A 144,179-nucleotide genomic window follows, 5' to 3' on the forward strand; every position below is an offset into this window, starting at 1 on the left:
TTAGGTTTGCAAAATGTTCTGGGTCACAGAACCTGGGGAGATCCCCACAAGTCACCCTATCTTGGATTCCCTTAGGTGTCTAGTTTTAAAATATGTGAAGGTTTGGTAGGTTTCCCTAGGTGCCGGCTGAGATAGAGGCCAGAATCTACAGCTAGGCACTTTGCAAAAAACAAGTCAGATTTCAAGTGTAAAAATGTGATGTGTCCATGCTGCGTTTCCTGTCGCCAGCATTAGACCTACCCACCAAGTGAGGTACCATTTTTATTGAGAGACTTGGGGTAACACAGAATAGCAAAACAAGTGTTTTTGCCCCTTGTCTTTCTCTACATTTTTTCCTTCCAAATGTAAGACAGTGTGTAAAAAAGACGTCTATTTGAGAAATGCCCTGTAATTCACATGCTAGTGGGCACCCCAGAATTCAGAGATGTGCAAATAACCACTGCTTCTCAACACCTTATCTTGTGCCCATTTTGGAAATACAAAGGTTTTCTTGATACCTGTAGTTTTCTTGATACTTTCGTACCATCTTCCTTTGCATGTTACCCCCATTTTTACCTACATGTCAGTATGTTTTTGCTTGTCTCACTGGGATCCTGCTGGTCAGGACCCCAGTGCTCATAGTTTATGGCCTAATGTGTTTGTCTGTATAGTGCTTGACTGTGTCACTGGGGCTCTGCTAATCAGAACCTCAGTGCTTATGCTCTCTCTACTTTAAAATTTGTCACTGTAGGCTAGTGACTTCATTTACCAATTTCAATTGGCACACTGGACCGCCTTATAAGTCCCTAGTATATGATACCTAGGTACCCAGGGCATTGGGGTTCCAGGAGATCCATATGGGCTGCAGTATTTATTTTGCCACCCATAGGGAGCTCAGACAAACCCTTGCGCAGCCCTGCCATTGCAGCCTGCTTGAAATAACACACACATTATTTCACAGCCATTTCCACTGCACTTAAGTAACTTATAAGTCACCTATATGTCTAACCTTCACTTGCTGAAGGTTAGGTGCAAAGTTACTAAGTGTGAGGGCACCCTTGCACTGGCCAAGGTGCCCCCACCTAGGTCAGTGCCATTTCCCAGGACTCTGTGAGTGCGGGGACACAATTATACGTGTGCACTACATATAGGTCACTACCTATATGTAGCTTCACAATGGTAACTCCGAATATGGCCATGTAACATGTTTAAGATCATGGAATTGACCCACATTCCAAATCTGGTATTGGGGAGCCACTTTCATGCATCGTGGGGGCTCCAGTATGGACCCCCAGTACTGCCAAACCAGTTCTCTGAGGGTTGTACTGCAGCTACAGCTGCTGCCATCTCACAGACAGGGATCTGACCTCCTGGGGCTGAGCAGCCCAGTCCCAGGAAGGTAGAACATAGCATTTCCTCTGAGAGCAGGGTGTTACACCCTCTCCATTTTAAAATAGGTGTTAAAGCCTGGGAAGGGGTAGCCTCCCCCAGCCTCTGGAAATTGTTTGAAGGGCACAGATGGTGTCCTCCTTGCATAAGCCAGTCCACACCAGTTCAGGGACCCCTTGTACTCTGCTCTGGCATGAAAATGGACAAAGGAAAGGGGAGTGACCACTCCCCTGTCCATCACCACCTCAGGGGTGGTGCCCAGAGCTCCTCCAGTGTGTCCCAAACTTTAGCCATCTTTCTTTGCAAGGTGTGCGGGCACTCTGGAGGGCTCTGAGTGGCCAGTGCCAGCAAGTGACATCAGAGACCCCTCCTGATAGGTCCGTACCTGATAAGTAGCCAATCCCTCTCTCAGGGATATTTAAAGTCTCTCCTGTGGGTTCTTTTCAGATTCTGCTTGCAAGTTTCCTGCAGGAATACCCTGCAACTACTACTTCATCCTCTGACCTTGGATCAACTGCAGCCTGCTCCAGGAACCACTGTAACAGCAACAAAGTGTCCACAAGGGATACCTTTCCACTGCAACGTCAGCTCCAGCCAGCAACTACAACAGTTTCCACGGTGTGCACACTCTGGGGACTCCCTGTCTTCATCCTGCACCAGAAGGACTGAAGAAATCTCCTGTGGGGTGACAGAGTCACTCTCCTGCTCATGCAGGCACCATCTAAGACGACGACCGGTAGCCTTGGACTCCTCTCACAGCAATGAGTGTGCTCCTAAGGACACAGAGGGTGGACCCCATCGACATAGACTGTGCTGAAGTCCGACTGATGCAGTTTGAAGGAGGTAAGACCTTGCCTTCCCTGAGAGCGACGGTACCCCTGTGTACTGCATCTTCTTCACCTCCCGAGGCCTCTGTGCACTTGCAAAATGACTTTGTGCACAGCCTGGCCCAGGTTCCCAGCACTCCATCCTGGGACGCTCAACTGGCTGAGCTGTTCTCCGGCGGTGTGGGGCCTTCCTTTGTTGTGCTGCATCATCTGTGTTTTGCATCTCCTTTATCCCCTTATCCTGGGACTCCCGTGGGTGCTGCCTGGCATCCTGAAGGCTCTCTGTAGTGTGTGCTCAGTGCCCCTACTTTCTCCTCACACAGAGTTGAGGCCCCAGGCCCCAAGGCTTGTAGGCGACTTTCAACACTAAATCACGTCTGCATCCATCTTCACGTTGTGGGCCATCTTGTGCATAATGGAGGAACACGCTGGCATCTTCCTAGTGTGCATTCTTGTAGTCTTTGACTAACTGGGGACTCTTCTTTTGCACCCTCTTCTGGGTTGGCAGGGGCTCCTGTCCTTCCTGGAACTTCTTTTCACTTCTGGACTTGGTCCCCTTCTTTTGCAGGTCTTCAGATCTAGGAATCCAGCAGTTGTGGTTTGCAGACTTGGTTGGTTACTGCAATAATGCATGTCATGAGGTGCAGTGTGTCCTAAGGAAACTTTCAGTACTTTACTCCTGCTTTTCTCTGGTGGGGTAATTTACTTACTTTTAATGTATTCTTACTCTCCCAGTGATTCTGCACACACTACACTTGTCTAGGGGGAATTCATGATACACATTCCACTTTCTTAGTATATGGTTTGTGTTGCCCCTAGACCTATTTTCTCCCATTACATTCTATTGCATTTCCTATTGTTTGCACTATTCTTTGACTAATTACTTGTCTAATTTTGGTGTCTGTTGTATATATTGTGTATAATACTTACCTCCAGAAGGAGTATTGTCTCTAAGATATTTTTGGTACTGTGTCACCCACATAAATACCTTTATTTTTGGTTACACTGAGTAATGGCTTTACTTGTGTATAATTACTGTGTAACTATAAGTGGTATTGCATGAGCTTTGCATGTCTCCTGGTTCAGCCTGAGCTCTCTGCTATAGCTACCTCTATCAGCCCAAGCTGCTAGAACACTACTACTTCACTAATAAGGGATAACTGGACCTGGTATAAGGTGTAAGTACCCAAGGTACCCACTACAAACCAGGTCAGCCTCCTACAATACCTATTTTTCACCTTTTATATTTCTGCAAATGAATTGCTGTATACCCGGTATAGAATGAAAACCCACTGCAAGGTGCAGATCATTTATTGGCGATGGGTACCTAGGGTTCTTGATGAACCTACAAGCCCTATATATCCCCACAACCAGAAGAGTCCAGCAGACGTAACAGTATATTGCTTTAAAAAATCTGACATTGCAGGAAAAAGTTACAGAGTAAAATGTTGAAAACAATTGCTGTTTTTTTCACCTCAATTTCAATATATTTTTATTTCAGCTGTTATTTTCTGTAGGAAACCCTTGTAGGACCTACATTAATTACCCCTTGCTGACTTCACACTTTTGTCTACTTTTCAGAAATATTTAGCTTTCTGGGATCCAGCATTGGTTTCACACCAATTTCTGCCACTAACTGGAAGGAGGCTGAGAGCACAAAAAATAGTAAAAAAGGGGTATGTCCCAGTACAATGCCAAAACTGTGTTGAAAAAATTGGTTTTCTGATTCAAGTCTGCCTGTTCCTGAAAGCTGGGAAGCTGGTGATTTTAGCACCACAAACCCTTTGTTGATGCTATTTTCAGGGAAAAAACCACAAGTCTTCTTCTGCCGCCCTTTTATCCATTTTTGTTTTTAAAAATCGAAATTTTCACTGTATTTTGGCTAGTTTCTTGATCTCCTTCAGGGGAACCCACAAAGTCTGGGTACCTCTAGAATCCCTAGGATGTTGGAATAAAAAGACGCATCTTTGGTGTGGGTAGCTTATGTGGACAAAATGTTATGAGGGCCTAAGCACGAACGTCCCCAAATAGCCAAAAAAATGCCTGGCTCCTGAGGGGAAAAAGCACCGGTAGCAAAGGGGTTAAGACTCGAGTCTGTTCACACCCATTGTCCCTTCAAGAAGCTCATTTCCTTCCCTCGACAATCTCACTCTGTCTATTGAATCTTCCTCCCTATTTTGCCTTTCTAGGGTCTTTGAACTACTTAAGTATTCTAACCACTTTGTTATTTCTTGTGTAGATAGACCTTTTAAAGAAATCTCATTTGACTGTGCACTCGAACTTTGTTGTTGCACCGTACTCGCACATTGCTGTTGGGACGATAATCTCTCCCCCTGATTACTGCAGGATCTGATCCCAGAATTCCCAACTGGAGACAAATCTATTAAAGATCTAGGCACTCATTATGAACATGGCAGTCCAGACTGCTATGCCGGCGGTGGCGGAAATCACTGGCATGGCGGTCTGGGCCGCCATATTATAAACAAAGGAAGACCACCACAGGCAGGCAGCCTGATGGTGGATTTTTGTATCTGACAGGGCTGCGCTGCACTCCAGATATAGAACCTTCGTTCCTCCAGCCTTTCCGTGGTGGTTTCCCCCACCAGGGAAAGGCTGGCATAAGGGGTGCTCAGGGTGCCACCTTGCACAGGTCATTACCCGATTTACAGGCAGTGATATGCGCGACGGGTGCTGCGACACCCACCGCACTGCGGCATTGACGACGCTCCATGTGGAGTCGTCGGCAATGTCTTGCTGGGCTGGCTGGTAAAAACACTGTTTCCACCCGCCGGCCCAGTGAAATGTATATTATAGGGCCAGTGGGGTCTTCTACGGGCTGGCAGTCTGTGTTTAGACCTCCAGTGAAACACAGCGGGGAATCCCACCGTGTTCATAATGAGCCCCCTAGTCTCATTCAGATTTTGTTCTTGTATTGCAGTACATTTTTATCAAAACTCCATTCTGAAACTCGACCAAAGAACTCACTCCACTATTATTAGTCTGGGCATATAATGACATAAGCAGACCCATTGTGATAGGTACTGAAATTGCATCTGGACTAGCAAAATATCCAGTTTTCGGTGTCTGCATTGTTTCCATGCTCTGCATTTAAGGAATATGTATTTGAACAGGCTCTTTCTGAATTAGACTCAGTCCTTGTTGACCTGGAGACAAAACTAAATTAGTGTTTGTGTTTACAATCTGAGCCTCTGGGTAGGTCTCAGGAATGTTTATCTCCAACTGCTGTCCATTGTTCAATGAATCATTTAAACTACTCTGCATCTGAACTTGTTTGCTGTTCAGGATATTCTGTGATACCCCCCAATGTGGATGGTGCAGTAGTGTCACGCAAGCTCTCAATATTCTAATGAGACTACTGGATTTTGAGCGGCAGAATCGTCTGCTGTGTGGGAGACTGAGTCTTACCCACTACAGGTGATGCCTGTCGTTCCCAAACCGGGTTTTGCTACGGCTAACTAGCAGTGCCTCACCTCTACCCAAGAGCAGAGATGATTGGGCAGCCGAGCGCACAAGACAATTGATTCCTCAGGGAAATCGTGGTCACTCAGATCTCATTTGTTTCTCTCAGTTGTATTAGTCTCACATGCACAATGACAAACAGACGCAGATATGTTTCAATAAGGTTTTAATGAAGCGACTGCATCTTAGATAACAAAGCAAGTACTGCAATAACCAGGATGATGCAGCATGACAAGATTAAAATTGAGACAAGGAGAGTGAAGCATAGAAATAACGCTACCATATTGTCACTAGAGTCAATAGACTAATTCCTACCTAGGCTATATTAGAGCACAGCATGTTAAGCTCTATTTCTACCCTTCAGGTTCCCCTGGGAAGTCATCATTCCCCATACCTGAGCAAAGGCCTGAGGTCTGCATAAGCAGCTGTAGCGAAGCAAAGCATTCAGTAATCATCATACAGTCATGGTCATCTGGCTGGAAACTCCATCTAACGTGTAAGGGACAGGAAAGTGTTTATATAATAAAACAGCTGATGTTCTGAGAAAATGTCCCTACGGAAGGATTTGTGTCTTCTATGAATGTCAGAGACAAAACTTGTACCACTTTCACTGGCAGCCTATCTTACTGCAGCCTTGAAAGAAGCACAGAGTGAACAAAAATGTCTTTTTTAAGAACATAGTGCTGGCCTAAGCAGGAACAGCTAGATAGAGAGAAATGAAACAAGACCGCAAAAGTGGCTATTGTTAAAAAATTAAATGAAGCGGAATAAAATGTATATCCATGCTAAAGTGCACAGCGGCAGGCCTAGTATGCTAAATGAAAGTGCATGGAGCTATAACTAAAATGGCTACACGACAGTAGGACTCATATTACATATCCCACTTCCACTAGGTCTACTCTAGCTAGTTCCCTGACCTCCAGAAATGAAATCATCCTCATCCAGTTCATCATCATCATTAAACATAACTCTTTTCAAATCTTTTAATTTTCGTTTTTTATTCATTAAAGAACTTGTTTTCTTTTTCTTCTCAGCTTTTGACTCATCCTCATCATCTTTTTTTCTTGCATGAAATAATCTAATTCCCTGTAGGGTAGCTAGTCTCCACTCTTTGTGCTCCTCGTCCCATCTAGCTTCTGCTAGTGTCTTTTTACTACTCTCCTCATTCTTTTCTCAAATTTCAAAGCTTGTTGCTATTGAGCTACTAGCTCCCAAATCGCTAAGGCTTCATACTGTGCTGGTCTCGGAGGAGTTTTTAAACTGTAAATTTTCTGCCTCAGGATCTCCAAAATTCTCAAATTAAATGTACCATTTTCTGGAAAAGCCAAACAACCTTCTTTCTTTGTGATCTTAACCCAATGTTTCAACCAGAGGCACGCTCCTGTACCCTTCTCCTCAATCACAATATATGCCGGAGTATTTTCTGGCAGACAAAGTTCTCCCTCTCTTGCCGGAATATACTCATCACCTCTAAAGGCTCTTCTTAAAGCTTTAAAAAACTTCATCTTCAACAAAATTTATTTGAAAAACAATTTAATCAGAAAAATCTATTTCAATTAAACCAAAACTAACAAAGAAATCTGTTCAAAAATAACCTATCAGAAAGAGTGACTACAATCCCACTATCCTCTTCGACACTCTCGCCTTCCAATCGCACTTTACAAATATTGGACTGATAGATGAATCAGTGCATGACCCTTCTCACTAACCAACCTATCCCACTGCGGCACAACTCACATCACACTAATACACACACCTCCTCTCAGCGTGACCACTGAGACGCTGACAAAGTCTTTTGGCTCGACCTTCACACAACTAACACACCAAACCAATGCAATATTAGTTTGCGAGCAAAACCTTAAACCAAAAAAATAAGAAAACAAATTTGTCTATTTACTACAGGTAGGGTAATACAATTGCTTCAGGAACCTTCCAAATTTTGCCTTCAGCTTTTGCATCTACAGTTACTGTTTTTCACAGTTCCCCGCATTCGTAAGCAAGATTTGACCTGCAAATTTCACTTCTCAACTGATCATTGGATAATTGTCTTAGTGCACTTATTACTCATCAAATCCCAGTAAATTTCAATCACACAAATGATCTCACAAACTCAACTTACCAAGTACGCCAGATCGGTCTACAAAATAGACAAATTACAACATATATCAAGTGTCTCTCTACACTTGTACCAAGTGTCTCACTACACTTGTTAATATACTCCAAAGTCTTAGACCTCTTTCATTAGGTCCATCATCAACAACCACGTGGACCATTTTTCCTGCACTAAGCTCTACACTCAAATGAAGAATGCTGCTTCCCTACTCTCATACCTATTGGAGTACGCCCACTCCTTCTAAACTCATGAACACCTCAATCAACTGCAAATTAGCTCAAGCTTTGCAAGTGCAAAATATTTTCACCTCACTCGCTTGCAATCAAGCTCTGCTAGGAACATACCCTACAACCTAGAGCATCTCCGAGGACTGGCGAAAGTCACTTAAAGCAACTAGCAACTAATTTTCTCAGATCCGTAAAACATTTCAGAAAAATTATTAGTAAAACAATTTCAAAAGAATTCTTTCATAAACTATGACCTCACTATGACATCATCAAATAATGAGAGAACCGTAACTCTCCTACCAAAAACTGCTCTTGCGAGGAAAAATCCTAGCTCTTACCTTAGACCAAAATAGTAGATCTCGCGCCTTAGGCCGATGAACTGAGACAACATTGATTTAAGGGGATTTCAATGGTGCATGTTATAATCATTCACAATAAGCATCAATAAACAAGGAAACAATAATATAATTACACTGCAATGTCCACACCAGTTTATTAAGAAGCATTATACATTTTTTCCCTTCATTTAACAATGCTAAAGTCACAAAAATAATTCTCAAACAAAAATGATATACATACAGGATCATTAATAACTGATTAGGACACCTTATATATCTGAGTTTAATCAAAGCAAGTAAACAAATTAATTCAATTATTATAACACAACTTAATAACACCAATATCTGTGTCAGTGAGATAAAATACATTGAAGCAATAGATCAAAGAACGTCAATATGAATCATAAGCATGTAAGGACAAACTCCCTCACCGACCACTAATTAGCATTAACATTGTGGGCTTCATGTAAATGTTTGAGAAACACAAATTGAGAAAAACATTCTAACTCAGGTTATACTAAAGATAATATTATTATTGTGCAGTAATTAGTTCATTAGTTGCAGCTGGTACCTGTAAAACAAAAGACACATATAACAATTCACAATTTATACATTACCCATAAGATACCACCAGGAAGATCACTTCAGTAAGGGGACACCATCAGTAGGAACATTCTATAGATCCCCCAAGTCTACATTACTGCAAAACTCCCCATTAATCCAACTCTGGAAATATCTCTGGAAAATCTCTGTCTCTCTAACACACCCATGAATAAGTGACAGAACATATTAATTTTCACAAAACTCATGATTTGTCAGGACATGGGGTATTGTACATTTAGCCAATAAAACTGAGGCTAGTTAACTAAAAGTTACATATCCATAGTACACTGAATTCTCTTTTGACAATTTCTCATTGATGAAATCATTAGCTAAACTCAATTTATAACAATTTCTTCTCTTCCGTCTCGTCTTTGGCTCCATTGTTCCGACTCATCAGAATCTCAGATTGAGGAAGAAACGTCTAACATTGTTGCATCTACTTTTATCCTCGAGGAAGAAACCACATGTTAGTGACATTTTCTAAACAATAGGATAGTCAAATCTAGCAATGTTCTATTAAATCTGACCTCGTAAGACATAACACAAAAAACCCACTAGAGGTACCTGTCTACACATTTATAAACTATTAAACACACTCTTTTAAGTAAGCATTGAGAAAATGAAAAATCACTCTATTACACTAAAGTTAGCCTAAGTAGAAAACAAAATGGATTATGGTGGCCGTTTAGAAAAGTCACCTGTTTTTACACATTAGTTCATCAATTATCAGTACATTATCAATTATAAATGTCATCAGTAAAATCTCTGCTCCTGCAGTACTCTAGCACTTTTGGGTCTTCTGAGTGCTTCTGTATCACTAGTACCACTTGATTTTGTCTCATCTGCAATTGTCTGCAGTATTGAATCAACTGTAAGCTTTTGGCTGTTTAGCATTCTGAAGATCTCTTTTTGTCCATATAATAGTGCTTGCTCCTTCTCCTGGGTCTTCTTGTTGTTCTGAAGGCATTTCAACTGCCACTTCAGCTTGAGTTCTTGCTTTTCCACCTTCTGTACCGAGAGCTCCACTGACACTCTGTGAGACATCTGACAATTGAATTTCTTCACCTGTCTGTGGTTCTAGCCTCTATTCTTAATGCTGTTGTGCATCACAAACCGGTGTAACTTGTGCAGCTTGCAATGCTACATTCACCAGTGTTCTTGATCATCGAACACTATGGCCCTCATTACAACCCTGGCGGACGGGGGAGAAGTGGCGGTAATACCGCCAACAGGCCGGCGAAAAAAAAAATTAATTATGACCATGGCGGTTACCGCCATGGTCATACGCCACTTCTCCACTCCGACCGCTGGGCTGGAGACTTTGGTCTCCAGCCTGGCGGCCATCACCAGACCGCCGGTGGTATCAGGACCCTGCATACCGCCATGGATTTCGGGTGGTTCGGAGCCGCCACAAAATCCATGGCGGAATTCCTTCCCTGGCACTGATAGGGGTCTCCCCCACATCTCCCCTGCCACCCCCCAAAGGTGGCAGGACCCCACTCCCCACCCCCAACATGCACATACACACACCCCCTCCCCACCCCCACACCCAACATGCACATACACACACCCCTACACGCACACATACACTACAACAACACACACCCACACACATACAAACAGACATGCACACAGACCAACCCGCACACATTTCCCATACACACAACACACTCCCCGCATGCATACACGCACTCACACACCTCCTCTACAGACTCACACACACACCCCCATGCACGCACACAACACACAACACCCTACCCCTCCCCTAATGGACAATCAACTTACCTTGTCCGTTGATCCTCCAGGAGGGAACGGGATCCATGGGGGCTGCTCCGCCGCCAGCACCTCGTCACCAGAACACTGCCACACCGAATCATGGGACGTGATTCACTGGGCGGTGTTCTGATGACGGGGCGGTGGAGGTGGAGCAACCTCCACTTCCCTGCCGCCTGCCAGTATGGCTGGTGGTGGCTCTCCGTCCGAAAAAGGACAGAGAGCTGCCAGCAGTCAAAATACGCCGTGCGGAAAACCACCTGCACTGGCGGTCTTCAGCACGGCGGTACCTCAGCGGTCTTGAAAAAAGACCGCTGAGGTCGAAATGAGGGTCTATTTCTTCATCCAGATTTCTGGTTCACTGGGTATGCAAAGCATGCACCCAGTTTGACACTCCAGCACATTTAAATTTAACAACAGCGTTTGTGATTACAATCACCAAGTAGGATCCTTTTCACCTTGGCTCCAGACAAGTCTTTCTCACTGTGAGAAAGTAGCCTCTTTCTAGCATGGTTACCTCCATTTTTTGGCCTGTTTGTTAGTGTTTGTCAGTGTGTTTTTACTGTCTCACTGGGATCCTGCTAGCCAGGACCCCAGTGCTCATAGTCTGATACCTATTTCTCAGTGTGTTTTTACTGTCTCACCAGGATCCTGCTAGCCAGGACCCCGGTGCTCATAGTTTATAGCCTATATGTGTTATCAGTTTGCTTGACTGTGTCACTGGAGCTCTGCTAAAAGAGACCTCCAGTGCTTATGCTCTCTCTGTGTACCAAATTTGTCACTATAGTTTAGTGACTCCATATTCCAATTCTGATTGGCACACTGGACCCCCCCCTTATAAGTCCCTAGTATATGGTACCTAGGTACCCAGGGCATTGGGGTTCCAGGAGATCCTTATGGGCTTCAGCATTCCTTTTGTCACCCATAAAGAGCTCATACAAACCTTCCTTCAGGACTGCCATCCCAGCCTGAGTGAAATAGTGCACACACTATTTCACAGCCATTTTTCACTAGACCGGGCAACTTATAAGTCACATATATGTCTAACCTTCATTTACTGAAGGCTAGGTGCATAGTTACTGTGTATGAGAGCACCCTTGCACTAGCAAAGATGTCCTCACATTATCCAGGGCCGATTCCCCGGACTTCGTGAGTGTGGGGACACCATTATAAGCGTGCACTACATATATGTCAATACATATATGTAGCTTCACAATGGTAACTCCGAAATATGGCCATGTGAGGTGTCTAAGATTGTGAAAATGAACCCCCATTCCAAATCTGGTATTGGAGGGCCAATTCAATGCACCCTGGGGGCTCCAGCATGGATCCCCAGTACTGCCAAGCCAACTCTCTGAGGTTTCCACGGCAACCCCAGCTGCTGCCTCCTCACAGACAGGTTTCTGCCCTCCTGGGGATTGAGTAGCTCAATCCTAGGAAGGCAGAACACTACAGTTCCTTTAGGAGAGGGGTGTTACACCCTCTCCCATTGAAAATAGGTGTTACAGGCATGGGAGGGGTATCCTCCCAGAGCCTCTGGAAATGCTTTGAAGGGCACAAACAGTGCCGTCCTTGCCTAATCCAGTCTACATCAGTTCAGGGATCTCCAGTCCGTGCTCTGGAGCGAAACTGGACAAAAGGAAAGGGGAGTGATCACTCCCCTGTCCACTGTCCATCACCACCCCAGGGGTGGTGCCCAGAGCTCCTCCAGAGTGTCCCTGGCATTAGCCTTCTTGGATTCCAAGGTTTGGGGACCCATCTGAGTGGCAAGTGCCAGCAGGTGACATTAGAGACCCATCCTGATAGGTGCACACCTGGGTTGGTTACCAATCCCCCTCTCAGGGCTATTTAGGGTCTCTCCTCCGGGTGTTCCCTCAGATTCGGTTTGCAAGACCGTCAGATCAACTGCAGACTGCTCCAGGGACCGTTGTAACTGCAACAAAGTACCCAGGAAGGCTATTGTGACCTGCAACTTCAGCTCCAGCTAGCAACTGCAATAGTGTCCAAGGTGTGCACACTTTGAGTGCTGCCTGTCCTCATCCTGCACCAGAAGGACCGAAGGACTCTCCTGTGGGACTCTTCTACTGTTGACGAGCATGATCCTTGGAGCACAGGTGGTGGACTGAAGTGATCCTGACTGTCCAAAGGTCCAGCTGTCCAAATTCTATGGAGGTAAGAGGTTGCCTCCTGGTGCCAGATAGTACCCATGTGCATCGCGTCTTCTGCAACTCCTTAGGCTTCTGTGCACTTCTTCCAAACGTTCTTTGTGCCCAGCCTAGCCCAGGTCCCCAGAACTCTATCCTGCGATGCACAGCTCTCTGAGTTGTTCTCTGGCGGCCTGGGATTCTCCTGTGTAGTTCTACAATGACCACACTTTGCAACTCCTATGTCCCCATGTCCTGGGACTCCTGTGGGTGTTGCCTGGTCTTCTGAGGGCTCTCTGAAGTGCTGAGAGCCCCCTCTGTCTCCTCTGTCCACGTTGAGACCCCCAGGTCCCTTCTGGGTCCGGGCAGCTCCTCTTTGATGCAAAATGTGTACTTGCATGAACCAAGGCTTGTTAGCGGAATCCAGCGGCGCAAACAGCCTGCATCCAACAACTCGACGTGGGACATTTCTTGCACCAAGCAGGAACCTGCAGCTTTCTTCTTTGGTGCATTTCTGTACTTTTCTTCCAACCAGAGAATCCACTTTTGCACCTTCTTCCGGGTGGGCAGGGGCTCCAGTTCTTCCTGGACTCTTCATTGACTTCTGCACTTGGTCTCCTCTCTCCACAGGTCTTCAGGTCCAAGAAACCATAATTTATTGCTTGCAGGCTTGCTTGGTTCTTGCATGATTCTTCAACACGACTTGTAGTGTGTTCTGAGGAAACTTGTTATACTTTACTCCTGCTTTCCTGGGCTCTGAGGTGGGGTACTTTACTTATCTTTGGTGTTTTCTTACACTCCCTGCACCACTCTACACACTACACTTGCCTAGGGGGGAATCCAACCGTTGCATTCCACTATTTTAGTATATGGTTTGTGTTGCCCCAGGCCGATTGCAATCTATTGTGTTTTTCACTGTTTGCACTATTCTATGACTGTTTACTTACCTGATTTTGGTTACTGGTGTATATATTGTGTATAATACTTACCTCCAGAAGGAGTATTGCCTCTAAGATATTTTTGCCCTTGTGTCACTAAAATAAAGTACCTTTATTTTTGGTAACACTGAGTATTGTCTTTTTTTGTGTATAACTACTGTGTGACTATAGTGGTATTGCAAGAGCTTTTCATGTCTCCTAGTTCAACCTTGGCTGCTCTGCTACAGCTACCCCTCGACAGCCCAAGCTGCTAGAACACTGTCTACATTTCACTAATAAGGGATAACTGGACCTGGTATAAGGTGTAAGTACCTTAGGTACCCACTACAAACTAGGCCAGCCTCACATGTTTCTTGATCAGCACCCAGTCACAAGGGTTGCAACACAGCTCTTGATGCTGATTTGTAGTGACAGCTTCGATCTGTTGAGAGACAGTACATGCCACATGAGCCAGTTCTCAGCAGTAATCGAGTACCTGTTATCTGTTATTTTAACAAGTGCATTTGTAGGTACAACAGGCAATGTTGTGGCTCTCTCCATAAGGAGCTCATGAGGGGAAAGCCCAGTCTTTCTATCGGGTGTACTTGGACTCACCAGACCATGTGTAAAGCATCAGGCCATTTTAATGAAGTACATGAGCAGACGTTTGCCAATTGGGATTTAATTGTACCATTGATCTGCTCCACAATGCCAGCTGCTTCGGTTCTATAGCTGCAATGTAGCTTTTGTTCAACTAGCAGTGATGTACACAACATCTTGTTGATTTCACTGTTAAAGTGGGTTCATCGATCTGACTCCAAAGAAACCAGTATGCTGTACCTGGGTTCTAGTTCCCTTAGCAGCAGTTTAGCTAAAATTAGACTATAATATTTCCTTGTTGGAAGGATTCTAGCCATGGAGAGAAAATGTGCACTTTAACTAAGACATATCTCAGCCCATTATAAACAGGCATCTCAATAAAATCCTTCTGCATTCTGTTGAAAGGACCACCAGATCTCCCTAATGTAACTGATGTTTGTTTCCCTACATTCATCTGTTTGCATGTCACACAATGATGCCACAATTCTTCTGCATGTGCCCTAAATCTTGAATTGAAGCAGTTCTGGTTAAAGGACCTGATCATTGTATCCCTGCCTAAATGTGTAGGACCATGAAAATGGCATGTCATAGGGGGTATTCTTTCCACATCTTGTTGTTCTGCTTCTGTGACATTTTATTGGAAGGTTTTTAATTCCTCCCACATTTCAGCTGTAGACACTAACGTGGAAAACACAGCTTCTTGGGATTCATCAATGAATGTTTCATTTAATGTACAAGCCACAATTACACAGTAGCGTGCCACTTCGTCTTCATATCTGTTGCCAGCCATGATATAACCATTGTTGCTCTGTGCACTGCACATTGCACAACTGTAATTTCAACTGGAAGATTTAAAGCCTCCTGGAGCTTCTCATATACTCAGCTTTATGTATGGGTAAATCAGAGGATGTCATGAAAACTCTCTGTGACCATTATAGATGGAATTTATGAACCAACAAAAGCCATATTGACTAGCTGTAAAAATAGTCACTCTTATTTGTGCTGTTAAGCTGCAAGCTCTAATAAGAGCAATTAACTCTGCAACTTGTGCAGACGAAATTCCTTGAAACCATGAAGCCTCTATAATCTCTTCTATTGTGCAAACAGCATAAGCTGCTCTCAGTGAATCATCATTTGTTCCTAAGCACGAGCCATCTACAAAAAGGACATAATCAGGTCTTATCCAAAGTTTATCTTTTTTATTGGGTCTTGGCTTGGTGCATAAATCCATGTCATCAAGGCTATCATGTTCGAATTTCTCTGATATCACACTTTAAGGCAGTGGTAGCAAAGTATTTGGATTCAAAACCTGACATCTTTTAAGTATCACATTTTTGGATACCAAAATCTGCTGATCATACTTAGTGATATGTGAACCTTTTCATATATTAGGTTTTGGTTCTAGAAATAAAAACCTCCACTGAATGAGGGACCATAACAGTTAAAGGATGGCCCATCACTATGCTTTTACACCTCTCAACACTGATGTTGACAGCTGCTACTGATTTTAGATAGCAAGGCAGCCCTTAGGCGACAGGGTCTAAGATAATTGAAAAATAGGCCTCAGGTCTTCTTGCATATCCATGTAACGGAGTAAGCACTGAGACAGCGCAGCCCTCCCTCTCACTGCAAACAATGTAAAGTTATTTGAATAATCAGGCATTTCCAGTGCTGGGGCATGACAGAGACATTCTCTCAGCTCTAGCTATGCTTTCATGCATGTGTTGTCTCATGTAATTGGATCAAGCAAGTAAATGCTTCAGCACCAAGGAAAAGTTGGTTATCCACTATCTACAGTAGACAACCATTCCTAAAAACATTCTGACTTCTCTTTGTGTTTTGGGGGACCCATCCATAGAATAGATCCCACTCATTCTCCTGACACTTTTCCCGTTCCCTTTGCAATGATAAGTTCCAAGTATTCGACTTCTATTTGACAGCACTGCAATTTGCTGGGAAAGACACTGTGAGCCTCATTATGAGTTCGCCAAACTTCTGACAGGGAAGTTGCCGCCATTGTGGCTGCCTCCCCGCCGGGCCCATTATGAGTTTCACGCTAGGTCGGTGGACGGAAACCAGAGTGTCCACCCGCCGGCCTAGCGGGAAACACCATACAGCATTGTCATTGGCTCATGATCGAGCTGGTGACAATGCTGTAGGATGCAGGGTGCACCAGCACCCTAGCAATGTTTACTGTCAGCAAAGCAGACAGTGAACATTGCAATGGTGCTGGCCATGCCAAGTGCATGGGCAGTGCCGGGCCTCCCTGGGGCCCTCTGCACTCGTTCTCCGCCAGTCTTTTCATGGTGGTATTACCCCCATGAAATCGTTGGCAGAGAACAAAGTTGTAATCCCCAGGACAGCACTGAGTGGTCGTAATATGGTGTTTGGACCACCGCATTGACGGCGGTCCAACCACCTTCCGTGAACCTAGCAGTGATCAGACCGTCAGGTTTGTAATGAGGCCCTTTATGTCCATTCTCAGCCAGGTGGTTTAACAAAGCAATGATGTCTTGTTTACAGGATTCCTTTGTACTTGATGCCACTAGTAGGGCATCAATATACTGAACAAGAACTGAATTACAAGGCATAGTCAATGTCTCCAGATTTTCCTTTGAAAGCTAGTTAAAGATTGAAGGGGTCTCAGTACACCTTTGTGGGACTCAACACCATACTAGGACCTTCTCTCGAAACACAAATGAGGATAGGAATTGGCTATCTTTATGTAATGGAATTGAGAAGAAAACTTGACAAAGATCCACAACAATAAACCATTCTGGTGTGGATGGAATTTGATGAAGAATGGTGGCTATATTTGGTACCAAACAGTTAGGAGCACACCTGCCTAACATCCCAGCAAATAATCAGCCCCATTGCATCATGATAAATGTAGTTTCCTCAAAAAACGAACTCAGTTACTTTTAAATATTTCACCTCTAAATAGGTGCAGCCTTTGCTGTGCATCTCTGGACACATGTGTTTCTGGGTTAATCCCTTCTTCAGCAGAGAACAAATTTACGGGGTGCTGGAAATGCTGCCATTAATCATCCGGTTTCAATACCTCTTCACTGGCATGCCAGTGCCTGCTCCAGAGCTCGTCAGCCCAGTGGCTCAAGGGAGCCTTTTTAAAGTCACAAACAGTAAGGAGCACACCTGCCTAACATCCCAGCAAATAATCAGCCCCATTGCATCATGATAAATGTAGTTTCCTTAAAAAACGAACTCAGTTACTTTTAAATATTTCACCTCTAAATAGGTGCAGCCTTTGCTGTGCATCTCTGGACACATGTGTTTCTGGGTTAATCCCTTCTTCAGCAGAGAACAAATTTACAGGGTGCTGGAAATGCTGCCATTAATCATCCGGTTTCAATACCTCTTCACTGGCATGCCGGTGCCTGCTCCAGAGCTCGTCAGCCCAGTGGCTCAAGGGAGCCTTTTTAAAGTCACAAACAGTTAGGAGCACACCTGCCTAACATCCCAGCAAATAATCAGCCCCATTGCATCATGATAAATGTAGTTTCCTCAAAAAACGAACACAGTTACTTTTAAATATTTCACCTCTAAATAGGTGCAGCCTTTGCTGTGCATCTCTGGACACATGTGTTTCTGGGTTAATCCCTTCTTCAGCAGAGAACCAGGCTATATTTGGTACCACAGGGCGACATGGGATTAGAATATCATTCACTTTTTGCAAGTTCTACACTATCCTAAATTTTCCATTTGGTTTTTATAATCCCATAATTAGTTAGTTGCATCACTCCTGATTATCTCTCATACTATTCCTTTTTGTAACATATCCTCAATTAGTGGTGTTATACTGCTTTATTTCTGGATAAGTGTTCTTGGGAAGATTGCGTTAGGTTCATTTGTAATTCAGACTTTTTCTACACCTTTAATTAGTCTGATATCCTTACCAGTGAAATCCCATACTTTTGGGTTTACAGTCTATTTTAAATATGAGGGTAATTCTTCTGTTGTTTTCATTGGGTAGATTCCTACCGCCTTTTGATGAACCAGTTTGAACTCAACATCCTTATCAGGAGTCTGAAATTCAACCTCATTTGGAGTACAATATATTGTGCAATTTAACTTGCACAACAGGTCACGTCCTAAAAGGTTTACAGAGCTTACGTCACATACAACAAACTGGTGATTCTCTTCAAAGGAACCTATTTTTACAGGGACATCTTTGGAAACTGAATTGGTAATCTGTTTATTCAGAACACCTGCAACTTGGATTTTCTTTCCTGAGTCATGTAGGTCTGGGACTTCCGCTGTTCTAACAATGGAACGGGTAGCACCAGTGTCAAGAAGGAATGACAGTTGGTGGCCATTTATCTTGCCTTCTACAAATGATCAACTTTGGTCTACCTCTAAGACTGTGCCAAGCATGAAATCTACCTTCCCTCTCAGGCACTATCATTGTGAGATGTCTGAATCCAGGTTCTCGTTATCGAACATAGGAAACTGTTGAATTGCATTTTGATTTTGGACTTGGAATTAATTTTTATTTACTCAAGGCAGCTGATTCTGAATTCATTTAAGATTGCCCATAGCCTGTTGTACCATAGGAGCTTGTGGGACTGCATCATTTGAACTTGGTTCTGGTCTGGCACTTGTGTCTGATGTACAATTGCACCCTGTATTTTTAGTTGGTTTCCTCCCTACATTTGATTGTGGTTCATTCTGTCGAAATTGAGCCTACACTTGTGCTTCCATTTGCCCACCTTGTTATAAAGAAGACAAGGAGCCATTTTCTTCAAAGTTACAATATTTCACACCCATAAGCTGATCAATTGGAACCCCTAGCCCTCTACCCTGAGAAACAACCATACCCCTCACACTGAAAACCTCTCTGTGCCAACTTCATTTATGCCAACATAACCTTCTCTATACGTTTCCTCTGCTTCATTTCCTGTTCATCACCATAATACTGCACATAATTCAGGATCTCATTCAGTGACTTTGTTTGCCAGCAAATCACATTCTGCTGCATATGATAACTATTTTCAAGTCTCAGACCAAGAACAAACTGAAATGAAAAATCTCATATCATTCGTCTGAAGATGTTTTTGCCCTGTATACTGCTGGAATGCTTTCAGCAACCTCTCATAATATTCATGCACAGATTCCTTCACCTCTTCCTGAAACCTTTTCAACCTAACATAATCTAAATCCTTTGGTGGAACTTTGCCTTTCAGGAAGGCAATCACCTCATTGTAATTCTCCATCACAGTCGGTGATGGTCCACCTGCACGTGACTCTCTTGGTGGTTCTGTATCTGGCCAATGAACATCAATTTTACACTCAGACCACAAATCTTTTGGGACCGCAGTGTCAACCAATGTATTGAAATCAACCCACAACAGCTTTGATAGCTTAACAAACGTTTCATCTTGTGGGTACCACTTCATGGGATTTTCTCTTAGTTTAGGAAAATTTATTGTAAATGATGCAAGGTATCCCCTACTGCAAGGCACATGAACATTGCCTCCATATTGTATTTCTCGTAATGGAAAAGCCGAAGCTTGTTCATCATCTGAGATGTCTAAGGGTGACTTTTTCTTTAACTCAGTCACCTCTCCTAGTTTCTTTTTCTTTTCATGTTTCTTTGCTCACTTACTTCCTAATTTTTCAAAATCACCCTATATGGATTTACATTTCACTAACTCGATAATGTGTAATCACATTTTTGAAGAATGCATCATTTCAATTGATTCATCATCTACCTGTGTCCTAAAACTTTTCAGCAATGGAATGCTTCTTTAAGTATCAGCATTATATTTATTTGCCAATTCTATTATGTGAGTTGCAGCCCATCTTGAACTTTCTTTGCACAAATAAATCAATTCATTTTCCTTGAAATTGATTCACATTGTTTAACTCCAAACATATTCTGATTATTTCCTCAAATGATACTTTTAATTTTGTAATATTTAATGGTTTCTTCTTTTCTGAACCTCAGCTAATGCCTGGAATCTCTGCTCTTTTAGCATTTTCTCTGTCAGCCTCTTTAAGTTCTGGTGACACAATTCCATCGTCGAAAGTCAAAGTTTGTTCTACCTTGCATTAGTTGTATCGTAAAGACAATTTTCACTTTTTCCCCAAGTGCCTGAATAGTCTGCAGTGGTGTCTATACAACAAAGTGAGAGATCTATGAAGTTGGAATAAATCCAGCTTTGAGAGTTTCTACATTTGTGGCAATAGAAGTGCACTCCTCTACAACCCTAGCAAAAGGTGCTGGTACAGTCATAATGAATGCAATCACATTAGCAGCATTACTGCTTGTACAGGGTCTACTCGAACAGGCATATCATTTGGGATAGCAGGTTGTGCAGCAGGCTCTGTCATAACAGTTTGTGCTACAATGGGTTGAGCTACAGCAGGCTGTGTTATGGTCTCTCAATTTTATATGTGTTCGGATCAATAGGAGCAGTAGCCACTGTCCCATGACCAGCTGTTGCCCCCATCAGTGCTCATTTCAGTTCCATCTGTCCCTGGACCCACACAGGGTGATTGACTTGCAGACAATAATAAATCTAAGGAGGGTGGGGCCTATAGAGCCAAGATGGAGGGTGTGTTCTGCTAATGCTCCAGAGACCTCCTCATCCATTCTGCATAATACAGCACCCTAGCCCCGCCATTAAATTGATGACTTCCTGATTACTGGTGGTGGTGCAGACCCCCATAATTATTGCCCAGGGGATCAGTGCATGAGGCTGCGGACCCAGAGATGAACCACATCATGAGGACCTCATATGGTGGCTGCCTGCGATGATGATGCTGCACACAGATGGCACCATCCCGAGTTTCCCGGGACCCAGCTCAGATTTCAACGTATCCTCTCCAACAAGCTGGGTGGCCTTAGCTGCTACTGCAGGCCCCTGGAGTGGCCCTTCGCATCTCAGGGTTGAGGCTGTAACTACTCTGACGGCCGAGACCTGTGGCATCGCTGAGAGAGGTGCCGCTGCCTGTATCCTGCATCAGCCTTGTCCTGCCAGGAGGCCCCACGGGCATTGAAGCCTGCAGGCAACACGCCCTCGTCCCTCAGTGTTCTCTGTGCACCATTGAATTTAGCTGCGGAGGCTCATTGCCCATTGGATTAGTGAAGCATGACACAGGGCACGCCCCTGCAGCCTGCCGACCTGGTTTGGGGTTGCCTGGCCTAAGGCCTGACATCACTGCACTATGGACTGTGCCACAGGAGGTGCTGGTGAGTGGGGGCCATGCTATGAAATGAGGTAGATTGGAAGCTGGCCCAGTGCACTCTGCCAGCCTATATTCCACTGTGTTTTACCCAACCTGCTACACTTCCCTCTTCCTGAACATGATAGGACCTGCGGTGGTCGGAGACCATAACTAAAGTAGGGATTCTGTTGGAACTGGATCATTGTAGATGAGGCTGTAAACTACTATTCCTCTCTGACAGAACCAACTGCCTTAGGGACATAGACCACGCTGCTTCCCTCAGGTGTGTGGGGCAATGGCTTGACTACTTCACTTTCAGCCACTGATCCTGTGAATAGATGGGCCTTCCTGGGACATCGCTTGGCCCAGGTTTCAATCCCTAGCCACGGGATGGCGATAGGGCTCCATAGGTGAAGAGCATGTATTGGTGTTGCCCCATGGGGCCCATTCCTTGCTTGGACTTCCTCAAGGACTGTGGCAATGCCTGACACTGCTCAGTGGTATTGGCATGAGGGCTGTAGGTCTGTAGGCTAGAGGCCAATATCATTCACCGACAGCTACTGCTCCTCCTGCTTTGCCCTGATGTCTCGTACTGCCCCTACCCAGGGCAAGTGGGTCAGGGGTGAAGCTTTCATACCTCTTCGTGACCTGCTGACTGTACGGCCTGAGACTGGGATGAGATCCTCTCATTTCCCTCCTTCTCCTTGATTCCCCACCATTGTTTTCAGTGTGTCCCCCCTGACTGTGGGGATGAGGACTTGCAGGGACCCCCACTATGCTTGGCCCCTCCATTATCAACATTGTCAACATGGGAAAATACAAACCACCAACATCTGGCTCAAAACCCAAACTTGACAAATTTACCACCAGTCCTCTGACAAGACTCACTGATGGAGACACCTACCTGGAGCCCTCTACACCTTCATATGTACACCATATCCTCCACCTATTCAGGCATCCTGGGAGGTCCTGGAGTCAGAAATTGGAGAGGTGGATTTTGAGGTTGCCCTATTGCTGTAAGACTTCTGAACTGTGGTGGACCGGGTGACAGAGGTGGATAGCTGTGTTTCCACACTGGAGGATGATTCCTCCCTTCTCAAATCTAAAGTGACTTCACTGTTGGTGACTGAAGATGCAGAAAATCAGTCCCACAGAAGCAACCTCTGCTTAGTGGGCTTCTCAGAAGGAGCTGAGACCCCTCAACCAGCAACCTTTATAGAGACATGGCTTCGCTCCTGAATGCCAGAAGGATCCTTATTGCCCTGCTTTGTGGTTGAATGGGTGCACCACTCATTGGAACAGGGGCCACCCCTGGAGCCCCTCCTCAGCCATTGTTTAATAAAATCCTGAACTTTCACAACTGTGATGTAATAGTCCGAGATGCCCAAACTTGATCAGCTCCTCTATCAGTCATCCCATATTGTGATATTACTGGACTATACCAAAGCAACGCAAACTCAGTGGAAATCCTTTAACACAGTAAAACAGAAAATCAGAGCAATGTCAATCCCTTATGCACTGTTTTTTTTCCACAAAACTATGTCTAGTTATTATCCACATTCTTCTATTTTTTGACACTCCAGAGGCCGCCCGCTGAACAAAGATCTCTATGTAAATGTGAACCCCCCAAAAGGAGGTCTAGAATTGGTCCTTTCACCTCTAAGACCGACCGGTGACTGCTCCATGTCTCATCACTGCCCAAAATCCAAAAACAGAAAAGGGTGACAAAAGAGATCTCCAATGGCCCTGGTGACTGACTGCTATGACTCTCAGCCAGAGTGTAGAGGTGGCACCATGTCTTTGCCATTCCAATCTTTGTCTGAAACGTGGAGACACGTTGCAGCAGATGACACTGACTCACTGACAGAGTCACCAACATCATAACCTCCTCCAGGAGCCACCGAGAACATACCCTTGACCCAGGGTGCTTAGCTAGCTATGTATCCTCTTGATCTGATACTTGAAGATGGGGAGGTATTCTTCGACTGCCCTAGTTATGTTTTCAGTTGTTGTTAATGGGTGTTTTGTGGGCGAAAGATGCTTCCTGGGTAGAAGTGTGGGTGGGAGGTGGGTACCGTTACTTTGTTTATGTTTTGTTTTTCATTGTTTTGAGCATTTGTTTCCAATGATACACGCTCTTCTGACAGACCTGTTCACTCCAAGACCGTGTCTCTGTTGCTCCCACCACATGCATTCACTTACCCATCACCAATTCCGATGTAGAGTTTAATCTTATCTCCTGGAATGTAAATGACCTATTAGACCATATCAAGCACATTACTGTCCTCAAATTCCTTCAGCACCACCACCCAGACATAGCTTTGCTGCAGGAAACTCACACTCTTGGCAGTCGCTGCCTCTTCCTATGCAGATTTGGTTAAAACCATGCTTTTCACTCTGGCTTTACCTAGGTGCTACAAGACCCACTGGGTAGGTATGTTGGGGGGGTGGGCACACTTGAAGGGAAGCCCTAAGCCTTCTTTAGTGTCTACATTCCCCCACAGTTGTATAAACAAACTTTTCAAGACTTAACCCAACTGAACTATCTCGTAGGTTCTCATTATCCTAATGAGACTACTGGATTCGGGCGGCAGAATCACTTGTACTGTGGGGGACTGAGTCTGATCCTGCACCATGTGACACCTGTCAGCCTAATCCGGTTTGTTACGGCTAACTAGCAGCGCCTCATCTCCACCCAAGAGCAGGGATGATTGGTGCAAACATGCGCATAACATACATTACTCCTCAGGGAAATCGTGGTCACTAAGATCTCATCTTTTTATCTCAAGTACATTAGTCTCACATAATATGCAAGGGCAATCAGAGGCAGAATAAAGTTCAATAAGGTTTTATTGAAGTAATTGCATCTTAGATAATAAAACATGTATTGCAATAACTAGGACGATGAAGCACAATAAGATTAAAATTGTGACAAGGAGAGTAAAAATAAAAATAACGCTACCTTACTGTCACTAAGGTTTGTAGGGATAGTTCCTACCTAAGTTATGTTAGAGCACAGCATGTTAAGCTCTAATTCTGCTTTTCAGGTTCCCCCTGGGAAGACATCATCCCTCATACATGAGCAAGAGGCCTATAATCTACATAAGCAGCTGTAGCGGAGAGATCAGCAATCAGCATACAGTTGTGGTCATCTGTCTGGAATACATAAGAGTGTGTATGTTTCTGTGAACATTGGAGACAAAGGGGGTCATTACGACCCTGGCGGAAGGCGGAGAAGCGGCGGTAAGACCACCAACAGGCTGGCGTTTTTTTTTTTTAAATTATGACCATGGCGGCCGCCATGGTCATCCGCCGCTTCTCCGTTCCGCCCGCTAGGGCGGAGACGACTGCCGGGCTGGGGACCGGGGTCTCCAGCCCGGCGGTCGACACTATACCGCCGGCGGTATTTTGACCCGGCTGACCGCCATGGATTTCATGCGGTTTGGAACAGCCATGAAATCCATGGCGGTAAGCACCATCAGTGCCAGGTAATTCCTTCTCTGGCACTGATAGGGGTCTTCCCCACCCCCACTGACCCCTTCCCCTACACCCCCAACCACCCCTGCCACCCCCCAAAGGTGGCAGGACCCCCCTCCCACCCCAACCCCCAACATCACATCAACCATACACACACGACACGCACGCAGGCACCACCAACACACATACACGCACACAAACCGACATACATGCCAAAATCCACACACACAGTCAGACACGCACCCCCACATTCAAACATACATGCACACAACCATATAGACACTCCTACAGTCATACACGCAGTCATTCACAACCTCACAACACCACCGCAAGCATAAATGCACTCACACACCCCCACTACATACGCACACCCCGATACACCCACACAACACACAACACCCCCATGCCCCTCCCCTAATGGACGATCGACTTACCTTGTCCGTCGATCCTCCGGGAGGGGACGGGATCCATGGGGGCTGCTCCGCCGACACCACACCGTCAACAGAACACCACCATGCCGAACCACAGGACGTGATTCGGTGGGCGGTGTTCAGTTGATGTGGCGGTGGAGGTGGAGCAACCTCCACTTCCCCACCGACCGCCAGTATGGCTGTTGGCGGCTCTCCATCCGAAAAAGGACGGAGAGCTGCCAACGGTCATAATACGCCGAGTGGCAAACCGCCACCACTGGCAGTCTTCCGCACGGCGGTCCCTCAGCGATCTTGCCAAAAGACTGCCAAGGTCATAATGACCACCAAAGAGTACCACTTTTGATGGCAACCAATCTTACTGCAGCCTTGAGAAAAGCACAGAGTGAAAGAAGTGTCTTGTTTAAGAACGCAGTGCTGACCTAGACAAAGAAGCTAGATAGAGAAAATAAAACAAGACCGCAAATTTGGCTAATGTTAAAATAATGTAACAAAGCTAAACAAAATATATCTAGGCTAAAGTGCACAACAGCAGGCCTAGTTTGCTAAAATAATGTGTATAACTATAGCTAAAATGGCTACACAATACCCTCCCCTTGCTGGTTCAAAGGTGGTTTGAAGCCTAATTTAGTATATAAAAGTTACTAAAATTCATCTTAAAGCATACATATATGGGAATGTCAAGGATGACAAGTCAAAAGACACTTGAGCATATATTAAAAGTACAATTTAAAATCTTGATTGTGGCATCAAGAAAAGCCGAATTTCAAAAGTCAGAGTCATTTGTAAAGTCGCCAATTGAATCCAGGATAATTAAAGATAAGAAATCTTATACTTCGGAAGGTGGTAAAGTAGGAAGTTCCTCATCAAGGAAAACCATGGAGCATTTGTGTTCTAAAGACTGAGCTCCAGCCTATGCAGCAGCATTCCGTTGTGAGCCCAACAATGAATTTAAAGCTCTTGGTTCACAAAGGGCAACTGATAAACAGCTTCCCATAGAAAACACACCCTCAATGTGCATGTCTGGTAATGAGCCCTCAACGAGAACATCAACAGATCAGCATCCAATGAAAGCAAGCGCTGCATAGAAAGACAAACTTTCAGTGCACAATCAAAAGGGCACCAAAGGCACTGAAACACGGGCTGCACACAATGCAAAACCGGTCTGAATGACAGAGACCAGTCACACTTCAATCGCTCCAGGAGAGGTGCTACAAAGTACTGCATCATGAGTTCACGACACAGCTGCGCTGGTGGAAGCGATTTCAGTTCTCCTTGTTGTAATGGGACAGCCATTGCACAGAAAAAGTAGCAATAGCAAAATGCCACTTATTATAGCCAAACTTATCAGAAATCCCACGAAAATACTGGAAAATATTGATTTATGGCTGAAGGTATTAAGCCAAATATAGAGGAAAAGGTGGACGTGATAAAAATCCGACCCACGAGTTCACCAAAGTATCTCGGAAAGTTAGTTACTTGAAAGGGATTGCATCTCTGCGGATGACCTCATAACCTGAAGTGCATAGGTCTCACATGCAGATCTAAGCGTCACATGTTTTTGAAACGATAAAGCCTTGAGTCTGCTCAACTTGTCAAAATTCACATTTGAAGTAGCGATATGGGACCAAATCTCAGCTACTTCCCTCTGTCATGTAGAGGGAAAAAGTGCATTCCTGCAGCATACAACATGCATCCCAGAACAGCTCTCACTATCAAGGAGCACATAGCTGCCAACAGGCCTAATCAAGGGGACTGGGACTCCCTTCAGATGACAAGGTAGGTTCACTGCCGAAGCGTTACACGCCCCATGCAAGGACATCTGTTTACAAACCATTGAATGGCTGACAAAAGTCTTGCATTCACTACCGCTAAGAAAGACCTCTTTCATGCCACTGAGACATTTGTAAGAGAAGGGCAGCTCCCACACCTTGTGTATATAACTATCTCCTAACCTTTCATATCTGCCCACTGGAATGTGTTATGAGCAGGATGTGAATGAAAGTGTTGAAATAGGCAGATTGATGATCCCGTGTATTAACCACTCAGCAGATGGTATTTCATCCACAGTGAAATGCAACTTTTCTCATTTTTCTATATTTACCATGACATAAGTTGCTTGCTTCTTAGCCATTAGTTGTAGTTGTCATGTTAAATTAAACATAGAAAATATGTTCCTCGCGCTAACGTGTTGCCAGGGAAGGTAACCTGCTTTCAGTGTTTGTAGTATCCAACCTAACTGCATAATGGATCGTATTTGACTCTGTCCATGGTGTACAGATAACATGTCGCTCTGTAGTATATGTCTATTGCAGAGGAAACAATGTTGTTTAAAGTGTATATTCGGTCGGGCAAGGTATTAATCCCATTATCAACAACAGCTAATGCCTTCTGTAAATTTTCCTGATCTACTTGCCTTAATCGGGCAGCAGCTTCTTGTTCAGAAAGCTTTCAAATTTAATTATAGACTGCATATAAGACGTGCTTTCTGCGTTGTTTTCTGGGGCCTAACAGGGAATCCTGTAAATCAGTATTATTAGACAGGAAACTGAGGTGATCTTTAACAGCATCTAGTGAAGAACTCTTCAACCATTGCTGGCATAGTTTCTCTACACTGTATGTCGTTACTATACCTGCGTGTTCAGATAACACATAGCGAGGGTCAGGCCTAATTGTTTTATAAACCCCCGTTGGAGTTTACAAAATTTTTAGGACAACCATTGGTATCTATTGGCCACAATAACCACCCACCAGGACTTGAAAGTGAAGCATTAAATGTACCATTTTGGACCCATTCATCAAGTTGATCTTCTGTTGCATTAATAAATCTTTGCCATTTGTAATAGATTAATTTTGTATCTGTCAATAATAAATGTTAATTTTCCATAAATGGCAATTTAAAATAATATGACTATACATTTTTAACATCGTGCCCAGAAAAATCTGTCCATTTTTCTGAATATATTTTAGAACTTTCTTGTGGAAGAGTTGGACAATGTTCCCATTGTGTATAATTAAAAATAGTTTTGGGGGTACTTGCTCTGTGAACGAAATGGTGTCTATAATAATTAGAACAGAACATGTCTCCATAATTTTCTCTGGATTGATAAACATCCTCACTTTCAAATACAGTAAAATACTGCAACTCAGTCATCATAAAATCAACTGTTTTCACATCCCAGTCATCAGAAACAACTCTGGGTATTATTACATCATTCATAGAAAGTTTAAATATATATGGCATTTGAATGACCGCCGTCGGGCCTTATATATGAAATGTGACTTTATCCCAAACAATCCCATCAGGAATTGGAATAGCGGAAATGTTCACGAAAGACAAGTCTCTGTGGGCCTTGTGAGAAGAGAAATGGGGTTTCAGGACCTCATCCACCAGTTCAACTGTTGATCGTTGAGGAAGGTAATGACCACATATTACTAGAAAGAAAATAATAACAAAGCCAATCCAAAGGAGGAAAGCTAATATAGTCAAGGAAAGCCACAGATAATTCCATGGGAGAACAAAGTAATTTGCTTTGAGCCAAATTATCAGCTTACGTGTTCTTAACACTTCAGATGCAGGAGAGGCAGATGAGTCCAAGAGAGTGTCAGTGATGTCGGCAAAGTGTCCAGAATCAGTTTGTGCAAAAACTGGAGTCGTATTTTGAAGAGGAGAACTAACAGTGGTCTCGCGCGGTGGTTTAAAAGAGACGTTGCCATCCGTTTGTGTAGAATTTGAGAATGGTAGATCAACATTTTCTGTGTTGCTTGTTGTAAAGGATGCTAGTGGAACTAATGAAAGTTAATTTTCCACCCTCTCCAAGCTCGGTGAGGTGACAGCATTGCTGTTTAAAACATGTAGATGGAAATCTTGACCAGTAGTGAGAAGGATTCGGGTACTACTGATCCCCTTGGCCTGCTGTGCAGGATTGGCCACATGGTGTAACTTGACATTGTCGATGGAGACAAAGCAGTTTTCTTTGGAGCCAGGCAGCGGTGGTAGAATAACAGTTCTGGTACCGTGTATCCCCAGGACTGGAACAGGTGCACGATAAGAAGGACCAAACTCCTTTTTCACAGCAACTTTTTCACGTCCTAGATCCCGAACCTTTGGAATCCAGATGGTAGATGTTATCGATGCATCATTAATTCCGAAAGAGACAACACTGGCAGAAGCTTGTCATCACAGAACTGTTGTAATTCCTGCAAGACAGTGACACGTTCATATATGTCAAAGGTTTTTTTTGCCACCTCCATGCCAGGACCATCAAGATCTGGCACATACATTTGAGTTCCAAACAGGCACTTGTTTGAAGTACGACCCCCCAGGGACCTTTTCTCTTGACTCCATACAAGTGATTAAGCCATCTATGACCCGCATCTACTACTCTGGCTATTAAGGATTGTTTTAAATTTCAGTTTTGTCACTCCAAACATTATTTCCCTTGGGATGAAATGGGGATGAGTAATAGAGTTGGAACCCTAATGAAGCCATGGGGTCCCTGATTGCCCTTGACGCAAAAGCAGGGCCCGGTCCGAGTGGAAAGTCGCAACTGCATATGTGCCAATAAAGACTTGCAAATCTTTATTAACAGCCCGAGCGTCAGCCGAGTGTTGTGGCCACATCCATAGAAATCTGGAGCAGGAGTCAACAGTGACTAGAATGTATTTGTATGCACTGTCAGGTGTCAAAGGACCGCAGTGGTCCAGGTACACCCATTGTAATGGTTTGTTAGAAATTAAGAGGGTTGTGTAAGGTGGGCGTTTAAAGGTGGACCCCTTAATTTGTTGGCAGATATTACAACAAAGGACATACTGCCTGGTCTGTTTGTATAGCCATGGCCACCAATAACGAGCCTGCAACATTGACATTGTAGCCACCACACCTGGATGGGCAGGAGCAACTCCCTCATGCGTTGCTTTGATCAACTCTGGTCTTAGTTCTTTATTCGGAATCACTCAAACTCCCACGCCTGGTATTTTTATTTCTGCATCAAGCATGCCTCCCACCCGGTAGGAATATTTAGTTGGATATCCTTTAGGTAAAGGTGTGCCGTCAGCTGAGGCTTTCACGGCAGCCAGTATTTCATCGTCCTGTTTCGTCATAGCAACAGAAGCTGTAGCTCCTGCTGATTTGGCTGCTTCTTCAGCCAGTGTATTTCCAGCAATGTGTATTGCAACACGCTGGTGTCCAAGTGTATGTACTACATGGACGTTTGGTAGCATTTCATTCAGATCAGCTACTTTCCCCCACAGATGTCTGTATTTAATGGTGTTACCTTTGGAATCTCTGAACCCATTCAGGCGCCAATAATGCAGATATTCTTTGAAGGACTGGACACAATAAAAAGAATCACAGACAATCAGTGTTAGTTGGTCAGGATTCATATGTTCCAGTGCCTTCACCAGAGCCTTAAGCTCTGCTAGTTGTGCAGAACAATCCCCTAGGGTTTGCGTAAAATGTATGTTGTGGATAGAATTTATTACCTTCTATATAGCTGCTTACGACTGTGCAAACAGTGGAGTATTAATGCTTTCTGCCTATAAAAGGTTGTGCTGAGCCATCGGTGTACATGACTCTTTGATATCGTTCAATCGGTAATGTATTTGTTGGAACTGGGTATTCTAGTTCATATTGTAAAAATTCTTCAGTTTGTAACTTTGGGTCAAAAATATAGTCAACATCAGTGGCTGTCAAAGACGTTGGCCATTGGATCCAACGTGGAAGTAATGCTTTAGCATTTGGAACACTGGCTTTCATAACAGCCTCAAGGTCTGGGATTGGAGACACGACAATAATGTGTTTCCTAATGGTCTTTCTTTAATGACAGCCATCTGAACAACAGTGAGAATTTTCTCAGTGGGAGCAAAACGTTGTTCTGCTGTTGAATACAAATGTGATTTGTATGCAATCGGGACTGTCTCACCCTCATTGAATGTTACATAGGTGAAACCAATGGCACCAGCAATAACGTTGATGACCAGATGTTTTCTAATGTCCCTTGTGTGTAAGTGTTGTCCTGCAAGCATGATTTGTTGCAATGCTCTGAGGATGCGTGTGTGTTCGACTGTCTAGAATTTACTGGAAAAGTCTGCATGTATCAAGTCATATAAAGGTTTGATGCGTGATGCATAATCTGGAATGTATGTTCTGCCAAAATGTAGAAAACCCAATAGTGTTAGGAGTTGTTTTTTAATAGTATTTGGAGGTTGTAACTGTGTGCATTTTTCTAAGAATTGTGGCGCTAGGCTCTTTCCTTCACTTGATAATTCGTAAACAGGGCACTAAGGAAGGCTATTCTTGTTTTTTTTAAGTTGAATTCAGAGTAGAATTCTGCAAATCCTATAACTATGCAGGCTACCTGTCTTAGATGTTGCAGTAATTCATCGTCTGTAAGGCAGATATCATCTACATAGGATAATGCTTCAGGGTCAATGCTGTGCAATATTGAAGTTACACGAGCAACGAACAGTCCTGGACTATTCTTGTACCCCTGTGGTAAACAACACAATTTTTTCTGGGAGCCTAATGCACTGAAACTTGTGAGGTCTCTACTCTCAGGAGCTCTATTTTGGCAGAAGAAACCATTGGAAATATCCAATGTAGTTTTGTATTTTTTGCACACTATGTTGTTCATAAGTGTTGTGCTATGGGAGCTTTGTATAGCATATTTGCGTGTATGACTATTTAAGTGTCTGTAGTCTAAGACTATTCTGTACGAATGGTCCGGTTTCGCTAGAGGGAATAAAGGATTATTCAATGGGGAGACACAGGGTTCGATTAGTCACTGCTACTCTAGTTGTGTGAGGATTCCCCTCATGGATGCTTTAGCATCATGTTTTATTGGTTATTGGGGTTGAGGGTGGGGTTGATTCTTATTTAAAATGACATGATAGGGGGAATCTTTATCCCACCTTTCGTGGTTGCGATGTAACACGGGAGCCTGCACCAATGCCCAATAAATGGCATAGGATTCTACGAGTTTGTTGGGAACAAGGGACGAGAAAGAAGGTTTGATAATCTCTTCCCTGTATCGGTAAGTATGGACAAATTCAGGTGGGCAGTTCTTTTCAGCCAGTAAAATATCATAAATGTTGATGACGCAGTGCAAATAGAATGCGTCTATTGTGCGTTGAATGTCTCCTTCTAACTGTATCATTACTTTGTACACCCTGTCAGGCGTGGAGACATGCATGTCCGCAGTTTCAACTTGTAAGAAGTCATCAGCTGCTTTCACCTTGAGATGCTCTTGAAGATTCCGGCGAACTATTTTGACCTCAGCTGCGCTGTCTAGCAGAGCTAGTGCCCAAGTCTTGTCCTTCAATAGAGCCCTCTTCATGAGTGGAATGACGAATTGCAACTGCTGCCACTTATTTCTTTTGAAATTGGGGTTTTTGTTGGGGAAGTTTCTCTTCTTTTTTAACAGAAACTTCTGTAGAGCATTGTGATTCCTGTCTCAGTTTCACATACTCACATACACATGCTCTGACCACCCACCTCTCACACTGCGTTTTTCTGGTGAGTCCTGAAAGGAACGAGATTGGTGTATATCAGTATATTGATATATGGCAGGAGTTTTTATATTATCTCTATTTCTGAGATTATAGCTATTCTGTGTGGTCTCCTAATGCAGAGATTCTCCCCTTTCTTTTTTAGCTGTTTCTTGTTTTTTATCCCAGTGTTTTTTAGAACCCTCAGGTGCTTGCTTGGTAGAATCTTTATTAGATTTACCCTGGTCTGGCCCCCAGACTATCTTAACCAATACTAGCATAGGTCTCTGTGATAATCTTTGGCAGCTCACATTCTTGATCCTGTACAGGAACATTCTGGAGCCACATTCGTACTGCTAGTGCAATTGCTTCCCCTTTAAGGTTACTTAGTATAATGGAAGATATAGTCGCAAAATTGCCCTTAAGTGGTATCCCCAAGTCCAGGGCCTGGGGAGCCCCACATTCATCTTGAAGTTGTTTTAACACTTTCAGAAGATTAGCAAGTGTCAGTGTACCATGTGCGGTACTATAGAGCTTGGAAAATACTGTGCCCCAAGTATTGCAGTCATAGACTGTGGGAACTATCCCAAATGGCAAGCACATAGTTAATATTCTATGCTTATCCTGATGTCCCATATGGGCAAATACTGCTTCCAGTGTATTTATTTTTTGAACTAACCAAAACTGAATCTCTTCCCGTTTGGCGGGTACCTTACCCATGATCGAATGTACAGTCGCAGGATTAATTCCTGGTGTTGCTGCATGTGGTTGCACCGTGGCAGCATGTGCTGGGTTTGTATTTAATGTTTGCATTACAAACTGTACTAATAGTCTGTATATTGCCGTAAGCTCAGTATATAAGCAGCGAACCTCAGCTACCATCATGGTTGGACATCAGGGTGCGGTTTATATGTAGCCAATAAAGGCCAGGTAGGACCATCATTACTAAGAGGACCTAACATGTAGGATTGTATGTGGTAGGGCACCATCAAGCCAATTTTTATGGTCTTGATAAGATACAGGTATCTCTAAATATGCTTAAGCTCTATATTGTGCAGGTATGTTTCCAGGTGTATAGTGGTGAAATGTATTTGTGTTCCCATCAACTGCTGGAAATGTGACCCAAGAGTAGCCATTTTCTGTTCTGTATGCTGCAGTAGCTTCAACTACAAATGTAACTGGACCCCACTGGTCCATTAGGCCATGTGCCAATAAATGTGCAGTAAGGGGTGGTCCATTATTGACTGCAATTGCTACCAGTGGGTTTGCCATGGTAAATGTTAAATTTTGCTAGTTTGCTAAAATAACGTGCATAAAACTACAGCTAAAAAGGCTACACAACAATACTGGCACTGCCACATGGTGCATTACCCCTAGGGGGAGACTCTAACACAGTAGATGACTCGACTGTAGATATATCTGGCCCTGTCACCTGGGACTCCCACATTCACTTCCACTCTCTTGATCTCTGGATGTCTTCTCTTGGACAATGTGACGCCTGGAGAATCTGGAACCACAATGATATTGCTTATATCCACGTCGGCGACTAACCATTCTATGTCCAACATAGACTATATTTTCCTCCCAGTGGCTGATCTCCCTGCCACAGTGGGAGATTCCATGCTCCCTCAGGGCATATGAGATCACTCTCCATAGTTTCTCTGACTTAGATCACCAGCTCCACATAATCCTCCTATGTGTCGCCTTAATGAATGATTTCTCATGGATGAAGAATTGGTTGAACACTTGGCTGAAGAGCTGAAATACAATTTTGAAACTAACACGGGCACTGTTCAGAGAGCCGCTACTCTTTTGGTGGCTGGTAAACCAACAGGGGTAGTGAAGAGATTGTGGGACACAAGGAGAGAGTGAGGGAATGTGACATTGTTGACCTCGAGGCCTGCATACTTACCACCGAAACTGCAATTGCACTCCGCATGATGGAAGCACTAACCTGACAATTCGGCCTAGACAGAATAGCACTCTGTCACCTGGTCTCCCCATGGCTCACCCATATTGGTGCATGATCACCCAAAGCATTTATGGTAAAAGTAGCGCCTTATTACATCTATTGGTGACCAGAAGCCTTGAATCACACTTTATTCCTGCCATGATGACCGCACAGCTGAGGATATTGCAGCTGCTTTTGCTGCATATTTTGAAAACCTTTATGCTCACCACCCTCATCCTTCAGTGGAAAATACTCAGCCATTACTGGTGGGTATACCCCTCCCCACCCTAACAAAAGTCCAGTGAAAGGCTCTAGATGAACGTCACATGAATGAGGAAATCCATTTAGTCATACAGGACTTGAAACATTGGAAAACTCCAGGCCCAGACTGATTCCCCCTTGAATATTATTTGAATTTCTGTGACATTGTAACACCCCACCTGCTCCAGCTGTAGACAGAAGCATTACAAGTGGGGTCCATCCACAAGAACTTGATCTATCAACTATAGCTGTCATCCCCAAAAATGACCAGTCATCGACGGACGGTGGGGAGTATAGTCCTATTTCTCTGATTAATACTGATGTTAATATCAAGGCCAAAATTCTGGCATCTAGACTCCACCTAGTTCACCCTGATCAATGTAGCTTCATGCCAGGAAGTAGTACGAGACACTGCACACAGCGCACATAGGTTGCCTTTGGTCATATGGGTGAACTGCATAAAGACGTGGTCCTACTATGAGTCAATTTTGAAAAAGCATTCAACACAGTCATTTGGGACTGGTAGCAATACTAAGCCACATGTGATTTGCCACCCACTTCCGGGCAATGACTTCTCTTCTTCACTCGCACCAGATGGTTTAGGCCATGCTCAACGGGGTATCATCTGATGTGTTTCCAATTGGGTGAGGCACCCTTCTGGCTTGCCCCCTCTCCTCCCCTTTGCCCTTACTCCACCACTGATGCAATTGATCAGATGTGATGCACAGATCAGGAGCTTGCAGTGGGAGCAAGTTCCTGAAAACAGAATTGCATTATACGAGGATGATGTCCTCTCCTACCTTGTGGACCTGGGGGCCTCTGGTCCACGTACCCTTGAGCTCCTCAGTCTTTTTGTTGAGGCCTTCACCTAAATAAAAATAAAACCTCACTCGGCCTGTTGGAGCTGGAGGTATGGGGATTGAGACTAAACATATGGAGCCCTTAATTCACTTAGGGCCAGATGATCGTATGTTTGGAATTGCAACTCCCTATTTGCAATTCAATGTGAATCACAATTAGGAAAACACGATTCCAAATGTTCAAATCTCCATTGGGTTACATTTGCAATTCTCAGTGGGTCGCAAAAAGACCTACCTCATTAACATTCATAAGGTAGGTCTCGCTTTGCGACCTACTGGGAATTGTAAAACGTCACAGAGATGGTGGCCTACTGGGGTCAGCAGACCTTTATGTCTATGATTGCTTTTAAATAAAGCAATCTTTGTTTGTAATGCAACCCTTTTTCCTTCAAGGAAAATAGGATGCATTTAAAAAAGGAAAATTAAAACTTTTCCTCTTATTTTTTAAGAGCAGGCAGTGGTCCATGGAACTACTGCCTGCTCTTAAAAAAATCTTCTACAGACATTCACAAAGGGGAAGGGATCCGTTGAGGACCCCTTCCTGTTTGCGAATGGTATTCAGTGAATCCTAGTTTGCTTTTATGGGATGCAGGAGTTAGCTTAGCCTGTGGCTTGCAGACTTGTGCCCCCGTCACCCAGTGACTTTTACCCTACTGCGCTTGCTCTGTTTTAGCACATTTATGTAATTAATTCTTTTAAGATGGCTGCCTTGTTTTGACTTAGGCCCATATTTTGATTTGCATTATCAGTGTCACTGCGCTAAGGCGTCAAGATCAGGCGACAAATACAAATAAACTGTAGGTGTTCACTTTAGGTACTTTCCCTCTTCATGCTTTAGAGGGATTTGTCTATATTAATTACCGTCCCAAGCACGCCTTGTTATCTATTGTTTGGGAACAAACTTACGTCAGGGGTCAAAGTAGATCTGTATAAATATTCCTCACTTTATCAGATAGTTAGATGCCATCGCTCCTATTGATGCTGTATGTCCCCTTGACTCTGACCCAGTCTTCGTGTTCCTACGGAGTCTAAGCTAGAGACCTCATTCCAGGGTAACAAGGGCTGGAGGCTCTTCTCATGGACATGTCATTGGCAGATTGAGGTTTAACATACCTAGCTCTCCTCTAGATTAGAGGTTAGACCTACATGCTAGGGTATTAGGACATATTTCACACTTCACGTTATTTCCTTATACTGCAAGATGGTGGGGGTCTTTGTATTAATGACTCTTGTCTTTACCATTCTGTTTCTTGCACTGTCCATTATCCTAATCATTGCAGCCCTTGCAACTTATTGCAGATTGGAGTTTTACTAAAATAAAACCTATTTGAAACTTTACTGCATCTTCTTCATTGCCTGTGTGTGTGATTGAGACATGTTGTTAATGTGAGAAAGGGGTAATCTTCATTTAACCACAATGCTCTCTGAGATGTCACACTCTTGAGTCCATGCGTAAAGGCTGCCACAAATCACCTTTGACTGTTTTGGGTTTTTGGTGAGGTACTGCTTGTGAGATGGAAGGGTTGGGAGGACAGTTGCGTTTTTTTGTAGGATTGGCATAGTTGCCTCCAAACATAAGTACTGTCATCCTTAAACTAGCAGTCTTGCCTGGAGCAACTACGAGAGGTATACCATCAACTTGAAGTTTGTGGTAACCTGTGAATGTTTTGTGATCGCATTTCAGTTGCAAAACATTCAATCACATTACTGCGATTCAGTTTTAGGCAGATATGCCCTAAACACGCCCCTTCCTAGTACTGAATCGCAATGCCGACTTGCGGTTAGGCAACAGGTTACCAAATTGCAATTTTGCATTTGGAACATTCCAGACAGCTTTTTAGCAGTCGCAAACAGCATGATTCTGAAATGTAGACGGTTTGCGACCACTAAATATCTTTGATTATCTGGCCCTTAATTTCTACAGCATGGTATTATGCTTTTTTGTACTTTTATTGCAACAACCAAGAAAACCTGTTTATTAAAAACACATAAACTAAAATATCGCTACTCGAGTCAGTATCAGATTTTATTTCACCTTTTGTTTCTTTTTCCCCTTCAGCTTTTGTCCTTCTAGGTTTTTCAGGTTTTGCTGACTGTTCATTTTTCTTATTTGTAATTGGAGGATATAGTCTAGCTCCCTGTACTATGTGTTTTTCTCCATCACTGTTGCTGGTCATCCCAAAGTGCATCTACATAATTTCTAATTTCCCTTTTTGTTTGTCTCTGGTACCTTTCTCTGTCTTTGTTATGAGCCATTTACTCCCAGGGACTTAGTGCTTCAAATTGTGTAAGGTCTAGAAGGAGGCTACATTTCACAAGATGTTTCTCTTAATCAGTCTATAACTCACAAATTCAATTTACCCTGTCTAGAAAAACTCAGTGGTCCCTCTTTCTCTGTGATCTTGCACCACTGACAAAGTCATACACATGTGTGTTCCCTTTCCTCAATCATTATAATGTGAGCGCGTGTACCCTAAGGAGGTACCTTTTCACCTTCTTGAACAGGAATAGTCACATCACTTCTCATTAAAACCCTAATAGCTTTACAACAGTTAGGGGGCCATTATGAACCCGGCGGTCCATGGTAATGTGGCGGTAGAACCGCCAACAGGCTGGCAGTACATACCGCCACATTATGAAATTGGCAGGTTGCCTGAAGTCAACCCGCCAATGTACCACTCTGACCGTCATGGCAGTAGCAGCCGCTGGGTTGGAGATAAGAATCTCCAGCCCGGCTGCCGCTATTGTACCACCTCAGGCATTTTGACCCTGCCTACCTACAAGGTTTTTGTGGCATTCGTAATGCCACAAAAACCATGGAGGTAGGCACTATCAGTGACAAGGAATTCCTTCCCTGTCACTGATAGGAGACCCCCACCCCCCAACAACTCCCCAGATGCCCCCACCTCCCTCATCCACGCTCCGCCCTTCCAATCCCCCACCCCCTACACACACACGCAGACACGGACCACGCATATACACACCCACTCACACATGCATACACGCATTCATGCATGCATGAATCCATTCATTCATGCACACATCCGCACCACATTCACACTGACCAGCAGACACACATTCACATATCCATACTTACATGCATTCTCACACATGCAGACATGCATGCAAACACCACTACACATACATTCTCATTCACACTCACACACACAAGCACCCCCCCCACACACACACAACACCCCCCACCTCGCTACCCTGTTGGAAACCCAACTTATCTTAATCCAAGGGCTCTTCCGGCAAGGGACAGGATGGGGCGCTGCTACTGCCAGCAGCGCCCACCAGCAGAACACCGCCAGGCCATATTATTTCTCAAAATATGGCTGGCGGTGGTCTACTGGCATGGCCCTGCTGGTAGTAGCAGCGCCCCCTGAACACCGTCTGCCAACATGACCACAGCAGGATTTCGGCCCTTCTTGTGGTGGAAATCCAGCTGGGGTCATATTATGGTGGATGGATGTTAGCCGCAGCGATGGTCTTTTAGCGGTCATCGTTGTGGCGGTAGGTAGTTTTTACCCCCAATGACATAATGAGAGCCTTAGGGCCTGATTACAACTTTGGAGGAGGTGTTAATCTGTCCCAAATGTGACGGATATACCACCAGCCGTATTACGAGTTCCATAGGATATAATGGACTCGTAATACGGCTGGTGGTATATCCGTCGCATTTGGGACGGATTAACACCTTCCTCCAAAGTTGTAATCAGGCCCTTAGTGTTTTCAAATTCAGTTCAACAAAGCAAGCAAATAAAATACACATGTTCAATGTTTTGGTTCTGTTCCATATGTTTCAGCTTTCTATAAGCCCATCTTCAAATCTCAGCACAGCACAGTATACAAACAACCAATCAATGAGTGATTCTATACTCCACCAATCTGTGCAAGGCATTTTCACACCAACAGGCCAATACCAGTACGGCACAATATGACACAACAACTCACTTCTTGCAGCGGCTTGCCCTCCTTTACAATTTTTTTCATATTCACACAGGCATCAAGTCTAATAAACTGAGCAACATAAAATAACAGTCTTTGTCTGCTTCTTCTAAAGAAACAAAAGAGTAACTTGACAACCGGAATTTTGAGATTTTTACACCTTCCAACTTTTCAACCAAAAACAGTTTGCCACAAAAATTAATTGAATCTCGACCAGCCAGAAATCATCTAATCACTGCAGTGTCACCTTTGCGCATCAGGTTTCACCACACAGACCAATATTAGTACATACAGCACCACAACTCATTGACAGACAAGAATACCATAAACCAAATCTTATTTATTTATACTTGGATCTTGAGCTACTTCTTAGTCCCCTAACCTCGTTATCACCTATGCACAAGGTCATAAGCATCAGCAATACATAAATTCATAAGCAGACATTTTTTTGAGCTTTGGTAATATTTTCAATACACATACCTCACAATACAGATCCTCTGAACAAAACCACAATGATGAATAATTAACAGTCTATTTCGTTGCATCAGCCTATTGATACTCACACCTCCAAATCTGCAACCGACTCAGAAAACCGAACTCCGTCAATTCTCAGACTCAGGCTTTTTGGGTATTGAATATGGGCATTTATCTATATCGGGCACTTTTTCATTTTCACAGCTGTTCCTTTCCCTCACTTAAAACCATCTACCTGCTGCCAACTTTGTCAGAATGGAAACTATAGATAGCTCCCAGAGTTAGAGGATTAAAGTAGCCAGAAACATGAATCCCATTCCCCAAGAGGCCCAAGGGGTGGAACCTTGAAAGTGAGAAGATTGATTAGAACTGCAAATCAATCAACAGGTTTTCAATATTTTTAATTATCATTGAATTTGGCAGGCGCCAATAGTGAGATTGTTGGTATAGTTTCAAACTCTTTTTTTAACCCCTTCGTTGCTGGGGATGAGCTGGCCTCATCCTCCGCTACAGTGCTTGTGTGCCAAGGGCTAGACCAGCTCGTTCTGCACCCGACCCATGGGGGGAGTGCTGCAGGACTGCCCACTAGACACAAGGGAGTTTTTTTATAAATATAAAAAATGAAGGGGTCGGCCCCTTTGGCAAGAGTCACTCACCTAGGCGTCATTATTTTTAAGGTCTTTTCTGCCCCCTTCCATGCAGATCAGCCTATTTTAGTTAGGCCAATCTGCCCCCTAGGGGGCTGAAACCACTAGGCACCAGGGATCTTTTTTTTTTTTTACAGAACGGGAGCGACCCCTTGTGCTAGGGTCACTCCCCTGGGGGGCAGTTTTATTTTAGGCTATTTCTGCCAAACTTGGGGGCAAATCTGCCTATTTTTAGAAGGCCAGTCTGCCCTAAGGGGGAAGAAACCACTAGACATCAGAGATTTTTTTTTGCACCAATTTCCCGCATGGGGAGCAACCCCTTAGTGAAGGGTTGCTCTCCTTGGGGGGGCAATTTATTTAGAGCCATTCATGACACCCTTGGGGGCAGATAAGCCTACTTATATTAGGCCAATCTGCCCCCAAGGGGAGCAAAAACCACTAGGCACCAGGGATCTTTTTTTTTTTTTTTTTACAGATTAGGCCAATCTGCCCCTAAGGGGGCAGAAACCACTAGACACCTGGGATATTTTGTTCTTTACTATTTTACATGAGGGTAGCGGCGTCTTGGGGAAGGGCCGCTCCACATGGGGGCAAATTATTTTAGGCCATTTGGCCTATTTCTATTAGGCCCATCTGCCCCCAAGGAGGGGGGGGGGAACCAATTAGGCAATAGGGATTGGTGTGTGTGTTTTGTTTGGGGGGCAGCCCCTTGGGCAAGGGTTGCTAACCATGGTGGCATATTACTTTTGGCCATTTCTGTCCCCCTTGGGGGCAGGTCAGACTATTTTTGTAAGGCCCATCTGCCCCCAAGGGGGGCTGAAAGCCCACTAGACACCAGGGAAGATTTAAAATAAAAAAAAAGAGGGAGGAGGCATGGCCATACCCCCACCCTAAATAAATGGGGACAAAGTTGTTCTGCCCACCGGTGGCAGATGGGGCAGTTACTCCTGATCCTCTCCCTAGGGGGGTGGTGGCTACCAACCAGTATGGGCATAGTTATGCCCCCACCCCAACTGAAAGGGGTAACAGTCTTTCAGCTCTCCCCAGCACACTAAAATATCTTATTCCAATGGCAAGCAAGAGGACATTTGATTATTTTGAGTTTTGGTTTTACATTTGGGCCATGAGAGCTTGGCTAACTCTCAAAATCATCCCACTTGGAATGGTGAGGGCTGCAATTTTCAGACTTTGGGACTCTGCCATCTAGAAAAATCTATGAGACCCAGACACATTTGAAAACTAAACATCTAGGTAAGTCAGGGTGGTGTGCTTCACATGCACCCTGCACCATTTTCTTACCCACAATGCCCTGCTAACCTCCAACTTTGCTTGAAATCACACATTTTCCCCACATTTTTGTGATAAAATCTGCAGGAATCCACAAAATTTCTACCACCCAGCATTGTCTCATCTATACCGATAAAAATTCTCCCCAACTTGTCAGCCTAGATAGTTTTTTTTTCAAACTGCCCTTTTGGACCCGCTTTCCTTCCACCCTAATTTTGACATGTTTTTGGGTCTTCCCTGTCACAGGCACTTGGCCCACCTACACAAGTGGGGTATCATTTTTATTGGGAGACTGAGGGGAACGCTGTGTGTTAGGACATTTGTGCCAGTGCAGTGATCCCACACAGAAATGTAGGAAAAATGTGTTTTCTTTTTAGCTAAATTTGAGGTTTGCTGAGGATTCTAGGCATCACAACACTGGGGGATCCATGCAAGTCACACCTCCCTTGACTCCCTCGGGTGTCTAGTTTTCAGAAATGTCTGGGTTTGGAAAGTTTTCCTAGATGGCTGCTGAGCTCAGGACCAAAAACGCAGGTGCCCTCCCCCTCAAAAACAGGTAGTTTTGTAATTGATCATTTTGATGTGTCCACGTAGTGTTTTGGGACATTTCCTGCCGTGGGCACTAGGCCTACCCACACAAGAGAGGTACCGTTTCTATCGAGAATATGGGGAAATGCTGGGTAGAAGCAATATCATGGCTCCCCTCAGATTCCAGAACTTTGCAGCACCGAAATGTGAGGAAAATGTGTTATTTTGCCAGATTTTGGGTTTGGCAAACGATTTTGGGTAACAGAACCTGGCGAGAGCACCACAAGTTACCCCATCGTAGGTTCTCCTTGTTGTCTAGTTTTCAGAAATGCACAGGGTTGCTAAGTTTCCCTAGGTGTGGGATGAGCTAGAGGCCAAAATCCACAGCTGGCACTTTGCGAAAAACAGGGCAGTTTTCATAAGAAAACATTTAATGTGTCCATGTTTTGTTTTGGACCCTTCCCTGTCGAGGGCACTAGGCCTACTCACACAAGTAAGGTACCATTTTTATCGGGAGGCTTGGGGGAATGCTGGGTGAAAGGAAATCTTTGGCTCCCATTAAATTCCTGAACTTTCTATCCCCGAAATGTGAGCAAAAAGTGATTTGTTTGCTACATTTTGAGGTTTGTAAAGGATTCTGTGTAACAAAACCTGGTGTGAGCACCACTAGTTACCCCATCCTGGGTTCCCCTAGGTGTCTAGTTTTAAAAACTTCACAAGTTTGGTAGGTCTTCTTAGGTGCCAGTTGAGCTAGAGGCCAAAATCCACTGTTAGAAACTTTCCAAAAAACACATCACTATTCTATGTCAAAAAACATTTTGGAGCATTTCCTGTCACAGGCACTAGGCCCACCCACACAAGTGAGGTATCATTTTTATCGGGAGATTTGAGGGAACACAGAATAGAAGAATAAGTGTTATTGCCCCTTGTTTTTCTCTACATTTTTCCTTCCAAATGTAAGGCAGCATAAGAAAGAGGTGTATTTGAGAAATGCCCTGCAATTCAGATGCTAGTATGGGGACTCCCGAATTCAGAGATGTGCAAATAACCACTGCTTTTCAACATCTTATCTTGTGCTCATTTTTGAAATACAAATGTTTACTTGATAACTATTTTTCACTCTTTATATTTCAGCAAATGAATTGCTGTATACCTGGAATAGAATGAAAACCCATTGCAAGGTGCAGCTCATTTGTTGGTTCTGGGTATTTAGGGTTCTTGATGAACCTACAAGCCCTACATGTCCCCGCAATCAGAGGAGTCCAGCAGACGTAATGCTTTAAAAAATCTGCCATAGCAGGAAAAAGTTACAGAAGTAAACGTGGACAGAAATGGCTGTTTTTTTCAGCTCAATTTCAATATTTTATTATTTCAGCTGTTATTTTCTGTAGGAAAACCTTGCAGGATATACCTAAATGACCCCTTGCTGAATTCAGAATGTTATCTACTTTTTAGAAATGTTTAGCCATCCAGGATTCACCATTAGTTTCACACCCATTTCTGTCACTAACTGGAAGTAGGCTGAAAGCACAAAAAAATGGCAAAAATAGGGTATGTCCCAATTAAATGACAAAATTGTTTTGAAAAATGTGTTTTTCTGATTCAAGCCTGCCTGTTCCTGGAGGCTGGGAAGATGGTGAATTTAGCACTGAAAACTCTTTGTTGATGGCATTTACAGGGAAAAAAACACATGCTTTCTTCTGTAGCCCTTTTGTCCCATTTGTCTGAAAACAAAAAAACACATTTTAGCTTTTTCTATTTTCTTGGTCTTCTTCAGGACAGCTCACAAACTCCGGGCACCTTTAGAATCCCCAAGATGTTGGAAAAAAAGACACAACTTTGACGTGGATAGCTTATGTGAACAAAAAGTTATGGGCTCTTAAGCGTGAACTCCCCCACATAGCCAAAAAGAGGCTTGGCACAGGAGGGGGGAAAGGCATGGCAGCGAAGGGGTTAAATCTCTTTAGTAGTTAAATTCATTATTAGCATATCATAAGATTTTCAATGCAATTACAGAGCAAAGCATGAACTGTGTTCCATTTAATTATTGCTAGTCTAAGCTGGATAAAGAGAAATAGAGTATCGGCAGAACCCATAAAGAATTCAAGGTTCGAGAGGTGAAAGCATAAAAGCTGTAATAGAACTTCTCTATAATACTCCGTAGAATCTCAGAACAGCATACATTGTAAAGTAAAATCAAACGTATTTCCCAGAATGAATCCGGGAAGCATCAGCAAAGAATCTGAGTCAGAATGCATCTTGGTCAAAATGCTCTCAAGAAAGCCTGCAGAGGGTCCTTTCAAGCGGTCTGGGAAAAGTCTATGGCTAGTCTGAGAACAGGCACTTATACAAGAAAACATCTCAGGAAAATTCAACATTCTGTAAAGTTTCATGAAGACAGTGGTGTGTCAGGACCAATAGAATGACAATGTCTTTATGGGAAAAGGACATCTTCCATCAACTTAGCAAGTTTAACAAGGAATGTCCTAATCACAAGATGCATTTAACTCCAACTCTTAACACAATTAACAGTTTGGTTTCATGCTTTCAGGGCTTCCTTGTATAAGACAAAACATACACTTCTATTGACAACCCCTATTCATGAAGAATCAGTAGTTTATGGATCAAATCTATTTATTGGTAGTTTAGGATACAAATAACGTCTTACACGGCCATGCGCCTACAACCACTCGGGCCGGTGGCGTTTCACATCCGATATCAGCAAGCCCCAGCAGAGTCTCCAATGAAAGGGCTATGCAGCCTCAGCTAAGGTAAGTACTTCCCTCCCACCCAACTAGCCCCAACTTGCACAGGACCTAGCTAGTGCTGAAGCCCCATCTAGAAGTAGAGAAACAAAAAAGGCACAGACAATCATAACAAAAGACATAACAAACCCCTCACAGCAATGCTCAGCAAAGATCCACCCCACACCCACCTGAACCCCCCCAGCCCAGGCCCCACCCGTCCAGCACCCCCCGGGCCCTCCCTCCAGCTCCCCTCTAGTCGTCTCCCAGTAACCTCAATACCCTCAGATAGACAGGGCATGTGAGCTCATTAAATTCAGCAGATAGAATCTGAATGAAAGGTTTCCATAGCTCAGCTAATACATCCGCTCGCTGGTCAGCCACTAAAGTTAATTTCTCCATGGCCAAAATGTACCAAAGCTTATAAAGCCAGGAGGTATAGCTCGGGACCCCATCCGTGCCCCACAGACCAAGGATCACCTGAGGCGCCGCATTGAGGGCAAGGGCAATCTGCCGACCCCGCATAGAACGAAGAGGAAAGGTGAGAGGGTTGGATAGATGCAAAATAGTGTATGTCGGGAGCCTGGGAATATCTGTGGAGAACACTCTGTCAATCTCATCCAGAATACTATTCCAGTATCTCGTCAGCTTCCGGCAATACCACAACAAGTGGATGAGCGAGCCCAAATTCCCACACCCCCTCCAGCAAAGCCCAGACTTCGTAGAGTCCCATTCATGGATCCTCGCAGGAGTATAATACCAGGAAGTAGCAAGCTTATAAGCCGTCTCAACCCCCGGGACATGGTGCGTCGAGTGGTGCACTCTAAAATAGATGTCCTCCCACTCCTCCTCTGAAAGTTCTCTCCCAATTCCCTCTCCCAGCGCAGCTGCCCCTTCGTCTTGGCAATGGGCGCCGCCCCGAGAAGGAGGGCGTATAGCTCCTACACCAACCGCTTATCATCATTCTTCCTGACCAGCCATTTCTCAAATGGCGTGAGCGATCTAGCGACTAAAGGCTTGATCGCTGGTTGCAGCACCCAATGCCGAACCTGATAGTAAGACAGTCTATCCGCTTCTGTTAAGCCATAGGTCTCCCGGAGCCGGTCAAAGGGAATAATACCATCCTCATCGAAGAGGCACCCCACCCTTCTGCATCCCTTCGCATGCAAACGCTTAAGGCCCTCAGAACTCAAGCGGGGCATAAACTCTGGATTCGCACAAATCGGAGTCATAGGGGAAGGGAAGGTCGTCAAACCGCAATGGACCGCCACCGCATCCCACACCCCAAGAGTTGCTCCTGTGATAGGGGAGGAGTAGAGACCCACCGCTTTATGCCGACGCCGCAACCAGGGCTCTCTCCAAACATGAGAACCAGCCACTGCCTGGTCCATGAAACACCAATGCTTTTCAGTCAGCAGCCAACTCCACTTGACCAGGAAACAGAGCTGAGCCGCCTGATAGTATTTTAACAGGCAGGGCACCGCCAATCCCCCCTCTGCTTTAGGGCGGAACAATGTGTTAAGAAAAATCTGCGCAGGCCTCCGATCCCAAACGAACAAGTGTCTGAAACAAATTGAGAACACACAGCAGGATCGTCATTTTAATGGCTGCTATTCTATCAAACCACGATAATTTAAACTTCCTCCATGCCTCTAGGTCCCTGTGTGTATCTCTAGAGAGGGCCATATAGTTCAAACGAGCCGTCTTTACCACTGTCTTCGCCAGAACTATCCCCAGATATGAAATATGCGAATCTGCCCACACAAAGGGAAATTTAGAGTGCAACTCCGCCACGTGGACCGACGATACCGAAAGATTCAGGATCTGCGACTTCTGCATATTCACCTTGAACCCAGAGATCGCACCAAATGCATCCAAGGCCTCCACAAGCGCCAGAAGCGAAACCATGGGCTCCGAAAGGGTGAGGATCACATCATCTGCATACAGACTAATAAGGTCGTGATCCCCCCGAACTTAATGCCTGTAATATGAGGGGCAGCACGAAGCCTCTGTGCCAGGGGTTCCATATAGAGCGCAAACAAAAGTGGGGAAAGGGGGCACACCTGCCTTGTTGCTCGACCTATTGGAAATGGCAGGGAAGCCGTGCCATTGACACGCACCACCGCACTGGGTCTGCTATAGACACACCTAACCCACGTCAAGAACGTCGGCCCTATACTAAAAAGCTCCAGCACTCGGAAGAGATACGGCCAGTGCACTCTATCAAATGCCTTTTCGGCATCGATAGTAAGAAGGAGGGCCTCTCTACGAGACCGATGTGTCTTGTCAATCAGATGTAGGATCCGCTTAGTGTTATCCCCACACTGTCGGTGAGGGATAAAGCCCGCTTGATCCGGGTCAATAAGCCCAGGCATATAAGGGTTTAAGCGCTGTGACAGTATACCCATAAAGAGCTTAGCATCAGTATTAAGAAGTGAGATGGGCCGGTAAGAGCCACAATCCTCTGGGCTCTTCCCGGGTTTAGGTATAACTGTGATGATAGCGTGTGTGTCTCTGTGAAAGAGTTGAATAATCGAGTAAGCACCGGGGCCAACTCCAAACAGAAAGTTTTATAAAAGAGGGGAGTAAAACCATCTGGGCCAGGTGACTTCCCAGCCTTCAGACGTGAAACCGCCAATATCACCTCTTCCAGGCGAATAGGCTTGTCGAGAGAAGCCACATCTTGCTCCCAAAGCGGCGTTACGGCGCAGTTAGAAAGATAAGGGGAAGGATTGCGCACAATAGCCGCGTCTGCCGCATAGAGTTCCCAATAGAAATGAGCAAAGGCCTCCGCAATCTGATCATCCGTGCGGGTCTCTCCTTGTGAGGAAGAGCGCACCATACGCACTGCTGAGGCATGTTGCTGGGCCCTCAACTTCTGGGCTAAAAGCCTCCCACTTCTGTTGCCCCCAACATAATACTTATGCTTAATGCGTGCTAATGCAAACTCCGCCCTATCCCAGTCCAATCTGTTCAACTGCAATCTCGTCCGCTCCAGCTCCCTCCATACTCTAGGAGCACCCGTAGATTTGTGGGAATGCTCCAGAGCTGCCACTCGCTGCTCCAGGGCCTCTCTCTTATCCCTCCTGGCCTTGTTTTCTTTTGTCGTGAGAGAGATCACCTCCCCCCGCACGACTGCCTCAAGCGCCTCCCACAATGTTCCTACGCTAGTCTGTCATCATCATTCTGTTCAAGATAATGCCTAATCGAACGGCGCAGGGAGTCCACCACCTCCCCAGACTGCAACATCGTATCTCCGAAGCACCACCACGGGCCCCGCACAGGGTCAGCCTCCGCGCAGACCATCACCGTGATTGGGGCATGATCTCCCAAGGCGCATGGCTCAATCGCCATCTCCTGAACTCGTGCGCGGAACGCCGAAGAAGCCAAGAAATAGTCAATGTGCGCATATGTTATGGACGCTGCCGAGTAGAACGAATAGTCTTGCAGACCTGGATGGGCCACCCACCAGATATCCTCCAGGTCACAATCAGCGAGCCACTGGAGCCCCGCCGGAGTTAAAGCCCCCGTCTGCCCGTACTTATGCCCCGACCGATCTAAATCATTGTCCAGAACAATGTTAAAGTCCCCACCAACTAACAAAGCCCTATCCGAGGTCATAAACGTCGAAGAGAGCACCTGCTCTATGAAGCTTTCTTGCTGTGTGTTAGGTGCATAGATATTAGCTAATGTGAAGTGGAAAGAGCCTATGTGGAGTTTCAGAGCCAGATATCTACCCCTAACCTCATGAATCTGAGCTATTACGCCCCCACGAAAGGACTTTGAAAACAAAATCGCTACACCACCCTGCTTCGTGGATGCAAAGGACCAATACTGCTGCAGAAACCACCTAGAGCGCATACGGTGCGTGCCCACAGCTAGTAAATGCGTTTCCTGCAGCAGACAGATCTGACTCCCGGAACGCTCTAAGAAGGACAGGATCACCAGCCTCTTCGAGGGATTGTTGAGGCCACGTACATTAAAGCTCAAACATTTAAAGTTGAAACCCATGAGGAGGGGACAGAAACAGCCGCTGCCAAGCCATTACCATAAGGCCCGGCGCTGAGGCGGCCCAGAGCAAGGCGAACAGGGAATCCCACCATGAGCCCCAGTAATAAGCAAATGACCTGTAGAGGGGTACAGTACAGCCAGACAAAAAGGCACAACAGGTGCAAATCAAACCAGTGTCCAAGTCCTCCATGATACATCCACAGCGAGGAAGGGTTCCAACCAAAATCGGGGAAACACCATTGAGCACGTGTCGAACTCCCGGAGCCCCACCACCCAGGCCCTGCCCCTGTCCAGTCCACTTCACCACTGCTGGACGGCCCACCAGCACTGACCATCATGGCCTACGGGCCAGCGCCGGCGGCTACACTGTTCAAAACCACTTGCCTCTCCCGCAATCGTTCTCTGGATGACGGTCACGAGGGCCTCCGCCTCTTCTTCTTACGACGCCATCCGAGTCGACTCCCTACAGGGCCTCCGCCGGGGGACCCATCTCTCTTCTCTGCCTCATCCATCCCCAACAGCCGACAGGCCTCCTGGAGCGTTCTCACCTGTCTCAACTGATCGCCCCAGCGGAACACCAGGCAGAAGGGATGGCCCAAGGTATAGGACGTGGAAGTCGCCCGGATATGGTCCGTGATAGGCTTGAACTCTCTGTGCCTCTGCAACGTCAACACAGAGAGATGTTGATAAAGCTGCAGGGTATGCCCCCGAAACTGAATCTGCAGCAGATTCCGCACCTTCTGAAGTATTGCTTCCTTGACCTGAGAGTTATGGATGCATGCCAGAATAACGGAAGGGCGCACCCCGACACTCCCCCCGACTCACTTTATGAACCCGATCCAGAAGGATCTCCGACGAACCCTCAGGCGACAAGAGGGAGCTAAACAAAGCTGTAACAAACTCTCAGATATTATCTCCCTCAGTGCCCTGCGGGGCCCCCCGATGTGAATATTGTGGCGCCGGGAACGGTTTTCTAAGTCTTCAGCCATCACCCCGCGGGCCGGGCAGTCCCGCCGATCCCTTGTGGGGCTAGCGCTGCATGCCCACAAGGCCTCCCCCTCTCACCACATCGCGGGGAGGCCAAGCAACTCCCGCGGCACCTACCGCTCCTCAAGGCCTCATCAGGCAGGGCAGCCCGCTGTCTCCGCCCGCTATAGGCCGCAGGCCCAGGCCGCGATCCACCGCGCACGCCCCTGCAGCTCCACGTTTGTTGCAGGCCCCACTCACTGCCACCTCCAGGGCCCGCAGACCAGGGCCCCCGTTGTCACTGTCGGCGGGCCGAAGTCCGGCCGGCCACCAACACAATCTGCCGGTCCAAGGACCCGGCCTGGCCGCCACCTCCAGCTTCGCGCGGCCCTGCCGACTACACCGCCCTTCGGCAAGCCCAGCCCGAGGGCTCGCCCTCCAAATCTCAGGGTGCCCGACGCAGCCCCCAGGCGCTGCTCTCATCCACTGCCACACGAGCCGGCCTGCTGTGGAGGGCTGGGGTCCGACCGCCTTGCTGTTTCTGGGCCCGGGCAGCGGAGCTCCAAGAAACGCGCACGTTCACTCAGCCATCTTGGCCACGCCCCCAGAATCAGTAGTTTTAGATTAAAATAATCATTTCAATAAAATAATATTTTTTATGCAGGACAAATGGGTGAGCAAGCTAAATCCCAGCACAATCCTCATTCATGCTGCTGTTTCAAGAATGCATTTGCGTCATGAAAAGATGTACACTAATGACCATGATACAGTTCAAAGCAAAACAAGAACGATAATAAAGAAAGACAAAAAATTCATTTTTCAGTGTTTTAAGATGACTGCGTCTCCATATAAAAATTTATGTGCGAAGCCACTTTTTAAGCAGCATTCAGTTGAGGTTTACATGACATATTAGACAGGTTAATTATGCCAATCTTTAATTAGTAAAAACGCTTTCACAGACTCACTTGCTTTGCTTTCTTGGTACCATCAAAGCTTCGGTTCAAAGTGTTTTTAAAAAAAAATTCTGGCTACTCCGTTGACGTGAAGAATGATTTCAGCACATTGCCTAGTAAACACAACAGCACCTGAGAGTCACACACACCTGCACCAACACTGACAAGCCTCATCGAGAGGCAGAAGGTCTTTCTTCAGTTTTCTAGTGCAGGACTAAATTCCTTGCAATATGTGAATCCGCTATAGCAAGGTTTTGTTTTAGGCAGAAACGTGGTATTTGTGGGCAAACCAAAAAGCACTATGCACCATACACTTAAGAGCCTGCCCTCATTCGAGTCTGCTAGAGCAGGACTTCACTTCAGGGTAATTGTTTTGCTACAGCAAGACCAATCTATGTTTAAAATATTAATACACTTACCTGAGACTTGCTTTAATACTCTGCGGAAACTAAAAAACAGGATGCGGAAAGGGGACTTCCTTCTGTATGTCATGTAAGGAAAAAGGAAGCATGCCATCTTGGGGAGGGATGGGAAAATGTAAACCTTGACTTTTGCTTTTAAAAGGTTCTGTACACAGGCAGGGGAGCAGCTTGGTCACTAAGATTTCCCAACAGTCATGCTGGAATATCTTGTTAAAACACATTATATGAGAAGCATAACATGAGAGGAGCTTAAGGGGCAGTGGAAAAGGAGACAAGGGCAGATTGTTAGGGGCACCTAAAACACAGCATTTTTCAAAATACACTGCCTCACAGCACAGCACAGTTCGTCCCTTTGTATTGTTGCAAATGCAGTACAAAGTTTGTGCTTACTTGACTATTAACTGTTGTTTTTCACCAGAGTTGGTGCAGATAGTGCTGTACATCTCCAGACATGTGTTTCTGGATTTTATCCTTCATCAGTAGAGATCAAAAAATTAATTTAATCAGGCGTTGCTGAGAATGCTGCCACAGTCCTCTCAGGTCTCAGTACCTCTCTCTGGTACATCTCCGAAACCTACTCAGCTTCTGGCTCAAAGGAGCCCTTTTAAACAGAAGGAGAATGGGAGCACATAGCATAGTTCACCCCTTTACACTGTGGTAAATGCGGTACAAAATTTGCACTTACTTAAGTATTAGCTGTAGTTTTTCATCGATTGATGCAGATAGTGATGTACATCTCTAGACACGTGTTTCTGGATTTTATCCTTTATCTGTAGAGATCAAAAATCAAATTTCATCAGGGGTTGCTGAGAATGCCGCCACAGTCCTCTCAAGTCTCTGTACCTTTCAATGGCACACAGGTGCATCTCCAAAAGCTTGTCAGCTTACTGGCTCAAGGGAGCCTTTTTGAACAGAAGAGGGGCGGAAACACACTGCCTCACATCACAGCACAGTTCACCCCTTTGCATTGTGGTAAGTACAGTGCAAACTTTGTGTTTACTTGAGTATTAGCTATAGTATTATGCCAGAAGTGGGTGCTCCTGAGTGTGAGATGAAATGGTAATGTATTGTGAAATGAATAGCTCTACCTAATTGATAGAAACTTGCCATGTTGGGGCAACAAGAAACTTATTTCAATAATCTACTATGCTCATGATTAAAGTGTTGATATGTGTTAGAGCTGTCAACCTTAGGTTGGTCTTCTCCCAAATGTTTTGCCTTATTTCTTGCCTGATTTTTGCTGTTCTCATTTTTGTTGGCCATAGTAATCTGTGCCCTTTACCACTTCTGAATGTGTGTGCTCACTCCCTAAAGCATGGTGACATTGGTTCACACCCAATTGCCCAATTGCCACATTTAATTTATTTGTAAGTCCCTAGTAAATTGGGGCCTGTAATTTAAATGTTACTAGCAGACCTGAAGCACTCATGATGCCACCCACTTAAGTAGCTTTATAAACACAACTCAGTCCTACCATTGCAGTCTCTGGTTGCATATTTAAGCTGCCATTTCAACATGGTGAAATACATCTTTTGCCAAGGCTAATCCCTCCTTTTTAATATATATTTCACTCCTTGGGTAGACCCTAAACAGTCCAAAGAGCAAGGTGCAGTGCATTTAGAAACCTAGACATGTACTTTTAAGTTGTACATGTCCTGGTAGTGAAATGCTCTTAAATATGTTTACAGTACTGCAAGGCCTGCCTCTTCTATAGGATACAATTGGGTTACCCTATTACAGTTAATAAGAGATAACTTTTGTTTGGGAGAAAGTTGGAATGTCGACTTTGTTGTTGTAAGAATCTAATTTAAAACCCTCTTTAATGGTAAAGCCAGATTTTAAGTTACAATTCTGAAAATGCCACTTTTAGAAAGTTGACATGTTCTTGTTCTAACCATGCATCCTGTATCCTGAATCACATGACTACATGTAGCTGGCAGTTGGTCTTTGTTTATTGCTCCCAGACAGTGAGACAAAAAGGGAATAGGTGTTGACAGGATGGGCCATCTCTGACTTGATGAGGAGAAGCTGTTGCTTACCACACTTGCACATCACAAGGGCTCTGCCCTAGCACACTCCCAAAGAGTTTCACACTAGCCATTTGTGCCCCAGAAAAGCTGGGACTAGGGCAGGGAGGCGGGAAATTACAAACACCCCTGGGGGTAGAAGCCTCCAGAACCTTCTCCTACTTCAAAGCTGGCACCAAGTATAAATATTGGACACTCACATCTGATTCTTAAGTACACCTCTGGATCTGCGAAAGACTCAGAGGACTGATGTTCTCCTCTGCTACAAGATGGACTGCTACACTGCTGCCCTGCCACCTGAGTGGAAAGGACTGGACCTGCACCATTAACCCAGGGCCATGGGAGTGACTCCAAGGGCTAGATAACTGGCCTCCTGATCAAAGCCTCAGGGACAGAAAAGGCTCCAACCATCTTGAACCCAGCACTTGGGCACTGTCTGCTGTAAGTCTTGCGCCCCAAGTCGTGCCACCCCACTCCTGGCCCATTGGAAGTGGGCCTGGAGGTGGTATGCCAGCTCTGCTGTTGTCCAAGCAGAGCTGACTCGCAATTGAACAAACACTGCATAACACATCCCAGATCCTGCAGCTCTTTGGAGCCATTGCTTGACACAGGACCTTGCATCACGGCCCCAGAACTCCTCGGAACTGCTGTTGAGCAACGCATTCAAGAATCATTTATGCGTGATGTATCCTTGACGCAGGACTTTGCATCACAGTCCAGAGCACATCAGAACCACCCTCCATCGCTAAATCTCGAAACACTCCACAACCTGGATTTAAGGTACTTTGTTCAGCAGGCCTAACATGGTCCCTGTATGCTGCTCGAGTTCCATTGTGATTGGCCTGAACTTTTGACTTTGTCCCTGTACAGCACAACCAGACACCCACAGTTGGTGCTTTGTGCTTTTAGGCACTACTTTCCCTAAAATCTTTAAAAATGTACATATCCGGTTATTTTAATTGGATTACTGTTATTTTGGTCTCAATCTCTAATTTTCAAAATCGGCATGGGATTATTCTTGTGTTGTGTTTTCATTTTCTCACTGTTTGAATTGCTGCATGAATACGATACACATTCCCTTTAATTTAAGCCTGACTGCTTTGTGCCAAGCCACCAATGGGTTAAGCATAGGTTAATATGGGGATGCTTGCAACTTCACTCTGTCCGCAATTGTGGTTTCTGTTTGAGTAGGGTTCCAGCCCCTCAACCAGTAATCCCATTTCCTACACCGATTGTCTTCGCTATTTGGAAATAATGTTAGGGCCATACTTTGCATGTGTCCAGCATGCAGTATCCCAATACTCTTGTAGTATTTAAGGTGGAATCACAGAGTGCATACACATTGTTGTAGCACTGTATGTAGGTGGTGGACACCACCTTTGTGTACTTTACTAAACTGACTTTGGCTAAACACACTAAACATGCTCAAGCATTACCCCGATGGTCACTAAAGTGGTAGCTTTGCTCCAAGAAAGGGGTTGAGAAGCTGGATATTCTAAAGAAAACCATACACTTCACATATAGAAAGGCACTCTAGGACTGGCTGCTGGGTTACGACAGAGACGTTTTCATCTTTTAGTCTGTAATATAGAAATACGCTTTCACAGAATGAGAGCATCGTAGAGGCAGTTGATCAGGAAAACAGACGCTTATGACTGATAAAAATGTGCAATAGAATCACTATAAAATGTTACCAAAATATTAGGAGCCTCAAATATCCTGAGTCGCAGAGCCATCTAGCATTTTGAGCAAGTCTACAATTCATGGTGGTCTTTTCAACACCTCCATCCCCCGTACCCAAAAAAATGCTTGAAAATAGAGTTAAATAATATATGTTACAGCATGTTTTTCCAAGTACATTTCTTAAACGTTATAGGTTTTTAGAGGGTGGCAATATTTCAACATTTAAATTTCTTCCAAACTATTAAGGAGCAGTTTTGCAGCAGGAAATGCATGCATGGATTGATCAGAAAAGTATAAAACATTGGAAGCACAGCACACCTTTTTTTCTCAACAAGATGCAAAATGTCTAACAGTGCTTCACCCCTTAGCACTGCTTAGTTTTATGTCTGCTTGTCCATTGGCCTATCTTATAGTTATCTATGGTTTACAGTTAGTAATTTAACCATATGATATGTAGATTTGTTTATACTCAATTTTTTCAAATCCTTCCTCTTCAAACTACAGTTAGTATTTGCTTTGACTCTCTGGATGTATTGAAATCTGTTTTGCATGGAATGAATAAGGTTGAAAAAGTAGCTTTTGTTAATATCTTTTGATCCGGACTATCGGCAGCCCAGGTACTGCATCACACTCTATGGAAGGTGCTTATGCAGAATATCAGAAACACATATCGTGGGACAGAATATTGTGTCAAAAATATCAAGGACAAAAATATTGTGAAGGTAAATACCTAAAGGTAAGTAAAGTTTTACTATATATAACTCCACATATATGTATCTTGATGATATTTATATCTTCAAGGTATATACAAATGTTATTTTGATCCTAAACACCTGTTTTTTTTTATAAAAACCGGTGCCAATGAAAATTTATGTCACTACTAGCTCTTATCATCAGGTAGACTTTGGCTATATGCCTGTCAGTATGAGTAGTAAATATACAGATGCTGTTATATTATTCCAACATTATAATTAAGGCGCTCTGTTTTTCCATTTTTACTGATTTTTACAGATGAATACAGACAAAAAATATGTATTTACCTGTCTGTATTTATTTTTAAATGTGCATAAAACAGATTCATGCCGGTATTTTTGTGTAGATGAAGGGGATTCATGCCCCGTTTTCTTAGTGGTTTTCTGAGTAGTAAGACGATTGCTATAATTAGCACTCAAGTTGATGTAGGGGATAGGGATGCATTAGGCACCTCAGTGATCCACTCTTTACTATTATAACATACCTCAGCTGCCATTATGAGAGTCATGATCTGTATCTGAACAAACATGTAGAACTTCAGCAGTTGGCAAGATGATGGGGGCCATCATTTTTGCAGTGCTTTATCTGGCTTACTCATGAATATTCCTGAATAGATCTTTGAACAGAGAAGAAACAAGGGTAACACATGTGACCACTGGTGGTTAGAAATACATGGAGCCATCTGTTTTTGCACACCACTTAATCTTGAGGCATGTCTGTTATTTCATGACATGATGAGTGGTGTTGCTTTTTGACATAGATGTCAATAGTATACAATTTAGAGTAATAACTATGTGTAAATATACACTTCTTATTTTAGGAAATTTTGTATGTGGCCTGTGTCCTTGTTTCATGTCCTGAGGAGACACAAAGGCAAGAGCCGAAACGCATCAACCATTACACCTTACAGAGTTCTTCCATTCACCCATAGGTACAAATTTAAGGATACCAGCAATCACAAACCTTTGGAACTAAGGGCCTGACTCATACTTTTTTAGCGCCACGTTTGCATCATTTTCCGATGCAGAAGCGGCGCAAACTTACAAAATAAAATTGACCACCCCTACCTAAGCCAAAGGCCATGTCTCTCAGCGAGGCAGCCACTGCAATCATGGGGACAGGCAGTGAGTCTGAACAGGAGCTGTCTCAGCTGCAAACTATTACCCAATCATCCCAGGAAACTGAACAAAGTGGAGGACAGGAGCTGCAGCCAGAGGCAGCAACAGTTCTTTCTGAAGTAGGAGCAAAACAGGAGGTTAAGCTTCCTGCTGAGCAAAATGTAGCCCTTCTTGAACATTGGCTTCCTTATCTCCAGCAAGAAAAAGAAAGGTTACTCCACAATCTTCTCCAAGCCCCCTTTGTGATGATCTGGACAAGGATAGGATTCTGACTGAGTCTGAGACCAGCTATGAGAGACAAGGGAAAAGGACACCAACATTACAGCTCCTATTCAATTTGCTCAGAGGGATGTGGCAATGGTTCCACCACCATTATCACTGTCAGCTTCTATATTTGTAGGGCCCCTACTGAGAACTGCATCCACTACTACCGCAGTCAAAGTAAGCAATGCAGAGACACAACCGGCAACACACCCATCTACCATCAGTACTTCAGGCATTGGCAGGGGTATCAGTGACACATTAAAATACGTTTGCCTCCCAGTTTGGGGCTTCTTTGCAATTAGCAAGCAGGAGGATAAAATTGCAATATGCCCCATTTGCCAAACAACCCATATGAAAAAACATCACGCAATGTAGTGGAAGGAGCACCATAAAAATTTTGCTGCAGGTGCTGGTGCTAATGAGATAGAGGAATCAGCTCTGATTATGTTGTGAGGTGATGAGAAAGAAGAGGGTGACAGCTTTACACAAAGCAGCCCTGTCCATAGCAGTGCACCAGCAGCATCCCCTGCATCAGCAACCTTGAAATGGCACAAGATTAAAATGGAGACACCACCCCATACAGTGACGACTGCCACAAAAGTACGTTGAGTCTACCATCTCCTAGTCCACTACAGAAGTCGCTTGCGTCAGTGGAGCCACAAAAAAAGACAAAGCTACTATTACAGGCATGTTTTTGCAGGTCTCCTACAAATGCAACCATCCCATGGAATGTTTGCATAACAGGAAGCTGGATAAAATGTTAGTGCTGGAACTCCTCCCTTTTTTCTTTTGTGGAAGGACTGGTATTATTAGAATTTTTGGCAGCCATCTGCCTGAAATTGAAGGCTCTCAGCTGGATCTATTTTGCCAGAGTTGCTGTTCCAGCACTTCATCCCTATGTTCTGCAATTGGTTGAACACATTTGCAGCAGAGTGCTGTTCACACTATCCACCTGACAACAGACATGTGGACCAGTTGTGAAGTACCTGAATGCATGTGTATCCCTGAACCCTAGATCTCTTTTGTAGGGGTTAGGCAACAGCTACCTGAAGGTTTCAGGGCTGAAGAAACATTTAAGGGTGTTTGGTGGCATGCAACAGTAGAGATATTCACCATGTAGAAATCCCAGACAGGTGCAAACATCATGGAAGACTTTAACAGGAAGGTGTTTGAATGGCTTGAACCAGAGGTCTCAGAATTGGATTTGTTACCACGGACAATGGCAGCAATATAGTCAAGGCCATTGCAGATGGTGGATACTTCATGGTCCTGTGTTTGGCATATTACATCACCCTGATTGTGCAGGACTTTTCTAAAAAAGAAGACATGATCAGCAACATACTGTCCACCTGCAGAAAAATCTGCACTCATGTAATTCATTCTTTTAAAGCCCAGTAGCAGTTGAGAATCATTCAGCGTGCTAATAGAGTACCGGTTAAAGCCCTCATAAAGGACGTGCCAACACATTGGAACTGAACCTACTACATGTTGCAACATCTTTTGAGCAGTACAGATCGATCACCGACTATATCTTTGAAAGAGAACTGAATGACTAATATAATATTGAGTGTGCGTGAGTGATAATGATTCATGTGGTGGCAGACATCGAGGGTGTTGAACTAATTTGTAAACTTGATTTTGATGATTTTAATGTTTGGGGGCTGATGGATGGTTGTTTTTGCCTGAGGGTGTTTGGCTCTTTCACATTGAGCTAGATTAACTTGCATGGTCCACTCCTTGCTGTACCTTTTTCAAGTTCATCAGAGACCAGTCAGTATAGTTAACAAATACAAATCTACACATAATAAATGCTCAAACTATTTTGCTCTTCTTGTTCACCAAAAGCACTGCTCTACAGCTTTACCTCTCTCAATCTCATTTGGGTTGGGAGTCAGAATGATTTATCACTCGGAGTTAGGAATCAGGGTAGGCCTACCTCATCAGTCAAAAGAACAAAGTTATCTACTTCAAAGGGAAACCAACATGATGATGACTCTAAGAGGCCTACTCAACCCTGTGGACTAGAGAGAGGTGTGATGATTTGGGAAATGCTGAGGAGTATATTCCTCTATTATGTGGTTGTTGTTGGGGAGCTGTAACTGGAGGCAGACATGTGGATGTCAGTAACATTATCACACGATGGACACAGTCTACTAAATATTTTGACAGTTGTGAGATTGATGAGCCAGGTTGAAGCTACCTTTTGTCAATCTCCTTGACTCCCCAATATTGTTAATGTTTTATAATCCACAGGCCTTCTCTTCTCCTTCATGAAAGACGAAAGCTCCATAACACTCTTGCTTACCTTACAAGACCTGTTCAGGCAGGCACCCAAGACAGACATTCCAAGAAGAATGCAGATGCACCACCCAATTTGGCATTTATATACAGTATCATTTTTCTTTAAACAATCATAATTTATAGAAGTGTGTTGGTTCACTCTGCCATAATTTGTATTTTTCAAACCTAGAGTACAGAACACTTAGATATATAATAACCTTTGTCTCTAGGGCTGAAGGACTGTTTGCAATTCATTTAATTGAACTGTGTCATTATTTCATTTCCTTCCACAACAGATTTGATGATGCTGTGCTGCTCATCCACCTGATGAACCTTTTTGTTGTGTACTGTTTGTCTTTGTCACATCTTTCTCCAGCTACCTGTTCCTGTACATTCATCAAACCCATAACCCTCTTTTCCCAGACTGTGTGATTTATTGAAGTGTGGCTTTATTTACACCATAAATGAATCACACACTAGGTGTGGTGGATGAAGTGAAAGTGACACCAACTCACTACAAAATCTTCTTACCTGAACAATACAAAAGCTGTCACAAACCTCACTTACCCATCGAGGTATAAAAGGAAAAACATAAAGCACCATCATAGGACAGAACAGTCACAACAATGTCTGACTCTGTTCCAGTGTCCTACAATAGTGCACGATAGGCCAAGAGTTTTTGTCATGGAGGTCTGGTCCCAGTCTTTCATAAATCATCCACTAACTCTGTGTCTTCTTTCACTCTAGTTTCCTGCGATAAACAAATAATCTTTCTGATGAATCCAACAGCTGGAGTTCACCTCATTAGAATAGATTGGAGTGAGACCTCACTTTGTGATGTCTTTCCAGGTAGCACAAGATGATAACACTAATACTGCCACCATAAAAAATTAGGAAGGCCCTTTTGGAAAACCCTGCAATAAGAGTTGGGAAGCTTTTCAAGAGGTATCCTCCCCTAATCAATTCATGTAAGAAAGAACTAGAAGAACTTGTTAGCTCAGTAGTTAAGCTGCTCTTTGGAAGGAGAGATAAACTATTTTTTGTCTATGTTGGCAGAATCCTACAAGGCAAATAGTTACAGGTGGTAGGATGGGGCAGTTACTACTATAAGGGACCAATTTTACTACTTTTTGGTGCAGGACAGGCCATCTTGCTACGCTGCCCTGCATCAAAGGGAAAGAGTGGGACTAGCACTGCCATATCCATACAATAGGGTGCTTTTTTTATTTTTTCTTATCCTCATTTACCTTCTAAATTTCCCTCACTTGACTGTGGAGTGGGGGAGCAGCGAAGGTTCTCACACACCTGCTCACCACCCATCTCTGACCTTGTCGCCCCTGTCTGGGACAAACTTTCCACCCAAGCTCCAGTGTGGAAAGCAGAGGAAAGAGTATAATCATAGGATCACATCCTACCTATTCATACCCCACCCCTTCCCAACCATTGCTTCAGAGGATTCCAAAATCTGATCCTCTGACACACCTTATGACAGTCTAACTTAAGATGGTAAATTAGAGAGTTTTTCCATTCGACAAAAGTAGGGGGAACAGGGCTGATCCATTTCCTACAGATTTCCCTTCTTGCCACAAGCATCATAGAAAACAACAGTTGTGCACCATCTCTACCCATCTTCTGCGCCTCACATGAAAAGCCAAATATCACTATCAAAGGTCTTACCTTCAGGCTTGTGGGAAAAATCTCCTTAATTACAACACCCACCTCTTGCCAAAACTTATGGAGTAGAGGGCAATCAATAAACATGTGTAGATCGTCAGCTGATGCAGAACCACACTTCTTACACCTCACCACGTTATCCTGTCTCAGCCTGGGCAATTTTTTGGGAGTCCAAAAGGCTCTGTGAATAGAAAATACTGTAGATGATTTCTCCTTAACGCAGCAGGTTTGACAGTATTATACAGAAGTGTTGTGGATACTTGCCAAAGGTCTTTAAGCTTCGGCTCTGGCAAGCACTCCCTCCAGATTTCTTCCGGGAGGTTATATTCACCATCCACATTGTCCGTCATCAGCCAATACCATCTAGCCACTTCTTTCTTCATTGAAGTATCCAGCTGCATCTGGTCCACAAGTCCGTTCTTCCCACTTCCTCTGTCACATTCCCAACCCAAGTCTTCATCTGAAGGTATTTAAACTTAGACAGCCTTCCTCCTACCTCCATATTAAGGTTATCAAACTCTCTAAGTTCACCATTATAACAGAGATGTCTCCATTGCACAAAACATGCCTCTTTCAGAAGAATAGCCAGTCCACTAGTCCACTCCGGGAAGCCAGGAGAATCCCAAATCGACGCATACTCATAATAATATGACAACCTTGTGATCTTCCTCACCTCATACCACAACACTGCCCAATCATGTAATATCTTAAATCATTTTTTTTTAAAGAGCTTCGGATCCCCAAACTTATACAAAAAACTTCTCTGGACCGCCTGACCTTCCTTCATAGCAATTAACACCTGCCCCAGCTCAAAATGATCTAATGCATTGAAACTCTGACTTAGATTTTTTAACAGATAAGCCCATGTGTAATACTGCATATCAGGAGCCGCCAGACCACCTTTTTCTTTCTTCCTCCTGAGCTTTTTCCATGATATACGAACACCTTTAGATGCCCAAATAAAACTGCTAATTTCCCCTGCAATTTCTTTAAAGCAGCCTTGTTAAACATTAATGGCAGTGCATTGAAAATAAAAGTTAATTTGGGAACAATCACCATTTTTACAACATTAATCTGACCTATTATAGTTAGTGGAAGATTAAGCCATTTTGTCAGTAAAAGGTCCTCCTCCCTCATAACCTGAGCAAGATTTGTTTCCACCATTTTACATATATCATGTGTTACAGTGATCCCCAAATATTTAACTTTTTTCTTTAAATTCACGGCATCGTTTAGTTCCATATTCCATGCCATAATTTCGGTCTTTTGATTATTAACAGCATAGCCAGAAATTCCCCCAAAATCCTCCATTAACTCTTGTAGAAGTGGTTTGGCCTGACATAAATTTGCTGTATAAAGCATTAATTCATCCGCATATAAAGAAACCTTCCTGACCAGATCTCCACACCGGAAAGGAAGTATTCTCTTATCTCTCCTAATCCTACAAGCTACTGGTTCAATATAAAGGTCAAATAATAATGGGGATAATGGGCACCCCTGTCTCATCCCTCTTTCTATTTTTATCGGAGGAGTGAGCATACCATTAACCAAAATTCTTGCACTTGGGTCATGATAGATTTTTTGCAATGTTCTAATAAATTGGCCTCCAATTTTATATGATTCACATACCGTAATCAAATAACTCCAATTAACCCTGTTGAATGCTTTTGTTGCTTCCACCATTACCACCGCCAAAGGCATATGCATCGAAGTGGCTAAATCAATCGACCCTACCAATCCCTGTGCCAATTCATGCGTATGCCTACCCTTCAAAAACCCTTTCTGGTCTGTGTGTATGAGTTTCCCCATAACCATCCCTAGTCTATCAACCAGGTGTTTAGCAAAGATTTTATAATCACAATTTAACAGTGATATTGGGTGGTATGAATAACCCAGGGTCTTTGCCGGGTTTTAAAATTAACGTAATAATCGCCTCTTTCCAAGAAGGAGGAAGATTCTCATCCCCTCCCATAATATTTTCACATAATTGCTTTAGAACTTTAGAAGTACTACTACCCAGAACTTGATAAACCTCCATGGGTAACTCATCTGGTCCTGATGCCTTCCCCAATTTGCCAGCTAAAATGACCCGTTCTACCTCCCTCTGCTGTAACGGGTCATTAACCGCACTTCTCTCCTCTTCATTCAGAGTAGGTAAATCTAATTCCCCAAGCCACCCCTTCAATACCTTCAAAGGCGGCTTCAAATCTTCTGTATATAAGTCCTTAAAGAAATTGAAAAAACCTTCTTCCACCTGCTCACCACCTTTTCTAATCTCACCTGAGGCTTCATCTCGAATTTCTGTCACCCGATTCCTAACCCTATCTGATTTTAACTTCCAAGCCAACAATTTACTGCTGTTCTCACTGTACTCAAAATGTATCACCCTATAAGCTTCACATCTCAATCTAATCCTGCGGTCCAAAAGAGCTGCCAACTCCAAACTAGCTGTCTGACATTGCTTATATAAATCGTCAAATTCTTCACCCTGCTCATTACTTAACATTCCCTGCTCAAATTGTCGCATTTGACTCTCCAACCTGCTTATTTCTTCATTATATAATTTCCTCCTGTGTGCAGCTATCCTAATCAGACATCCCCTCAAAAAGGCCTTTAATGTATCCCAAACTATCGCTAAGGGAGCTGAACCCAAATTTACCCTAATAAATTCCTCTGAATCTGCCCGCAATTTTGTAACCAACTCATCTTCCAAAAGCAGAGTTATGTCTAAAGTCCACCTATTTTCCCTCCTCTTCGTTGGCAACCTAAGATCTAAACTGACCGCCGAGTGATCTGGTAAATGGGCCCCAACATGTACTAATGACTCAACAAAATCCCTTAAAAAATTATCCAAAAGGAAGTAATCAATTCTGGACTGATGCGGATACTTCTTATTATTATAAGAATAACCTCTCTCTGACCCCCACTTATCCCTCCAAACATCATATAACCTTCATTGGGACATCATTACCCAAATATGACCCTGCATTTTCTCGTTTATTTTGGACCTACTTCCCGCTGATCTATCTAATTCGTAGTTCAATACAACATTAAATCACCTGCCCATATTATTGGATCTAAATATTGCAAAAGAAGATCTGAAAGTTCCCTTAATGGGCCTACATCATCCCTATTAGGACCATAGCATCCTACCAAGGTAAAGACATATTCAAAAGCAGAGAGCTTCCCCAACACCCACCTCCCTGAGTTATCTATGGGACCTTCCAGAAAAGTAATATTGGCATGATTCTTAATTAGAACAGCCACCCCTTTTCTACCACTCAAACAATTTGAGCTAGCTATCTGCTGAAACCACCCCATGACTTAAAAACTTCAAAACATTTCTCCCTAGAAAGATGGGTCTCTTGTAAGATCAAAAAATCAAATGGGCATCCTTCAAATATTGCACCAACCTTTTCTGCCTACTCTTTACCCTAAGACCATTTACATTCCAAGACAGGAGTCTCAAATTCTTTACTGCCATTTTCCAACATCAAAACCACCAACCTTCTTCCACCCCACACCCATTACTCCCCCGCCCCCCAGGTCTACCTACCACAATGAGGATCTTTTTTTCCCCTATTATGCTCCCAACCTAGTGCTCCCCACCACCATCCCCCATCCCCTTGCCCATCCCCCCTTTTCCCCAGGGAGCCCACCCAATCATTAACCTGACCAAAGTCAGAGGAGGTTCACCGTACTTAACTCGGGACATTGCAAAAAAAAAATATATAATAATAATCTCCTTACCGGGAAAAACAATAGAAGCTTAGGTCAGACCTTTCTCATTCCCGCTCCCTTTCTCAATTTTCCTGATCAACTCATCCACCTCCTTCCAGTCCGTAAAATTATAAATTTTGTTATTCGCCATAACCCTTAATGAAGCACGGAATTTTAACTGAGCTGTTGCACCCAGTTTTTTCAACATGCCCATTCTTTTACCCAGCTCCCACTGTTTATTTAAAGTCACAGACGCTAGGTCTGACCTAATTTCAAATGGGGATCCGTTTACTGACGATGATTTCTTTTTTAACGCCAGAGCCAGAATATGTTCCTTCAGTGAGTATGTTTGAAAATAAACTAAAATTTTCCTTGGTCTATCCCTGTTGGAAGGACCCGGTGCACCCTCTGAATATCTTTAGGAATGTCCTTCCACATTCACCTCCTGCTTTATCAATCGAGCCATGAAGCCTTTTAAATCACCTTTTTCCAACCCTCCCGGGACCCTGAGAAACCTCAGATTATTCCTCCTCTGATTATTTTCTAGGGATTCCATTTTAGCCATTACCCCCTGCTTCCCCTTCTTTTAAATATCTTATTTGCTCTTTATTTTCTTCCACCACCATCCTTAACTCGCCCACCTCCTCCTCCAAACCTCCAAAACTGCTGTCCGGCCCGCCAGGTTGTCAATTTTCTTCCCTCAGTCTTCACAGAGACCCCTAATCTCCGCCTGGTTGTCATTAGAAGTCTCAAGCCACCCTTCAGTTCCACAGATAATGCTTTCAACATATCTGCAATTGAGTGCCCCTGATCTTCTCAGAAGGATTGAAAATCTTGTACTGCATTAACCTCCTCTTGCCTCTCTACGGATCTCACAGAAAAGGAATACTGCGAAACACCTCTCCCATCCACCCAGAGGTCTGGGCTAATGCCCTCTGAACTAGCAGCAGATTCTAACTTGTCTGATTTATCCAGCTCTTGCATACTCGCACCCCTGGTTGACATTCTATGTGATCCTGGCAATACTCTAAAATAAGTCCTCACTGATGGGGTAACCCGGACTTTTCTATAGTTCAAGCCTCCAACACTCTTCACATCCAGTCTCTTTGTAATGGAACTATTATCGTATTCTGCCTTACTTCTTGCTGTAGAGGGGTTCTGGAGGGGGACCTGACTTTCAACTTCCGCTCTTTTCTTACTTTTTTTAGAGCTGCGAAGGGAATACGCTACTTGTCCCAAACTATTTTTAGATGCCACCTTCCCCCTTCCTTTCTGGTCCCCACTAGCCCCTTTACCCTGTCCACCATATGGTCTGAATACATTTCTAAAGTGCTTATATCAAAAGAAGCGTGTCCCTCCTGCACAGACCCTTCAAACCCTTTAAATCTTGTTTTTTCCCCATCAATACCTGAAATCACCAAGTCCTCGATGTAATTGAGGAATCCTCAAAATCCTGCTCTTCTTTCCTGAGGGATCTGGCCCTGTGCTGGCCTTGCCCTGGTTCGCCCGGTAGGAAACACGAGCCACCGCATCCCTGACCCGAAAGAGCTCCAGGGAGGCTCTCAACAACGGCACCACCCCATGCTCCGAAGTGTCCTGTGCTCCCGCCAGCTCCTTTGCCTCCCTTGCATTGCCGTAAAAAAAAAAAAAAACTCAAAGCGGACCCCCACTGCCGACCCGTCGACCTTCACGTTTCCCCAGTAAGGCATAATTATTTCACCATGTCGTTCACGGAACGGAGCCCTCCACGACCGGCTCCTTTAGACGGCCACCATGTTTCCTGAACCACTTCACCCCCACATGTGCTCTTGAACTAATAAAGCAAAAAATACAGCTGAGACTTCACTGCTGTTGCTGAAATGTGACCATGCACTCTAGTACACTCCTTAAGGAATTCCCACCTTCGCAGCAATGTCTAGGGTTGCCACGAGACGGGTTTTCTCCTGGCACCACCAGTATTTTAATATCCTAGTCGATACAAAGAAAGGAGAATTATCTAAAGCAGCTATTTTTAGCCTTTACCTGTACATACTTTAACAAAACATATAATTAGAAGGTACTTTTAAACTTCCCCCTGTTCCACATTCCAAAAATACCAGCAAAACACAGCAATGGTTTCTCATCTCTCCCTCCCTAGTGAGCTCAGCCTGAATCTGCACAATGTCCGTGCAGCAGAACTTCTTTTCACTCCTCCGTCACTGTGCTTCAAGCCCTGCTTGTTACCACTCAGTTTCCGCTTCCGTTCTGAGGCCAACTATCGTGCCTTCTCCCACGATTTCACAGAGCTTCTCTGTATCTTTGCACACTGCAGCCGCCCACCACTCCCACAAGTGGCAGAAAGACATCATTTTGTATCCTTATGTTTGCCCCCATGTGCTGTGCACTCTGCTCTCAGATCGGAAAACCGTCAGACAGTCTTACCAGCATGCCCTCTCCTGTGCACTGGTCACGTTTGCAAGCAGCTGTTCTCCTCCTGCTCAGCTCGCCGAGCCAGACAACTAGTTACTTGTTGCACACAATTCACTGTGCACAGTCTGCCGTCCACTTCCAGCATGGATCTCCTGAGCTACAATCATCATTATGGAAAATATCAGCCAACCAGTCCACCAGAAAGTATCTCAGGATCGAGCCTCAGTGCTCGGACTCTGCTGCTGCCCTGATCTGCTCACACCGGCCATCTTGCAAGACCCCGGATGCGGTTCCTCTCCAGGGGTGCATCAGCTTTTAAAGCTTTTGTCATGGGTGGCAGTCCGTGCCATTTGACACTTTGATAGCTGTAGCTACTGTAACTCCCTATTAGTTGCACATCCTCCGATTGACATCTTGCCTCAGGGGAGCTCCAAACAGCTGTTCTGTCAAGACATGAGTTGTTCATCACCAATGAACAAAAGGGGTATATCTGAATCTCCAGCCTCCTGTAGCCTGACAATGGACTCTTCCTCCTTCGACTGGTGTCCCTCTTCAGCATCAGTTCCCTGAGCTAAGAGTCTCCCAGCAACCATCCTCCATGCAGCCTCGGCTCTAAACCTCCTGATCTGAATCTCCAGCCTTCTGTAGCCTGGCACCAGACTCTTCCTCCTTCCACCTGCGTCCCTCTTGATCATCAGTTCTCTGGACCACGTGTCTCCCTGCAACCATCCCACAGCATTGCCTAATTGCAGCACCTCCTCACAGTTCCACGCAGCTTCACGAGCAGCAGTGTTGGGGGTCAATAGGGTGCATTTCTGTCCAATCTGACCCCCTGCACCATGGTGCAAGCATGCCTGTGTTGTGCTAGGCAACCAAAAGGGTACCAGCGCAGTCAGATAGGAATAGGGTGCATTTCTGTCCAATCTGACTGCGCTGGTGCCATTTTGGTTGCCTAGCACAACACAAGCATGCTTGCACCATGGTGCAGGGGGTTCTGTGTTGTTGGCAGGATTTTTTTGTGAGGAAGGGGCACCCGGGTGGCTTTTTTCTCTTTCTATGTGTGCCGCATTCAGCAAAAAGAGGAAAAAGCTAGGAAAAATGAAGATAGTTCTCCTTGTTGTGCCTCCCCTGGGGAGGTGAAAGGTTTTGGCACATCCCCAAGTTTACAGGCTCTTGTAAATCTGGGAATGTGCCAAAATAAATGGGTGTTGCATGGGAAAACCCACTACAATGCCCTTGAAATGCCACCCTGTGCAGAGTGAGCCAATGCAGTAACTTGCGCTGCCTTGCCTTACTCCATATCTATGAGTCCATTCAAAGTCATGCAAAGTGGCTTTGCTTGACTTCATAGATATGGTTGAGAGGTTTGCGCTGCCACTGTATCACTAAGAGTAATGCAACAGTGGCACAAGTCTCCCATAAATATACCCCTATCTACTTCTATAGTGTTCAGTCGTTTTGTGGCTGGGTGTTGCAAAACATCATCAAACGAAAAATATTTGAATTTACCAAGTTTCTGTTGTAATACTGTGCCACTCTTGTGGCTGGGTATTACTGGACTGCAGGAAAAAGTTAGTAACCTAGTGAAGGACATGTAAGGGACTTCAGGAAGGGAATGTTTACAGGGAAAATTTGATGTGTATAAATGTGACAATTTGACAAAGTATTGGGGGCAGCTCTGTGTTGAAGTCTCTTAACACAACAAAACACAACAATCTGTAATAAATTATACTACGTCAACTAGCAATAGAAAGGCTGATAATGAATAATGGCAAAGATAGAAAAGGAAATCCCATATATTTTTATAATACTCCAACATGCCCCGCCTCCCTAAGCCAAAATGTCCAAAAAAGTTAGTTTGATTCAATTCAAACTCAAAAGAAAGTAATGAATTCAAGTTATACACCACAGCACACTCAACAAGTGCATATAACAATTCATCTAAAAAGCTTCTGTATGCAATAGTTCCAAAATGTCAAGGTTTATTGTGTGCCAAGGCAAACATTATATTCTTTAGAGTATGCCACATTGCTTTTAACAGTCAGTCAACATGGGATTCATCATAGATTGTGGCTGGTGACCTAAGGTACCCTGTTGCAGTGGCTCTGTCTCTGCCTGTACCTCCTGCTCCTCCAGGTTCAGGGCCACCAGCCGGTGATATTGGGCAGCCACTGCCGCCACTTTTTGCTGCTGCAGCCAGGCAGCTATTTCCTGCCATGTTGGTGAGTGGGCCAATGCTGGTTGGTGTCTGGTGCAATATATCAAGAAAGCAAGAGAAGAAGAAGATACAAACACTCAAATTGTGATGCTCAGCTCCAGCAGATTTATAATGTCCATAGTGGCACAGTACAGTAGCAGAACATTGCATTTCCCCTAGGGCCATTGGAATTGTATTCAGATGAGATGATTGACATTGGTAGTGGTACTAATCAATAACACACACCCTGGGCCAAGGTATTCCTACTCATGCATCACATCATAGCTAGGTAATTAATCATAGCACTAAATGCAAGGAATAAGTAGCCCACAATGCCAGCATAATCAAAAGAAAAGAAAACATTATTTCTTTGAAAGGATTCAATTTCATAGTGCAACAGAACACACACTGGGTGTGTTAAGGAATCTGGATTACCTGCCATTAATGAACAAGGCATACAGGTTTTATACTGCACAATTAATATTTGACTAGGCAACATAATGGAGCCATTCTGGCAGGCCTGGTGGTTATTCTCCAGCATGTTTTTGGGGCAGCCTAGATGTAGCATGTTATATGAACTTACAATTCCAATAGCCCTCTTCTTCTCCAACTCCTGCATCCTTTCTACTACCCTAAATCCAAATTTAGGTTATAGACTTAGATTCATAATATGGTAATAGGACACACTTGGAGGATAATGGATATCCCATCCATCTTATGGTTTTACAGTAGGCAGGTCATAGTAAAATGTGATCAACTATAGCAGAGCAAATGGAATATTTTATTTGTCAGAGTATTCCAGCCTCAGAAATATGAGATTAGGGGCCAGATGTAGCAACTTAAAAATTTGCGAGGTGCAAAGTGCGAGTCCATGCGACTCGCAATTTGCACCTCGCAAATTGGTATGCAGTACGGTGTCTCAGACACCGACTGCAACTCGCTATGGGGTCGCAATGACCCACCTCATGAATATTCATGAGGTGGGTCGCAAATTACGGCCCCATAGCAAGTATAGGCACTCGCAAACATGGAGGCCTGCTGTCGTCAGCAGACCTCCATGTTCGTGACTGCTTTCAATAAAGCAGTTTTTTTTTTTTTTAGTGTAGCCCGTTTTCCTTAAAGGAAAACGAGCTGCACTTAAAAAAAAAAACTAAACCTTTAGTTTCGGTATTTTTTCAGGGCAGGGAGGGGTCCCTGGGACCACTCCCTGCCCTGAAAAAATATTTTTGGGTCCATTCACAAAGTGGAAGGGGTCCCATGGGGACCCCTTCCAATTTGCGAGTGGGTTACCATCCACTTGAAGTGGATGGTAACTGCGACACCATTTGCGACCGCGTACGCGGTCGCAAATGGTATTGCATACCACTCAGACTCGCAAATAGGAAGGGAACACACCTTCCTATTTGCGATTCCGAAATGCATATTGCGAGTCGGTGCCGACTCGCAATATGCATTTCTGCATTGGGAAACGCGTTTAGCGACTCGCAAACCGCAATTTTTGCCGTTTGCGAGTCGCTAAACGTTTCCTACATCTGGCCCCAAGTCCTTTAAGTAATGACGGACCTACGTGGCCTATGTTTGCCTCACCCAGATATACAAAATTTGTAAGTAAGCAGATCTGCGAAACATATACAATGAAATAGTGACATTACATAGACGGCTTGTTCAGTTCGTAATGCAGACTCTGAACACGACACCACTACGTCCAGCACCACCAGCACCTGCTGGATACCAATTGGCTACTGGGATAAAAACCACAAACAGTGCATACTAGTATGGGTAAAGTACCCACAGAACGGGAGAAAATACCTTATTCGATAGCCCAGAAAACAAATCAGCTGGAAGCTGTGTTTCCCCATACGGGACCACAGGAGAAACATAGAATTCTAACAATGTGCTTGCCCTTTGGGATTGTTCCCACAGTGGATGACTGTGCCACATGGGGTACAGTCTTCGCTGCAATATATACTACCACACATGGTACCCCGACACTTGCCAATTTACCGGAAATGTTAAAACAAATACACAATGAACATGGGGCAGCACCTGCCCTTGATTTGGGGATGAAATTAATGCGTAATTTTGAAGCGGTATCCTGGATAATACTCAAAAGGGGAAGCAGTAGCACTGGCTATGCGCCAGCATCTCTGAGAAACACCACATTTGGATCAAGAGAGACAGCTACCAAAAATTATTTCCGATACCTATACTAGTATAGGACGGTATAGTCTGGGAGCCAAGCCAAAGAAATTGGAAGTACAGAGTACCACCCCTAAGGAAGGGACGAAACCGACACAAGGGGGTTGGAAAAAGCACTGGGAGAAGCCAAAACAATTTAAAGATAGACAGAAGCAGAGAGCAGATTATCTGCATCCAGAGAACTCCGAAAGGGAGAATATTAGAACTCCTGATAGATAAACTGATTCACGTCCCTCTCGTTCTTTTCAGGACACTGCGGATAGGCGTAGGGAGAGAGGGGGCCGTCCTGACCAGCATCTGGAACATGTGAAACAAAAGAAAGACTCACCACAGTCTACAGTCAAAAAAGAAGAGAAGACTTTGCAACAAAAGCCACAGTTTAAAAAGAAAAAAGTGGCTGCAGTATCGGTCAAAAATGCCAATACACTTGAGAACATTGCTGACGAATAAGACGTGGGCAGTGACACTGCTAGACAGTGCAACAGAGGTCTGAAAAATCATCTGGATGCGACAGCAACTAGCGATTTTGTTGCAGTTGAAACGGCGGACGGGCGCGTACTTCCACCGGATACGTTTTATGATCTAAAGATCCAAATTGAGGGAGATGTGGAACGCACCATTGGTGCCATATTTTGGGACAAACTTAATTGTGACATCCTATTGGCTGAAAAACACTGGCTGCCCGAACACATCCGTAAGCTCACACACGGGGAAAATGTCATTTTGCCTTCTTTCTCTAATCTTGTTCCAGATGCAGAAAAGTACAGTATGCTGTCAAAGGGGCTCTAGCACAGGCACCTGCATTATACCACAATCATGTAGGTTGGGACAGGTATTCTCCATGTCATATAATACCTATCAGGTCTACACCCCAGCCTCAGACACAATATCCAGTCAAACACGAGGCTAAAGCTCCAGTGAGGGAGATCCTCACTCAGCCAGAATATCGGGGGGTAATCAAGCCCTGCGCCTCTGCAATGAATAATCCATTATTCCCGGTTGTGAAAGCCAGACCATTCCTATAGAATTGTCTCAGATTACAGACACTTAAACAGTCATACCTGTACATTTGCAATACAAAATTCACATAGCACGGAACTGATAAACAACATAGTGTGCAAAAAATATATAACAACATTGGATATCTCCAATGGATTCTTCTGCCAGAATTTAGCGGAAGAAAGTCGGGACCTGAGTGTGCTCTCATTTGGCTCACAAAAACGCTTTTTGCTCTTTACCCCAGGGCTATAAGAACAGTCCAGGGCCGTTCTGAGCCCGAGTAACATCAATATTACATAATATTGATCCTGAGGCGTTATCCGATATGGACGACATTTATCTCACAGACGACGACCTGAACATTCATCTTGTGAGGGTCAATTGAATAATTTTGGGGTTTGCAGAAGTCGGTTATAAATTCAACTTTAAGAAAAGCAAGATCACCATTCCCAGTGTATTGTTCCTGGGATACAAGACATCAAACGAAAGGAAAGAGCCTGGCCCCACACTTCTAGAGAAGTGTGCACAACTGCACCCACTAAATACGCTAAGGAAACTAGTCTTTACTTGGTTTCTTTAATTTTTTCAGAACATACATTCCTGACTATGCACAACGTATCAAGCAACTATACGACTTAATACGTCCTGATTTTTCTAGCAGACACTGGACAGTTGAACACACACATATCATAAGGGATTTGCAACAGGACATGCTGGAAGCTAAACACTTACACACCCGTGATAATAAAAAGAATTTGGTCATCAGAATAATTGCTCGTGCCCTTGGGTTTACATATATGTCATCTTCAATGAGGATGGCACGGTGCCCATAGCATATAAATCACATTTATACTCAAATGCAGAGCAATGCTTTGCACCCATAGAAAAAACTCTAACTGCAGTTCAGATTGCTGTCTTAAAAGAGAGGCCACTTGCCCAGGGGAAGCGCATCATTGTCGTTACCCCGGTGCCAGCAATGGAGGCTGTCACCAAAGCGAGCGTTCCTAACGCTAAAGCATTACATCCATGCTGGATTCAGTGGGCAACTTCTCTGACAGCTACTGATGTAGATTATATTTTTGATCCAAAACTTCAGACACAAGAATTTCTCCAATTTGAACAAGAGTGCCCTGCTCCTCTACATCTTTTACCTTTAGACAACTACCATACTACCATTTATACTGATGGTTCAGCTCAACCAGCTGTAGGTACCAAACATCAATACTCAACCGCTTGTGGAGCCATGAGTGGAGTGATGAAGAATTTAGTCTTCCACCCTCATAACACCTACACGCAGACCCTAGGGAACTGCACAGCTCAGTTAGCTGAACTCAAAGCCCTTATTTTAGCGCTAGAAGAAACAGAAACAGGAAGACTGACTTTGATACTCTGTGATTCATATTACTGTGTTCAGTCTTACAATGGTTATCTTAATCATTGGAAACTGAACGGCTTGAGATTCTAAAGGGAACACCATAAAACACAAGACATTGTGGGGGAAAGTGGATGATCTTAAGGATAGGCTACCGTGCATCCATGTAGTACATACATTGGGCCACCAAATAGTAGGAGTACACATTATTGGTAATACTTTGGCTGACGAACCAGCCAAATCCGCAGTAGCTACGGCTTCTGTGGCTGCAGTGACTCATTCCCATACGAGATTGGATAATGAAATAGTGACTGCCATGAAAGCTTCGGCTGAAGGCAGGTCTCTTCCGAAAGGGTTCCCTACAAAATATTCTAATCACATCAGTGCACAGAATGTTGCTTATGCAACACTTCCTGGGGTTTGAGATCGAGTAATCCCCAATGAAGACCAGAGATCAGATATAGTAAAAGCAGCACATGAGGGTGTCGCTTCTGCTCATGCTGGTATTTCTGCCACAATAACACTCTTACAGAAAGGATTCTGGTGGCCAGGTCTATACAAACAGACAAAGCAATATATCCTTTGTTGTGACATTTGACAGCAAATAAAGGGCTCTAATATCAAACACCCACCACAAACATCCCTCGTTGTGTCCAGCAGGCCAATATACCTAGACTATTGTGGCCCAATCCAACCTGATGGTGCATACAAATACATCCTAGTCGCTGTAGATTCTTGCTCTAGATTTCTGTGGGTATGGCCGCAGCGGTCGGCTGACGCTCGAACTGTTATAAAAGATTTGCTGATCTTCATCGGTACATATGCATTTGCAGCATTCCACTCAGACCAGGGCCCTGCATTTGCCTCTAAGGCATTCAGGGACACCATGGGGACGATGGGTGTTGAACTCCATTACTCCTCACCATACCATCCCGAGGGAAATTCGTTGTGGAGAGGCAGAACCATGATCTAAAGCAGTCCTTAACAGCTAGAGAATTAGGTTGGGGCCGCTGCTGGCTTCATCACCTATATGGTGTCCAGAGAGCACTGAATAATCTGCCAAGACGGTCCTCGGGAGGACGAACTCCCTATGAGGTTCTCTTTGGGATACCTATGTATGTCTCAGATCTTGATGGTTCTGGTATGGTGGCAGCAGAAACACCGTTTGACATAAATGAACGTCTCACTGTCTTACAGGAGCTTCAACAATTTTGAGATGATAATTCATCCACCAGTGCTGCCACCTTAGGAATAAGCGATATTCCAACAATTTCCACTGGCTGGATTCCTAAAGTTGGGGATCTGGTTCGTAAAAAGATTGCTGTAAAGAAGGAATTCGGTCCATCCTACAGAGCACCAGTCTCAGTCTTGGGAATACAAGGTACCATAAATGTAATATTGCAACCATTGCCTGGTTCCAGAGGAAACAGAATCGTTTTGATTGACAATGTCAAACTACACCATGTGGCCGATCCTACACAGTAGACCCAGAGGTCCCTTGGGTAGTCCCCAATCTGCTCTCACTACCTAATAGGACTTTCCTCTTCAGAATAGAGTGACCAACGTTACTATGGACTATGTTACAATGTCCAACAATGCTATAGATTCCTCCTCGACCATGGGGAGGGCCGAGAATGAGCTCTTGCTGGTTCCAGTCACCGCTTCCACGACAACACCTGGTCAAGAATTGGCCATCTCATACACAAATGCAACACAGACTGATAGCACTATTTACTATGAGCCTCCACGTGAAGTGAACACATCTACAAGTACTGAACTTGCTCCTGTTTTTGCAGAGACTGGCTCTGGTTACTTCATCGACATTGATGTCTTTCCTTCAGACTCATCCACTCAAGCAATTGAAAATGATTCGAAGACACACAAGCTATATCTATGGCCTAAAAAGAACTACTTGATATATCCTTGGAACTATTTATGGTTCTGCCTAACATTATCAACATTATTTTTATGGATTGGTTTTGTGACTGTTTTTTTCTTACTTATAAATGGTCATAACATTCCTGAACGTGCCACTGTAGCGCCAGTAGATGAAGTGTTAACTCCACATTATTCCTCATACAAAATCCGCAGAGCCTGGTCCCCGGTGAACATTTCAGCTGTACCCATTTCTGATGGGATTGTGTGGGACAAGATTCCTTTGAAATATATGGGCCTACGGAAGTTATTCAAATTCCATATGTATTCAAAATATCCATGACAGATGTTATTACACCCAGTGTTGTATCTGATGATTGGGATGTCCAGACAGTTGATTCTATGTTAACTGAAATGAAGGACTATTCAGTATTTGAAAGTGATGATGTATATGTAAATACAATGAATTATGGGGAAATGTTCTGCTACAATAATTGGGGACATTACTACCTGCACCGTGCAACTAGACACAGAACAGTACTTAATTACACACAGTGGGAACATTGTTCAACGCCACCAGTGGGGAGTCCAAAAAGTTATTTAGAAAAATTCACTTACTTTTCCGGGCATGACTCAAGAAATTCCAAGTCATATTTTTTCAAATTGCCTCCATCCAAAATTAGGAAAGTTTTGCTAACAGATACTAAACTGATATATTCAGATGCCTTTGTTTCCAGTCTTACAATTGAAGGTAACGATCACTGGAAGAACAATATTGATTTAAAGAGTGTATGGAGGACACAAGATTGGTAAATACAGGGTAGGGAAGCCTTGTTCAGAGCATACCTGATCCCTATACAAATGATTTTTTTATATGACAGAGTTCAACAGACGACCTGCCGCGGGTTAGCTAAAATAAAAGAAATGAACACGCCCAGTATCCCCAAACCCGCTAAGTTTAATGATTGCCATTTCTTCCTGAATAACACCGAAGAAGAACTAGATGCAAAGGTACAGGCTGGTACCTATAATTTTTCACTTTCGAGTCCCGGCGGGTGGTTAGTTTGGCCAACAGACACCAATGGATGTCAGGCACGTTTTTTTAATTCCTTAGGGGGTTTTAAGATTAGCTGGCCAGATCCTCGCTTCATCTCAGGTCAACACATGGGGATAGTTACTACATACAGTATGAGTAAATTGTGTCAACAATGGGTACAGTCTAACATGTTAGCCGCAGTTAAAGAACACCTTAACATACTTTCTGAAGATTTAGACTTGCAGGACTTCTTGTTAGGTCCTAGGAAACAGCGCTCTAAAAGATTTGTATCTGCTATGTATAATGAGATATGGAAACTTTCCCAGATAGAAGCTGCTGCACGCTTAAGGCAGATAGATAAGGAGAACTTAGAAAAGGCTTTGGCGGTTGTCGATAACGGCATGAACACCCTGCCCAATACGATTTATTCACTAACAAACATAGGCCCTCATTATGACATTGGCGGTAAATGCCGCCTACCGCCGTGCTGACGGCCACCAAGATACCGTGACCGCGGTGGTATACCGTTACGCGTATTATGACCCACACAGAGAAATCTGCCACTATACAGACACACACACAAGTCCGCCAGACCAAAAGTTAGTGATAAACTCACGGTACCAAAACCTACATCATTACGCCAACAGAAATCGTCCCACAGTATCAGGACCCACGAATCACCGCAGCGGTCTTTCAACAGCGGTAAACCATTGGCGGTAGACACCGCCGTGGTCAAAATAAACACACCCTAAAAAAACCGACACCACATTGGACAATTCAAACTACACACACCTGACACACATACACACACCACACCCACACACCCAATCCAATATAAAACACACACCCACAATACCCACAAGCCCTTACAATGAAAAAAAAAATATTGCTAACTGAGAGAGAGACAAGCCAGGAGCACCCCCTCAATCTGAGCCACAGAACACCATCACCCATACACCATCCACGCACCTTACAGCACCCCCCCAATACAGCACCTCACAAACCCTCACACATACCACTCACACCACATCCATGGCACCCCAAAGACACCCCAGGTTTTCAGAAGAGGAGCTAAGGGTCATGGTGGAGGAAATCATCTGGGTAGAGCCACAGCTATTCGGATCACAGGTGCAGCAGACGCCCATTGCAAGGAAGATGGAGCTATGGCGGAGAGTCGTGGACAGGGTCAATGCCGTGGGTCAGCACCCCAGAACAAGGGATGACATCAGGAAGAGGTGGAACAACCTACGGGGGAAGGTGCGTTCTGTGGTTGTAAAACACCAGGTAGCCGTACAGAGGACTGGCGGTGGACACCCACCTCCTCCCCCACAACTAACAACATGGGAGGAGCAAGTCTTAGCAATCATGCATCCTGAGGGCCTCGCAGGAGTAGCAGGAGGACTGGAGTCTGGTCAGTCAAATTTTTACTATCATATCCCCCACCCTACCTGCATGCCATCACAAACTCCTACCCCTACCCTCACCCCATCACTCCACAACCTCCCATATACCCCACTCATCCCAAAAACAAGCCCTGCATGCCACACCAGTGCATGGAGACCCATCACAGACCTGCATGGACACCCATCACTAAAGCATGCACATTAGAGAGATCACCTAGCCCACAAAATCACCACTCACAGACGGCAAAGCTGAAAGGGCAATCACAACCATACAGGGAAACACATCCATGCACAAGATAGCACATGCAGATACAATAACACTGCATTTACATCACCACAGGACCCCCTCTCAACGTCACCGGAGAGGTGGTGCCACCAACATCCAGTTCCCCCCCAGAAGAGGCCCACAGTGATGACAGCAGCTCTGCACGCCTGGATCACAATGACCAACCTGACCCATCAGGGACCTCTGGACAGTCGGTTACCCTGCCACAGTCCCATACTACCACAGAGCCTCCCCCCTCAGGAAACACCAGCACAGCACACACCCAGCGGGCCCATACCACTGTCCACAGCACACATCAATCAGCAGTGTGTCCACCACTACAGGGACCCCAGGCAACCCCACAAACACAGGACGATCAGGGACCTTGGGTCAGTGACAGTGTGCACACGGTTCAGGGGACAGAGGCACAGGACAACAGGGAAGCTGGGAGGACTGCTGTGCAATGGGGGAGGACAGGCCCAGGCAACCCACTGTCCAGGAGGCACTTACAGGGATCCAGGGAGGATACCACCATTCTCAAGAGACCTTGGGCCAGATACTGGCAAGTTGCAGGAGACCCAGCGGCTGCAGGAGGGACAGTACCTGGGGATCAGGGAGGACCTCAAACCCATCCACACCATCCAGGTCACCATTGCAGGGGTTCTGGCTGACATGGCCAACACCATGAGGGAGGCAGTGGCACACCAACGGGCCCCTGACACTAGCCACACCGAAGATCAGCCCTCTACCTCCGCCGGCGCTAGTGAACAGGAGTCCCAGCCACAGGACCAACAGGCCACCAGCACCCCACCCCCTGCAGAAGGAGAACCACCCCCCAAACAGTCCCTACAATCCAGGCAGAAGCCAAAGAACATTGTCAAGCCCCCTGCCAGGAAATAAGACTCTCCTGATTGTCACCCTTGTGTCCCCCTTGGTCACCCTGTCCACCTTGAACTGCCATTGCTCCCCTTCCTATGTCCCCTTGGACAATGCACCTGTGATACAAAGATACTAGACTCTATCTGGACATTCCTCCACCATCACCCCAGCCCATTGCACATCCCCTTCCACCCAGTAGCACTTAAATCAACCCACTTGGAACAAATACAACTATGGAGTCTGTCAACTGATTGAAATATGTATTAGTTTAACAAGCTGTAAACATTTCAATTCATGTGTACAGATATATATATATTGGTATGACCTGTAATGGGCAGCATTAAACACACCAGGAGCCAGAGTGGGCCACAGAGATCTGAAAATAGAGGTGCCAAAGGGTACAGTAAGTGGCCATAGACACAGGGAAATCAGGCTGCCATGTCCAATGTCTAACACAAAACTGCAATGGAAAGTGAAGCTACAGTATCTTACCTGTTTGTCACTGGAAGTACTGTTGAATGAAAGAACTTCTGTTGTCCACATCTTCATCCTCTGCCTCCTCTTTGTCACTGTCCACAGGCTCCACCGCTGCCACAAGACCATCTCCAGGCTCATCCTCCTGCAGAAAAGGCACCTGTTGTGTCAAGGCCAGGTTGTGCAACATGCAACATGCAACGATGATCTGGCACACTTTCTTGGGTGAGTGGTACAGGGATCCACCTGTCAGATGGAGGCACCTGAACCTGGCCTTCAGGAGACCAAAGGTTCTTTCAATTATCCTCCTTGTTCACCCATGTGCCTCATTGTAACATTTCTCGGCCCTTGTCCTGGCATTCCTCACTGGGGTCAGTAGCCATGAGAGGTTGGGGTAACCAGAGTCACCTGCAAATATCGAGGGATACCTGTTAGCCACACACTCACCCTTAGGGACAACCCCATACCCATACACCAACATGTACTGGGTGGGGACCTTGGGCTCACCTATTAGCCACACCCGGTGCCTCTGGAGTTGAGCCATCACATATGGGATGCTGCTATTCCTCAAGAGAAAGGCACAGAGCCAGGATACTTGGCATTCACATGGGAGATGTACTGGTCCGCCAAACCCACCATCTGCACATTCAGAGAGTGAAAGCGTTTTCTATTCCTGAACACTTGTTCATTTCTCTGGGGGGGGGGGGGCAAATGCTACATGTGCACCATCAATGGTCAAATCCTCCACCTGGGGGAATACGATGTAACTGCACATGTGTTTCAGCAGGGCAGAAAAACCTCTGGTCAACACGTTGGAGAACATTGGCTGGGACATTCCTGATGCCATGGCCACTGTTGTTTGGAAGGAACCACTTGCCAGGAAATGGAGCACTGACAGGACCTGCACTAGAGGGGGGATACCTGTGGGCTGGTAGAAGCTGAAATCAGGTCTAGATCCAAGTGGGCAAACAGTTTTTGGATTGTGGCCCGATCAAGTCTGTAGGTAAGGATAATTTGCCTGACCTCCATAGTCACCAGGTCCACCAGGGGTCTCCATCTCCTATTCATCCTCACAGGTTGAACTCTAGGGTGGAAAACGGTGAGCAGATGGTCATATTCAAACATATGTGAAAATAACAATACATTACTTACTTTGTAGAAACAGTATGTGAATTTGAAAGTCAGTTGATGTGCCAATGTCTGCTGTGATGCAGTTAGGTGCCATGGCCTGTGCCCCCCTGAAATGGCAGCTGCCTGACCTGTGAGGTGAGACAAGTGGAAATGAGGTAATTCCTCTGGCATTGTGGCCACGCAACTTTGCATTGGTTATCATTGGGCCATATGGGTTCCAGGAGCCAATGGCGATGTACGCCGGCGGTGACGGTACAAAACGCCTTGGATGTGACCACCATTTTCTATCTGTTCAATCACTTGCTACCTGACCTTCAACAGGAGAGGACCTATACTGCAAGTGCTGCTGTCACCCGTGTCTGGAAGCGACAATGGATCGAGTGTCTGGGGAAAAGGCCCCCGCCTTCACTTCGTAGGAGTTAGAGAGACTGGTTGATGGGGTCCTACCCCAGTATACTTTACTCTATAGTCCTCCAGACAAACAGGTGAGTACACTGTGAGCATGATGCGTGGACCATGAGTGTATGGATTGCTGTGTGTGTCAACCTCGTGTAGGGGGGAGCTGAGGGGTCCTGGGCAGAGTGCTGCATGTCTGGTGGTCAATGTCTGTGTGTAAGGGGATGGGAGGGATATTGTGGGACATGAGTGTAACAATCGGACGGTATGACTAATCCCTTTTTTCAATGCATATTTCCCAGCAGGTCAGCACCCATCAGAAAAAGGGTATTTGGCATGCCATCGCCAAGGAGGTGCGGACCTTGGGGGTCTTTGACAGGCGGAGCACCCACTGCCGCAAACGGTGGGAGGCCCTGCGCCGCTGGGCAAGGAAGACGGTGGAGGCCCAGCGGGGGCTGGCCTCCCAGCGAGGAAGGAATGCCGTCGTACTCTGACCCCCCCTGATGTTCCACATCCTGGTGGTGGACTATCCGGAGTCGAATGAGCGCTTTCACGCACGTGAATGGGCGCACGTTCAGGTTGTACCTGGGTGGGGGATGTGAGCTGTGGGTGCCCCAAGGCCAGGGTGAACTGGCAGGGTAGGTCCCTTGTTGGTCAGGCTCTGAAGCACTCCAACCCCAATAGTGTTAGTGGGCATCTAATACTGAGCAGGGTCCTGTTGGTTTCAGGTGTGCAGCCAATAGTGTTGGGCAATGTACCCCATGAGCTGGTGACTAGGATTGTAACTGGTAGTGAATGGCCTAGTGCATAGGGCTAATCCCTGTGTGTTGTGTGTGCCAACTGTGGTGTTGTGCTGGCATTGACCAAGTGTATCCTCTTCTCTCTCCCCCCCTTCTTGTTTTGTCACCCTGTCCTTGTGTGCATTAGCATCATCGGGTGGAGGAGCAGAGGCACCAACAACAGAGGGAGCTGCATCCCACATGGGCCTGGAGGCCGAATCCACTGACGGTGAGGGCACCAGTGAGACGGAGGGCGAGGGGAGCAGCACGACAGAGACAGGAGGGGACACTACAGACAGCGACTCCTCCTCCGATGGAAGCTGCCTAGTGGTGGCAGACGCCTCTGTGCCCACCTCAACAACAGGTACAGCCGCCACCCCACATACCAGCACTGACCTCCCAGCAGCCCCTCAGCGTGTTTCCCGTGCCCGGTCACCCAGGAGGGTGGGCATCTCCTTCGCCCCAGGCACCTCAGGCCCTGCCCCACTCAACTCTGCTGCCCTTAGTGAGGAGGCTATTGACCTCCTGAGATCCCTCACTGTTGGGCAGTCAACCATTCTGAATGCCATCCAGGGTGTCGAGAGGCATTTGCAACAAACAAATGCATACCTGGAGGGCATTCACTCTGGCCGGGTGGCCCAGCAGAGAGCATTTCAGGCTGTGGCCTCCACACTGATGGCAGCCATAGTCCCTGTCTCCAGCCTCCCCCCTCCAACTTCCTCTACCCAGTCCCAATCCCCTCAAACCCAACCTATCCCAAGCACACCTTCAGACCAGCATTGACCCAAATCAACACACAGAAGTGGTTCAGGCAAACACAAACAAAACACATCATCCGACAGGCACTCACACAAACACCATAAGAAGCAGACACACCAACATCCACTGCCTCCACTGTGTCCCCCTCATCGTGGTCGTCCACCTCCCTCCCAGTAGCCTCTCCACTCACCGCTGCATGCACTACATCCTCATCCACTACCTCCATCACCAGCACGCCTATCACTACACGCCCCTCACTGGCAGTCACCCCCCCACATCCATGCACACGTCCCCTGTGTCCTCTCCCACTGTGTCTGTGACCCATCCTCCCATAGTACACAAACGCAAGCACACACCCACTCAACAGCCATCCACCTCACAACAGCATGCAGCTCATGCACCTGCACCCAAACACAGCAGACTGACCCCTCCTACAACCACCCCCTCTTCCTCCACTCTCAAACTTTCACCCTCTTCCCGCCCGAGTGTCCCTAAAAAGCTTTTCCTCACCACCCTTGACCTCTTCCCTACCCCACCCCCCTGTCCTTCACCTCTGGCTGGGTGGCCAGAAGCCAGCCCAGCACCTCAGCCACCAAATCCACATCCACTGTGGTTTCTGCAGCTCTGAGAGGCTCTAAGGAGGCACACGTCAGGCCAGCCAGTGTGCCACCAACACCTGCCAATGCCAAGAAGGTTTCACCACCAGGAAAGGGCAAAAAGGGGAGAGCATCCAGCAAGAAAAAGGAGGCACAACCAGCCAGCAAGGCCAAGGCAAAGACTCCAGCTGGCCGAAGCAAGGAGACACCACCATCTGCCAAGGGCAGGAAGGGGCACAGAACACCAGCCAGGGCACTTCAGCCATCCGAGGCTGCAGGGGAAGGGCTGGAGCCTCCCCCCTCCACTGGCAGCACCACCACCTGCACTGCAGCCAGCACCACCACCTGCACCGTGGCCAGCACTGCCACCTACACCATGGCCAGCACCGCCGCAAGCACCGCCACCAGCAGCAGCAGCCCCAGTAATCAGCTGTCTGAGGCTACATGGGAAGGGCTGGAGCCTCCCCCTCCACTGGCAGCACCACCATCTGCACCGCAGCCAGCACTGCCACCTGCACTGCGGCCAGCACTACCACCTGCACCGCGGCCAGCAGCGCCGCAGGCACCGCCACCAGCAGCAGCAGCCCCTGTGGGCAGCTGTCTGAGGCTGCAGGGGAAGGGCTGGAGCCTTCCCCCTACACTGGCAGCACTGCCACCTGCACCGCGGGCAGCAGCACCACTTGCACCGTCGCAAGCACCTCCGCAAGCACTGCTGCAAGCACTGCCGCAAGCAGCACCGCCACCAGCAGGAGCAGCCCCAGTGGACAGCTGTCCGAGGCTGCAAGGGAAGTGCTCGAGCCTCCCCCCTCCACTGGCAGCACCGACACCTGCACCGGCACTGCAACCACTGTACAGCCGTCCCCGACAGCAGGTGGACTGTAGTCCTGCATCCATGGTGTGTCATGCATCCTGCCCACAGAAAATCGTGTGGATCTGACACCCAGGTGAGTGACTGTGACCTTGCACACCCCATGTGCTGCATCACTGGGCACAAAGCGCCCTCCATAACCAGCTGATGAAGGCATCTACTCACCCTATCCTTGGCAGGATGAAGCAGACTGGGCACATAGCCCCCTCCAGAACCAGTGGAAGAAGGCATCCACTCACCCTATCCTTGGCAGGATGAAGCACACTGGGCACAAAGCCCCCTCCAGAACCAGTGGAAGAAGGCATCCACTCGAGAGATTGTGGCTTTGCACTCCCCAGGACCAGGCAGTGGGCAAACCACCCACTTGAGACACTGTGGCTTTGCACTCCCCAGGACCAAGCAGTGGGCAAACCACCCACTTTAGAGACTGTGGCTTTGCGCTCCCCAGGACCAAGCAGTGGGCAAACCACTGACTTGAGAGACTGTGGCTTTGCACTCCCCAGTACCAAGCAGTGGGCATGGAGCCCCCTCCAGGAGCAGTGGCGTCGTACCCTTCCCTGTTCCCCTGAGGTGCCTGTGTATTTTCGACCTGATGCCCCTGCATTGTTCTCTCCGTATTGAGGCAGGAGTCAAGTGTGGGCTTGGCCTATGTGTTTTGGGCCAGTGGGCCACAGGCATTTTGAGTGGACATTGTCCCGCCTTTTGTAAATATTGTATATTTTGTGAATACTGTTTTTGAATTATAAACTTATTCCTAGCTATTTTTTATATAACACTCATTTTACTCCATTCCTTTTGTCTTTGCGTTATTCAAGAGGGTTACAGGGTGTATATTTAATGTTGTTGCATGTGTTTCTGTGTTTATGGTGTTGGGGGTCGGGGTGTTGCGTGTTGCATGGGTGTGTCACTTTCTTTTTCCTCCCCCCCTCCCCTGTGTGCTAGGTGCAGTACTCACTGTGGTCATCATCACCGGCGTTGGTACTCCTGTTATATGAGCAGATACACCAGCATGGGGAAGACCTGCAGCTCGGGCTCCATTTGCGTCCTGGTTCTTCCTTGAGTGTCGAGAGGTGAGTCGTTTCCCTTCAGAACACTGTTTCCGCCATGCTTTTGATGGCATTGATACCGTCCCGGAAAAGGTGGCAGATAGGCCTCTTGTAATACAGTGGGCGGAACCTTGTCTTCTGCCTGACTGTTGGAGGTTATCGCCGCAGTGTTTGTTGCTACCACTGTGGCGGTCGGAGTGTTAAAGTAGCTGTATGTGTTGACGGTTTCCGCCATGGTCATGTTTCAATTTTTTTACCGTCGGACTGTTGGCGGTGTTACTGCCACTTTACCACAGACCGCCACGGTTGTAATGAGGGCTATAGTGTTGTCTATGATTGATATCATTCAGTCAGACATGTCACGTTTATAACATGGACAGAGTCAGCTGTGTTCTATTATGCAGCTTGGTTGAACGTTACAAACATTGAAAAATGTCCGTATTCCATGGAGGTACATTAACGGTAGTGAATTGTTTGCTGCTTTTAATTTATCCGAGAAACAACAGAAAATGGCTGAAAGGGAAGCGAGTTTCAACATTCTTCATATAGAAAAGTTGGAAAAATTGCCTTTTACAACAGCAGAGAGTCCGTCGACTGTCTGGCTTGTATATGGCATTATTAATCTGCCCATATCCACCTTTCATTTTTCGAAAAGTCTGAAACATCTTGCCATGAGCAGGTATGAGCGTCTGGGCGATAGCTATATTAAAGAAGAGTGGGAGTTGCCCTTTGATTACAAATGTCTGAACGGCGAAACAGAGGTCTTTCTTAGCGGACGCGAATGTGAGACTACTGTTAGTCATTCAATGATCTGCAAACAGGTGTCCCTTCATGGCCACTGCAATGCGGGGGTCGCAAATTTGGCCTATTTCCTGAAGGGTACTCCCGTCTCTTTGATTCGACAAACATTTCATGTATTATCCAACAGCGGTTTTGTGGTGCTGAGCGATCAAAGCTGTTGCTGTATGCGACCTGGCATTGCCTACACAATTTCGGTCTCTAAGGTCGTTACGTGTTGTGGACATGTTTCATTGCCCCCCCCCACACAAGAGATAAAGGTATCAGAAATGTGGCCTCACATTGAAACTATTATTGAAAATTATGACAAGCTGAGTAGGCTAAAGGCGCTACTGTTTCAAAAACAGGTCGTGTTGACATCCGCTAGAGAGATGTATGTTCTCTAGATTGCAAGATCATCAGCCGAGATACAATCCCTATTAAATGCCAACTTCCCCAAGCACTTTGGTGAGCTGGTATCCAGACTTTTCAGCACCTCGAGCACTACTGAGATTGTCCATTTCTTTAAGGCTGTCAGTTCTAGATTTGTGTCCATCTTCCAGACTATCTTCGGGGTCATCCCGTCGGCCATCCATTCAATATTTTCAAGTGTGTTTGGTGGCTTTCCTGTAATTTTAGTATTATTTAGTAGTATACTTCTGCTATTTTTTCTGATTCGCAGTGGTTGTTCCTTTACAGCTACACGGAGCGATGGAGCCGCTGTCACCAGCACGACTGTGCCGTGAATGCATGGTTCAGATCTTCGATGCTTCTTGCTGGAGGAACTAGAGTGGAATTGGTCCTTGTCATTTCGACCACTCATCTGGTGCGTGCAGCCTGTCTTTCACTGTGTATGGTGCTCCTTCGAACCTTTGCCAATTGCATGTCTTACCATCTTGCCAGTATCTCCTGTGAACCAAGAACTGCTGATGTCCCCGATGAGGGTTCATACACGGTTGTGCCCCATAAGACTAAGGCTGGTCCGCGAGGCCACTTATGAACACTCCGTTTGACTGAGTTGGCTCTTCCTTCTACGAACAATGGCACTGATGCAGGTGGACATGCACATGGGACTACTGCACACTCCGTGCCCAGAGCAAGAGTCCAAACTACAACAGCAGTGGGGAAATAAATTAGTCCACAGGGAGGTACGTTGTAATGGGTTGGGCAACCTAGAGGTTAGCTATGAAATGGTTAGTTGGGTGAGGTGTAATTAGATGATCAAGCACTACTGATTCTACTGATTGATAGTTCAAATAGTTTTCCTCCCATCAACCAATGTTAAGAAAAACTTTAAAGTCATGTTGATTGATAGAAGGAATCATATCGAAAGCATCAATCTGTAAGGTGTTATGGAAGATAACTTCACTTGGGCATAGAAATGGGGCACACACATCACATGCCGAAGAATTTACCTTGAGTAGACTGGGACAGAAAGACAGTACGATGAAGTGAAAGCATTGGGAAACACACCATGTCTTCGGTTCATGGTTGGTGCATTGCAGACTTAGGGCCTGATTCAGATTTTGGTGGATGGGTTACTCCGTCATAATGATGATGGATGGTCCATCCTCTGAAATATAAATCCCATAGGAAATAATGGGATTTAGAATTTAATTGGACAGTATATCCGTCACTGTTGTGATGGAGCGACCTGTCTGCCGAAATCTAAATCAGGCCCTAAGTTCTGTTGTGCAGCTGTGCCGCAGCAGGTGCACATGCGTTCAATCATTGCCTGCACTCACTTGAGCAACAGCACCAGAGATTAGTATTACACAGTGCTTCAGTTTGAGGTGTTGTGATACTAAGAGCGGGGACTTGAGTCTGGAGGTAATGGCGGGATATCTGCTTCACTTAACCTGTAAAGTACACTGTCCAGAAGAAAGCAAGGTGACTTACCACCTGCCCCAGCCACCAGTGGGACAACATTGCCCTCTCCCTCAGTCACCACAGTCTGCACCTCCACTGACATCCCAGCATCAACGGTACTGCTGGTGGTGGTCTCTGCATCTAGTGAATAAAATAATGCACCCATTTTAGATACAAGATATCCACCAAAGTATTTATGTTGTACAAGATGCAACAGCAATACCTCAATACAGTTAGGTTAACTATCATTTTCTCTTTTTTAAAGTCCATGACAATGATGACCACTCTGTCTCTGTCCCTGTACTTTTTGACTGTTTGTTTGATCAGCAAATAACAACCAACATGATAGCTGAATACTATTTGGGTACTGCGATCCTCTTTACCAAAAATCTTTTACCCTTTTGCTACTGCACAACAACTAAAAGACATGTTGTTGACTGAGCAAGGGGAAGCTTAAGAAAAAAGAGCAGAAGAATATATATATATATATATATATAATTCTTCAACAGATGGACAATTAGCCATCTGACGGCTGCACCGATCCCGTCAGTGAATTTTCAATGGTAAAGTAAACTCGCATCCAACAGGCTCGAATTCAGTTGATAATTTTATTTCTTAATACAGGTGACACAGCGTCCTGAAATGCGATGTCAACGCGTTTCGGCAGAACGCCTTCTACTGGACAACTGTGGCTACAAAGCCAACATCTTTTAAGTGCAAATTAACAGTCCTTCATTTATTTCCATAACATCACGGTGTGAACTAAAGCGGCGGCCATCTTAAAACATGTTTAAATATAGAATTATGTTTAAATTTCACAATTAATAAACGAATCACCTATAATCATTAAACTACTTTAAATAATTTACATAATTTACATAAATGAGACATAGATACCTTATAGGTAACACATGATAAAACCCCAATAGACAATATATAATTTTAATTCAATCCGATGTCACTCTTTAGTTATCCTATTCAATAAATAAATAAATAGATAATAACACATGTAATATATCAACAATTCATCACTTTCATCTATAATCTATTACTAGCGAAAATAACTTACATTGTATTTATATTGCAATCTAATCTATGTCGTCAAAACAACATCATGTTGGTAATGGGTTTTCATATCTAAGAGACAGTCGATCAATTATAGTCTACGACCTCATTTTGAGTTATTTACTTAACAGTTGATATCCAATTTCTTTAATATTTTTGTATTTGGTATGTATGTGGCCAATTGGTGTCATACTTCAAAAGACATCCTGAATTATGTCTTAATGCTTAGATATTTGTCTAATGTCCACATCTTCTAAAGTGATTCTTCTTCGTTTTTATCTATATGTTAATTAGCCCTATAAATACATGTTATTGGTCTATAATTAGACAAGGCCTGGGCTTAAAATGCAAAGTGCTGAGTGCTAAGTGATACACTGAATAAGTGTGCAAAACATGCATGTAAAGTGCAGCTAAATATTAAAAAACAATGCTAAAAGGACTATATTCTTAACTTTCTGCTTCACATCCTATATCCTATAAATATATGTATAACTTCAATTTTCTGCATGTCTCAGAATATGAGGAAGATATGATCTTAAAACCAAATAGCAAATACAGACCTATAAGAACATAACAGACAGCAATTTTCCCACATAACTCCTAGACCTACAGTTGGGAATGGAGGTAAATATAAAAATAAAAAATAGTTACGCCTCTAAACATTTTTGATCATAGTAATGTTATCATCTCCTTCCATAGACATCATTATAGTTCTGAAAAGATATTGTATTCACCATTCTATTTATGGAGTTGAATAGCCATTCAACGTATCTTTCTATATTAAATCAGCACAATACAAAAAGTTAGAATATCATCTAAGATGGACATGAAGCTCAGCGTCAAGATTGTGCCCCCACGGAGACTCAGAACCTAAAAGTAAAATCATTTTCGATTCCATTTGTCTGAGCTCTAATATTTTGTTGCCTGCTCTAGGATTGTTTTTAATAGATTTAATACCATAAAAAGATAGTGTACTATAATTTCCTTTATGTATGTCCCAAAAATGCTTAGCCAAAGGATAGGTCCTATCCTGATTTTTTATGGCTCTGAAGTGTTGTAGAAATCTGACTTTTAGCTTGTGAATGGTACTCCCAATATATTTCTTGTGACATCCACATTCAATAACATAGATCACAAATTCCGTATCGCAAGTGATTCGATCTTTAATTTCACACTGGCGACCATCAAAGGTTTGATACTTTTGCATATTCTGGGCATACTTACAGGCCTTGCAATGGCCATATTTCCAAAATCCCAAACTTTTTTGGCTCAGCCAGGATGTATTGGCTTTCATCGAGAAATAGCTTCTGGTTAAATAATCTCCCAGTGAGCGTGCTTTACGAAAAGTTATGGATGGGTGTGCACCTATGTTATCTCTGATGATTGAATCATTCTGTAAAACATGCCAATTTGTTTGAAGTATAGTTCTTAATGACTCATGTTGTTGATTGTATTGGAAGAATAATCTAGGTGGTGGTTGTTTGAGCTCACTGCTGGTTAGTCTATTATTGAAAAGTAAATCATCTCTATTTTTACCTTTAACCCTATGCTGTGCATCCATCAGGATTTTACGAGGATAACCTCTACTTAAGAATCTTTCCACCATTGCTCCAGCTTCAAATTCATATTTGTTTTCATCCGAACATATCCTACGAGCCCGCAATAGCTGACTGTAGGGTATGCTACATTTCAATGCCATAGGATGGCCACTATTGGCGTGCAATATGGAGTTGCAGGCCGTGGGCTTGCGATATATGGTGGTCTGTAGATGATCGTTCTCTACTTTCAATAGAACATCTAAAAATGCAATAGTGTCTCTACTGTAAATGGCATCCAAATAAATGTTAAATTGATTGTTGTTCAATACATTAATATATTTCAACAATAGTTGTTCTGTGCCATCCCAGATAATGAACAGATCATCGATATAGCGTACCCATAGTACCACTTTGTCCATGTAGATGTTATTGTTCTCAGACCAGGCCACCTCCTTCTCCCACCAGCCCATATATAAATTCACATATGTGGGAGCAAAGGATGCCCCCATAGCTGTCCCTTGTTTTTGTAAAAAAACATTCATTATCAAAAAGGAACAAATTATGGGTTAAGCAGAATTGTAGCATGGATAGGAGCATATTGGTGTGTTCAAGAAATTCTATGGGTCGTGTTTGCAAGAAGTATCTACAAGCCTGTAACCCATAGTGATGTTTAATAGAGGTGTACAAAGATGCCACATCCATAGTGACCAATAAGTAATCTTTATGCCATGGGATGTTATGTATCTTGGCTAAAAAGTCATTAGTGTCACGTAGATATGAGGGTAGTTCAGTAACAAACGTACATAAAAACAGATCTAAATATCGCGAGATATTTTAAAGTAACGACTGATTCATGCTAACTATTGGTCTGCCTGGAGGATGTGTCTTATTCTTGTGAGTTTTAGGCAGAAAGTAAATGCATGGAATTGTCGGATGATCAATTTTTAAGTAAATGAACTCATCATAATCCATCAGTTGCTTAGTATACCACTCATTAAACATCTCATGATATATCGCCTGATACTGAGTTACAGGATTGATCGATACTTTTTCATAATGATCTGTGTTCATCAATTGTCGAAATGCTTCTTTGGTGTAATCAATTGTGTCCATTATGACAATATTACCACCCTTATCAGAGGGTTTGATGACAATTGTAGAGTTGGATCCCAGCATATTTAGGTCTTTCCAATCTTGTTGGGTAAAGTTGGATCTGCTCGTCATTCTCGATGTCTTGGATAAACCTTTTCTGCGAAACTTGTCAATATCGTTAATTACTAGTTTGTGGAATATATCTATCAAATTACCACTAGGTAACGGGGGATTGAATCTACTTGGCAATTTTAGATGGCTATTGTCATAAAGATTGGTTTTTAATCCCATCTCATTAAGTGTGGTAGTACTGTTATTCACATCATCATGTGAAGAACATCCAACTTCATTACTGTCATTGGCTAGCTCGTTAATGGCTATCAATTGTGGGCTGTCAGCAATACTGAATCCAGAAGCCATAGCCCTCATGTCAATATTCTCTGCCATTCGATTGATGTCTTTGTTGGAAATATTTTAGATTAGACGTAATTTACGAACATATTTATAAAGTTCAATTCGAGTATTGACATAATCCCACTGAATATTTGGGCAGAAGCTTAATCCTAAATCTAGTATGCGTAATTGATTGTCAGTAAAGGTGTTGCTGGAGATATTTACAAAAGTACTCAAATGATTCAATGTGTTGGTAGAGAAGGGGTTCAGATCTGTTGTGATTATTGATTGCTTCTTCTTCTTACCCCGCCTCGTCTTCCGCTTCCTCTGCCACGTCTGCGGTTTTGGCCAGGGGGTGGCGTGACCATTTGCATAAGGCGCATTTCCCCCTGAAAATCCAGCTTGTTTCGTGGTATCTCATCAGCAGAGGATTCTATCTCTGAGCTATCATCAGCGGATACATGTTGGACAGCTCCATCCGCCCCATTTTTAGACATATCTTTGGTTCTTGCAGTGTCGTATTTTCGAGCAAATGTATAGACTCGTCGATGCTCGTAATCCAACTTATCCCTATTAAACTTATGTGCTTTGCGTGATTTGATTTCATCTTCCTTGTATTTGATCCGTTCTTCCATTTTAGCTAATTGATTGGAAACTTCTTGTTGATTAGATATCTTTTCTAGATCTTTAGTTAGTTGTTCAATCTTAATAATTTGTTCCTCCATTCGTCTTTTGGCTTGAACGATTAGAGTTCCCATGAGTTTCGTTGAGCAATCTGCTGTTTGCATTCTCCATTCCTCCAGTAAATCTGGATCCATGTCGCCTAAAGTGGGTAAGATTAAAATGCGTAGACCTCTGGGTACCCTACCACTTTCAATATATTTAGTTAGTGAGGTCATCTCCCACCATTTTTTAAGCTCAGAAATTTGTGCTTTTTCTAATTGGCCTATAATACTGGAGGTGGTTTGAATCTGAGCCCTCGGGGGCCCATTACTGATTTTAGAATTGTCAAACAATTCAGCTGCAGCCTGTTCCCACAGTTTTCTCCGTTCAGCCATACTATCTGGGACACGATGTATAATCACTTCAAAATAATTGATTTATAGCCGTTTACCAGAGGAACGGACCATGCAGAGTAAAAGGATATAGGTATGAATTCCAAATAACAGGACGCTGTGTAAATATCCACCAAATAACAACTGAATACTTATGTTGCTTATTGATTCTTTCTGATAGCGAGACTCGAGATTTGTTGTATAATTTAACGGGAAGGCCGTATTGTAACCGGCAAAGTTAATTATTTTCTGTCGTTATATATATATACACTCCGTTCAGCGTTTCCTTTCCGCACCTTATCGTCAACGGTGCCAGTCCTTGATGCGCGCCACCGCGTCTAACATCCAACACTTTCATTAAATTTATTAAGGCAGGACAGCGCTCTACGAACATTGAAACTTGAAGTTTATTTCGAAAACAGGAACGTGTTTCGCCGTTACCGCTTTCGTCAACCTGTGGGTCGCCATCTTGGCTCCCTTTAAATATCATGTGATCAACAGTACCTGGTGCACAAATTGCAAAAACTAAGCATCGAAAAATAACGAAAAATAACAAATCATAACAAATCAATTTCCCATTATTAAAAAATCTTACTTTCATTCCATACCTCTCTTCATTTTACATATTTAATCAAATGTCCTTTCATATCAAACTCAACCTAATGATGACAGAGGGTTAAATAATTCCCGAATCATTCATGGCATAGCGTAAATACAACCATTTAAAAAGATAAAATGCCAAATGTTTATGGTTCTCCACCTGTTTCACTCATCACAACCCTTAGTTTGAATGATAATCATTATAAACAAGAAAAAAAATATATATATATAGTAGCCGCTCGGTAGCTGTAGCTATAGTTAGGACTTAGGACCTGAACGCCCAAAATAGCAACGCCGGTCTGTGCCACTTGTGAAACACAGGGATGCTCTGTACTTACAGGAATACAGCACACCCCTGCATTTCCCTCATGCTAATTTAGGCTGCCTGCTCCAACACAGGCATCCTTGCACCATACTGCATGGGTGTCTGTGTTGAGGGGATAGATTGTTTATATGCAGGAAGGGACACCATTCTGCACATAACCAATTTATCACAGCAATTTGGCATTTCTATGTGTGCTGCAAAATGCAGCACAAAGAGAAGTACCAAAGTGTCATTTTATGAAACTTTCCTGCACATAAACAATCATCCATGGCATTTTGCTTCTTCTATATGTGCTGCAGGATGCATCATTGAAGTTATCACTGCAACGTTGCCAATAAAATTAATAATGAGGAAACTGTGCATGGCGGGGCACAAGTTATAGTTACCTTAGGGCATGAGTTATAGTTAATTGAAATAGCTCTAACTATAACTGCTGAATTTCTTTGGTTTTGTACATTTGAAATGTAAGCCTAACTATAACATCCCTGTAGCCTATGGTTTTCTAAGTGAGTATATATGTCCCTACCCTAGCCCCTTTTTTTGTCGGTCTCGGCATATATATATATATATATATATATAGCTAGATAGATAGCTATCAAAAACATTATGCAAACTTACCGTACCTGTTATCATACTACCTGAAAAAGTATTATTTTCTCACCCAGCCCTGCAACCTTGACACCCAGCAGGTGGAGCAGGTCCTGCTCCTGTTCAAGGAAATCTGCCCAGCGGTGCATCAGCTGCTGTTGGTAGCGAGTGATCCCAGAGCTGCAGCTCACACACTGCCCCACTCGTCCACACAGCAGCTGACGCTCCCACCGCTCATAGCGCCTGCCGGGCCTGCCGCCTTCTGCTAGCATGGGGGGGAGGTGGCTCTGCACCCAGAAAATAGGTGCTGCTACCTCAATCTCGCTAAAGTTGGGTTGGGATGCACCCGTGCCCTTCTGCGCCACCCTTAGGAGGTGCAGATGGCACCAATGCTGACTGCATCTGACCTAGAGTAGAGTAGACGAGGAAGTAAAGAAGAAAGTGGAACAGGAAGGAGTGGGACTGGAATAAAACAGGAGAACAGACAGGAAAATCCAGGAAAGGAATTATACAAAAAAGATGCCAAAATGTACAATAAACACAAAAATAAATACGGAGACATTGACACAAAAACAAACTGGGCTGGAGGAGTAGAAAAGAGTAGATGGATTTAGATGGTTTGAGATAGAGGATTGAATGAAAGACAGAAGCAAGGCAATACAAAATGGCTTTGCCCTTGTGCAGCGGGTGAAGCCATTTGTGCTGATATTTCAGTGCAGAATGAAGTACAGGCCTGAAAAAGCATGGAAAATTTGCATGCAAACAGTCTTCCATGGTTCACCAAATTCTGCAGAATCCCGCAGAGTTCTTTTGTGACACCATGGAATTCTGCAGAGCAATACTCCACAAGTTTCACCCAGGCCTACCCAAGAGGCAAGGCAAAGGACAGTCTACCAAATGCTGTTACAGTTTAACCAAGTAGAGAGGGTCATCACAAATTTGGCTCATAATATCCTGCTCAGGTAAACTCACAGGAGTTGATGTGCAGCATTGCAAGTGGGTAGGCACAAAACAGATAACTCCCTCTACAGAGATTGGGGTGTATAGGTAACTAATTCCTAAGAACACCACCAATAACAGATTTTAATCCTGTCCAAGCGGCACTAGAATAAAATTGGACGAGTGATCAGCCTGAGTCAGTTATGTGTTCTTTCTGTTGTCCGTCTCTGGTCCTTGTGCCATTATTGTTGGTCTTGTCTTACGTGCTTTTGTGTCTCTCCACCCTTACTGCTCCACTCCGAAGGGGATTCATTTCTTGGAGTGTGTTAGCAGGGCCCTATGATGAAGCATGCCACAAATTGTGGGTGAGGGCCATTTTTTCCACTAATAGATGTTGAAATTGTCTGGTCTTCATACCAGACATTATTCCTTGTCCTTTTTTGTGAGAATACATATGGTTTAGGGAGGTTGGATAGGAATTTCCTCTCACCCCTTTGTAGTGTTTTGATAACCACTCTTATCCCAGAATTATTCCTTATAATTATGGCATCTCCCTTTGTGCTCCCCATCTGCTTCAAAGAGATAGCCTGTTGAATCTGGGAGCAACTCTTCAGAAATAACATGCAGTCATGCTCCAATAGGCATTTCTCCTGTAGGATAGTGACCTGGGCCTTTGCATATTTTAGAAATTCTAAAATCATCCTTTGCTTCTTCCCCCTCTTAGACCATTCAATTTTCATCATTATTACCTCTAAGAAAGAAGCTATTTTTGGTTTTGGTCACCCAACCCCATCTTATGTCTTCCTTACACCTCCAGATAAATTTGCATTAGGTACTGCCCCCTACATTTTATAAGATGACAAGAACTGCAATGTTTTATGTGGATTTATTTAACAATATTGTCTTCAAATGGTCTTATCTCCAGTTTACCCACCCAGAAGAACATTCCCAAAACTACATGGTGCCATCTTATCATCTTCAGGACGCTACCCCGTAATGACTTCTGATACCAACTAAACTAATAGTTCCAACACCACTAAAAAAGAAGACACAAATGATTATCTGTGCAAATAAAAAGAAGAGAAAAAAATAAGAAAACAAAAAAAAGCAAGAAAGCAAGAAAGCAAACCAGGCTTCAATGCTCTCAACAGCTTTTGCATCACTGACCTGGTCAACCCATCATTAAGGCCACTTGAAAATAACTGAATCTTTTATACTAGGTCCTCAAACACCTCTTTACTGCGGAGATTATACATGTTATTTATTCACTTGACTTTCAAGATAGCAGGAAACTGAAGTTGGACCACAATCCCCGATATCTAAGCTCTCCCATTTCCTCCCACAATCCCCACTGGTGTGGTGCTGTGATCCTGCAAACATCTGATCCAACCTGATTCAAAAACAAATCATAAGCTAATCACCCTGCCTTTAATGCATATAAGAGGATTAGTTTCTTGATGACTTCCGACTGAAAAATAACCAGGATCTTCCTGTGTGCTTTCAATTTGTATTTCACTTAAACTAATTTTGTATGTAGTCACTGAATTTGTCCCTCCAAATTGCTGTCTCATCTGTCCTTCAAAATTCCCTCTCTTAGCAGCCTGAAAATAAACCCTTTCAAATAAGTCCCTTCTATGCCTTCTGGAACATTTAGGATTCTCCTGTACTGAATCTCTAATCCTTCCATGTCCTCTCTGTGTTGTCAAATCTGGTATCTCAATTACAAGATTTCTTGTGAGTTGTTTGTTACTACATGTGTTGCCTGTATGCTCTTCAAAGCATTTTGAGTGCACTACTAAATCATCAAGTTTGCCCTTCAGCCTCAGAGGCCCCTAAATACCTTTCTGATTCTGCTCAGACACCTCAAATTTTATCATGATTTCTTGCTTCAAATCCATAAAAAACTGCTCAATCCAATGGCTTGCCAGTTACTTGTGGTTGGGTCTCCTCAAAGTGATTGAGAGCCTGAGACTCCTGAGCTATAGGACTTATAGATAATGTAGCGACTGAGACACCACTGTGACCCTAGTTACTCTCTTTGCCGAATACCTCAAATCTATAATCAACAGGGATGGTAGCAAGTACAGAACTGAATTACCATTGATCATCCCATGTCTTATAAGAAACCTTACTATTTGTCTGCCACTCCTGCTGTGTGGAACTTTTACCTCTAGTCTCTATAATTCTGAAGAAAGAATTTAGACAGTGATTAGGCTTATTCTGAAGATCTTTGGACGATGGTTCACGCCTTGAGTCTCTTCTCCCAGCCTTTCTGGACCTAGCTTTTGAAGTGTTCTGTACTAGGTTCCTCCTCAGGCTGGGCTTGAACACAACTAGAGGATCACATTGCAACGTTTCCAAGACGTTCTGCTGAGTCAACCTACATTTATACATGTTTTTAGATGTACCTGGAGAAGCAAGAACCTTTCACTTCTTGATGGAAATTGAAGTATAAGAAGAGTTATTAGATATATCAACCTCTATTTCTGGCAAACTGTCAGAGGATCCCCTTGCATTCTCCTTCCTATCCGCTGAAGGTTGTAACTTAACTAGGCCCTCCAAATGTTGACCAGTATTCCGTACCTGACCAGTAGGTGAAAGCCTCTGGAAATAAATGTGATCTGTCATTTGTGTTGCCGACATGGGAGACATGACCTCCACACTCCTTATTCCTCATGCTTGCTGGCCCGGTGTCTTACAACATGCCTCGTACCAGCCATGACCGGTGATGGCTCTGCCACCACTCTCCCTGAGATAAACTTGCACGGCAAAGACTCTCTCATTTGGCACTGAAGCAGACGTTTAGTTCCAGTGTGGAGGCAAGGAGTGCTGCTTCAACATCTTTGACTTATCAGGGCTCAAAATCACATTCTCTCTTGCCTCTTGGCCATGTTTATCCTTTGGAGTACTGCTGTGCTGGAACTGATGGCTCTGCCACCATGTTCCCCCATGCCAAGGTGTTCTTGTTGAAGAACACCACTTCTGGCTTGATGGTGTTGAGATTGAGACAGTTGGCTTTCATTCAGTTAGTAACATTGGCCATGCAGGTAGTGAACTTGTTTCTTGTTTTGAGGGTTTTGTCCTGGGGAAAAGTATGAGTTGCATGTCATTAGAGAAGGAGAGGATGTTGATATTGTTTGCATGGATGAGATTGGTCAGAGGAATCATGTACTCATTGAAGAGGATGGGGCTAAGTGAGAAACGTTGGCGTCACTCTGCAGTAGAGTTTATGGACTTCTGAAAAGTAAGGTGCTAGACTAACAGCTTTTGTTTTATCCATTAATATGAAGCAGAAAAGCAAATGGAGCAGGAACATAGTGGGTTCTTGGATGCCAAACTTGTGCAGGCACTTAATGAGGATGGTGTGTAACACTGTTTCAAATGGTGCAGAGAGGTAAAGGAGAATGAGGGCTACGCTGTCTCCCTTGTCAAGTATCATGCAGATGTCATATCTGGCAGCAATAAGTGCTATTTCTGTTCTGTGGCTAGGCCTGGATCTGAACTGTGTGGCATAGAGGAGCTAGTGGTTTCTATGGTAGTTGAAGATGCATCCATTGATTAGTTTCTTCATGATCTTGGTCTGGTGTGGTAGGAGGGAGATGTGTCAGAATTTGGAGTGAATGACTGGGTTAGTGGATGGTTTCTTGAGCAGGGGCATGATGGTGGTATGTTTCCAGGTGTCCAGTTGTTGGAGGCACTCAGGATAGATGCTAGTACATCGCTGATGGATAGGAGCCATTTAGTGAAGGCATGGTGGGGGCAAGGGTCTGATGGACTACATGGATAGTCTTCATAGCAGTGACAGTTCCAATGGTGGAGACTGGGTGACAACAAAGTCAGGGTTCATTCTTCAGCAATGATAGAAAATTGAGTTGGAACAGTGAATGGTACAGTAGAGGGTAAATGTTTACATATGTTGGAACTGGCCCTTTATGCAGGGCTATCACTAGGCCTGGGCAGAGCTCACGGATTTCCGCTCTGTGGAATTCCACGGAGTTGATTTAAAACTCAGTTGAATTCCGTGGAGGTGGAGTTCCATGAGGGATGGAGTGGCACCGTGTCCTGAATGTACCGGATCTCTGAAGCACTAAGCAGGTCGAGCCAGGCAGTACCCTGCTTAGCGCTTCCAAGATTGGGCGCATTCTGGACAGGGCCTTAGGCAGTGAAAGCTGCTGTTTCAGGCCTCCTGTGCACCAGCCTGCCCCGTATCGCTGTACATGAGGCAGGCCAGTGCACAAGAGACCCGGGAAGGTCGGTGCACAAGAGGCCTAATATGGCAGCTTTCGTCTCTTATGGCTCTTGCCTGAATTCAGGCCAGGGCCGTAGGCAGAAAAAGCTGCAGTTGCAGGAGTCTTGTGCACCAGTGTGCCCAAACAAAAAAAGAAAAAAACGAGGACTCACCTGGGTCCTTGTTGTCAGCGGGCTGGCGCTCTGCCTCTCTCTGCCCCTCTCTGCCCCCTGCTGCTTCGCCCAGCCCAGGCTAGTGGCAGAGGAAAGCCTGGAATCCTCCTGGAGCTGGAGCTGCTGGTGACAGCTCCAGCTCCATCGCCATTCGGTTAAGCCTGCACTACAGCCCAGTTATAGACCACACAGAGCAGACTGTCTGAGCTGCACTATGTGACCCATAACTGGGCTGCAGTGCACATGCAGTGAGCTCCACTCCGCTGGCGGACCTAGGGGAGTTTTTGGTCAAACGCTGCACTTGAAGTGGCGCGCAGAGTGCAAAAAACTGTTAGCTTCGCCAGTGGAGCTCACCGCCCACCCGTAGTTAACCTCAAACTTTTTGCCTTTCTCCTCCTATTTTTCTGACCCTCATTTTGTTGGCTTTAGGATGCTGGGCACGTTACCACTGCTAACCAGTGCTAGAGTGCATGTGCCCTCTCTCCTAAAACCTGGTTTGATTGGCCTACACCTGTTCGGCAAACTTAATTTACATTTAAGTCCCTTGTTAAGTGGTATACCATATACCCAGGACCTTTAAATTAAATGCTACTAGTGTGCCTTCAGTGCAGATTGCGCCACCCACAGAAGTAGCCTTTCAAAGTTCTCTTAGGCCTGCCTCTGCAGTGCCTGCGTGCGCAGTTTCCTGCCATATTGACTTGGCATTTCAAACTATATGCCAAGGCCCAGACTTCCCTTTTAGTACAAATAGGTCACCCCTAAGATAGAGCCAGTGTAGCGCTATGGGTAGGGTGCTCTGTATGTAAAAGGTAGAGCATGTACTTTTATGTTTTGGATGTCCTAGTAGTGTCAAACAGCCTATTTTGTTTTTCACTATTGTGAGGGCTGATCTTCTCATAGGCTAGCATTGTGAATTCCCTTTTAAATGTCTCAGTGTAATAGCTGATCTGGAAGGAGTAGTGTGTGCATGTTTGGTATGTTTGGAGTGGTAGTAAGAAATCCTTCATACTGGTGTAGTTAGAGCTTGCATTGCTATTTTAGAAATACCACTTTTAGAAAGTGGAAATGTATCTGTGTTTATAACTCTGGTGCTTTGCAGCCTAACTCAAATCCATGTCCAGGGCTGAGTGACAGCTATACTTTGTGCATACTTTCCAGACATCCAACATACAGGAGGGTTGGGTGCATCTGCATACTGATAGTTTTCCTGGGTTAGGAGAGAGGGAGGCGTGGTGCATTTCCATTTGTATAGACTGTGTCACTGCCTACACAATGGGCTGATTTACTCCTATGATATCTTGAGGCAGGACTGGGTTGAAAGGGTTGTGTTACACTTGAAAGGGTCCATTCAAAGTTGCCCCTGAACAAAGACTTTTTGGAGTATAAGTACTGACCCTATGATTTCAGAGCACTTTGGGAACTGGGACTGAACCTCTGTCAGAAAGACTGCTGTGTTGCACAAAAGGACTAATCTGGACTGCTTTTCTGTTGTTGCCCTGCTACCCGCAGCTGCTGGGTGGCATAAAAGACTCACTGTATTGCTTTTCCTCTTGTTTCCCTGCTACCAGCTGTTCCCTGACCTTGTCCCCATTAGACATTGCTGCCAGGAGAAGCCACTATACCTTTGTTCTAGAACCGGTAAATTTGCCCCTGGGGCTCTGTGACTCAGAATTGACCATGTGACCCTGAGTCCAGCCACTCCAGTCAACTTCAAGTAGCGCTTCATTCCCCCTGTTGTCTTGCCTGTGAATAGCGCTCTGTGGTGCTTATGTGCCACATCTGTGGCATGGAGTCTTTTCCGGGGGCCCCGGGTGGCTGGGAGATGGCAGATTGATCTGGCAAGCCTGCTTGTGAAACGGGGAGAGCTTTGGAACTCAGCTGTAGCCTGTTCTTGACGTCTCACCTCTCAGGCTGTGCGTGTTGTCTCGACAATGCGGACTTTCCCCAGCGGAGTGTACTGAGCCACGTCCCTGTTTAGTGCACAGCCCAGTCCACAAGGGCTTCCGCCCAGTGACACACTGATGACGGTCGCCCCAAGAAGAGGTCCTTGCAACCCCGCTGCTCCATTCCTCAGGGAAGTAGCGGACTACAGTGTCCCATCCCTCATGCTGGCCCAGGGGGGCATCATGGCACCAGCAAGAGAGCCTCAGTGAGACGGGCTCCCAATGCAACAAGGGCAGGCTAATTACAGTTGACCTAAATGTTCGCAGGCAGTTGCATACAGAATATTCCACCGCAGGGGTCCTTGCAAGGTCTCCCCACTGAATCTGACAATGTGTGCATGCCCTCCATTATGTGAGCCATACGGGGGGCACTGGTGCTTATTTTATTGTGGTTTCAGGGAGTGAATCCTCAATGGAGGCCCCCGTTGTGGAGCTAGCCACTGTGGGGTGATTATCATAAACCACCAACGAGGAGGACATGCCCGCCTATGCTCCACAGCTGAGGTCTAAATCCCACATTCCCAACCCAGCTCTCTCTACAACTACCATAACCCAGCTAATAGAGGGACAGTGATTACTAATAGGCTGTGGTTAATGTTGGGTGATTTATGTTCTCACTGTGATTCCTAGTAGTTATAGGTTTTGTTCCCCAACCCAATTGCTACATTCCATGCCTGAGTGCTATCAAGTTTATCACTTAGATACTAGTACCACGCTAATCTAGTGTTTTACTCTATGAGCTGGCTGCTAGTATTACATATACTAAGCATATACTTCCTGTTATTTCCCTGACCCAGGCATTCTTTATGACATGTGGTAACTATTATTTTCTCCTGATGCAGTTTATGACCAAGGCATTTTACTGACCTTATGATTCTGTTATTGCCTTTGCGAAGCCCTATTACGATCATTACATTTATGAGCAATAATTATGAATTACGTCATTTTGGTCTATGTCTTGATATGCAATACATACTGTACATTTTGTATAGTCCTATGTGGAGCCTCGTTTGCAGTGTATTTATTGTGTCACTGGTGTGTGTGTTGCACAAATGCTTCACACATGACCTCTGGGGATAGGCCTGACTGCTCTGCACCAGCTACCAGGGGGTGAGCACAGGTTATGTTTGGTTTGTAACTTACTTGCCCTGACTAGAGTGATGGGTTCTTCCTGGCTTAGGTGCACACCCTAGCCATCCAAAAAAACATATTTTTAACACCATATATCTAGGTGATTTGTAGCAGAAGACTTCTGAGACATTCTTGCAAAGGTCTTGCGAATGGATGCTGTTGCTGGATGTGGCAGGAGGCACAGTGAAATCTGTGATGAAGGCAAAGATTTATTTGCTAGTGTTTGTGCTGCAGTGGATGTGGCCTGCAAGAGCTGTGCACTTGGTGTTCTGCATCTGCCCATGGTTGCATCTTACGGCTGATTTGAAGATGTGTATATCCATGGTGTCTTGACTTGCTCTCCAGTTGTGTTCCAGTTGCTTGCAATGGCATTTTGTCCGTCTGAGTTCCTCTGTGTACCAGCTGGCCTAAGGTCTGACTTTTGCTGTTGGGTTGCACTAGAGGGGAGCCAGGGTGTCAGTACATGCAGTTATTCGGCTGTTGAGGTTCTTGATAGCTTTTGGCAAGTTGTTGGTGTTCTTGTGTAGGTGTGCAGAAAGGGCAGTAGCACACTTCTCTTCTGTGATGCTTTTCCAGCTGTGGCTGGTGGGACCAGTTGTGGTAGATCTGTGCTGGTGCAGGAAGTGTATTATGAAACTGATGAGGAAGTGGTCTGTTTGGGCCATAGTTGCTAGCTGTTGGCTAATTGAGGAGAAAATCGGGTCCAAAAGGTGTTGGAGGTGTGGGTGGGTTTGGTAACATCCGGGGTGAGGCCAAGGTTTCCGAGGTCCATGAAACAAATTTTTAATTTTATCACTGTCTTTCCTTAGTCATGAATGTTAAAAGTAAAACTCAGTTTGGTAATCATTCCTTAAGGTACATTTGCAGACTTCCACATGTTGCTAATAAAATAAGAGGAAGACCACTCCTGTCAGAGAACATTGTGCCAGAAAGCTTAAAAATAATGAGTGAACTTCAACTTTCCAGAACATTCCAGTGTCTTAAAAATTAAATAGAGTCAGGAAGTTTTGTAGCAAATCAATTTGTAAGAACACGTTTGTCTTGAATGACAAGAAAACGGTTAGCCAGGTGATTTCTATCCCATCTTGAAACAATCATACACGTGATGTTTTTTCCTTTACTCCTGCACTTGTTTTTCTCATATGAGCTCATTGAAATTGCCATTCAAAGTTGATATTATGACAAAATGCAATGCTTCAGAACTTTGGGGAATTAATGCATCACTTTGCCTCAAACTCAGCTACATCTACCTCTACATTAAGCTGACTTGAACTATCTCTGGAAATAGTACACGGCGGACCTACAAAGATTGGTCTGCTGCTGATGTCCTCTGCGCTGTCGCACAAGCAGGCCTCCTTGCATGACACACAGCCTTAAAGCAGGATGTAGGTGTGTGTGTGTGCTAGCTTACAATTTGTACTGGAGGCATACCTTTCCAGTACAAATTTCAGACCTGTCAACTCACACCCTGCCACCGTGTTATCACACGATATTGGCTCCCTTCACATGGTCACCCTTGCGGAGCAATATCCACTGTGGTAGACCGTTCTTAATTTGTAAATAAAAACGTGCTGGTGCCCAAAGCCCTCCTCTTCAATATGTGGCTGCTGCAAATAAATGTACGAACATGGAATACTCAGACTGCGTAATCCTGAAGCCATCACAGGCCTCTTTAATCCATTTACATCCCCTCCCTGCCGGCCGCTACTGCTCACTCCTGCAGCTTTCTGCTCTCTCCCTTAGGGACGTTTTTTTTTTTTCTCTTCCTCCGCGTTTTCCAACTGTGTCTTTTGATCGCAATTAATGTTTGAGGCAGAAAATTAAGCGCTGGCCCTCAAAAATAACTGCTGGTGCTCCGCACTGGAAACAACAAGCATAAATTAAGCACTGGTGGTAGAAAATACAGAGTGCCTCTTAAGTAGATCGTTGCACCAGGTCCCGCTCCTTTCAAGTCCCAGGCCCCTGTTTTTTTTGGAAGTTGGCAGGTTTGAAAGTCCTATTTGTAAACAAACACAGGAGGTTGGCTCACGTTGTATATGTGCTGTGCACACTAGTTCATATGCAGTGCATTGTTTTTTTTGTTTTGTTTTCCTCGAAATGTACGTATTTTCCTTTTTGTGTCTCATTCAATTAGGCGTTAGTTTTGAGTTAAAGTACAGTTTGTCAATATTAGTAGATTAGGCTTTGCATGAAAGCGTTTGAGGTTTTTTGTGCTGTGGAAAGTTCACTTTTCCTTCACAAAACAACTTCATATAGCACGTGCTGCATAACATAGTGCTAACCGCAGTGCATCCATTAGAAACGTGGGCCTAGTAGAGTAGGTAAACAACCGAAATAACACACACACAGATTTATATTCACTTGCAAATGTTTGTCAAAGACTGAGTAGCTCTTGCTAGCCCATTTGGTCAAGTGCCTCGCATATATTAAGATTTCACTTTTCCAGACTATTACATCAGTTACGTACATGGCATTGAAATGTCCATCAACTATTTGATGTCTGTACAATAAGGACATTGTATGAATACGTTTCCGCCGAGTTTCTGGCAAAGGTTAATATGTGTTTGGCTTATCAGCTTTACCGCAATGTGCATTCAATGTCCGATTAAATCCATGTCTGTTTTTGTCATTGGGGCCCCACAGCGTTGTGGCCTTATTGGCAAAGTAAATACAGACGATCTGCGTTAAAGCTATTCCTATTTTGTGTTTGGGAATGCAGTGGCAATTGAAAAATAATACCATTGACTCGCTTTAACAATCAGTTTTGGGAAATATACAGACACAACATAATGCAACGAGCAAAAATGCATTTTGTTCTTGTGCGTGTCTTGAAAGCGGCAAATTCCTTATTCAAGCTCTGTAAAGGACCTCGGTTTCAGAAACACGCTTTGCAATACTGTGGTTTCAATAATAGTCAAGAAATGTGATGTATCCTTTGCACATATAATGAACTGATACATCCATCATTATGTACAATTATGATCCTTCCCATCATTGTTGCAATGACAATAACGTTGGTCTTTTGACTGCAATTAGTGTTTTTTTCCATTGTAACCAAAAGGAACATGCGGTTCACATTCTATTCTAATGCATGTGTAATTAAGTGATGCGCAAGGCAAGGATTACACTGAACGAATCTTATAACTGGCACGGAGACGCTGTGAGATAAAAGACAGAAGGATGATTACAAACAGAAGATGGGGATAAATCTTGTGCTCTTGACCTAGATACATAGGTGCTGTAATTAGAGATGCGAGGCTGCTGCAGCATTCCCGAAACATCCAAGCTGGGGTTCAGAAGGTGAATGAGCAATACAATGCCGTTAAATTGTGTTGTGTTATCTTGTCACATTTACCACGTGTTCCAAGACAGAGGTCAAATATTTGGCTATGTCTTCTGACAAATGACTCTTATTTTTTATTATGGAAATAGGGGGCATATTTGATAGCTCCTAGCGCCGCCATAACGACATTTTTGTTTTTACACCAAGGCGGCGCTAAAGGGGCATTTTCCCTGCGCCATATTTACAAAGTGGTGCAATGCATGCATTGCGCCACTTTGTAAACCCTTGCGCCAAATTATGCCTGTGCCAGGCATAATGTATGCAATGGGGGTGTTCCCCTGTGAGGGGGCCGAAAGAATGGCGCAAGGCAATCTAAGAGATTTCCTTGTGCTATTTTTTTTCAGCGCTTTTAATGCCTGCTCTGAGAAGGCGTTAATAGGGGCATACTATTATTTATAATGGACCCCTATACACTCTGCAGGAGTAACACCAACATTTGGCACTACTCCTGCAGAGTACATCAATAGCGTCATAACAAATGATGCTATTGCCCCATACCCTGCACCATTGTGTGCCGTATTTTAAATACGGTGCACACATGGTGGTGGTATGGGTGTGCTAAGGGGCGCAAGGAAAGTGGTGCTGCACTGGATGCAGCACCACTTTCCTTAAAGCTGCCCCTTGGTGTTTCCTTTTGCAGACTGCAAAGGGAGAGGTTTTTGTAAAGTGAAATATGGGACAATCTTGCTGGGGTACAAAGTTAATGAAAGGAAAGGCTGTAGGACAGCATTTTTGTCTAACAGACAACAGCATGTAAGTACCTTTAAATTACCTGTAGCAATATTTTAAAATATATTAGCAGTTAGGAAAGCACAAATGAAGCACATTTAGAATTCTGAAGCATGATGGAAACAAAGATTTTAATAGCATCAATACAAATCAAGATTCTTGATGGTGCACATTTGAAAATATTTGCTGAAATCGTTTTTCTAACATTATAATTAGTGCACTATATAGTTTTATCAGTAAAAATACATGTCTGTGCATATTTAGTAGCCACTTCGATTGAAAATATGTTGGTCTAACACGTGTCCCCTCCAACTGAAATGGGGAGAGTTACCCAACCCCTTGGGAGTTCTCATCACTAAGGCGGAAATACCTGGAAAGACCATCAGCTTTGGCGTGATCTGTTCCAGGACAGTTTTCCACCATAAAGTCCATTCCCTGTATGTAGATGCACCACTTCAACAGTTTAGGATTCTCACCCTTCATCTGCATTAGCCATCTGAGGGGCCTGTGGTCTGTCTGAACCCAGAAGTGAGTCCCAAACAAGTAGGGTCTTGGCTTCTCTAGCACCCAGACCACATCAAAAGCTTCCCTTTCTATTGTGCTCCACTTCTGTTCCCTGGGAAGTAACCTCCTAATGATGAAGGCTACAGGGTGATCTGGGCCCTCTTTGCACATCTCCCACACCATGCTCTGAAGCATCTGTCTGCATCACAAACTCTTTGGAAAAGTCAGGAGCCTTGAGCACATGACATCCTTCAGGGTGTCAAAAGCAGCCTGGCACACCTCTGTCCAGATCACCTGACATGGCTGCTTCTTGGAAGTCAGCTCTGTCATGGGAGCAACAATGGTGCCATACCTCTTGACATATCTCCTGTAGCAACCAGTGAGTCCTAAGAAGGCTCTCCCTCAATCTGGATCTTGGCGGGCGTCCAAGCCAGAATTGTGTAAATTTATGCCTGTAGGGGCACCACCTGGCCGCTCCCTACTTGGTGTCCCAAGTACACCACAGACCCCTGAGCTATCTGGCACTTACTGGCCTTGGTACTGAGGCCTGCACTCTGCAGGGCTCTGAACAATTCCTGGAAGTGGTGCAAGCGGTCCTCCCAGCTGGATCTGAAGATGGCAAAGCATCCAGGTAGGTGGCACTGAAGTTCTCAAACCCAGCCAGGACCTGGTTGACCAGCCTCTGGAATGTGACAGAGGCGTTCTTTAACCCAAAGTGCATGGCACATTAACTGGCAGTGCCCCTCAGGTGTTGCGAACGCAGACCTCTCTTTTACCCCCCCCCCCCATTTAAGGCAATGTGCCACTACCCAGATATCAGATCAAACGGGTTGCGGAACTTGGCAGCTCCCAACCAGTCAGTGAGCTCATCAGCTCTGGAGATGCAGTGTGACAGCATTGAGCCCCCGGTAGTCAACACAGAACATAAGTTCAGGTGTGACCCCAGGTGGGGCAGCCTTTGGGAACAGGACCACTGGGCTCGACAACGGACTGTTGGAGTGCTCAATGACCTCTAACTCCAGCATCTTAGAGACTTCCTCCTTGATGCTGTTTCTCACTCTGTCAGTTAACCTGTAAGACTTGTACTTAACAGGCAGGCTGTCCACAGTATTAATGTCATGGGGGCACCAGTGGGTGACCCCAGGGGTAGGTGAGAAGAGGGAGGCAAACTGTCCCAGCAACTGGAGACAGTCCCTCTGCTGATCTAAGGTCAGAGTCGGGGAGAAGTTTACACCCTTCACAGACCCATCCTGGAAGACAGGATGTCGGGGAGAGGATCACTCTCCTCTTCCACCCCATCATCTGTGACCAAGAGCATGGTCAACTCAGACCTCTCAAAGTGCTGTTTGGGGCGGTTCACGATTAGTACCCTAATAGGGTTCCTAGGAGTCTGCAGGTCCACCAAGTAGGTGACTTTAGTTTTGAGCTCCTTCACCTCAAATGGTCCAGAACAATAGTCTTGGAGAGCAAAGAGCTCTACTGGGGCCATCACCCACACTGTCTGGCAGGCTGAAACTTAACCAGAGTGGTATTCTGGTCATACCATTGTTTCATGTCTTCCTGGCTAGCCTCCAGATTATCTTGGATGAGTTTCTGAAAGCAAACTGTCTGGTTCCTGAAGGCCAGAACGTAACTGAATACATCCTGGGGGAGCTTCTTGGGAGCATGCTCCCAGCCCTCCTTCACCAAACTAAGCGGCCCTCTCACAAGGTACCCATACAGAAGCTCAGAGATGCTAAAGCCAACCCCCTTCTGAGGTAGCTCACTGTAGGGAAACAACAGGCATGATAACAAGACATCCCACTTACGCCTCATGGGTTCAGATAGACCCATAATCATGCCCTTCAGGGAACGGTTGAATCTCTCAACCAACCCATTGCTTTGGGGGTGGTAAGGCGTGGTGAACTTCTAAGTTACACCACACGCCTTCCACATGGCCTTCATGTACAGCAACATTAAATTAGTACCCAGGTCAGATACCACCTCCTTGGGGAAACCCACACAGGTAAAAATCCCCATAAATGCCCTAGCCACTCTAGGCACGGTCACTGTCCTCAGGGAGGATAGCTTCCAGGGTCCAGAATGCATGGTCCCCCAAGACCAGGATAAACCTGTTGCCCATGGCTGTCTTGGGATCCAGAGGCCCCACATTGTCAATACCCACACGCTCAAAAGGGGCTCTCATGACAGGAAACAGTTAAAGAGGAGCCTTGCACTTCTTCTCAGATTTGCCACTCACCTGACAGGTCTGACAAGTCCCGCAGAATGCATCTGAGTTCTTCCTCATTTGAGGCCAATAAAAGTGGGTGCAAGCCTGTCAAATGTCTTGTCCTGCCATAAATGACCTGCCAGAGGCACATCATGAGCCAGGCCCAGTAGGAAGGCTCTGAAACACTGGGATACCACCAGAAAAAGGGCTGCCACAAGCTCAGCAACCTTAGACTCACTATACAGGAGATCACTCTCCCAATAAATCAGGAGAGGTCCAGAGGTGTCACCAGCTGCCTGGGCCTCGGCCTGTTTCCGCAGACCCTCAAGGGTGGGGCATGTTTTCTGCACTGCACAGAATTCCTCCCTGGGGGGACCTCCTTCCTGCTCCAAATGGGTCAGCCAAAGCAGACCCCCTAGTTCAGCCACTTCTTCCTTATAGGTTCTGGGGCATCCCCCAAAGGTTCAGCCTCCTCCCGGACCACTGGGATCTCAGGAGCAGGTTTCCCACACCCCTTGCCACTTCCTCCCCTGGCAGGTACCTGGGCCACTGTTTCAGGCTCAAGGTCCTCCTGACCACCCTCTCTGGTGGCCATGGACCATGTGGTCATGTACACCCACTCTTGCAATCCCAACATTTCCAATGGACCTGAGCTCTACCTGCTTCCAGGCAGTCCGCTCTAGATTATCCACTAGCAGACAGTCAACAGGCATGGATGGAGTCACAGCTACCCTCAAGGAACCTGAGACCCCCCATTTCAAAGGGAGCCTGAGCTACCAAGCATTGGTGCTCACTGATGTCTTCTGCTACAACTTGGTGGACCACATTAGGGATTACCTGCTCCTGAAACTCCAGATGTCAGTGGACTGTTGTCATACTGGCTCCTGTGTCTCTAAGAGCCTCCACCCTCCTCCCATTGATGGTCACCCACTGGCTGTATTTCTTTGTACTATCAGGCATGAGGGTTCTCTGGACCACCTCACACAGGTAGACTAGGGCTAACTCAGTTGGCTCCCCACCACTAACTGGGGCCAACTCCTCTGCAAGCGCTACACTAGCCACCCCAAGTGACTGCCCACTGGTGAGGGGCTGTGCCCACTTAGGACACTTGGGACTCCCTCTGATGTGCCCTTCCTGACCACAGACAAAGCACTTGATGGTTTCCTTCCCTGCAGGCTTTCCTGAAGGGAACCAACTCTTCTTCTCAACAGGGGGCTGGGAATTTTTTCCCTGGGAACTAGTTTGGGCTCTGTAACAGGTTGGCTAATCGAATACACCAGACTGACCATTTTGAGTGATAGGTAAATTGTTTTATTGTTCTTTATACAAGGTCAACGGGGTTGTGGGAGGTTGGCGTGTAGGTAAGGGTTGGTGAGTCTCTGCGGTCTTCTGTCGACTAATCCCGTCTTCTTCTTTCTTCCTCTTCCAGAGGCCTCGCAGGAAGCGTGTGGGGACAGAAGAAGAAATAGGTGTGGTAAGTGTTTGGTTTATCCCTCTTTTATGTATTTTCCTCTCTACTACTCCTCTCTTCTCTTCTGTCTTAATAAGCGTTTTTCTCTGTTTTGAGCCTCCTCCACTCTCTTTACTTTCGGCCTTTTGGTTATGCCTGTGATCACTCAGTGTTCCCTTTCTTATCCCTCTTTCCTGGTGCTGGCGGGTTATCTTTCTTTTCTTTTCTATTTTCTCACTCGTATTCGTCTTATTTCTTCTCCTTTTCTTGGTCTGCTCTACACTTGGCATCTATGTCTTGCTCCTGCACTTTTCTTCCTGCTTCATAGGTCTGTTCCTTGTCTTTTCTCTTCTCTCTCTTTTTCTTTCTTCAGCTAAGCTCCTCGTTTTATCTTTTCACCTCGTTCCTGTGCTTTTGTGTTTATTCGATTCCTTACTCCCTCACCCCCTTTTAGTGCAGTACCCGTGATTTTCCTTCTCCCGTCCTCCTCCCTCCTGCTGCTCCTTCCTCCCTGTCCCGAGTGCCCGTACCTGGCTTGGCCACGCTTCTCCTGAAGCGTGGCAGGCTCATTCGTCTGCTCCCCGGGGCCAGCGATCCTCGTCACAGTGTCGGGTCCACAAGAGTCCTGACTCCGGCTCCACTCCAGGCTGTCGAAGACGAGTCCTGGCGTCTTCCGGATCTTCCTCGTCCCTTGGCCTCCGCTGTTCTCCTTTCAATGCCATTGCCGGCTCCTTCATTCTCCACCACTGCATCCCTCCTCCCTTCCCCTGATGGGGTGGATCCACTCCTTTTACGGCCTCAGATTTGCGCGGGTCTGGCAGGGAACCAATGGAGAGAGTAGCTCCCCGGGGTGCTTCCGTTTTGTCAGGGGCAGAGACAGCACAAGTCCTCATGATGTGCGGGTCGGCCGGGTCCGACCTGTCACAGGCTCCTTTAGGGAACTCCTCACTTTTTATCTTTGTCCCCCCTCCTTCTTTTGTTGAGGGCCCTGCCAACCCTTGTTGGAGTCTCCTCCATACAATTTCTTGTGGATCTTGGCACTCACCCAATGGTCCTCCTCCTGAGAAAGCTTCCTGGGTTCAGTAAGCCTGCTGTTAATCAAGTGCTGGCACATCTCTGGAAAACACAGACTAGCAAGTGGTTCCATAAAGACAAATTGTACAGCCCCTGGTAATCTGTTACCTAACTGCCCTTCACCCAACAAGCAATGCCCACTGAATCCTTTTGAGGAATTTTGTACCACTCATGGTCTGGAGATCAACATGACAAAAACTAAATATATGGCCATAAACCAGCACACATTCTATTGTGGGAGGATTTATTTGGGGGAAGTCGAACCAAAAAGGTAGGAAGCCTTACGTATTAAGTTAAAAACGAATAATTTATCTTGGAAGCCCCACACTTACAAAACGGCCATGAAACATAGACAAGTCATAGGTGTGTTACTGAAAGAGCATTATGCATCCTATACCAAACGAGTAAGACCCCCTCTGCCATTCTACAACTTGAAAGTACTAGGGGCCGGCTCAATATCGTGCAGAGTTCTGGGGGGTTCTCAAACACAATCAACTTAACAAGGTTAGAACATATGTTCTTGAAGAGCTTAGTGGCATTTCTGGCCAATACCCCTTATATTGTTTAAAGCTAGGTATGGGTAGAAAATCAATCCAAGACAAAGCTAAGTTACAACCACTTTTGTTTTGGAGGAGAATATTTTTTTTACACCAAAACTAGTGTCCTATGTCAAAGCTTTTAAGGAAATAATCAGGCTGGACAGTCTCATAAAATAGCCTGGTTTAGTAATATAATTTTTTCCCTGGGCTTGCAGGAGGCTTGGAAGACTTCTATGCTGGAACTCATCCCTTTGAAAGAGAAAGTGAAGAGACACTATTGGGAGTGGGTAGCTCTAAATGATTAATTAAATGCTACAAGAGGGGCACTAACAAGGGAGGTTTTAGATTTCAAACCTGCCTGTATATATGAGCACTACTTAGACAGCATCACATACCCTATGCATAGGAAGCTCTACATCAAATGTAGGGTTAGTTAATTGCCACTCACACCATTCACAGCCAAAATGGACCACAACATCATCAACATTCCTATTATGCCCAGGCTGTAAAACAACCAATGAAATTGTCTCACATGTTTTATTTGCCTGTGGGGTGTATTCCCTTCTTTGATGCACTTGCATCAAGCTGGTATGCCCGCAGTTAGGCACTCTTCAATACAAGGTGGCCCTTAGAATATTAAAAACTGACCCTAATCCCTGATATATCTGTGCTGTTGCAAAATTCCTAGGCATGATGTGGATTGTAAGGAGGAAGACGTTATTGAGTCATGTGTCAAGCCAGTCAATTATGTCCCTTGAATACCACTATATCGTGAGGAACCCTGTTTTAGCCTTTGCCATGTTACTTGCACCAGCACTTTATATTTGTACTTGCAAGATACATTATTTTGTGATTTCAAATGAAGGCTACCTAATATTGCCTCTGCATAATAATGCTAATATCAATGTTGATGTTAATGCCATGATGCTTCTCCCCTTTTTAAAGATTTAATTTAAATATTTGCCCCTTGAGAATGAATTGGCTTTTATATGTTGTTGCATTGTATTATAAGTCTAAACTTTCATGGCACTTACTGCTGAATAAAGAATTTTACTGCAAAACTTCCCTAAAAAGTACTTCAAAATCTAGTAAGCCTTCACCATTTTGCCACACAGGGTACTCTGTGACAACGTGGCATATGATTTGTTCACCATTATGTGCAGTGCGGGGGTTATAATGCCCTTGTCAATCGGCTAATAGAACACCTCCCATGTTCTGATGGTGGAGAAAGGTGTTGAGCAGGCCAAAAGGTCCATGATTTCCTGAAATAGAGGAACTAAAATCTGCAGCATCTTCCCTAGTTAAATAGTGGCCCATGGAAGTTAGGTATCCATGCACAGCCATTAAAAGGTTTACCTAACAGCAGCTCTCCCTCAGTCAATTTCCCAGTACTTCTGTTTTGTATGACACAACATAAATCAGGCAGGAATAAAACAGGGCTGGCTGAGATGGGCATTGGGGATAGTAAACATGACTCTCCTGCCTGTATAGAGCAGATTTTATACGACAACATGGTAGATGTTTCAGGAATGTGATCAGCAAAGTGATGTGCTTACAGCCTTACCACGTCCATCAGAACACATGAAGTAGAGGCTGCTGCTTCTGTAGCAATAAGACTTTCAATAACAGACAACAGAAAGTCAAAGACATGAGTCTTCTTGTGGTTGTCTGATGATAAACAACAAACACATTGTATGTTGCTATCTCTATTAGGTGGGTAAGCAGTTTCTTGTGCCAAGTACGAGTTTTATAACTCGCATTGTATGGCGGAAGAATTTGCTCATTCAAATCCACTCTGTCCAGGTACTTGTTGTAATCAAATATACAGATGGGCTTGTGAACTTCGGTCATCTGACCCCAAACCATGACGGGGGAAGTGCCCTCATTACGAACTGTAGTGAGCACGTACAAATCACCCCTATCCAAGAGCTTGAACTGAGCAGTTTGTTAGAACACAATGCAGTGCTCTGGGATTTCTGGAGCTTTTTACAAACAAGCTCCTGTAGCAATCCTTTGCGGTAACAACGGAGTGTAACAACGGAGTGTACAACGCTGTCCACAGTACCAGCTTTGTACAGCTCATTGAACAGCTCTACTTCAGTGTAGAAATTGTCCACATAAAGGTTATAACCTTTGCGAAGGAGTGGCTGGACAAGCCCCCATACAATCTTTCCCGTGGCTCCTAGCATGGGAGGGCAACCTTCGGAGTTAAGAGTTGAGTCCGCCTCTTTATACACTCTCAAGCTGTACATGTAGTCAGTAGAGCTCTCACATAACATGTACAGCTTGACTCCATAACAAACTCTTCTGCTCGCAATCTATTGCCTAAACAGCAGCCGCCCCACAGGGCCAAGGGCTCATCGATGGCTATATTTTTTCCAGTAGTGTAAATCTCTGGAAACCTGGCAAATGTTCCAAAACAGGCCAAATTTTGAAGCACCTGTCATGGTCTGAATATCCATGGGCAATGCAACAGAATTGTCTTTAAAATGCAGCATGTGCTGTAATAGCAAAAAACAACCTGCTCATGTACAGTGCGAAGACCAAACCATGCAAGGAGACCAGTAGGACTGCAAGGTTGGTGTCTGCACTAACCCATTTTGAGCGTAAGTGGGTGTCCACTGGCATGCCCTAGAATGAGGACCTTGAGTGCCTCCCTGTTCCCTCATAAATCGTTCAGTGATTTGTTCGCTGCACAATAATGCTCAAGGAAATCAACATCCAAAAAGAGATGGGTGTAGTTAATTTGCAGCAAGTTGGCTGTATTGACTTTACATCCAGAGACACCAGTGAAAGGCAGAATTTGGGGCTGAACTAAATTGGGGGGCTGCAAGAGAGTACTCTGTTTGTGCTTGCCACTGTTTGTGCCTGCTCTCTGGGTTGGTCTAACATACTACAGTTGCCTTGCTGCACAGACTGTGCTTGAGAAGAGACAGCACGACTGCCATAATCATGTCCCTGAGAATCGCTGTAAGATAAGTTATCGGATGGGACTCCAGTGACTGACAAATCACTTCCAGATTTTGTCCCATTTTCCTCTACCTCAGAAATGGTCTCAGTATCTGCTGTCTCAGTCTTTGATCCTGCCTCAGAGCTGTCCTCCATAAACCGAGTTTTGACTTAGGCAGCAGTAATCCACCAAGACACCATCTCTGCTACTGGCTAAAAGCATCCTTCCGAATCTCTATCCTGCATAGAAGGCACATTTGCAGTCCTAAAACAGTTGGTAGGTGTGTGCGTGTGAGATGTGTGCAAAGTAAATAAAGAAAAAATGACCTTGCCTCATCTTCTTTCCAAACTAAGCAGCTTCTCCAAAGACACCAAAACAGAAAACAAAAACAGACACAGTATTACTTCACCTGGCCACATACCCAATCTCACTGCAAACTTAACATTACTTATGTAAAACTTTATTGCCTGGGGGTTGACCCCCTACCTATATTCAGGGACAGCTGTAGGGTGGCACGAATGGTGCAGCCACACTAGACACAGACCTGGAGGTGGGCACTGATCTCAGGTGTATCAGTGTGTTTAGCATAACTTACAATTCAAAAGCACCTGCTACAGTTCCTTGTGCATCTAACTTTCATGCAGCAATAAAAAGATCAAGATAACTCTTGTGATTAATGTTCCTGCTAAAGAGGGAAAAATCACCTGTCTAGTGACAGTTTTGACTCCACATAATGTAGCACAAAGGGTTAATATGCCTGATGCAAGGAACAGATCTGTATTTTATGTATGTGGATAGCTGAGTGGATTAGTAAAGGTAGTGCTTTAAAAAAAATTAATATATTTTAGAGAGGGGCTATGGAGAGATGAGGGGATCTTTTTCCAGGTGTCAGTGACGGAATACAAATAGGGAATAAGGGTGCCAAAAAATATTTGGTGCCACCAGCTCTAAAGTTAGCCCTGCCTACATCACTTTCCTTTTTTAAAACTATTTTCTGGTTCCCTTGGGGGCCGATTGTTGCACCAGGGGTCACCAGTTCTAAATCCAGCCCTGTGTGCAAGCACATTTCTAAAAACAAATTAGGGGCCCACAGTGGGTCGGCCCATGTCCAGAAGGGCCAACCCCTGACAATACCATCCACAATTATTTTATACCTTATATTTCTACGGGGTGCCCTTCCCCCAGGGAAAAAAATACTCATTTGTTTTAAAAAAATGTGTCCTCCAGGTGGGGGCCAGCTGATGCCATGAGGGCCGACTGTCACTAGCATAACTCTGGTGGCCTAGGGGGGATTCCTGCTCATGGAGTAATCCACGAGCAGGAATCAGTTTGTAGGGGGCATTGCTGGAAAGCAGAGACTCCACCCTTTTCAACGATTCTTTTACAAATATAGGGGGACATAAAAAAAGAGAACGGGATGCAGGAGCAGTTTTTACCTGCTCCCTCTCTCCGCTGTGGTGGGGTTTGTGACATCTGCTTGCTTTGCGGCTCTCTGACATCCCAGATAGGCAGGAGGGCGGGGCTCATGTGGAAGTTATTCCACATCTCCCCACCTTTTTGTTTTAGAACCGGAGGATCATTTTTAACCCACCCGCGGTGTTGGCCACACACTGAAGGGGTTAATCAATGTGCAAGAATTCCCAGCAAAATACTCAAATCAATTTCTAAATAAGAAGATACATTCCCACTTGATAAGTCACTAGGTATGATTGAGTATGTTCAGTGACATATTGAAATTGTTCATGCACTATGGGTCATGTTCATCTATTGCGTTTAGATGTTGCAGTGGTCTTGTACCATGAATACCACCTTCCTCAGGACAAATATGTTTAATGACTCCTTCCAAATGAATAAATTTCCTTAAATCAAAAATATGTAACAACAACAGAACAAATGATGTGACATTGTTAAAAACACTCATTGATAGTGAAGAGTTAAAAAATCCTTGTTAAAATCTCACAAAAAGAACTTGTCTCTAGACCACATGTGCTGACCAAATATCCTGTGGTATAAAAATACTGCTTGTGTCCATACCACTATGTGGTTGTGCATGCCACCCATCATTTATTCATTCATTCAAAGTGCAAAAGTGCAAAAGTGCATGTCACCCAACACCTCTCCCCACATTTATTCACACCTATGTGCATATGCCACCAACTGCTGAACCACACCTGAGCTGGAGACAGTCAGGGACTAGTGCCTTCTGATTAATGTAACCAGCACTCAATCTGTAGTGGTGCTTTAGGCAGACACCCCTCTGTCACTTAGGAAGAAAATCTAATTTTACCTAGGATAGTAAAAATAATCAAATGGTCCCATTATTATAGAAAAGAGTGGTTTAATATTAATAAAACCATCCTTATTTTAAAGCTAACTTGGATAAAACCAGACAAGGGGCCATATGTATGAAAACATGAGCTTGCAAATCGCAAATAGCGAATTTTAAGAAATCGCTATTTCCGAGTCGCAATTGGCCATGTAACAAAATTGCGAATTGGAATTAGCGATTTCTTAAAAATCGCTATTTGTGGTTTGGGAGGCCCATTTACCAAATCGCAATTTGCATTATCGCAAATTGCGATTTTTTTGTGATTCGGTAACAAATCTCAAAATGCGAGAAAGTTCGAGAATGCACACCTGGAGGAGCCTGATGACATCACCAGCAGGAAATGAGTCATCCCACTCAGTTTCAAGTGCCACACCCAAACCAGCATCCTGAGAGAGAGCTGCCCAGCCACACAGAGCAGCACTCAGAAGGAGAAAGAACACCTGAGCCAGGATGGACACCCCAGGCCAAGCACAGGAGAAGGCTGAAAGGAAGCGCAAGCTGAAATTCAGTGAACAGGAGCTTGAGGTTCTAACTGAGGAGGTGGTGAGGAGCCATGACCGCCTGTTCGGAAAAAGCTCACTCCAGGTGCCTGAGAGTGAAAAGAGGAGATTATGGCTGGACATACAGTCCAAAATCTGCGCCATTGGAGTGGCACAGCGCTCCATCGAAGAAATAAAAAAAAGCTGGTACGACCTGCACTCCTGTGCAAAGGAGAGGGTGGCAAGGAGACTTGCGGAGGCCAGGGGAACAGGTGGTGGACCATCAACAGAAGCACCATCAACACCATTGGAGGACCTGGTGGAGTCCACACTCCTCCCTGAAGCTGTGACTGGGGTCACAGAAATCGACACCTCCGGCACACTGAGTACCAGCCAAGGTAAGTGCTATAATGTTTTGTAACCCTATATGTGTATGCACAAAAGCCCCCTAGGAATTAGCATGTAATGTGAAGCAGTGTGTGAAGTAGTCCAGTCCACATCTTAGAAGCAACACAACAATGCATTATGGGAGTGGCAGTCCACAAACTAGTACTGAAAGTAGCACAACAATGTAATTAAGTATAGTGACACCCAAGGTAACACAACACACACAACACCGTGTAGAGCAGTACCTGTACCTTTATTGCCATTTTCTGACAGATAATGTAACATACAGAACTGACATATTGCATATTGTTGTTGCAGGTTGGCCAGGCCCAGCAGCCACACCATCTACATGTGTAGGAGAGACAGGCACCCATCAGCCCTCGGATACAAACACCAGTGGTTCCCTCCACATGTCCACTGTCCGACGCAGGCTCAGGGCACTGCCACTGCCAGAGTTCAGCGGCGACTCTGATGAGCAGCAGGAAGGGCCAAGCACACCGTCAACACCAGACAGGCGCAGCCAGATTCTGGAGGGCAGGGGTCATCCAACAACAGCACCACGCAGGATTGCGACGGAGTCCCGGGCACAACATCATGAGGCAGGTGAGGGTCCCTCCTTATTCAGGGGCCTTGAAGCTGCTATGTTGCAGCAGCAGCGTCTGCAAAATAAGCAGATCCTCAGTTTAGACAGAAACCTGCGCATACACAACCACAACATGATGGGCCTGCATCGCCAACTGGACGCACTCAATGGCAACATTGTACAGCTGCGTGAGGGACACGTGCAGGCTTCAGAGGACACCAGGGACCTAACAAGTGCTGTCCATGACATCTGCCAGGAGCTGCGCCATGAGAGGGTTAGCCAGCGCAGACAGGAGCACAGATTCAGGACAATGTTTGGCAGCTACTACAGGTCCTTTAACAGGATGGCAAATTCCACTGCAATGATCGCCCGTCGCGCAGTGGCGGCGCAAGTGGAGGCTGCACATAGCAGCAGGGACGTTGTCCAGGGACTTGTTCAGATCACGAATGTGATAGAACACATAATAGGACAAAGATCTGCCACTCCAAGTGAGGTAGCACTAGGGGACACTGAGGACAGTTCAAGCCTCAGCAGTGTTGCCGTACCAGCAGCAAACACCAGACGGCGCAGTGCCAGGCACAGCACTGCCACTGAAGGTGACAATAGAGGTGCCAGTGACTTAATTGGGCACCCGAGTGGTGTGCGTGGGAGAAAAAAGTGACTCTTGCCGCTATTAGACTGCTGTTGCCACTATGAGGAAATAGTGCATCACTCTGGTAATTAGTTTATTTGCGTTTGTGACATCACCTGTTTCATTTATTTCTCAATCATACATTACCTGACATAAGGTAATAAATTTATATCACTACAGGTACAGTTGTCAGTAGATTTGTGTCATTCATACTCACGTCTGAAATGGTTGTGTGTGATGTCGGCATGCCTTTGCCTTCCCTCTGCTGCACTGGTCCTGTCTGCTGGCTGTAGAGGTGGTATGGGATCGTCATCATCATCTGATTCAGTGTCACTGATTTCTATAGGTATGCCCCTGTTTGTAGCTATATTGTGCAAGATTGCACAAGTAGCCACTATTCTACATGTCGTCTCTGGACTGTACTGTAGTGCCCCTACACTTTTGTGGAGGCACCGGAAGCAACTCTTCAGCCGTCCAAAGGTGCGCTCCACCACGTTGCGGGTTGCCCTGTGTGCTGCATTGTATCTCCGTTCTGCTGGTGTTGTAGGATTGAGGTAGGGCGTCATCATGTAGGTGCGCACTGCGTAGGCACTGTCTCCTGGAAGGAACAGAGGGTACAATGAGTAAGTGAGCCATCAGACGTTACAACTGCATAAATGCGCCAGTGTACAGAGGGAAAATACCTAGTAGATATCCTTCACCAAACTCCCCAGCTAGCAGTCTTGTGTGAATGCCGCTGTGGCGAAAGATGTACGAATCATGTGTGCTCCCTGGGTACCTGGCCACGAGATCAGTTATGATATAGGAGGCATTGCATATGACCTGAATATTCATGGAATGTTGGTATTTACGGTTTCGGTACACATACTCTGTGGCTGATGGTGGACATATTGCCACATGTGTGCCATCTATGGCACCTAGGACGTGGGGGAACTGTGCTATCTGGTAAAACTCTATTTTTGTCTGCTGTATTTCCTGTGGGGTGTGGGGGAATCTGATGTACTATTGGAGTTTGCTTAGCATGGCGTTGAGGAAAAAATAAAAAAATCTGGAGAGGGTACTCTGTGATACCCCTCCAGCTTCTGCTATGGCCCCTTGATAGCTCCCTGAGGTGAGTAGGTGTAGGGAGCATAATACCTGCCCATGGGTGGGTATGCTGTGAGTCCTTAGTGTTCTGCGCTGCAGTATGGGTTGTAGCTCAGCTATCAGGTCAAGTATCATGGCTGAGTTCAACCTATACCTCTCATATATTTCCTCCTCTGTCAGTTCAAAAAGTGTAATGCGCACTCTGAAAATGCGCTCCTGTCTCCTCCTCCCTCTCCTCAAACCTGCCACTATCCTCATCCTCCTCACCATGACGTAGAGTGCAGCCATTGTGGAAAAGTGGCTGAGGCATTCTGGGCCTCTTTATATAGGTTGTACCTGGTTACCACCTGGTTTCACTTAGTGGTATTTTGCATGTGCAAAATGCCATTCTGCGAAAAATCGCAATTTGCGATTTTTTGATGCATCTATTTGCGACTTGGATTTTGCAAATCGCATTTTGCGCCTCGCAATTTCCTACTGGAAATACCGAATCGCAAAATGCGACTTGCAAAACCAGCTCGCAACGCAAAAAATCGCAAAAATTGCGATTTCTTATTTTTGGTCTGCGAATTCCTTTCGTGCATCGCAGACCACGTTTTTGCACTCGCAAAAGGCCGATTTTTGCGAATCGCACCGTTTGCGAGTGCAATAACTTTTCATACATCTGGCCCAAGGTGTGTCCGGAAAACCAAATCCCACTTGATGACACATTATTCAGATGTGTCTCTTCAACAACTATAGTCACTAGTAAATTGACAGTAAATGAGAAAATGGTACCTGAAATTATTGAAAAGGCTTCCAGTCACTATGGAACATAATAGGATAACTTCACCATGAGAGTGCTAATTTACCATGGAATTGCACCTTTTTGGCGATAAGTGGTCCCTTTATTTAAATATATAACGATATAGCTGTTATAAAACATATCCTAAATACAAGCAAACCTCTTCCAACTATCTGCAAAATTAGAATACCAAACACAAAGTGTACACTTCCCGAATCCCCTAAACGTAGATGTCTAGCTTTCTCACCATTCCCTTGTGCAAAAGGCATCAATAGATAACTATATTAAAAAAATACCACATTCATAGTACAGATGGATTGACCAATATCTCACAGAATTAATTGGATAACCATATTGAGTTCTGCCTTTTCAATCTATTAGAATGAAACCATCAGCAGCTTAAGAAAATAGTGCACTCCATAAAGATCAAATGAGATGAACAGTGTCACATTTATCACCTAAATAAATGAACACACATTGCATCAATGCACCAAACAGAGTATACTATATATCCCTGCTCACATGCAGTCAACTCACCATCTAAGAGTATAGGCCACACTGTTGTCCGGTCCATGCTTCTTAAATTGATAGAAATTGGGTGCATACGCTACCTCCACATTTGTACTCAGAACACACCTGTGCTGAATAGAGTAAAAAACGTAGGGTCTCATTACGAGTTTGGAGGTGGGACCATCAGACCGCCATGTTAGCAGTCCTGAAAAAAACGCCTATTACGAGTTACACATGCAGGACCGCCACCCCCCAAGCAAAAATGACAGACTGCCAGCAGCCATGCAGCCTGAAAATAACCGTTCTGACCACCAACACCATCAGCACCACGATCAACCACAGAGCGCATTACAAGCACACAGTCGCTGTGGCAGTCCCTTCATGGCAATCAGTCAATGGCAGTCCGAAACCACGGCGGTTGATGGTCACCCAAGTAACAGGCAACTGCACACTGGATGAATTTGAAAACAACACAGCTGACACATATTGCCACAGTGGACACACCTGCAAAGGACACTAAAAAACACACACCTTCACAGACTACAATCCTTTGCATTTCCACTGCACGACAAAAAACACTGAACACCATTACGTCTCCTTCCCTGGGAGGAGAAGGTGTTGGCCATCCTACATCCAGAAGACTTGACAGGAATACCTGGGGGAGTGGAGTCTGGTAAGTCACAGCACAAAAAAGTCACAAAAATGCAATGTCATGCACTCTCATAGCTCACCTTTTGACGCTGCCTTGTTCATGTACTCGACCAACATTCAATACTCAGAGTACCTAGGTGTTGACACTGTCAATCTGTATTGTTGGACCCAACATCAGCTACTAAGGTCCACTAAATGCTATTGGTCCAAATGGGGAATTGAAAATCCTTCAATCTACAATAATAGTCCCAGGACTCATGGCATGTCTCAACAGGTAAATGTATGTCTAAACCTAAATGCAGTCTGCATACAGATATGTAATGCCCAATATTTGTATAGTGTTTGTAGTAGAGAGAGTTACCTGACTGCAACTCCCAGGAGGCACTGTTTCTGTAACTCCAAACACCAGCCCAGCGCTCACATGTCTAAATAGCCCTGTTCCTCAACTCTCAATTGAAGTGTACTCACCTGTGAGGATACTATGTATATAGTTTGTGTAGCAGAGAGAGTGATGACTACAACTTTCAGAAGGCACGGTTTCTGTAACTCCAAACACCAGCACAGTGTTCACTTGTCTAAAAACCATGTTTGTAATCTCTCAATTGAAGTGTTCTCACCTGGGAGGACAACATTTGTATAGTGTGTAGTACAGGGAGTGACATGACTGCTAAGACCAGGAGGCTCTGTTTCCTCACTTTCAACTACCATCCCAGTGTTCATTTGTCCAAATACCTTTGTTCCTCAACTCTCAATTGAAATGTATTCACCTGGGAGGATAACATGTATAGTGTGTGTAGTAGAGAGAATGGCATGACTGCAACTCCCAGGAGGCCTTGTATGTGGGAAAAGGCCTCTTTTTGACATGGGTAGCCCCACTTGTTGCCTGATGTTTGATGTAGCCTAGAAGTTGTATTGCCCAGGGCCCCTGCCTGCCATGTTCCCTGGGCCAGAGCTGTTTCCCTGAAACTGTTGCATTGGCACAATTGGATACACCCTTGACTACCACTTTATGTCCCTAGTAAATGGGTATCTAGGTGCCCAGGACATGGCGTACTATGGGTAGGCCCCTGAGGGCAGCAGCACTGATTGTGCCACCCTCTAAGGCCATGCATCCAGATGCACCCAGCACTGCCATTTCAGGCTGAGTGTCCTAGTACAAACCGAAAACACAAACTCGATAAGGCACACTGCCTGTGTGCCCTGTCCCCCATACACTGCATTTACTATGGGGAAGAGATCCCTCTGACAGGCCTTTCAACCCTAAGGCAGGGTGCTCCATATTATATGTGAGGACATAGCTGCATGAGCAATGTGTCCTTGCCAAACCTAGGACATAATGAGTGAACAGAGCAGCCATTTTAATATGTGTGCTTGACACTGGTCAACATGAGTTTCCCAGCTACATGATAGCTACTTGGAACCCGGGGTTGTTTGGTATCAAACAACTCAAAATGATAAATCCAAACTGATACTAGTATTAAATTTACCCTTAAATGTACTCAGGGTCACCTTAGAGAGACCCCTTCAAAAGCTCACTACCCTGGTATGGTTGCTGACTGGTTCAATCCACCAGCCACCTCTAAACCTGGGGGACAGCCCTGTCTCTCTTTTTTGTAAAACAATGCCCTTCCTGAATGGAGGAGCTAACACCCCCTCCCTCAGGAATGTGCACTGCCCTGATGGTGAGCTTCAAAGGGCTTACTGCCTTTGAAACCTGACCTCCAGGTTTGCTGCTAGCAGCAGATAGTCAGCCTCTTTGCAAGCCCCCACTTTTGGAGGGAGCAAAGGTGAGAAACCACACAAAGGACAGAAGGAGTGGACCTACCTGGCATGCACCACCCCTAAGGTGTTGCCAGTGAGGTGGACACTCCATTTCCAACTTAGAAGTGGCCACTATAGTGGGTGCAACCACCCAAAGGTGTGTCCCATTGGACACTAACAGGTGCCCCCTAAAATGTCCACTAAATTTAATATTTAGTGGGCATTCCTAGAATGAGAAATCAGATTCACAAACAAAACCAGCACAAAGACGATCCAAGGCATGAGAACTGTGGACTTGCTGCACAAAGAAAAGGTGCCAAACCCTTCCTGCTGCTCCCCCAGGACCTGTCAATCACTGCTGAGGAGCTGCTGGACAACTGCACTGATCTCAAGAAACCCAGAGCACCTCTTGGCTTCACAAACTGCACAAGAACTCCCTCTGGAGTGGAGGTACCACTCTACAACAACCTAAGAACCAGCAACCCATTGAGGGTCACTTCACTCACTGGCTCCTAACTCCCGAAATGGGAGTTGCTGCTGGACCTGATGACACAATGATGCGCACCAGGACAAACCCTGCAAGTGTGTCAAGTTTGGTGGCACTGTGCCCTCCAGTGGGCAGACCGTACCAATAACCTGGGTACTGGACAGCTGATGTCGCACACCAGGAAAACCAGCCTGCCCGAAGCTGATAAAGGACCAGCATAAATCTGCAGTCAAGGGACTTTAGGAACACCCTAGACCTCCTGCCAGAGTGCCCCCGTTGACCTGCAAGCAACCCTTAAGAGACTTACCTCCACATCCAAATGTTTGTGCAGAGCGCCTGGATCACCAATTTGCTCTGCACACAGCCGCCCTGTGTCTGCAATGAAGAACCTGCTGTGCCCTAAGGGTCCCTCACACCTTGCAACCTCAACACTCCAAGGAGACCCCAAGGAACCACCTGTAAACTTACCTGTGCAGTGCTTTTCCAAGTGGTTCCTCGAAGTGGCCCTTTACCAGCTCTAGAGACATTTCCTAGAAACTCCCGCTGGAACAGGGATACCCCGGAATTTCTCCAGCAGGCACAGTGTGTCCACCGATGACCTTGACCAACCTGAAATAGGAGAACTTGGTAACTCAACTGTACAATTTTATATGTATTTTTATAGGTTAATTTTCATTAATTCCAATGGTGCGTAGTTACACACAGAAAGACTATTTTCTTCAAACTTCAAAAATTCACATCTCCAAGAGTACCTAACCAATTTTGATAATGTTGGTCTTAAAATGTATGTAAAAATCGGAAGTATTTATATAAATTGGTCTCGCTTTATTTCTCTGAATGCGTGAGTTACATGATTGATACTGTGAGTAAAACAAATGCTTTGTACTTCTCCAAGATTGGCCTAACTGCTCGACCAAGCACCATAAAAATTAGAGCAGTAGGTGATCTAGTTTTTACCTCTGTAAACCAACATGTGGTTGCCTGGACCCCCTGCACAGTGTGCCTAGCTTTCCACACTACATAGAGGGCCAGCCTCCTACATTGTGTCTAACTGAAAACACCAAACCAGGGGACACTTGTCCAAATACTCCTGTTTGCAACTCCCAGTTGACGTTCACTCACCTGGGAGGATACTATTTGTCAACAGTGTGAAGTACAGGGACTGAACTGACAACAACACCCAGCAGGTCCTGTTTCTGTTACTACAAACACCAAACCAATGGTCACTTGCCCAAATACACCTGTTTGTTGACTCTCAAATACTGTGGAGGCCCACCATAACAAGATGGCCTCCCTTACAGGTGTGCTGAGGAACATTCATGCCACCCTGAGCAACGCTTTTCAAGAAAAGTTTACCCCTTCCTTTGGCTCATCAACACCAGGTACATCAACGTTGGTGTCAGCCACTGGACGGGAGGCCCTGCCAGAAGAAGAACCAGCCCCAGACATCCCTGCCTTTGTAGCAGCAGATTCACCCATAAAAGTATGGAATCCAGAAAAGGATCCAGGAGGTGTGGCTGGCAAGACAGCCACCACTGTCAGCAAGTGACCTCTTCTCTGTGCTGATCCTGAACCACCAAGCAGTTCCAATGGGAGGAGTACTTTGGATTTTGGACTCCCAAGGGTGTGGCATCTACTTCAATGATTTCATTCACCATGACTGACCCTTTTACTTCACATTTTTCTTTCTTTCTGTCTAAAATGTATTTTCTGTATTAGTATTGTAATAAATTCACCCATCACAAACTCATTGTCTGCTTGTTTAAATTTCTCACTTACCTATGTAGAGATGTAAGAACATGTGAACAATATGATGAAGATACTAACTACTTGTCCAAGCAGGGATATGCTACAGGTACAGGTCCAGCTCAGGATTACAACCATTACTCTCCAACACTTTAGTACAAGTATCTGGTCAAACCAAATAATGTATTACAGTATTCAGCACATAGACTGTCAATATGTCTGGACTATTGGAAATCAAGAATGAGTGACTCATATTGAGTAAATAAACTTATTTATAGGTACAAACCCCCAGACCATGGAAGGAAGGGATTTGTTAGACATTGGCCTGCAAAATAGGCAAACATTAAAGTGGTTGATGTCAGCAGCTTGAGCTTTATCAAATACCACAACAAAGTAATCCAACATCACATAATGCAAGATACAGAGAGATGGCATACAACAGTCTCTGGTCACAGGGACATCATAATCCAATTATCATGCATTCGGTGGTACGACACAAGCATATGTCAGTGTTGTGGCACAGGCACTGTGGCCTGCAATGATGAAGTACATTTACAGCTATTTACAGGTCATACAAAAAGAATGTTTAGTCCAACACCACAAAATAAATTGATGGACCAAGTGTTGAAACTGACATTTCAAACACTCACCCCCAGTCACAGATCCAGAACAATGAATTAAACATAGATCTGGGATTGGGGAGGAGTGTTTGAAAGGTTTCAGCACTCTGTCCATCATCCTTTTCTGTTGCTAAAGTTGCCCTAAGTGGGAAGGGTATGCCTAGATGTGGGTCCCGTGCTCACTGTGCCACTGGATTCAAGCTAGCCAGGCTGATGAAGGGTGATACTCTGAAACTGGTCCCAGGATGCTTGTTTTGCCTCTAGGGAGGACCTGGCCTGGCAGTTTGGGCTGAACTGTTTCCATGGGGAACAGGGTCAAGACTGATTTGCATATGGCTGGGTCCAAACTGGGGCGGCATGGTGAGAAAAAGAATGATGGATTAAACCAAGATGTGTGACAGGGAGTGAGTATTTGAAAGGTTTCAGCACGCCATCTATCATCCTTTTGTGTTGCTCGAAAATACTCTACTCCACACATTCTCACAACTACAGTTCACTATAGAGTCACAGAAATAACATCAAATGAGATACTTATATTTATGAAAAGTAGTTGTAGATGAGATCTTCTCGCAAGTCAGCTCCTTCCTCTTCACCACTGTCATCTTCACTTAGCATTTCAGGAGTCGCTCCCTGTGGCATTGCAGGCTCCCCTTCCTCTGGGATGTGCAGGATATTCCTCTGCAGGACGATGTTCTGGAGCACGCAGCATGCCACAGTGATCTGACACACTTTCTGGGGTGAGTAGCCGAGGGCTCCACCAGCCCTGTCCAGGCACCTAAATCTGGCCTCCAGGAACCCAAAAGCCTACTCCACTAGCCAACGTGTTCTTCCATGTGCCTCATTGAAGCAGACTTCCCCTAGCATATTTGGATTCCTCACCGGAGTCAATAACCAAAGACGGTTTGCATTTGTGGAGTCTCCTGTTAAGGAATGGGACAGAAGTGCAACAATGAGTCACTCACTTCATGATTGTAGCACCTGACATTGCACACACACATTCAGGATAGACGTGACTTACCAACCAGCCAGGCCCTCACTGGGTGCAGTTGTGACATCAGCTAGGGTATGGTGCTGTTCCGCATTATGTAGGAATCATGGGCTGATCCTGGATAACGGGCACACATCATGGAATGTAGAGATCTGTCAAACAGACAACTTGCACGCTGATGGAATGGAAGCTGTTTCTGTTACAATGTACTTGTTCATTGGCCTGCAGTGGGACCAAGCCAACATGTGTGCCATCAATGGCCCCCACCACTTGTGGGATGCATGCAAAACCATAAAAGTCAGCCTTCACATGGGCTAAATCCTCACATCGGGGAAACTGGATATAGCTGTTAAGGTGTTTCAACATCACTGAGAAGACATCCTTCAACACCAGACTGAACATAGGTTGAGACATAGCAACAGATAGGGCCACTGTATGTTAGAAGGACCCTGTTGTTAGGAAGTGCAATACTGACATGACGTACATTGAGTGGTCTGCTGGATAACTAATAGTTGGCATCAGATCTGACTCCAACCGATGGCAAAAGTCCACTATTGTTTGCTTATCCAGGTGGTATAACATAATTATATGACATTGCTCCATGGTCTGAAGGTCTGGAAGTGGACAGTAGACAGGAGGTTGTTGCATCCTCCCCTTCCAGGGTACCTATGTGTGACAAGACATGATTTGTAACATTAGTCAGTGTGCCCACAGCAACATACATGATGCATGCCAATAATAGCATGTGACAAAGCATTTCTGACTGGATATACATGGCCCCCCGTACACATCACAGCTGGCAACTACAAAAGGGTCACATATGACCCCATGGTTGTCAACACATGTGTCCACAACATGGATTTGGACTAAACTCAAAGATGTGCCACACAATTGCCCCTCAAAATCTGATTGTATATTCCTTCCGCCAAAATGACCATCGATGGTGGTGGACCATGCTCCGCCGTCAAATGTCACCTGTGCCCTGCAACACACTACACAGGTAGTTGTGCAGAAGGATAGACCTACATGACAAGACAGAATAAGGATGTTTGCAATGCCACAACACATGTATTGTAGGTGTGATGCAATTTAAAAAGCAACATTCAGGGCCTGATTACAACTTTGGAGGAGGTGTTAATCCGTCCCAAAAGTGACGGTAAAGTGACGGATATACCACCAGCCGTATTACAAGTCCATTATATCCTATGGAACTCGTAATACGGCTGGTGGTATATCCGTCACATTTGGGACGGATTAACACCTCCTCCAAAGTTGTAATCAGGCCCTCAGTATTTAAAACTGCCAAAATGGCAGTTAACTGACTTAATCCACTGGACATAAGGAACCACCAGTGGAAGTCGTCAGGGCGATAGGCAGTTCCACCAGCAACAGACACAGCCATAGGCTAATGTTCTTGCCTGGGGCGGTCGCAGCCGATTGGCTGTGTCCACCGGATGTGACTGCCATGTTGTTCACATCCGCTCACTTGAGTCCTGACACTGCTGCCAGCAACACCTCCACTGCCTGAGCTGCTGTGTGCCACCTCTGGGAGCATTCATGCCACGGCTAGCAGGTGATAGGGCCCCTTCCTTCTCTTCGGAGGAGCTGGAGAGGCCTATTGATGAGGTCTTACCCCATTATGAACAGCTCTATCGCTCACCAGAGGAGAAGGTAAGAATCTCATAGGCACAATTGATTCTGTTCAACATCATCCTTTCCCTCCTCACAGGCTACAATGTGCCTCTGTGTGCCAGTAAGACTTCTTGTGTGCCTGTTGTTGCAGTCTGTGTGACATCAATGGGATATACATTGTGCACATATTGGTGGCAAGTACCATATGTTAAGTTCAGTTACATTATATTGTGTGAGGTTTTTAAGGTCTTGATACTCCTTGTGTTGGATACATATAACTAGGTAAGGAGACTTTACTGCTATACAATGACATCTCTTTCTTCGTGATTGTTATACATTTTGGACAACATGTACGTGCATTACAGCATGAGCCATGTATGCATCTTGTATGAGTCATTTGAGGATCTTGTAAAGAAAGTGTATAGTAACACGGATCTTCCAACCCATATCTGGCCCTGGCAACTATTGTCTGGAATCCATATCCTGACTCACTCTGTCCCTCAGGTTGCCACACAAACCACATGCCAAATTGCCAATGGCCACATGATGTACTGTCATGCTTTGGAAGTGATGGAAATGTGAGAGTCATGTAGGTTGAGTAACTCAGCGTGCAGGGACCAGGGCCTGTTTTATCTCTTAGTATGGGACCTAGTCCAGGCTGTGGGAAAGTCACTGTGGCTATGCAACTGTGGCACTGTGCCTGCTCCCTGTACACCTGCAGATGCTGTAATGTGGACAATATGATGCTCTATCAGCAAAACTTGCCCTGAATGTCTTACTCCATTGACTAGATTAGGAATGGGTAGTGAGGACATCCCAGAAGTCCATATGTGCATTTTGCCTCATTGTCAGTGTGTCTTTGACTCATGACAGGTCCCTTACTCCCACAGCTCTGTTGTCACCTTCACAGAAGTCATATTTGTCCTGTACAGGCTTATTACACTAATGATAATCTCACAGTGCAGACAGTGTGTTGATTCCTGGGAGGCCATGACATGTGAGTCAGTCCATTAGTCACATAGCAGAAATTGTACAATGTATACCTTTGTATGTTGGATGCCATCTCTATAGAATAGACATGTATGCCCATAGGAGTGTTCTGTGGTACATGTACATACTACAGAAACCATCCCCTGAAGTGGCATGAGTCTGCATATGGTAAGCCACATGGCCACACATGCGCCAGGAATACACCTTCTGTACTCACCATGCCAGCCCCTTCATTGTCACTCAAGCACAATGGTGAAGTCTGTAGTATGGAAGTTGCCTGTATAGAATATATGCAGTGTGATTGTAATCACTTGATTTGTTTCTTGCACCCATCAGAAGAAGGAGATACGGAGAGCCATTGCCTGGAAGGTGTGTATCCCAGGCGTCCACAGTGGGTGGAGAGCCTACTGCCGCAAGAGGTGGGAGGACATGAAATACTGGGCCCAGAAGATCATGGACGTCCAGCTGGGGATGTCCTCCCAATTTGGACGGGGTGCACATCAGACCATGACCCCCCAATAGCCCACAATTCTAGCAGTGACACACCCAGACCTTGAAGGGCGTTTGAGGGGAGCACAACAGGCACAAGGTGGTGAGTGCAGGGCATATTCCTGGCTGTCACATTGCAAAGTTAATTTGTTAGGTTTAGACATTTCCCCCTAATGATTAGGGATGAGTGATGTGTGACACAGTATATGAGTGATTGTGTAGATATGTCATGTGATGCATACTAATGTGCCTTGCCTTTTGGTAAAGGGAGCTAGGACATAACTGTGTACAATCCTCAAACAATTTGCTCTCCAGGGACAACACATAGCAGTGTACATTTATCAATCAAGTAATGTTTGTTGTTGTAGTTGGTGTAAATTTTATGCAACAGACCACTACTCCTCAGTGTTAGAGGCCAAAGGTACGGAAGTCATGCATCACTGTCCTCAGCCAAGTGTCTGGTCAAGTGAGTAATTTCGCATTAAGGGTGGACGGCGAGCTCTGCTCCGCTGGCGGAGCTACTGGAGTTTTTGGCACCCCCTTGGAGCTCAGAGCTTGCCTGAAAACTCCGCGAGCCCCACCCGTGGAGTGGAGCTCACTATGTGCTCACTGCTACCCAGTTATGGGCCACACATCCCAAGCGCAGACTGTCTGCGCTTGCGCTGTGTAATCCACAACTGGGATGCAGTGCGCACTCACATCCTGAGGTTGGCACAGCAGCATTGTGCTGCTGCCGGCACCAATTCTAGATCATCCAGGCCTTCCTCCACCAGCAGCCCGGGCTGGTCTTGGGAACAGAGAGCAGAGAGAGAGAGAGAGCGCCAGGCTGCTGGCAACAGGGACCCAGGTGAGTCCTCATTTTTTTTTCTCGTTTTGTGCACACTTGTGCACAAGAGGCCTGAAACTGCAGATTTTGCTGCCAACTCCGGCCCAGGCTTCTTGTGCACCAGCCTGCCACATGTGCAGTGCACACAGGGCAGGCCAGTGCACAAGAGGCCTGAAACACTAGCTTTTGCTGCCTTCAGCCCTGGGCTGAATTCAGCAATGAGGCACAAGATGTGTATGACCAGATCTTTTAGCCACAATGTGCATTTTGAGGCCATTGACGTTGCATCATGTAGTAAAATGCACAGCACATGTGAAATGGTAAAGGTTTGCAACATGACTGTTGGCATGGATCAAGAAGTGACTTGCAGGTATGTTGGAATCACATGTGGTTAGGTACAACCATTAGTCCACAGACAACTGGGTTTGCAGGACTAAAATAGAGAAAATGATGTATCGACCCACTGGGCAACATGTTGAGGTCCTTCTACAAGTAGTTGTATATCTCTGGGTCTCTCTAACACACAAAGGACTAATGGCATCTACTGATGCAATCAGAGTATGCCATTGTAAGGGGTGACAGACATTAGTGGTAATTTCTCCGGGGCTTGCTGATTCATTGTGTTGTGGATTTTAAGGGAATATATTCCAGTCAATTTCACACTATGGCCCTCATTCTGATCCTGGCGGTCGGTGATAAAGCGGCGGCCAAGCCGCCAACAGGCCGGCGGTCTAAAATAATCAATTCTGACCCTGGCGGGAACCGCCAACACAGCCCGCCAACTTAACACTCCGCCCGCCACAGCGGTACAAACAAACAGCGCGGCGGTTCCCGCCAACAGCCAGGCGGCAGACAATGTACCGCCCACCCTATTACGACCCACCAATCTGCCACCTTTTCCGGGGCGGGAGCACCGCCGATAAGAACACGGCAGAAACAGACTACGAACGGGAAAACGCTCACCTCTACGCACTCCACGCGAGATTCCGGCAGCATGGAACCAGAGTTGCAGGTCATCCCCGCACTCCTATTCCTGCTCATATACCAGGAGCACGCCCGGCGGCGCGGAAGACATCGGTGAGTACTGCACCTACGACACAGGGGAGGGAAAAGATTACCGGCACACACCCACCCACCCACACCCACTACAACACACACATCAATGCATTCCCACAGATCACTGTCACAACCCACAAACCACCCCCCTCCGAAATAATGCAAAGACCAAAAGAAGAGATCATAAACGGGCAGATATATTGAAATATGGACACCAGTAATCGCAATAAATAAATAAACTATATACAAAATATATACAGCTACTAAATGTAGTCCAACCACTGTCCGTGGATCACGGGGGTCCTGTGCAAAGGGGCAATGCCCAGTCCCACGACAAGAACTCCACGGAGAGAACACTGCAGGGGCATCAGAAAGAAAATAGGACAGGCACCTCAGGGGGAAGGGAAGGGGGGGCACCTCAGCCACTTGAGTACACGACGCCAGATCCACGAGGGGACTCCATGACCACTGGCCCATCCTGGGGAGAGCAAAGCCACAGTCCAAACAGTCCATACAGTGGGTGGCCTGCCCACTGGGCCATCCTGGGGAGAGCAAAGCCACAGTCCATACAGTCCATACAGTGGGTGGTCTGCCCACTGGGCCATCCTGGGGAGAGCAAAGCCACAGTCCATACAGTCCATACAGTGGGTGGCCTGCCCACTGGGCCATCCTGGGGAGAGCAAAGCCACAGTCCATACAGTCCATACAGTGGGTGGGCTGCCCACTGGGCCATCCTGGGGAGAGCAAAGCCACAGTCCATACAGTCCATACAGTGGGTGGCCTGCCCACTGGGCCATCCTGGGGAGAGCAAAGCCACAGTCCAAACAGTCCATACAGTGGGTGGCCTGCCCACTGGGCCATCCTGGGGAGAGCAAAGCCACAGTCCAAACAGTCCATACAGTGGGTGGCCTGCCCACTGGGCCATCCTGGGGAGAGCAAAGCCACAGTCCATACAGTCCATACAGTGGGTGGCCTGCCCACTGGGCCATCCTGGGGAGAGCAAAGCCACAGTCCAAACAGTCCATACAGTGGGTGGCCTGCCCACTGGGCCATCCTGGGGAGAGCAAAGCCACAGTCCATACAGTCCATACAGTGGGTGGCCTGCCCACTGGGCCATCCTGGGGAGAGCAAAGCCACAGTCCATACAGTCCATAACAGACCCCACTGCCACTGGAGGAGGCAAGTTGGCCAGAGGACATCCTGCAGCCCGGCCCGAGATAGATCCTGCCCTGCCACGTCTGCCAAAGGGCCAGCGGTTCTTGCCTTGAAGGGCCCAGTTCAGCGGTTCCTGAGACGGCGGGGCCCAGTTCAGCGGTCCTTGCCCTGAAGGGCCCAGTTCAGCAGTGCTTGAGACGGCGGGGCCCAGTTCAGCGGTCCTTGCCCTGAAGGGCCCAGTTCAGCGGTTCTTGAGACGGCGGGGCCCAGTTCAGCGCTCCTTGCCTTGAAGGGCCCAGTTCAGCGGTGCTTGAGACGGCGGGGCCCAGTTCAGCGCTCCTTGCCTTGAAGGGCCCAGTTCAGCGGTGCTTGAGACGGCGGGGCCCAGTTCAGCGGTGCTTGAGACGGCGGGGCCCAGTTCAGCGGTCCTTGCCCTGAAGGGCCCAGTTCAGCGGTTCTTAAGACGTCGGGGCCCAGTTCAGCGCTCCTTGCCTTGAAGGGCCCAGTTCAGCGGTGCTTGAGACGGCGGGGCCCAGCGGAGCGGTTCTTGAGACGGCGGGGCCCAGTTCAGCGGTGCTTGAGACGGCGGGGCCCAGTTCAGCGGTCCTTGCCCTGAAGGGCCCAGTTCAGCGGTTCTTGAGACGGCGGGGCCCAGTTCAGCGCTCCTTGCCTTGAAGGGCCCAGTTCAGCGGTGCTTGAGACGGCGGGGCCCAGCGGAGCGGTTCTTGAGACGGCGGGGCCCAGTTCAGCGGTGCTTGAGACGGCGGGGCCCAGTTCAGCGGTCCTTGCCCTGAAGGGCCCAGTTCAGCGGTTCTTGAGACGGCGGGGCCCAGTTCAGCGCTCCTTGCCTTGAAGGGCCCAGTTCAGCGGTGCTTGAGACGGCGGGGCCCAGCGGAGCGGTTCTTGAGACGGCGGGGCACAGCGGAGCGGTGCTTGAGACGGCGGGGCCCAGTTCAGCGCTCCTTGCCTTGAAGGGCCCAGTTCAGCGGTGCTTGAGACGGCGGGGCCCAGCGGAGCGGTTCTTGAGACGGCGGGGCCCAGTTCAGCGGTGCTTGAGACGGCGGGGCCCAGTTCAGCGGTCCTTGCCCTGAAGGGCCCAGTTCAGCGGTTCTTGAGACGGCGGGGCCCAGTTCAGCGCTCCTTGCCTTGAAGGGCCCAGTTCAGCGGTGCTTGAGACGGCGGGGCCCAGCGGAGCGGTTCTTGAGACGGCGGGGCCCAGTTCAGCGGTGCTTGAGACGGCGGGGCCCAGTTCAGCGGTCCTTGCCCTGAAGGGCCCAGTTCAGCGGTTCTTGAGACGGCGGGGCCCAGTTCAGCGCTCCTTGCCTTGAAGGGCCCAGTTCAGCGGTGCTTGAGACGGCGGGGCCCAGTTCAGCGGTCCTTGCCCTGAAGGGCCCAGTTCAGCGGTTCCTGAGACGGCGGGGCCCAGTTCAGCGGTCCTTGCCTTGAAGGGCCCAGTTCAGCGGTTCTTGAGACGGCGGACGGTCTATGGCCAACTGCTAATTGCCTGGTGGTGCCCTCCTGGGCAGCGGGGATGGTGCTCCTTCACTGCCCACCTGGGCTGTGGGTGGTGGGGCCCTCCTGGCCAGGTGGGCTGGGTCCTCCCTGGGCAGCGGCTATGGGGGTGGTGGGCTCTCCCGGGGCAGCTGTGCCGGTTCCTCCCGGGGCAGCGGCTATGGGGGTTGTGGGCTCCTCCTGGGCAGCAGGCCTGCTGCCTGACCTCTCCGACTTGCTGCCCTTGCCCTCCTTAGTCGTCGGCCTGTGGCCCTTTCCTCCCTTTGGAGCTGTGGCTGGTGACTGTCTCTGGGTGGTGTCCGGGGGGGATGTAGAAGGCGGGCTCCTGCGGCGCCCCTTCCGCCTTCTGCTCCTCTTCCCGTGCGGTGGGCTGGCTGTCCCCTTGCTGCTGGGCGAAGATCCAGACATGCGGGCTGGCGGGCTCCAATACCCCTGCACCCTTGTCAAGGGGGCTGCAGGGCTGGTGGTGGCTGAGGTGCTCTTCTTACCCCGACGAGAAGGAGGGGGGGCTCAGGGTCAGGAAAGAAGTTAGTAGTGGCGAGGAAGAGCTTCTTGGGACAATGGAGAGTGGTAGGTACAGTGGGAATGGGAGTGGAGGGAGAGGATGTCGTTGTAGGTGAGTCACGTTTGCTGTCTTTGGGTGCAGGTGCAGGAGGGATAGGCTGTCGTGAGGTGGATGGCTGTTGGGTGGGTGGGTGGCTGCGTTTGTGTGGTGTGGAAGAGGGGGTGACAGACACAGTGGGAGAGGACACAGGGGACGTGTAAATGGCAGTGGGGGTGGTGACTGCACGTGTGCGGACTGGAGTGGAGGGTGTGCTGGTGATGGAAACACTGGCTGATGGTGAGGTGAATGGAGGTGTGAGTGTAGACGTCACAGGGAGGGAGGAGGGAGACGAGGAGGTGGGGGTCACAGAGGTGGTAGTGACTGTTGTCATGTCTGCATCGGAATGTTGCGTGTGTGAATGTCTGCGTGATCTGTGGTGCTTATGTTTGGATGAGCTTCTCTTGGGTGTTGAGGTGTGTGCAGGCTGGTCTGATGGTGTGGGTGGGACAGGCAGAGGAACAGGAGACTGGGAGGAGGGAGTTAGTAGAGGCAGGCAGGAGACAGGGACAATGGCTGCCGTCAGTGCTGAGGCCAGAGCCTGGAACGATCGCTGATGGGCAGCCTGACCCGAATGAATGCCCTCCAGGTACGCATTGCTGCGATGAACCTCCCTCTCCACCCCCTGGATGGCATTCAAAAGGGTAGTCTGCCCAACAATGAGCGTTCGGAGGAGGTCAATGACCTCCTCACTGAGGGCAGCGGGGGTAACAGGGGCAGGGCCTGAGGTGCCTGGGGCGAAGGAGATGCCCGGCTTCCTGGCAGAGCGGGCACGGGGCGAACGCTGAGGGGCTGCTGGGAGGGCGGAGATGGTGCGCTGGGTGGCGGCTGTACCTGTAATGGCGGGGGGCACGGATGGTGCCACCCCCGCAAGGGAGCCCCCTTCCGAGGACGTGTCCGTGTCGCTGCAGGCTCCAGTCGTCCCCGTCGTGGAGCTCCCCTCGCCCTCCGTCTCACTGGTCCAGTCTGACTCTGTGGCATGGCCCTCCTGGGCCATGTGAGATGCAGCTCCCTCCTGCCCCGATGCCACTTCTCCTCCGCCTGATGATGCTGATGCACACAAGCACAGAAAGACAAACAAAAAGGGGGGGGGAGAGAGAAATAAAGGGATATTGAGTACATGGATCTCCGGTACAGTTAGCGGACATGACAGACACAGATGCCCCCTGCACTAAGTTGCGCACTTGGGGTCCGCTACGCATTCCGTGGAACATGCCCTACACGCCTAGAGTTGACAACTGCACCCATGGATGACACGGCCCAGGGATGGCTGTACTGACAAACTACTGAGGGTGGTGGCTGGGGACACAGGGGCTTACTGGGGTGCCCAGCCTACAGATATCGCCCTGGCCTAGGGGGACCCCCAGCCATCCTCCCCCAACCAGACACCTCCACTGCGCGACAACAGAGTAGATAATGCTTGTACTCACCCCCTTGTGTCTGCTGTGCTGCCCTCACGCGCCCATCCAATTCAGGGTAGGCCACCGCCAGGATCCGGAACATCAGGGGGCTCAGTTGACGGCAGGCACCCCGTCTACGTTGGGAGGCCATCCCCAGCAGAGACTCGGCGGTCTTCTTGGTCCCGCGGCGGATGTCCTCCCACCTCTTGCGGCAGTGGGTGCCCCGTCGATGGTGGACCCCCAGGGTCCGGACTTCCTTGGCGATGGCACGCCAAATCCCGATCTTCTCATGGGCGCGGACCTATGTGACACGTACAGGGAGGGAGAAATACCACGTTCAAGTTTGTCAGCATTTTCCTTTCCAGTGGCCCAACGCCCCCCATCCCCGCCAGGCCCCCCGCCATGCCCAACATGCCCCCCATCCCCGCCAGGCCCCCCGCCATGCCCCCCGCCAGGCCAAACATGCCCCCCATCCCCGCCAGGCTCCCCGCCAGGCCCAACATGCCCCCCATCCCCGCCAGGCCCCCCGCCATGCCCCCCGCCAGGCCCAACATGCCCCCATCCCCGCCAGGCCCCCCGCCAGGCCCCCCGCCAGGCCCAACATGCCCCCCATCCCGCCAGGCCCCCCGCCATGCCCCCGCCAGGCACAACATGCCCCCCATCCCCGCCAGGCCCCCGCCAGGCCCAACATGCCCCCCATCCCCGCCAGGCCCCCCGCCAGGCCCAACATGCCCCCCATCCCCGCCATGCCCCCCGCCAGGCCCAACATGCCCCCCATCCCCGCCAGGCCCCCCGCCATGCCCCCCGCCAGGCCCAACATGCCCCCCATCCCCGCCAGGCCCCCCGCCAGGCCCAACATGCCCCCCATCCCCGCCAGGCCCCCGCCATGCCCCCCGCCAGGCCCAACATGCCCCCCATCCCCGCCATGCCCCCCGCCAGGCCCAACATGCCCCCCATCCCCGCCAGGCCCCCCGCCAGGCCCAACATGCCCCCCATCCCCGCCAGGCCCCCCGCCATGCCCCCCGCCAGGCCCAACATGCCCCCCATCCCCGCCAGGCCCCCCGCCAGGCCCAACATGCCCCCCATCCCCGCCAGGCCCCCCGCCATGCCCCCCGCCAGGCCCAACATGCCCCCCATCCCCGCCATGCCCCCCGCCAGGCCCAACATGCCCCCCATCCCCGCCAGGCCCCCCGCCAGGCCCCCAAGCCAGCCAGTGTCCCCAAATCCAGATTGAATTAAACTCACTTGTTGGTCTGGAGGACCGTAGAGTAGCGCATACTGGGGGAGGACCCCATCCACGAGTTTCTCCAACTCCTCTCCAGTGAAGGCAGGGGCCCTTTCCCCAGGTGCAGCAGCCATTGTCCCTTCCAGACCGAGGTCACAGCAACACTTGCAGTATAGGTCCTCTCCTGTGAAAGTTCAAGTCGCAAGTGGATAAGTAGATAGAAAATGGCGGTCACGTCCGCGGCGGTGCGTACCGCGGCGGTGCGTCCCGCCACCGCCGGCGCCCTTCGCCATTGGCTCCTGAAACCCATAGGCTTCAATGTTAACCAATGCGGCTTTGCGCCGCGGTCTTCGCCCGCCGCCCGCCGCGGTGTGCCACGCCAGCGCATTGAGCTCACATCCCATTGTCACACTTCACAGGTCAGGCAGCCGCCATTTCCAGGGCCCACATGGCTCAATTTCAACTGCGTCACACAGGCCTAGGCCTTGCATAGCCACTCAGACACGCCATTCACTGCATAGAGAATCGTATACTGTGCTAGCTGTGAGTACGTACCTGTGGGTTGCTTGACTGTGTGCTCCATGTTGTCCTTCCTAGGCACCGTCCGCTGGTTTGGGCGAGGAGACGGATGAATCCTCCTGTGTACCGACCGCTGGTGGACCTGTCGACAATGGAAGAACGCCACATTATCCTGACCTACCGTCTTAACCGTGCCACTATCCATGAACTGTGTGCCCAGCTGGAGCCCGACCTGATGTCCCCCATCCGCCAACCCACAGGGATTCCCCCTCTGGTGCAGGTCATGTCAGTACTCCATTTCTTGGCAAGTGGGTCATTTCAGACAACCGTGGGAATTGCTTCTGGGATGTCTCAGCCCATGTTTTCGAAGGTGTTATCCAGAGTGTTGTCTGCCCTGATGAAATCCGTGAGGAGCTACATCATTTTCCCTGAGGTGGGCGAATTGGCTACAGTGAAGGGTGATTTCTACACCCTTGGACATATTCCCAACGTAATTGGTGCCATTGATGGGACCCATGTGGCTTTGGTTCCCCCAAGAGACAGGGAGCAGGTGTACAGGAACAGAAAAAATTACCATTCAATGAACATCCAGGTGGTGTGTTTGGCTGACCAGTACATCTCGCATGTAAATGCCAAATTCCCAGGGTCAGTGCATGACGCCTACATCCTAAGGAATAGCAGCATCCCTTACGTGATGGAACAGCTACAGAGACACCGTGTATGGCTAGTGGGGGACTCTGGGTACCCCAACCTGTCGTGGCTACTGACCCCAGTAAGGAATCCCCGGACCAGGGCAGAGGAACGGTAAAATGAGGCCCATGGGCGTACTAGGAGGGTGATCGAACGCACCTTTGGCCTCCTAAAGGCCAGGTTTAGGTGCCTGCATATGACAGGTGGATCCCTAATGTACTCACCTAAGAAGGTGTGTCACATCATCGTGGCCTGCTGCATGCTTCACAACCTGGCTTTGCGCCGCCAGGTGCCTTTCCTGCAGGAGGATGGTCGAGACGGTGGTGTTGTGGCAGCGGTGGAACCTGAGGAGAGTGACGAGGAGGAAGACGACGGGGCTGAAACAGACAACAGGGACAGAATCATTGAACAGTACTTCCAATAGGACACAGGTAACATTTCAAAGATAATTTAGTAAATGTTAACTACTCTCCAGCATCTCTGCTGCCTGTCTATTTGCCCCAGTGTATGATGACTGAGTTTTGGCTTTTCCCTCCCTATTTCAGATCTGGGGTCCCCACTACGAGTCCTGTGCTTCGTTTCCCCATGGACTACAGCTTTGTGGCAGCTGTTTGTTGACTTCACCATGTACAAGGACATATTTGCACTGTCATGTCAATTACAATCTATTGAAATCACAGCCAGACTCCAGATATTTTGGTGCAAAATAGGTGTTTATTGAAGTGCTCAAAATGGGATGGGTGGTTTCAAGTGGGTGGGGGCTATGGTGAAGGAATGTCCATGGCAGAGTCCAGAGTAACAGTCACACAGGTGCATTGTCCAGAGGCCTGTGGAGAGATGGAGCATGGGCAGTTCAAGGATGGACAGGGTGACAATGTGGGACAGTGGGATGACATCAGGTGGTATCCATTGCTGGCGGGGGTCTTGACATCCTACTCTGTCTTCTTGCGAGATCTCAGGGCCCTCTTGCGGGGTGGTTCTTCTCCTGCAGGAGGTGGGGGTCTGGTGGGCTGCTGCTGTGCGGGGGCCTCCTGTCCACTAGCGCCGGCGGAGGTGGTTGGCTGTTCTTGGTCCAGGCTAGTGGCAGGGGCCCTTGGGTGTTGTTCAGTGTCCGCCCTGGTGTTTACGAGGTCCTGCAGCAGCCCTACCATGGTAACCAGGGTGGTGTTGATGGCTCTGATGTCCTCCCTGTACCCCCGATAGTGTTCCTCCTGCAGTGCCTGGATCTCCTGGAACCGGGCCAGTACCGTCGCCATCGTCTCCTGGGAGCGGTTGTATGCTCCCATGATGGTGGTGAGGACCTCGTGGAGAGTGGGTTCCCTGGGCCTCTCCTCCCCCCCCTGTCGCACAGCTGCCCTCCGAGTTCCCCTGTTTCCCTGGGCCTCTGCCCCCTGGCCGGTGTGCCCACTACCACTGCCCCCAGGTCCCTGTTGTTGTTGGGGTGGTGGGTTATCCTGGGTGCCCTGTAGTGGTAGACACACCGCAGATTGACGCGCCCTGGAGACAGAGGCATGGGCCCGCTGGGTGGGAGCTGTGCTGGTGTTCCCAGAGGGCTTAGGGTCTGTAGTGGCCTGGGCCTGTGTGAGGGGAACCGACTGTCCAGAGGTCCCCGATGGTCCGGGCTGGTCATCGGTGTCCAGGTCGACAGAGCTGCTGTCATCGCTGACGGCCTCTTGGGTGGGGGGTGTGGAGAATTCTGGCCCCTCCGCCGCAGTGTGTTGACGGTCGGGTCCTGCAGGGGTATAGAGGTATGGTTATAGTTTCAATGAGTGGCATATGGGTGTATCTGTGGGTTCTCGTGTCCCCAAGTGCTGGCATTCGTGTGTGGGGGCTTTGGTGAGGGTGGCTTGTGGGGGGGATGTGTATATGCATTGGGCATGCTTTGGTGATGGGTGTCCATGCTTAGTGGACGCATGCAGGCCTAGGTTTTGGGATGTGTGGGTTGTGATGGTGAGACATTGGCGGGGAATAGGTGTGCTGGGGGTGGGGGTGAGGATGGTGGTGGGGGTGAGGATGGTGGTGGGGGTGAGGGTGGGGGTGAGGATGGGGGTGGGGGTGAGGGTGGGGTTCGAGGATGGGGGTGAGGGTTGGGGTCTGATTTGGCATGCAGGTGGGGGGGAAGCAGTATTGAAGCTTCAACTTACCAGTATCCATTCCTCCGCCGACTCCTGCGAGGCCGTCAGGATGCAGGATGTTCAAGACTTCCTCCTCCCATGATGTGAATTGTGGGGGTTGAGGTGGGGGTCCTCCGCCAGTCTTCTGCACGGCGATGTTGTGCCTGGATACCATGGAACGCACCT

The sequence above is a fragment of the Pleurodeles waltl genome, chromosome 8 (genome assembly GCF_031143425.1).
Source record: "Pleurodeles waltl isolate 20211129_DDA chromosome 8, aPleWal1.hap1.20221129, whole genome shotgun sequence".
NCBI lineage: Eukaryota > Metazoa > Chordata > Amphibia > Caudata > Salamandridae > Pleurodeles > Pleurodeles waltl.